Genomic DNA, 140158 nt, shown 5'->3' with positions numbered 1-140158 from the left:
TGCACGGCGGGTCTCTGAGCCCGTGTCCCGGGGAAGAGAGCGGGGCTGCTGGCGAGCTCCGGGATTCAACCGGACCCCTGGCCGTGCGCTGCCTGGGATGGGAGATCCTCCCCAGACAACCAGAGCACGGCTTTTTTCCGGACTCCCAAGTGTCCTTTCTCCCGCCTCCTGAGCTGCTTGGTGTCCCCTGCTTCGCGTTTCTGAGTTTTCGCGTTTCTGATTTTTCGCGTTTCTGAGTTTCCCTGTTGTCCCTTGCTCTGCTCATTGGAGTCCCCCAGTGCTCTCCGTCCTGCGCCGCCGGGTGCCTCCATATCCCCCCGTCTTGCTGTCCCGACTGCCTTAGGTCTCCCCCTTCCCACACCTCCTGGACTCTCGGCACCCCCTGACCCAAATTCCTGCGACTCGCCGTGTCCTGTCCAGTGGTCGCCAGTTCCCCGTGCCCCGTGTCTCCTTTGCACCCGGAGGTCCCTCAGTGTTGTCATCAGCGCGCTCTCGGTGCCTCAGTGTCCCACCCCCTGCATTTCCTAACGCCTTCATATCTCTGTTCCGCGCTCCTGGGCTCCTCGGTGTCCCTTTCTTTGCCTTATCCTCCCCGGTACCTCAGTGTCCTTGCCCTGTCCTGTTCTCCATCTTCTTTCGTGTCCCTGTCCCGCTCCCCGTGTCCCTGGTTGTCCCCGTGCCGCTCGCTGTGTCCCTGGATGTCCTCGTGCCTTTCGCTCCCGTCCCCCGCGGGTCCTTCGCTCTGCCCTCCCTCTCCCTGCCCCTCCGGGGACCTCCGCGCCCTCTCCCCGTCCTTCTCCCCGCCTCTGCCGGAGTGTCCGTGCCCGCGGCGCTGGACTCACCCACACACTCGTTGGCCTCCCGGGCCGTCGCTCGCTGCCAGGGCCGGTCGTAGTGGAAGGGCTTGCAGCGGTCGCACTCGGGCCCGGCCGTGTTGTGCTTGCAGTCACACACCAAGCTGTCGTCGCGGTCACGGACACAGCGCGACGCGTGGCCGTTGCACTTGCATCGCCCGCCGACCTGCAAGTCGGAGACGGCGTAGAAGTAGGAATCGCGGGCCAGCTCAGAATCGTCCTCGCTCTCGTCGCCGAAGGTGTGTAGGCGGCTGAAGGTCACCCTGATGTCGGTGGCCGTCACCCAGTCCTGCAGCACGGGCGAGTTGTCGAAGTCGTGGGCGGTGGGGCGGCCGTCCAGGGTGCTGAAGGCGATGAGGCCGCCGGAGAGGGGCCGCACGTCGGTGTGCGAGTCGGTGCACACCGCCTCCTGCTCGTTCTGCTTCGTGATGGCGGCGCGGCTCGGCTTGTTGTACATCTTGCGGCACTGCGTGGAGTAGAACTGGAAGGGCACCCAGGTCTTGCCGTAGTCCATGGACTTGTGGATGGCCATGGACTCGGGGCGCGGAGAGCAGAACTGCAGGCTGACGTAGGTCACCTCGAATTTCTTGCCGAGGGAGAGGGTGAGGGTGACGTTGTGGGGATACTGGACGTAGCTGTCGGACTGCCAGCAGGTCAGGTTGTGGGGATTGTTGAGGTCGGTGAGGAAGGAGGGCGGGTGGGCGCGCTTGGGGTCGGAGGCGTTGCAGAGGTGGCAGGTGCGGACCTGCTCCTCGCCCTTCTCCGTCACCACGCAGTACCGCGACGGCGGCTTCCCGCAGGTGCTGGACACCTTCACCTCCTTCCCGAAGGCCGAGTTGACGAAGTCGGGGATGCAGCGGCGGGGCAGCCCGTGCTCGTCGTAGCAGGGGTCGGGCTGGGCTGTCTGCACGGCGAACATGTTCACGCCGTGGTAGCCACCCCGCAGGGGCTGCGCCAGCCACGCCGCCGCCAGCAGCAGGGCCAGCGGCGCCTCCGCGCCCCTCCGCGGCATCCTGCGCGACCTCCGCGCGGCGTGGGGACAGCGGGGAGGGGACACGGGGGGGACGGGGGAGCCGCCGCTCGAGCGCGCAGCTCCGCGGGGCGCCTCGGCCGAGGGACGCGGTGCGGCGGCTCAGGGAGCCCGGAGCATCGCCCGCCCCGCGGCCAGCCCCGCGGAGAAAGGGGAGACCGCGGCGGCGGCGGCACCACAAAAGTGGGGCTGGCGGCGGGGCTGGGTCCCGCCTGCCTCCCGCCCCGGCCCTCGCACGGAGAATGACTGGCGGTCCCAGCCCCCGCCGCGTTTGAGGTCATGCTAAAGGAGTGACATCGCGCTCAAGGAACAGAACAACGACATCCACTGGCGGCTCAGCCAGAGACGCGCACAGGCCTCGGGGAGGGCGGGGGGGGGGATGGGAGTGGGACGGAGCCCGCCCCGACAGCGCGGCATGGGCGCCAGCGCCGCCGCGGGGCTCCCGGGCCGCCCCGAGAAGCCGCGGAAGGACCGTCCTTCTCTCCCCCGCCCCTCTGTGCCCCCGACGGAGCTGCGGGAGGCCAGGGCCGCTTGCGCCCCGGCAGCTGGGGATGCTCCGTGGGCGTGGAGTGGGGTGAGGTGGGGAGCGGCCGAGAAGAGGCCCCCGCCCACCTGTGGGGACGCCGAGAGGGACAGGATGGGAACGTCTCCCACCTGGTCGTTTCTGACCTCCCCTCTCTTTACCAGGCCAGGCAGGGACTGGTCCCCTCAGCTGGACAGGGAGGTGATGCCAGGGCAGAGATCGGAGCACGCCCGGGCACCGGCCCGCTCCGAGGGGGCACCCGGCGTGTCTCTACCCGCAGCCTGCGCCCTCGGGGCAGAAAACCCGATGACGGGGAACTTTAACCGCGGCCTTGGGCACGACACGGGAACTAACTGGCCTGGCGACCGTCGACAGGTTGTTTTAGGGGGCTGATCTCGTCTATCTAGGGCAGTACCAGGACAGCCCAGGCACAGGGGCTGCGCGGCGCCTCTCGCTGCCCCCCGCCTCGGTTTACAGTTTGTCGGGGCTTCCGATAAAGCGAGGAAGGGGTTAAAGGGCGGCTCTTGTCCCGCACTGGGCCGTGGCCCAGCCCCGGTGCCGGGGGGCCGTCCCCGATGATCGCCTCCCTCTAGATCAGCTCTGGCCCACACTTCCCCAGTGATCCCGGCTGGGGACACAGCCCCGGGGGACAGTACCGAGATCCCGGAGAGACGGTCGCGGGAGGGAGAGGAGAGTTCCCCTCCCGCGACTCCCGGCCGCCCTGCTCGCCCCCCTTCCCTCCCTCTTTGATTAAAAGGGCACTTTTATTTTTCCAACGGAGGTGCCCTCTCTCGGAGCGCTGCCCACACCGTGTCACTCACGCGGCCTGGTCCTGGCACGGCGGCTCGGTCCCCTCCCCGGCGAGCCCCGGCGGGGCGGCCCGAGGGAACGGGGGCTGCCCGGGCAGCGGTGAGCCCCAGGCCGGCCCCCGCCCGCTCCCCTCCGCCCGCCCCTCTCCCAGCTTTGAATTCCTTGCCACCGAGCTGAATAAAAGTGGTTGTTGTAAATTGAATTAGTGCCTGATTAATCTGCTCCCGGGCCTGCTAGCCCAGCGGGGCGTCTTTGGCAATGCAACCGCCTTCCCTGCAGGGCAGCGGGGCTCCGCAGCCTCCCTGCCCCCACCGCTCCCCCCAGATCTCCCCCACCCGCCCCCCAGCCCCGCCACTCCGGGGATTTGTTAACTCTTCCCCGGGAACCAGCCCCTCCGTCCCGCTCCCGGGGCTCCTGGTGCTCCTCCGCCGGAGGAAGAGGGGTGTTTGTTGTGTGTACTGGGGATGCGGTTGGCCCGGGACTGGGGAGATCCCAGTCCCACTGGTCCCACCCGAGCTGCCCACGGACTCAGCCACAGCCCGGCACGCCCGGGACACACACGGACAGTCCTGGTATACCCCAGCCCGGAAGAAAGATTTGACACTGCTCTTAAATTGCGTCTCTATTTGCATAATTGGGATAGGGTATGTCTGTGCTCCCGTCCAGCTCCGGGGTGGTACCGCAAGGAGAGAGGGGGACAATTAAGACCAAACTGTCCCGGGCCGTGGGGGCCAGGCCGGGAAAGCGGCTGCGGGAGGCCCCGGGACATCACCGCGGGCTCTCCCCAGCGCAGCGGCCGCGGGTCCGGGCGGGCTCGGCCGTGGCTGTGCGGACAACTCGGGATGGGAATCGCTCGCCGGGAGCTCCAAATTCGGGCCCACAGACGCTTTCACATGCCTGCCATGAGCATCCCCGCTTGTTATTTTTGAGACCTCGCTCTGCCCGTCCGGCCTTTCTCCTCCGGCCACGCGTGTCCGGGACCAGCCCTTCCTTGTGGAGCGCTCCGTCCACCCGCTCCGAGCCGTGTCGAGGCGGCGAAGAGCTGGAACCACCGTCTCCTGTGCCCAGGGAGGACACGCAGGGCCGTCTCCGGGAGCAGCAGGTGCTGCTGCGAGGACTTGCGTTTCTCCAGGGAAAGATGCGGGTTTGAACCCAGTTGCTTCTGACATCCCGAGACTCTCTCGCTGGCTGGGCCGCGGCACCGGGAAGGCCTCTGGACACAGGACAGGGCTGATATTTCAGCGTTTCTTTAAAATCCGGGAGGGTTTTAAAAGGTCATCCCCATTGCCCCCAACCCCTCAAAGCCCTCACGGTTCTTTAACGCATCGCAGCAAAAAATGGGGTGAATTTAAGAAATCCTGACCCCCTCTAAACTCCTCCTCAAATGCGAGGTGCTGCCTAATCCCATTAGCAGGGTGTTAATTTAACAACCACCCGGCGCTGCCGAGCGCGGGGCCCCGTGCTGTCCAGCGGCGTTCCCGGGATTGCGGCTTTCGCCTCTCTCCTGCCCTTCTCGCTGGGTTTATTCGGTGTTTCACAACCCCCGGGGTTTGTAATGGCTCTTGCGGTCATTAACGTGATTTACTGAGGCTTTCTTCTCTAATTACCTAGCCCTCGAGCTATTAAATGCATGTAAGCAGCTCCGCGGGTTCCGAGGCGCAGCTCCCCGAGCTCCGGGCCCGGGTCTGTCCGTCCGCTCTCGGGCAGAGACCCGGGGCCGTACCGGGAGGATGGCCCCGCTGGTCGCCCCCACCTTGGGATTTGATTTTCCTGTCATTAAGTACCAGCTAACCGCGGCCCTCTCCTGGCTCGGAAGGATCCTTGTGGAATTCAGCCCCGGTGCGATCCTGATGAACGCTCCCTTTCTCCCTGGAGCTGGAGCATCTCTGGTACCCGTACCGGGAACGAAGCATCTCCGGTACCTGCACCAGGGGTGGTGCATGGCTGGCACCAGCACCGGAGCATCTCCGGTACTTACACTGAGACCGGAACATCTCCAGCACCTCCGGTACCTGACCCGGGAACGCGGCCGACCCATGTGCGGGCCCAGGGGCTGAGCGGCGGCGGGGCACGGCCGGGCCGGTCCAGGGTAGAGCGGAGCGCCCTCCTTCCCCCGTGTTGGGCCCGGGAGAAGCCCCAGTGATGGAAAGCCGAGAAAGGCTTTATCTCAGCCCCACCGGGGCCAGCGGGAAAGGCGGCCCCGGCGCTCGGAGCCTGTTTTAAAAGTCAAATGGCTTCGGGTGCCGGAGCTCGTCCTTTTCCCCGGGAACAATGCGCTGCTCCTCGCCCATCTCCCCCTGCACCGCCCGGGTTTGGAGGAGGGAGGGGGAAAACCCGAGCGGCTCTTCCCCTCTTCGGCTCTCGGGGGGCCGTTCCCCGGCGGGATTGGGAGCGGCTGGAAAAGCAGAGAAGACCCGGGTTGAAATAATCAGGAGCGATTTATTCCCCTGGAGTGACAGTTCTTTTGAGCAGTTGCCGAATGGCAGTTTCTGTCTTTCTGAAAGCTTTTCTTCCAGATTCTGTTCAGATTAGGCTGGAGAGATGAATGAGGCCATTATCCAGCCCAGTAGCTATTCTGAAATGCCAAATTAATTACCAAGGGCTAAATCAAGGCGATGGGGGCTGAAGGGGGGCGGGATGGGGGGGCCGGCGGCGGTTTGAGGTGTGAAAATATCTCCGCGATCTTTTAAACATGGACACGGCGGGCGGCCCGAGGTGCTCCCCTCAAACCCCCCAAGCCCCTTTCCGCAGGTGTGGGGGGCAGCGGCGACTGGAGCAGCCTCGGCCGGGCGGAGCAGTCGACTCTGGAGACCCCTCAGGGACCTGCTCCTGTTGTCCTTTCCCCGGCTCCGGCACGGCACCGCCGGCTGCTTCGTCTCTTACCTCCGGCGGGGCGAGGAGCGAGAGGCCGCCCGGCTCCACGGGGCTCCGGGAAGGGATGAACTGAGGCTGGGACCGGAGCTGGAGCCAGAGCTGGAGGCCGCTCGACCCCTCTCGATGCTCACGGGTCCGGCCAGACCCTCCGGGCGATCCCGTCGGGGGTCTCCGCCACCTGCCCGCCGGCCCCGGCGCGGAGCGAGGAGCAGCCGCGCTCTCCCCAGTCCTACTGCAGCGCTTTGACATCAACTGAGCCGCCGCGGAGGGAGCTTGGGGGATTCCCTGATTCCGTGAGCTCTGGGGATGCAAAAAGTGATCAACTGGTGGCTTCTTTCAGCAGCGCTTGCAATGAGTGGGAGAACGAGGAGGGCGAGGGAGTGTGTACTCGCAGGGATGCTGATCCGGAATTCCGTTCGCATTGCCTGGCTTGGAGGGTGAACACAAACACCGCGGGAAAGGGGAGGAAGACGGTCCCAAGGGAATTAGGCAAGTAGGCACCGCTGGCTTTTCCCGGACTGATGTCTCTGCCAGCACAGATCACAACATTTGCACATGACATTTAATCCTCTACCCTAAAGCTCTTTGGCTCTCGGCAGGCAGTTATTGTTATTATTATTGCTTTAATATTTACCCTTTGCTCCCAAACAAGTGTCATTTCCCTGGTCGCTTTGTAGATCTCTGGCCCTTAATCCAGTTTTCAATTCTGGGGCCGAGACCCCACCTCTGACTCCTCTCATTCATGGAAAAAAAATTGAACGAATTTTACGAAAAAAACCCCCATAATAAATATTTAGGGAATTTTGGGTCAAGCCTGACTATCAATTTTGGGTAGGGGGAAAACTGGACTCTTATCTGATGCTGAATCTTCTGCAGCAAACGCTCACGGCCAGTGACATCCCGGCTCAGCCCGGGCAGAACCGCTGGCAGCAGCGAGAGCAGAGCTAGGCAAGAGTTTTCCTTGTACTAGACAGTCCTTGCAAACGAGGAGTGAGCAAGGAGGAGATTTCCCAGGGGCTGAGAAGTGGGCTGTAGAAGGAATCAAGCCTGTAATGTAAATTGGCCGTGGCTGGCAGAGACCACTGAACACTGGGCTATTCAGCATCTCTGTGAACCTCTAATGATCAACTCGGTTTTCAATTATACACCCACAATTGCCACCAAGAGAGATAAGCCCTTGGAATACTGTATTTTCTCTTGCAAAATATTTTCTGTAGGGCAGGCGGGCTGGGAAGCTCGGTGAGTAATATTTGATTTATTTTCAGCAGAGCAGCGGGACATCCAGCAGCCAGGAGAGCTCCCAAACGGACCAAACAGGTGCCCAAATGGCTCATGCGCTCCTGGGCACTCGCAGGTGGATTCAGCCGCTGCAGGGAGCTGCAGCATTGGGATAACCAGATATTCCCAGGAAAACAGAGGCACTCCTTGATGGTAGAATTGTTTAACCCTGTGATTTATTTGTGTGTTCCCCTGAAGAAACAATGGCTTCATTTGGATGGGTGCAGATGCAGCAAAATAGAAAAGAATGCAGCTTAGCCTGGAAAATGCTGCCATACACTGCACGTACTGCCGAGGTCTCATCCAGGGGAAAAAGTGGATGTTTCATGGCATAACCCAGACACATGCACAGACCCTCCAGACTTCAGGTCCCTACACATCCCTAAGAAGACTACCCTACATTTGCAAGCTATTTCCAGGTTAAATTACTTTTCTGAGCCATATGTTACAGGGAGAGGGACAAGAGGAACGCAGTGACCTTACAACAATGTTCTGAGTTACATGGGAAAAAATACCAGGAGTGAATTGGGAGCTTGGTCCGCTGGGAACATCCTGGCACAGCTGAGGAAACCTTGCTGCAATGAACTGATGGAGGCCTGGCAGAACCCCCTGCCCCGATGGAGGGAATAACCCCGTGTGTTTCTGGGCACTGACAGTGTAAACAGTCATGGATCTGGAGGATGCTGGTGCCAGGCTGAGATGTGGGGTGAACAAAACAGGTTTTGGCATGGAGGTGGCAGATTCCTGTGCAAACTTTGCTGGCAATCTGTGAGGGAAAGAGGGGATGGGGAGACCCAAATTACACAGTAAAATGTTTAATCCAGAGAGTTTCACTGAGATTTTGGGAATACACAATGCAGTGCAGCAGAAGCCACACTGCAGATCTTATTTTTAGGTGATTAAAGCACCCACCTGGATCTCAGGGGACTTGGGAGAAAGTCCACCCATTGCAAAGGACCTTCTGCTAGTTTTTCTTTATATTAAGTATTTGTGGGTCTGACTGAGAGGAACATCAGAGCAATTCACCAGTCCCTGCTGAGCCTGTTCCCTGGAGGCTGATCTCTCCGAGGCCCACAGGCCTTAAGAGACCACCCAGATCAGCTGCCATGCCCTGTCTTATGGCTGTTTGGGATACAGAGTGAGTGTCCCTACCCCCAAGTGCCCAGCTCTGACCCCACACTACATTTTGCACAGGAGTTTAGTGTCTCCACTCCAGCTTCCCATTCACTTTCCATGGAAGGAGGACCTGGGGCTTGTCACCTATGCTGGCTGCAGACAATCCCTGCTTGGAGGACTCAAATACCTCCAGCAGCAGCTGCTGGCCCTGGTTGTCCCTTGGGCAGAGGGATGTCACCACCCTGGCACTGACATCCCCGCTCTCGTTTATGGGTAATCAGCAGCAAACAGAGGATAAAGGAAGACACATGGAGTGGACTCCTTTGGTGCAATCCAACCTCCACACTCATCAATCGTCCTTTCTTTTTTATTACTTCTACTTTTTCTTGCAAGTGCTGTGGCTCTGCAGGACACAAAGAAAAGTTTCTTTGCTTCCTGCAGAGAAGGAGAAAAGCCAAGCTGAGAGCCAAGCAGGACTTCCCTGCCTGCCTGGCGCTGCCTGACAGCAGCTCAAGGGAGTCCTGGGCACTGTTAGCTGTTCCTTTGGGAGGAAACCAGCCTTGATTCAGAGTCATCTGCCCCTGGGCCCTGTTTGGGGAGGATAACAACGAAGTTCTTTCCTTTTGATTTGAGACCAGTATTACTCAAAGGACATTCATCCCTTTACTCACTGCTTTGACTCCCCTTAGCAAATTCTGAGCAGCAATTCAAACACAAGAGTTCTGGTGCCAGGGGAATGCAGTTGGAGAAGGTCAAACATTGTCCAGAGCAAAGAGAGAGCAGCCAGTACAGCAAAACCCCAGCTGTGCTAAGGGCAGGGATATTGCAGTGAGCAGTGTACCATGTTCCTTTAAACAACTAAGGTTCCTTTAAAATAATTAATTTGAGCAGAGGCAATTCTTTGTCTGCATTACAGAACTGTTTGCTGGGCACAGTGAACACTATTGCTCTCAGTCCAGTGTAGGAGTTTCTTTGGCTCTGGCAAAAGAAACTGGCCCATATAGAGACTTTCTACCTCAGCAGAGAGTTTAGGAGAATCTAAGATCAGTTTTATACAGGACCCATGTAAAGCTGTGGAGTTGAAATGCTGATCTTCTTGCTGCAAATTTTCCTCCCCACTGACTCAGAACAGGGCCTTGAAAAGGAATTTGATCTTCTTAAGCTGGTGTAAGGTAAAGACAGAACCTGGGCTGAGCTTCAAGGGGAGAGGGAGGGTGTGTGGCAGAGGCTGGGGCCAGCACAGGCAGGGCTGGGTGTAATTCAGCTACCTAAGGAGCAGGATTATTAAAACGTGGGTCCCCAGAGCTTCTGAATTCCCACCACCCAGTAACTCCCTTTGCCAGATAATTAACTCTTCTCCAGCATCTCTTTGCAGTGATGAGTGGGCTCATGGGGCTCAGCTCCAATTGAAACTGTGGCAGTCCTGGGGCAGGCTCTATTTCATCATTGCAGATGAAGGGGGTGTTTGGTTGCTTTCTTTGTTTAAAAGCAATAAAAAAAATATATTCCAGAAAACATCCTGCTCCCTCAGGGAAGAAGTAGGGGATCTGTAGGGACTGAGCCAGCAAGGCTGGGTCAGGGAAAAGAGGGTCATGCAAACAGCCATCCAGGTTTTGGGTTTATATCTTCCTTCGAGAAAGCTTCCCTTGATACGAGACAGGGAGAACTGGGGGGGCTTCCTGGCACCCCCAAATCAACTTTACAAAGGGAGGCTGCCCAGCCCTGGCCTGGCCCTTTATGAAGGTAGGTCATCCATCAGGACAGCAGGAATCCTGTTTTTCAGGAGCCTTACCCAGAGCTTGGGCTCCTTTTGGCAGCCATCCTAACCTAATTATAATTAAGTATGTATTAAGCTGGGATGAAGTGGCCTTCGAGTGGTTATAACCTTCTAATAGGAGACCTTGGGGTAAGGCAGCAGGAGCAGGGCTCAGGTTGGGCAGAGAGGCATCGTGTGAGCCCAGCCATGGTGTGTTGGGGATGGGGCCAACAGCTCCACTGGAGGAACCTTCCTGTGCCCTCCCCAGGACACAGAGGCCACTCCTTGCTCCATCCCAGGGCTGGGATTATGCAGAGACCCCCCTACACAGGGCTGCCCACCGCGGTGCTGCAGCTGAATTCAAGAACCTTTCCTAGGGGGCTGTCTGCACACTTGGAGCCATTACCAGGGTCATTAATTAGTGTTGTGCCCCTGTGAGGGTTGGCGATGGGGGTCCGATACATCTGAGCGAGCACAGCCAACAAGCGCCGCGTCTGCCCTGGCACAGCACTCCCTGCACATCATCCCTGCGTGTTGGGGGGTCTGCAGCCTTCCAAGCCCATCCGGAGACCCCCTGCCCCAGCACGGCGGGTGCCAGTGCCCGGCGGCGGGCACCGCCCCGTCTCATCCGGCTCCAGCGCAGGGGTGAAGCAGCTGGGGAGCGCTTGTTTGCCGAGCTGAATTCCTCGCTGTCGACTGCTGCTCAGCGGCACCATCGCCTGCCTGCGAACTGAGCCTCGCCGCGCACGCCTTGGCGTGCCCGAGCACCGGCATTGCCGGCGGGACAGCGGGTGAGAAGCAGGAAGAAGGGGAAATGAGGCAATGGCAAGAGAAGGCAAGTGGACAACTCTGTGCCGTCCTTAGTTTCCCCAGATATTCAGCAGAAATGCTGCTCACACCCTTTGTAGAGCTCTTTGCTGCCTGTGGCTGCTGTGAACCTCTGCAGTTCTCATCTCTGCTCCCGATGCCTCAGTAACAAGGGGTAGGAGAAAGTAAAACTTCTTCTCTTGTCCTGGCATGCTAATGCCCCATCCCTACCCTCTACGGCTCCAGTAATCCCCTGGTTTTTTCAGTGCTCATCATGTGCTAGAGAAAAGCAAAACCTGCACGATGCCTGATTTTTGATTCTGCTGGGACACAGCCTGATCTCCGGGATCCTGCCTGTCCCCGACCCCGACTAACGCACACACGCTGCCCACTGGAGTGTAAATTCCAGCTTTGACCACCTCACATCCATCAGAAGCTGCATCAGGACCTTGCTGCCCATATCACTGCCCCCTCCTGGCTCTGCCACAGGTCTCCTGGTCAGAGATTAGTGTGAGGTGACAGATGCAGTAAAATGTTACTGCTGTGAGGGTTAATATGTGGTGTGAGTTGTTCTTGAGCCACCCCAAAATGCAGAGAGGAAGGTACACAACTCTTGTACAGCCTGAGACCTGGAGGTCACAGAGGTACCTGTAACACATCCACCCTTGCTGGCCTCCCATAAACCAGAGGGTTTGGGTTTATAACCGTCTCATTTAAATATTCATTTGCAAATCTGAACTTAGAGACATTGATGGCAACTCGGAGGAATTTCTGAGCATGGAGTGGCTTTAGTATAAATGTGAATTAAAGCATCAGGATGAAACTGGCCACTGGGAATGATGTCAAAGTGATTGAAGCTTAAGTATTTAAGGACAGCAGGGTGCCTGTGGATGCTTCCTACCCAGAGGAGCCCTGAACTCACTGAGCTCCTCACTCAGAACTACCTGCTGCTCCCCTGTGAACCCTTCCTTGTCCTGTCCACTCTGCTACCCCCAAAGGAGGATTGCTGAGGGGCTGCTCCAGGGGTTTCCTGTCAGGCCAGGTCAGGTCAGGTCCTCCCCAGACCTTTGCTGAAAGCATCTCTGGTTGATGCTGGCATCCGGATTTTGTCCTCTGGGTGAAGTGGGATGGCCCCAAACCTTTCCCAGTGAAGACAGCAGTGATCTCAAACGGCATTGCTGCTACCTCGATGTCTCCTTGCACATGCAGCCAATTCACCCCTGAAGGAAGCCAGAGCCATCCCTGGGCAGCAGAGACCTCCTCTGGTTGGCCAGCCCAGCTCTGTCCTGCTTCCATACTCTTTTGCTTGGGTTGAATGGGACTGTGTGTCCAAAGGTGGGATCTCTGTCCCATTTTTGCCATCTCCATGAGGGTGAGATAAACCCTGTCCGCAAATACCATTTTCTCCTCATGGTTATCAAGGCACATAATTCAGATGCCTGCAGAGGACACTGAGTTTGTCACCTGGATAAGGTGACTGACCCAGCTGGTCAGGGCAAATGTCCTTCTTCCAGTTCAGCATATCCCAAGATATGCCTGCAGTGGATTTGCACGGAGTGATTAGTTTTATTTTAAACAAGCAGGAAAAAAAAATAAAAAGGGAATTCACAGGAAACCTGATCCGTTGCAGCTCACCCTGAGGCCCTGCTGCCATCTACTGGGGTCCCAACGCCGAGCTCTCTGCACCGGCCAGGGATGGGGATGGGCCCTGCCCGGGTGTGGGGGCCCCTCCAGGGTGCTGGGAGGGGATGTGGGCATGGCTGGGTGGGTACTGCCTGGGGGCCCTCGTGGCTCCCCTGGGTGGCAGGGGTATGACCTGGGGAAGAAGCACAAGCTGCAGATGCTCTGGGTTCACAGCAGCCTTTGAATGCTGCCACTTCCATCCAGATGGATGGGCTGCCCAGGAGCGTGGCCAGCTGTGCCCAGGCCCACACGGCCAATGTAAAACCAGCTCCAGTGGTTTCCCAGAAGGTTTATTAATTCCTAACATGGCCTGGAGCAAGGCCAACTGGTTAGAGACACATCTTTAACCAGCAGTACCCAGAGCGAGCTCCCAAATTCAGGTGTTGATTGCTGTGGGGTTCACCAGGAGCTGTGATGCCCTGGGAAGTGGAAGGTGCTCGTGGCTCTGGAGGCTCAGAAGTGGTTGGGGCAGAGGGTGCTGGGCTGAGGGTCACCATGGTCACAGCTACCATGATAGCCACCGAATTTCCCCAACCTCACATCGTCCCTCCTCCAGGCTGACCCCAGGAATGCTGCCAGAGGAAGAGCTCTCCCTGGGGAGGTGTTTTCCAGAGGTGCATGGCCCAGCTGGGTGCACAGGGCCGGTTGAGCTTCATCCCCCGGGTGGTGCTCAGCCCTCTCCATCACTGCAGTTCTCCGGCACGACACAAGGTGGAAACCTCAGGCCATGTGAAGCTGCTCCCATCCCTGCTCTTCCCAGGGCTCTGCCCATTCCCGAGGCCGACAGGTCTCCTCATAGCCCTGGGGGTGATCCGGGCCAGGAATCGCCCTGCCTGGGGATGAAGCTCTGAAAAGTGAGGAACGGGGTGTTCCAGCTTTGGGACACAGATTTTTGTTCAGGTAAGGCTGGGACAAGGCCACCTCCCTGCATCCAAGAGAACTTTCTGCTGTAGCATCTTGCCTCAAGGAGTCAAGGAAAAAGCCTGGATGCAGCTCCCACGGCAGATGAAAAGGCAGGAGCTGAGCAGGCACGGCCCGGTATGGGAGCAGCTGACACCTCTGTCTGCTGAGGCGAGCTCTTGTGCCAGAGGGCTAGTGCCCACCAAGCTGAAAGGAGAGGAATCATGACAAGAGACTGTACAAACCAATCCTCTGCTCAGCTCCCTGCTGGGGATGTGTCCCCATCGGGCTGCATCCCACCTGAGATTCAGGAGCTGTGCCCCATCCAGGGGCTGCAGCTCAAGCTGTCAGGGCAGCAAAGGGCTGGGACTCCCAGCAGCACCAGGGTTGTGCTCACAGTGGGACTGAGCCCAGGCAGCTGTTTTGGCACAAAGGTGACCATGGAGCATGATGAAGGGCTCTCCTCCACAAGCCACCGGCAATGAGAGAAGTCATGGGATTGATCAGCATCAGATTGGCACTGGGAAAGGCTTTCCAGCAATAAAGACAGAGCCATGCTGGCATTGCTGGGAATGCTGGAGATTCCTGGTTCTCAGTGGACTCACAAACAGGGCAGAAAATTGTCTGTCAGGGACAAGTGTCTGTAGCAGCTCTACCATGATATAGGGAATGGTCCCTTGCATTCAGCTGGCTCCCCTTGGTTTCCATCCCAGCTCTGACTTCTGTATCCCTTTCCTGTCCTTCCCCATTTCTCATGTAGGAAAAGAGCACCCTTCTTCTTCCACATCACCCTTCTTCTTCCACATCTCTGCCTTACCTACTGCCAGCCACACACTGGCTCCTGGGTAGAGCACTGGCCACTTGTGTAGCAACTCACAGCTTGGAAACCCAAACTGCCATGTGAGGCGACCATGAGGGCAGGAGGGATGTCTGGCTCCTTCTCTTGCAAGTCCCAGTCTAATTGTTAATGTTACAGTGGGATTTTACAGTTGGTTTTACTGAATTAAAGTTTTACTCAGACTTTTAGTCATCTTGCTTGTCCCTGTGAGAAGTGTGGATGGTTTTCAGCAAGAATGCATGTGGCTTGAAGCATGTACATGTCAGAGACTGAACCAGAAATAGTTCCAAGGCTGCAGAGTGGATCAGACACAGAAAAACCTGCTGCATGGCAGATGGGAAACTGAGGCACAGAAGGCTGAGTGACCTGTTCATGGGTGGCAGTGGCAGTGCAAGCAGCTGAGCTGAGTGACCTGTTCGTGGGTGGCAGTGGCAGTGCAGGCAGCTGAGCTGAGTGACCTGCTCGTGGGTGGCAGTGGCAGTGCAGGCAGCTGAGCTGAGTGACCTGCTCGTGGGTGGCAGTGGCAGTGCAGGCAGCTGAGCTGAGTGCCTGTTCATGGGTGGCAGTGGCAGTGCGGGCAGCTGAGCTGAGTGACCTGCTCGTGGGTGGCAGTGGCAGTGCGGGCAGCTGAGCTGAGTGACCTGCTCGTGGGTGGCAGTGGCAGTGCGGGCAGCTGAGCTGAGTGACCTGTTCATGGGTGGCAGTGGCAGTGCAGGCAGCTGAGCTGAGTGACCTGCTCGTGGGTGGCAGTGGCAGTGCAGGCAGCTGAGCTGAGTGACCTGTTCATGGGTGGCAGTGGCAGTGCAGGCAGCTGAGCTGAGTGACCTGCTCATGGGTGGCAGTGGCAGTGCAGGCAGCTGAGCTGAGTGACCTGTTCGTGGGTGGCAGTGGCAGTGCAGGCAGCTGAGCTGAGTGACCTGCTAGAGGGTGGCAGTGGCAGTGCAGGCAGCTGAGCTGAGTGCCTGTTCATGGGTGGCGGTGGCAGTGCGGGCAGCTGAGCCATGATCTCCCAAAACACGATCTCTGTGAAAAAAGGGACCTGAGAAAGGAGGTGAAATACATCCAGAAGTTATGTGGGTTTGCTCCAGGCATCCAAAGCCCTTGCACAGGAGAACAGAAAGGTGTAGATCAGACAAGTGTTCATTTGCCAAAAGTGTGACAGCTCTGGAGCCCTTCAACCCCAGAGAAAGGGTAGAAAAGCTTCAGCTTTGACAGATTGGGTCACATAAGGTTATATTATCATCTCCTACAAGGGAGGTGGGAGGGGAACATCTGGGGGGCAGATCTCCCACCACCAAAGTCCATGACCCAGTTTCATTTCTCAGGGGTCAGTCTCAGGTGGTGTGGAACAGTCTTTCAGGATCCTTTGAGTTTGCACCGAGAAATGAAAAACACAAGTCATGGGGAAAACCAGTGAGAATAAGCAGGTTCCCTTTTCAGTGGACCCTGCTTCCCCTTCCCTCTGAAAATGGGGAGAGGCTGCAGAGCTGCTCCACTGAGGCTGTGGTGACCCACTGTTACGTGACCTCAGTGAGAAGGATGTAACAAGCTCACCTGGAGCTGTGGCAGCTCAGCCTGTGCAGCCACAGGCACAGCAACACACAACCTTACACAAAGTGTCTGTGTAAGGACAGAGTCAGTCACCCAAATCTGGCAGAAACCCACAGGCTGGACACCAGTGAAAGCATCCTAGAGACATGGCCTGTGCATAGAGACAATGACTTTATGGCATTGTGGGGGGCTGAGTTACTAGATTTCCAGTGTCTGGCTTGGTCTGAGTTGGTGTTTCAGGAATGTGTCTGTGTGGACTAGGAGGAATAAGAACAAGATCACAATGAACTTAAATGAACTTAAGTGTAAGGTGAATTTAGGTGTTCAAGGAAGGCTGGATGGGGCTCTGAGCAACCTGGTTTAGTGCAAGGTGTCCCTGCCCATGGCAGGGGTTGGAACAAGATGATCTTTGAGGTCCTTTCCAACTCAAGCTATTCCATGTTTCTATGATCCTAAAAACTTCTGAGAATCTCTCTGAGTTTCGGGTAAGTATCATCTTCAGCAGCCATCCAAGAGGTGCCTTTGTGCTGATTTGGAGGAAAAAGAGTCAAAGTAGAAGCCAGGCAAGAGTGATTTGGGTTTGTGAGTTCCCATTCCTGGAAATGAAAGAGGATTTGATTGAAGCAGAGTGAGTGCTCTTGTGGGACACGTTCACAGGCCACAGACCCTCCTGCACCCCGGCCCTGTGCATGCATCACAAACCTGATTTGCTTAGAAATGTTCTCTATGGAAATCACTTTCTATCACCAAAAGGGCTTAATGACTTTGATCTTCTCCCAGCCAAGTGTTTCCATGAGTTCCTTCGGTGTCGTCTGTGAAAAAACGACTTTTATATTTAATGACTTTCTCTCTATCCCTGTATTGGCTGTTGAGCAACTCTGGAGCAGAGGTGGTGTCCCCTGAGCATGTGGGAGCAGTGATGTGGCCAAATCTCTGCCCTTTTAATTAGCAGTGACATGGTGTTTTTTGTGGAGTTAGCTGGAACTCGCAGTTTGATATTTGGGGCTTTTCACCTTGACACATCAGCTGTGGAGGGACAAAACAGATCAGGTGAGCACAAAGGCAGAGCAGTGCTGACAGCCTGCGTGTCTCAGGCGTGGAGCTCGCCCATCAGAGCCGGCTGGCCCCATGTTTTCCATGGCAGAGGGAGCAGACCCCAGGTTAGTGTTTCACATCCCGTGCCCTGGTGTGTTTACTCCCGTACTGAGAACCCAAAGATCTAAACGAGCGTGTTGTCAGAGCGCAGCCTCAGCTTCCTCCTCGCGGCGGGGGCTGCTCGGCAGCTGGAGGGGAAGGAGCTGAGCCGCAGGGGCTGCGATCTGCCGGCACTGCCGGTGCGCTCCGTGGCTCTGCGCCGGCTGGAGTCCGGGAGCTTTGGCATCGCTGTCGGTGTCACCGCAGCCACCCTGAGCCCAGCCCTGCCTCGTGCGTGGTTGGGCGACTGGGGATATGTCACTCCTCCTCTCCGTGAAGCGTCTAAAAGCCACCTGGGACCGATTCCTGCTGCCCTGCTGTCACCCTGGAGTACGGCACCAGCACCCCGAGCATCCCCTGAACTCAAATGAGAACAAATGAGTAATAAGGAGTGGCACAGTGCCCCGCTCCCGGGACATCCCATGAGCACGCTGGTGTCGACATCCCTCGGAGGTGCCTCTGCTCCAGAGCCCTTTCCCCTAGCTGGCTGCTCCAGCTTGGTGGCTGCCATGCTGCTGTTTGTCACTCTTGCCCCTGGAAGCTGCAGCCTCCTTGGTGGTGGCTGGGGCAAGGCACGGCACGGCACCTCCCTGTGCTCCTCCGGCACCTCCCTGTGCTCCTCCGCTTCCTTCCGCTGGCATGAGCCCCCTCCCAGCCCCCGGGTTTGGTAACTTCCTGAGCTGCACCGTGCCCCCAAGGAGCAAAACAAGCAGCTCCCAGCGCACTAGCTGGGGAGGGCATGGAGGGCACGGGATGGCAGGGGACACCCTGTAGCCCCCACACCCAGAGAAGTTTGGCCTCTGCAGCTTTAGCCCTTGAGACACGTCCCAACTCCTCCAGTTCAGCCTGAAAAGCTGGGTCTGAAATGAGGAGGTGGGAATGGGGTGGAAGGGACAGCAAAGATCAGACTGGCGTGCTAAGTACTGACCCCAGCCCTTCAAGTGTGCACGAGGAGCCCAAGCCGAGAGGAGCTGCGGCACAAAGTCTGCTCCACCCGAGTATTTCTTGGGTAGTGCCTTGGGGCAGGTGGCACCGTAACTTACACACCAGACTTTCCCCATCCTGCTATTTTTGCTGCCGGAGAATTTCTTCTGAATTGCTGGTGGCTGCTCAGCTGGGGAAGGCCAAGCCCATGTCCCGTCCGCAGGGGTTTCACCTGGCACAGGGCGATGCTGCCGGAGGGGAGGCAGCCAAGGCTCTCAGCACCGATGTCCCAGGCGGTTTGCATGGTTGGTGGTTGTCTCACCGGGTCACCCATTAAAGGGGATTTTGCCTCTGACTGGGTTTGCTTTTTTTGAAATTCACTGGAATCTCACTGCAAAACCCACATCTATTTTGGCCCCTGAGCGGTTTTCGAGTCTCGGAGCATCGACAGCAGCGGTCACTCTCCTCTCAAAAACTGAAACCCCCAAAGAAACCCACAGGCAGGTTCTTGCCCTTCCTGTGGCATCATCCAGGCCGGATCTGGCTGCAAGTCCCGTGCACAGATGGGCCAGCAGGAAGGTGTGAGGGGCAAGCACTACCAGGGATCGAGGTGGCACAGGCCCTTTCTCAGGGGCAGGCTTGAAGGCAGCAGGAAAAGGCCATTCTCAGGTGCCACCAGAGCAGATACCAACACCATGTCCCCAGCCTGGTGTCACTCAGCCTGATCTTTGCACTGTCAAGGAGGTGTTGAGGGTTTTCCCAAAAAAGAGGGGGTAAAAGGCTGCATAGTCAGGGAAGGAAAACAAACTCACATAATGTATAGGATGGAGGCAGGGAGGGAGAGAGGGATGGGGGATGGAGAGGTGGATGGCTGGAGGGAAGGACAGATGAATGAACGGAGGGAGGGATTGTGGGTTGGAAAGGTGCATGGATGCAGGGAAAGAGGAGAGACTGGAGGAGGGAAGGGTAGATGGATGAATAGTGGGATGGTGGGATGGATGGATGGATAAATGAGTGGCAGAATGGCAGGAGGGATAGATGGAGGGGTGGACGAATGGAAGAGTGAAGAGTGGAAGGGAAAGTGGTGGAGGGACACAGGGGTGTCACGGTGGATGGAGGGATGAATGAGGGGATGACTAGCTGGATGAATGGCAGCGTGTGAGGAAAGGAGGGCTGGCTGGATGAAAGGAGGGAGGGATGTCGGGCTGGGTGGGCGGAGGAAGGGGTGGGCAGAGGGCAGGTGGAGGGGGCACGGCTGGGGCGGGGCAGGCGGTGCACATGTGCGGGGCGGAGCCGCCGCCAGCCCCGCCCGCCCGTCCCGGTGCTGCCGGTGCTGCCCGGAGCGGAGCGGAGCCGAGTCCGGCGTGGAACCCAGCGGGGCGTCGGAGCCGAGCCGAGCCGAGCCGAGCCGAGCCGAGCCGAGCCGAGCCGAGCCGAGCCGAGCCGAGCCGAGCCGTGCCGTGCCGAGGATGGGCAGGGACCCCCGGCGGCAGCCGCCCCCCAGGTGGGAGAGCCGCGGAGCGGGGGATGTTCGTGTGGCCGGGGCGGGGGGCGGTGCACGCAACGAGCCCGGTGTCATCGGGGTGTCCGTGTGCCCCGGGTTGGGCGGCTCAGTGTCACCGTGGTGTCCGTGTGCCCGGGGCGAGGTCTCTGTGTCACCGGGGTGTCCGTGTGCCCCGGGTTGGGGGGCTCAGTGTCACCGGGGTGTCCATGTGCCCCGGGTTGGGGGGCTCAGTGTCACCGGGGTGTCCGTGTGCCCAGGGCAGGGGGCTCAGTGTCACCGGGGTGTCCGTGTGCCCGCGGCGGGGTCTCTGTGTCACCGGGGTGTCCGTGTGCCCGGGTTGGGGGGCTCAGTGTTACCGGGGTGTCCGTGTGCCCCGGGTTGGGCGGCTCAGTGTCACCGGGGTGTCCGTGTGCCCCGGGTTGGGGGGCTCAGTGTCACCGGGGTGTCCGTGTGCCCGGGCCGGGGGGCTCTGTAGACTTGGTGCATGTGGAGGGTGAGTGGGAGGTTCCTCATATTACCGGGGTGTCCGTGTAACCGGGGGCACCCAGTGGCTTTGAGGGGTGGTGTACTGGGAGAGCACTGAGCACTGTGTAATTTTAGGGGGGAGGCTACTTACAAATGGGGTGTCCAGGTAACAGGAGAGCGACTGAAGCCAGTGTAATGGGGAGGTCCCGCCTGAGTGGGGGCTTCCACTTAAACTCACCAATGGGGTGTGTCATCAACCTTGCACCCTTGGGAGGCGCACCCTGAATCGTGTCTCCTTCGGGGTCCCCCTGCAGCCCAGGGTGGTCTGTGGTCGGCCGTGCCGTGGCCGGGATGGAGCCGGTGTCACCCCGCGGGTGGGGACGGGCCCCGCTGCTGTGACTCATTTCTGGACTGTGTATTTGTTTTGCTCCGCGCCGCCCCACAGAGCTGCTGCTCGGGGCCCAGGTGTGGGGCTCTGTCTGCCCCAGGGGACCACCCTGCCCTGGCTGCGTCCCCGGGAAATCCCGAGCTCTCCGCCCCCCGCCTGGAATTTTGGCCGGGCTGCTGGCAGGGTGGCAGTGAGTCACCCAGGGGGGCACTGCAGCAGGAGCTCTTCCCCAGGCTGGAGGATACCCAAGGGTCACCTGTTGCTTCCATCACCTTCAGCTGGGCCTCCACAGCCCAGGAGGGCTGAGATGTAACTCCAGGGAGGGCCCTGCTTTGGCAGCAGGGTGTGGTTTGGGATGTGGCAAGCTCAGCAGCGTGTCATCCCTCCGGCATCGGAGCCTGGACATGCGCCAGCCCTGAGATGTCCCCGGGCTGCTTCACGCACCAGCCTGTGCTGACAGCTGTGCCTGCAAAGGAGCATCTTCCATCAGGTGCCTCTGTGGCCTTACGGTGTCACCAGTGGCTCCAGTTTCGAGCCCAGCCCCGGCCTGGCCTCCTGCCACGCTCACTTCTGCACCAGCCTCCCCGAGAGGATGTTTAGCTGCTTTGGATGGTGTAAACCCTGAGGGAGGAAAAGGCTTGGCTGATTCAAGTCACTAACGAAACCGGGAGAAAAGAGATTTCAGACCTTTGTTTTCATGTTTATTACGATCTGGCTGCTGTCACCCCAGCACTCGTTAACTTTGCAAAGGGCTGGTTTCGGGGCTGCTGCTCCTCTCAGTGCAGCGAAACCATCCTCAGGCAGCTGCAGGCTGGTGCTGCTTGTGCTGCTGCTGCAGGGGCTGGTGCTGCTTGTCCTGATGCTGAACAGCTGCAATTGATTTCATTTTTCCATGTAGATTAATTCTCTAAATCTTGGCCTGATGCAAACTCCAGGGACATGCAGGATATCAGTGTTTTAATTTTCTCCTTTGTCAGAAAGTTCTGTTGGTTTTGTTGTGTTTGTTTTGGTTTGCGTTTTTTTTCCAAAGCAAAACTTGGATGGAGTTGCAAATTGTTTCCGAAACATGATTGCAATGTGGTTTGGAGCTCTGGGTGTTGGTCAGATTAGATCTTAAATGTACAAAGGTGAGAAAATAAAGAGCAAGAGCCTGGTATTGGTGGTTGTAGTGGTTCCATCCCTCAGCTACAGGGCCTGATAGGGTTGGAGGGTTCAGGTGATTCCAGGTCCATCCCTGGGGGATGGGGGATGCTCTGCAGGTTTCTGCTGAGCAGAGCCATGGGACATGTTTGGTCCAAGGCCAGCTCCAGCTCTGTGATGTTGTGCTGCCAAAATGAAGCTGGAGGAGCTCATTGCTGTGCCTTCCCCGGTGTCCTGTGACCATCACTGTCCAGCTTCCTGCAGTTCTGAGAAAGGGGATGAAAAATGTTGGAGGTGCTTGTATGGAGGGAAAAGCTGGAATGTGGGTGTGCATTGATTGGGTGAGGGCTCCTCACCAGCAGCCCCACCTGTCTGGTGCTGTAGGATGGTGCAGCTCGGCTCATCCCTCCTTCCACATGGACATCAGGGCATCCCAGCTGGCAGAGAAACAAACCAAAACTGCACCACGTGCTTTTCACTGACTGTGAAAATGAAGATGTAAGTTTTGCACTGAGAAAGAAGAACTGGGTGCTGTGGAAAGCACTGGCAGAGAGGAACTGTCTGCTGCTCTGTCAGGTCGACCTGCTCCAGTGGGATGAGCTTCCCATGCTGCAGCAGCCCTTGGGGCTGAGGGATGCCAAATGGGGTGCTCTGGCTGTGCTGGGGACCAGTGACACCCACTCAGTGGCATGGGGACCTTGCCATGCTGCAGCTCACCCTGAAGTAGTTTCAACTTCTCTTTTTTGGGTGCCTGCTGAGCATGATGGGGCTGCCCATTTTTGCATTGTTATTTTGCAAGTGGAAGATTGTGTGCATGAGTGTGCCAGGAAAAGCCTCTCAGGTGAGTGCCCCAAGGTTGGCTTTGAGCAGTGGGAGGCTCCTGCTGCATCTGACCTCTGTTCCCATCAGTGTTTTGAACTTCCAGTGGGCAGTAGGTGAGAGGATGGGGGATGAGGTTCCTATGGAAGCCGTGCCCCCACTCCCTGTGGGCACCTCACTGTGGCCCTGCAGGTCTGTTCTGCTGCATTTCTGTGCTTTGCTGTTCTGGGCTGGAAATGTCACTCGACTACAGTGGAGGAAAATGTGACCTGTGGATGCAGTCCAGGCTCCATAGATGCAGTTAATGCTCTTTCCTTCCTCTCTGCAAGACTTGCCTAAGAGGCTCAATATTCCAGGACTCTCCATCCTTGTCCTCATGATCAGAGGTGGTGTGAGGACATTTTTATAACCAATCCTTTGAAAGGTTCTCACCCATCCAAAGCCATCATTGGGTCTCCAGGTGACCTCTGCAGCCCACCCAAGGTTCCATCCACCTTGTGCTGTATGTGTTGGGTTACGATTCTTAGGTGGTGACATGGGTGTGATACACCCGAGGACCTGTCGAGCATCTCCCTGTGCTGCAGCCCAGAGGGATGGACAGGACCTATCCCTGTGCCTCAGTGCAGGCACCCAGCCCCCATCACTGGCCTCCTGGGTGGGAATCTGGGGGGTGGCTTCAGCTCTAGAGCGCCTTTCCCAGCATGGAGACCAAAAACCGACATCCCTGTTTTTCTGATCTCGTCTTTGGCCGCCAATTAGCACGACGTGAGAACTTGTCTCGCTGCTGACGCGCCGTGTGACTCCTCGGATGCTTTAATTGCAGGGTTTTCAGCAGCCTGGGTGCGATGAAGTGGTAATTGTTGTGATTGTGTGCCGTGCGGTAACTAAAAGATGCAGCTCTTTGGCGAAGCCTAATTAGGAAATAGGGACAGTGTTGGGAATGGCTCTGCGATGCGATTTCCCTAATGAAAGCTACTGAATAGGCAGCCTTGTAACGAAGAACAGACTCGAAAGGGCACTGCCAATTGCTCTTCTCTAGTGTTAATTTTGTATTTCCTCCCCATTGTTTCTAATACCCTCTTGGAAAAGCTTGAAGATAAAATGCTTTATTTTCTTACGCCTCGTATCCTGTTTGGCAAGCAGCGATTATAGCATGTGCATCTGGAATACATGAGTGGCCAGGCATGAGCTCCTTCAGACTTGTTAATCTCTGATTTCAAGGTCTGCCACTGGGGGGTGGGGGGAAGGGGAAAGCAACTTCAGCTTGTGGATGATCAGCTCCCTCGTGGTGTGGCACAGCGTGAGATGCTCAGCTGAGATCGCAGATGTGGCTGGAAGAGAGCGCTGAGAGATGTTACGGGGAGCCCAGTTGGTGTGGAAGCAGCGTGGTGGGGTTTTGTGGTTTCATCTCAGCCGTCCCCTCCTTGCACGTGCTGTATTTAACCTGCTGCATCTGAGGCTTCACCCAGGTTTGAGTCTCCTGCTGGTAAGGCAGAGCCTGGAGGTTGGACCCTGCCTGCCTAGGGCAGCTGTGGGTCAGTGCTCCCACCTGTGCCACACCGTTCCCGGAACAGGCCTGGGAGCCCTTGGGTGTGCCCGGGGAAGAGCAGCAGCTCCACTGCTGCCCTCCCAGCTGTGCCGAGCTGGCCAGGCAGTGAAAAGGCCTGCAGATGTTTTTAGCCAGCAGATGTGAACATGAGCCTCTTGCTGAGTTAAAAGGGGAACAGAAAGGCACTACCTGGCTGAGTGATGTGGTGCTGTGACAGTTATCAATGACTCTGGGTGCTGCAGAGGCACCATCTGAGTTTGTAAGAGAGGTGGGGATGGGGCTTGGCTTAACTCCAGTGCATTGTTTCATTGCCCAAAATGCTTGAGGTGAGAGCAGCTTGGGTGCTCCTAAAATGCTGCTGATCTTTATTTTGGGGTGGGTTTAAGCAGAAGTGAGCAGAGCCTGGCATGAGCAGCTCACGTGATGAGGGTGCCTGGGAATGGAAGGACATGCTGGAGCAGCATCCGCCTGGTCACGCCGCTCACTGCCCGATGCTTCGTCTGGGCAGGAAGAGCTCAGTTTCAACGTGATCTTGTGACTGTCCTTAGTAACTGCTGGGGTAGGAAGTTTGTCATCTTTTTTTTATCCCACTCTGGAGGGTTTTGTGCAGTCACATCAGGGTATTTTCACTCCTGTGTCAATGCCTGTTCCAACCCAGCGTTGCATGGATGGGGGTATGGCTGGTGAGTGCACACTCTAGGAAAGATGCTGTTGTCTTGAGCCTGCACAAGTGTTTTTCATCCCTTCCACAAAGACCCATTCTTTGTTGTCTCAAACTAGGATGAAGTGCTTCCCCTTTCAGCTGCTTCCCCCATGGCTCAATGTCTATTTAAACCCCCAGCCCAGAGGCTTCTCGGCAAACAGGCTCTCATCCTTTCAGGTGGCATTTCCCTTTTCTCATTGTTTCTGGCAATCTGTACATGTGAAACTTCACAAATGTTTCTTCATTCTCGGTGTCTTTGTGTTGATAAACCTCATAAATGGGTACACACACACACCATCCACAGCCTTTCCCTGCTGTGGCTGCCTGATGGACTTAGAGCATCTCTTGAGTGTGGAGGCGACTGAGTAAACTCCAGCCTGGCAGACCAGTTCCTGCTGCTCCTCACCCAGCTGTGTGAGTCCTGCTTATCTGAGAGGGTTTCTGCTTGGGGTTTGCCTCCCTGGATCAATTAGCTGGGTCTCAGTGAAGGCCAACAAGTCCCCGGACTGCTCATTCAAAGGAAATTGTTCCCAGGCTGATCTGGTCTGAATGCCAGTGGGTGCTAATCCTTTAGGGAACTCAGATGATGTGAAGAAATGGTTATATGGGTCTAAATCTGCTTTTGCTGGCACAGAGGGCACCCAGAGCCTGAGGATCACCATGGTCCTGAGCTTCCTGTGCAGGGTTTAGCAGTGATGGCAGGATGGTGAGTATTAAACAGCATCCTGCCTGCTTCCTGTGGTCTCCAACCAGAACATCACTGTGAAGGTCGTGCTTTAGGATGAAGAGAACAGCCTTTGACTCTGTGGAAATTGAGTGCTTACAGTCACCATCGTGCCAGTTCCCAGGAGTTTGGCTCCAAGGGAAGAGCTCTGATGAAGGACTGGCCCTGCTGGGATGAAGGCTCCTGTGCTGTGATGCTTCTGCCCATCGTGGGAGAAACAGGGGGCTGGGAGGTGTTCAGAGTTCATGAGCTCCTGCGCTCCCTGCTCCTGTGATGTGCCTGGGGGGATTTGGGGGCTTGCTCTGCATGTGAGGACCAGGAAGCTGGGGCTGTGCCAGTCTGGCTGAAGGCACTTCACAGGTGGGTTGCTCTTGGTGCTGCTTGTGGTTGTCATGTCACCTTCAAATATAGTCCCTGAGCTAGGGAAAGGGAATGGAGAGTCATAGATAGGGCCTTTGTGTGGAGAAAGGGATACCTCTTGGCCTCTCTTCTCTCTGGATCTTTGGGCTGACAGGGATGTAGCTCTGAGGCTGTATTAGGCCAGCCCAAAGGATGATCCAGCTCAGGGTCCTCAGGCTTGGACCTTGCTCACTGCAGTGGGACTGCAGTGGGCTCTCCAGTCCCAGCATCTTCCCTCTGTGCAACCTTCTCCCCTTCACATCTACAGGGTTTGGCACATCTGGGATGCAGCAGTGGTGTCCAGTACTGAGCCTGTCTCTTCCCAGAGATGAACACAGGGTTTGGAAAGGTTTCAAGCCCTGGGCTCACTGTTTTCCTCTCAAATCTAAGTGTGGATGCTGCCATGATACCTGTGCTGTTGGTTGTTTGTAGATGCTCAGGGGATGAAGAGCCTGGTGGGGGTTGGCCATTGCTGGCTGTCCAGCTGTTGGGTGGATGCCCACCTCTCCTTGGGCTGAACAGCCTGGTGGGGGTTGGCCATTGCTGGCTCTCCAGCTGTTGGGTGGATGCCCACCTCTCCTTGGGCTGTCTCCTTGTTTGGAGATCTCCTTTCTTCTTATCGACTGTGATGGTGGTGCTGTGGTTGTACCAAGTCCCCTGGTCAAAGTGACCCTTCTGTGAGCTTAGGAAGTGTGTGTGAATCCCAGCCCTGCTTGCCCTTGGCCCAAGGATGATGTGGAACAGCCAAAAACAACCTTGCCATCATCTGTCTTTTGTGGTGCTGCAGCCAGTGGTGCTGGAAGTAAATTGAAGGTTTTGGGCAACCAAGCCAGGGACTGAAAAGGCTCCTGGGTTCCCAGCAGGGCCTCCACAATGGCAGGAAGCAACTTCTAAAGCTTCCTTTGGATACACAGGGCCTTGGGGGAAACATTTACTTGCTTGTTTATGCTGTAAGTTAATCTATTTAGTGGGTTTGGCATTAAAGCTCACAAAAAGCCCTCTGAAATGGTCACGCTGCTTGTTTGTAGGGCTTTGTCTCTCACTTACTTTGTTTCACAGCTGGAGTGGTTAAGCAGAGACAGAGCCAATTGAAATCTCACATGTAAACTTGTTTTTCCGAATAGGCTGAAGGAATTAACATCAGCTCTCACTGTCCTTCATCACAGGGGACTTTCAGGGGGAAGGCAACATGAGGCAAGGGCTGGGGTCCCCTCTGGGAGGGTCCCTTGTGCTCTGTGCCACCTTGCTGGGATGCAGGATGGGATAGTCCCCGGCCTTACTCAGGTTAATTTTTGCAACAGAACCCAAACCAACCCCCAGACAACCCAACACAGCTCCCTGTGAGCCACTGTAGCAGAGTATGGAGCAACCTGACATGTTTTTTGTGGGGCAAGAAGTCTTGGGAAGAGTTTGGAGAGGCCCAGAAAAGTGCTGGATGAATGGAACAAAGAATGGGTGATGAGAATTTTTCATGATATCGCAGCATCTCTGCTTCCCCTGGTTTGATGCTATCCTCAATACAATAGTGCCACCCACATGTAACCTTGCACTGTACAAGTGGATTTTCCCAAGGACCATGTCCACAGAAGCCCCATGTACACAGCAGGTGCTGTAGGAAGCACATGGGACAGCTGGAGTTGAGGTCCACGCCTACCTGTGGTGCTGGGCTCCCTCCCAAGCTGAACAACACTTCTTGTAGCATCTTTATCCCAGCATCTTCAGCTGCAAGGAAAGCTGGGAAGGGAGCTCAGCACCTGCTGTGTGTGGTCATGGACCTCAACTCCAGGTGTCTCTGTGCTTTTGGGAGGATGTCTCCTGCTGAGCATGGAAATACCTCAAGTCCTATCACTTTTGCTCCATGTAAGTGGCCTTAAGACCCTTCCAACAGGGATGTCTCTGTGGTCTGCCCCACCAGGCTGAACAGCCACCCTGGAAAGTGTTGAGAGGAAGCATTTGATGCTATTATGTCCTTGAGTTCCTTCTTGGCAGGGGCAGCTTGGGCTGCTGCCTGTATTTTGGGAAACAACTTTATTTTCCTCTCTAAATTGCTGAATTTCTTATTTTTCCCCCTGGTCTTCTCCTGTGACACACAGTAACTTCTCTGCTGAATTTGCACTTTCCCTAAAGAGCAGCCCTGGAGTTTCCATCACATCCTGTTGACAGCACCCTGCTGGGCTGTGCCCAACACCGTGGCCATCTCCAGCCTAAATCTTCTTGGGGCTTGACATTGAGCTTGTAATTGACTGTGATGTTGAGTGAAACTTCAACCCTCACTCTTGTGATAGAGACTGATAGAAGATAAAATTGTCACTTGCATCATGTGGTGAGGGGTTTTCATAATTGATGCCAGGAACAAGTACATTTCCTCTCTGAAAAGTGAGTATATAAAACTGGTCTTCGCTTACTCAGATCAGATATGTGTCATTTCTGTTGGGGTTTTTGAGGAAAAAGGGGCTTTTCTTATACTGGCTGAGTTTTGCCAGTCTCACACAGCCCATTGAACGGTCATGGATGAGGTTGGGGTTGTTCATGTCCTGGGTGACCTCCCCACACCCATCTCAGGCTGGCTGAGAACTGTGTGTGGATGCCAGGCAGGTGTGGGGTGTCCCTGACTGCCTGGCACGGGTGGCAGAGCTGCTTTGGCTGATGAGAACAAGAAGAGAGATGGGCTTTGACTGTGCCCCTGGCCAGAAGGCAAAGCCTGGGCTGCTGAAACCTGCCAGCCTTGGTCTGGTGGGTCAGAGGGTGAGCAAAGTGTTGATGGAAGGGAGATAAAAAGCACAGGGTAGGGCTGGGATTCCCCTCCCCGCCTTTTGTTTTTCTTTTCTTTTCAGAAAGTTACTGTTATCATCAAGATGTACTTTACAATGGTGAAATCCAAGATATTCCCACAGACTGTAGCTGAAGGCAGGAGGACTGAAAAGGCAATGGAGTGCAGACTGGAAGGGCCATGAGGACTGGAAAGATTGCCGAGAGTCCCTCCCTGGCCTTGGGACAGGAACTGTCTTCCCTCTGTCATTCTCTTTAAGTCTCTTCCAGCACATGGGCACAGAGAAGTCTCCTTGTCTTTACAGCAGCCCTTCTGTGACTAAGTTCATCCCATTTCCCACCTCAGGCAGCCCAGAGCGTGTTTTATCCCAATGCTTCTATTTGAAATTTGTCCTTCAGCATCTTCAGGAATGGAACTTCTGCAGTTTCCTTCAGAAATTATTGCAAAAAATAATTGACTTTATTCTAACCACATCAGGGAGACACATCTCTCCCCGTGCCTTTCACTTCCCAAAGGCTGATAATTAAACCATTCAAGAGGGTTGTGTTCCAGGAGCTAAAAATAATGGAATATGGAGATGAAGGTGCCAGTGGTGAGAGCATCTCTGATTGCAAGGACCTGCAGTGAGTCACTGGGGTTGCAGACAGAGAAATGTCATTTTGGAGAAGGAGAGAATGTACCACAGCAACTGTTTTTAGTGGGACTGATTTAGTGATTTGTATTTCTCGGCATCAAAACACATCATGGCTTTAGAGGGGCAGCGAGTGGAATTCCCCCGTTATCTGTTTGTCAAGAGTACACCAGATCCTGTCCTGAAAAATGGTAATTGTAAAAAAGAACATTTTAAAAATAAGTCAAGAGGAAGTCTCAGTTTGCAGAGTGGCTGGTGGGGAGGTTCACAGGCTGGACAGTGGTGCTGATGTGGTTTCAGTTTCCCCTAAATGTTGTGCTGGGGTCTGGTGCTGGTTGTGGCCTCCATGTAGAATCACAGAATCACAGAATGGATTGGGTTGGAAAAGACCTCTGAGATCATCAAGTCCAACCCTTGGGCCAACTCCAGTCCCTTTACCAGATCATGGCACTCAGTGCCACGGCCAAGCTCAGTTGAAAAACCTCCAGGGATGGGGAATCCACCCCCTCTCTGGGCAGCCCATTCCAATGCCTGAGCACTCTCTCTGCAAAGAAGTTTTTTCTGCTCTCCAACTTCAATTTCCCCTGGCAGAGCTTGAGCCCATCGTGCCCCCTTGTCCTATTGCTGAGTGCCTGGGAGAAGAGACCAACCCCCACCTGGCCAGAACTTCCCTTCAGGCAGTTCCAGACAGTGCTGAGGTCACCTCTGAGCCTCCTCTTCTCCAGGCTGAACACCCCCAGCTCCCTCAGCCTCTCCCCACAGCACTTGTGCTCCAGTCCCTTCTCCAGCCTCGTTGCTCTTCTCTGGCCCCGCTCCAGCCCCTCAATCTCTTGCCTCAACTGAGGGGCCCAGAACTGAACACAACACTCAAGGTGTGGCCTCCCCAAGGCAGAGTCCAGGGGAAGGGTCACTGCCCTGGGCCTGCTGGCCACGCTAGTTTGGATCCAGGCCAGGATCCCACTGGCCTTCTTGGCCACCTGGGCACACTGGTGGCTCCTGTTGAGCTTCCTGTCAATGAGTACCCCAGGATGGAGTCACCTGTTCTCACTGCCAACCTTGCAGCAAGGTAGTCACTTGCTTACAGAACATCCCAGAATGGTCTTCAAGTGTCTTCAGCTTCTGTGAGTCTGTGGTACATCACAGGCTGCTTCAGTTCCTCAAGGAAATGCATCATTAGTGTAAGTCAGGCCTGGATATGGAAGCAACAAACCTTCAAATGATTGATTTGAGCTCAGGTCAGTTGAGATGTAAAGCCAGTGAAAGATGTTGTGATTGTTGTGATTCCAGCTCAGTTATGGCTGAATGCCTTTAGAGGAGGGGCCATGAAGATGGTGAGAGGGATGGAGCACATCTCCTATGAGGAAAGGCTGAGAGAATTGGGGTTGTTCTGCCTGGAAAAGAGAAGGCTTTGGCATGACCTCATTGCAGCGCTCCAGTACTTGAAGGAGCCAAGAAGAAAGATGGAGAGAGACTATTTCCAAGGGCCTGGAGTGACAGGACAAGGAGGAATGGCTCCACACTGACAGGGCAGGGTTAGATTGGATATTACAAAGAAATTGTTCCCTTTGAAGGTGGTGAGGCCCTGACAGCTGTGGCTGCCCCTTCCCTGCAAGTGTCCAAGGCCAGGCTGGGTGGGGCTTGGAGTGACCTGATCTAGTGGAAGGTGTCCCTTACCTGTGGCAGGGAATGGGAACAAGATGGTCTTTAAGGTCCCTTCCAACCCAAACCATTCTATGATTCTTGGCTTCCTAAATGCTATTATTGGTCTTCTCAGTGTCCAGGTTAAAGAAGGTGGGTGCTGTGCCCCTCCTGCAGATTTGGCACCTAAATGCTGAATCCAGCTGAGCTGCTGCAGTTCTGCTCTTCCAACAGTTCCTATGAGACCTCAGGGCTGGAAAAGGGAGTCTCTTTTCATCCCACACCCTGACTTGCTACCAGCATTGCTGATGAGGAAAGTGGAAGTCATGCAGCAAAACCAGCATGTCCCTGTTTTAATCCAACACTTACTGACCTTGACTGGATTGAAGTTTCCAGGTTGCTTTTATTGCACATTACTGAGACTCCTTTTCTCTTCCTTTATCCAACTGTAGCTTGTGCTGCACAGGGACAGACTCTGGAAGGATCAGAGGGATTTTGTGTGAGCCCTGAGTGTCTCCTGAGCTGCACATGATCTCCATGGAGTTGATCCCATGGTATCTCCTGCAAATAACTAACTGCTGTGACTTCTTGCTAAAACTAGAACCAGTGTGTTGGCTCTGGACTCATCCTGATGTGACCAGAAGCTGAGCCTGGCTGCAAACTCAACCCTTTGTGCTGTGTTTTGCAGTTGCTTTACCTCAGTGTCTCTGGTCAGAGGAGGAGACTGTTTTCTGCTTCATAAAGTGGAAATAAACTCTCTGGAGCTGGAGTCTTGTCAATAGTAATATTGTGATGAGATCATTACCAGGATGATAACATGAGGACAGTTTCATTGTGAAATCACTGAAATTTTGTTGTGGTTGGGTTTTGTACATTTTAGGGGCAGCCCCACCTGCCTGTCAAACTCTGGGTTACTAAAAAATGACTGAACAAAGATGAGTCAAGAGAGGAGAGCCAGTGACATCCCCAAACAGCAGCATTTCAGCCATGGTCTTCCATGGGCTATTGGATGCTGGAGCCTTCTTCATTTCCTCTGCCATCCCTTCAAATCCTGCTTGTGCCAGTCAGCCTTGGCAGGGCGGGTGAGAGACTGGATCTTCCCTTCAGAAGGATGGGGAGGGGCTTGTTTATTGGCACAAACCAGCTGCTTTTAACAACCTCAGAGCAGGGGCCATGACTGGTCCTTCCACATCTGATGGGAATTTTGCTCCTGGCTGAAGAGCCAGTGCAACATTGGTATGGAAATGGGACTTCTGCTGCCCTGTGCCACACACTCTGGGCTGTTGGTGTCCAGCCCTCACGTGCTCCAAATAACTAAGAAATGATGCATTTATTTTCTCTTGCTTGTGTTTTCTGGATTTTCAGTTCTCTACTGTAGTTCATGTATGAAATAGCCCCACAAAATTGACCCAAGGCAGTTTTGAAGTGCCCACTCCCATCTTCAAAGGTGGGAATAACCTGGAGAAGAGACTTTAAAGTGGCATTTGGAGAGCTTCCTTGGACCAATGGTTTATGGAAAGCTGCTCATTCCAGGCTCTGGCACTCTTCCTCAGAGCTTACACCTGGCTGTCCAGCAGTGGAAATCTGGTAAGGAATCCTGGGGATCTTCAGCAGAAAAAAATCCCCTGTAAAAATGTTGTTTTCTACTTTTGTTTCTTATGAATTGAATTTGGGAGGGGGGAGAAGTAAAGCTAAATTGAGTGAGTCTAATTGCAATTTCCATGTTCCCATTATTGCATTATCTGAGCTTCTTACAGGCTTTGAAACATTTGGTTGTGCAACTGCTGGCTAAGGAAGGAAGTGTGATTATTCCTGTTTTGCATGTGGGAAGCAGTTTAGGAGAATAAGGATGGGAGTTGTCTTGCTTAAGGATGCCTGTCTAAAAATTCAGGCCTCTAATTTAACTTAATTTGTGGGCCTGCCGTGAAGTGGGGTTCAAGCTGGATGGGGTGAGCTGCCCTCCACAGCAGCTGCTTTCTGTCTCTGTAGATCTTGATTTGTTTAGTCACCTCATTTTTGCATAGGTAAAGTTGGACACAGTAACTCCTGCCCAGGACAGACACAGTGTCACCACAGAGCTTCACAGCAGAGCAAATAGTTCAGGTGGATTCTCCAGTCACTGGATGATTTTGTGCCTTGGACTCCATCATTTTCTGGGGCTCTGGATGATAATTCTGAAGTTCAGAGCCTTAATTGCATCATTGTAAGAAACAACACACCAGGAGTTTTGGCCGGTCTGCTTTGCCTTGGTGTGTTGTTGGCTTTGTGGCAGGTTCACAAAGGTACTCAAGGCATGAGGGGCTTTTGTCATTTTGCTGTGCAGTTTTTGTGCTGGTCAGAGCCCTTGTGGGGATGCCAGCAGGGCTGCTGGAGGTCCAGGGAGTTCAGAGAAGGTCTAAAGACTCTGCCAGAAAGTCTGACTGAACAGTCATTGTGGGTATCAGTAACAGCTCCTCCAGCTCTGGGGTCCCAGCTCAGACAGGACATGGACCTGATGGAGGAAGTCCAGAGGAGGCATCAAGATGGTCAGAGGGCTGGAGCAGCTCTGCTGTGAGGAAAGGCTGAGAGACTTGGGATTGCTCAGCCTGGAGAAGAGAAGCTTCAGGGTGACCTAACTGGTCTTCCAGAGCCTGAAGAAGCAACAGGAAAGAGGGAGAGAGACTATTTCCAAGGGCCTGGACTATTTACAGGAGGAGGGGGAATGGCTTCAAACTGACAGAGAGTAGGTTTAGATTGGATATCAGGAAAAAAATCTTCCCTGTGAGGGTGGCAGAGATTGCTCAGCGAAGCTGTGGCTGTCCCATCCCTGGTAATGTTCATGATTGGGCTGGATGAGGCTTGGAGCAACCTGGGCTGGTGGAAGATGTCGCTGCCCATGGCAGGGCAGTTGAAATGAGATGAGCTTTAAGGTCCTTTCTAACCCAAACCATTCTCTGATTGTATGTTACTATGAATAAGCTCCTCCTGGACCTCAGCAGAGAGCACATGACCATCCACAGCCAGCTCTGCACAACTTACTTGCAACTTGAATCCTTGTCAAGATCATTTTGGAGGCAAATAATGGCAGTTTTCTTCTTTAGATGGTGGGGAGTGGGACTTACTGTTGGTCTTGCATCCACAGTGCTTCTCTCTCCCTCTCTAACCAGCTGCACTTTGGGGATTTTTAGGTGGGGAACTGAGTTATCCTGCTTAATCCACTCATGTGGGAGGGTTGTCCTGCTCAGCAGTGGTGAGACCTGCTGATACCTTCTCTTGGGCCATTGCTCTGAGGGTGCAGCTGTTTATTGCCACTGCTGCTGTCTGTGTGCAGTGGGAAGGGAGGGAAGTCCTGTCCCAGCCTGACTTGGTCTGACACTTCCTTACCAATAACTTGTACCCAGTGGAGGAAGCTCTGGGAGAAGAGAGGCTGGTTAGGGTAAGGCCAGGTTAGGAATTACTTGAGGAATGACCTAAATGGCTCAGGAAAGGGAATCTGCCCATCTGCATGACCAATTAACTTAAAAGTTGCTCTAACCTTAACAAGCCCTTAAAACATGCAGCTCCATCCCTCAGATTCAAGGCAGACCTGTCTGAAATGCTGAGGCTGCAGGTGTCTGGTGGGGAGCATGAATGGCCACTGACACCAAATTGCTGACAAATTTTCTTAGTAGTTTATCCTAGAAGAGCAAATGTTGACCTCCTCTTATTTCTTTTTCCTCCAAGCCATCAGACTGCTGGACAAGGGCTCATCAAACCCATGAGTTTCCTTCTGGGGACTGACTCAACATACCCATAGACCTCCCCTCTAAGTTTTGCTGTCTGTGAGGATTTGGTCTGTCTGAGAAAGGGAATTTTCCCCATTTGCTCTGGGAAATGGGAGCCCTTAAAGATGGCAGAGATGGCTCTGTATGTTGCTCTCTCAGTAACTCCCAACTTATGGATGTTACCTTTTGACCTTGTGACTGTTCCCTGCTAATTAATGCACTGTAATTCCTGTGCTAACAAATGCTACCTCTAAAAATACCTAGAGATGCCTCTCTGGTGAGAAGGCTATGGCAAGAAGTAGGGAATGTGTTGACCTGATCCACTCTTTAGCTGTGCTGTAGAAAGCTTCTGGTAACAGGGGTTATCAAACCCCCTCGGGGAAGGGAGGTGGATTTTGCCCCATAAATGGGGATGAGGTTTCCAGTGGGGTCAGCAGAAATTCAGGCTATTATGGCTGTGTGGAGGGATGCTTGAGTTTGCCAACCAGACTGGAAAACAGAGCCAAGCTGTTGGGGCCAGTGTAAATCCAAGCCCTCATATCCACCATGAGCAAATGAGGGGAAACTGGTAATAAATCATAGAATCATTGAGGTTGGAAAAGACCTCCAATCTCTTGAAGTCCTGTCTTTGAATGAATACCACCATGCCCTCTAAGCCATTATGGAAATGAGGGGGAAGAGTTTTTCCTTCAGACTTTGCCAGTGGTTGGCTGGTTCATGACTCCTTTAGCATCAAGGTGGGAAGAGTCCAGCTCCATGAACATGCAGGGTGGAGTGGATATCTTGGCTCCTCTGAGACTGCTCCTCTTCATCACATGGTGCTTCATGGCCATGGGAATGGCCAAGGGAACTGACCCCTTGGAACAAGGAGAGAGTGCCCCAGGGTTGCTTGAGCCCAGCTTAGCCATGTGTGTCACTGTTTAGAGGAGCACAGAAAGTCACTGCTTGGAGCTGCACAGCTGTTTTCATGAGTATTTCCTTCCCCAGCCCCTCCATGACTGGCCACATGCCCTGCTGAGGTATCTCTCAGTCTGGTGAGTACCAGGGGACACCACAGTTATTTCTGACTGGATCATTTGTGTGTGGTCTGTATTTTTGTATTTCCTTGAACATGACTGTTTAGTTTCCTGGAACTGCTTGCCCCAAACCAAACCTTTGCATGTTACGTTGCGCAGCGCGGCCGGTGCTGCTCGTGGCTCTCCAGTGTGGCAGGACAGTGAAATCATCATTGAGAATAGGAAATGGTGGCACAACTTCCCCCCTGGCTCTGCAGCACTTCTCCTTTTGGCACCAGCAGGCGGGAAGATGAGGTAAGAAGATCTCTGTTGAAAATGCAGAAGTGCAGGTTGCTCTTGGAAACCATCTCCATGGGCAAAGCCCTCGGCTTCAGCCGGTGGGGATGGGGATGGTTTTGTGTGGATGGACTGAGCTGTGTGCCTTGTGGCTTCCTCTTCAGATGGGAAGTCTGCTCCGTGTGTAACAAGAGGCAGAGGATGGGTGGGCTGCAGGCTCTGCAGTCCTCGCTCTGGAGAGTTGCCTTCTGCTGTTCTTCTGCCCTTGGGAACCAGCAGTCCACGTCCTTGCTTGCCCGTGTGTTATGTCAGCTCTGCTCATGGAACATGAATCCCACAGGATCCCACTTTTCTGTGATGGTTTGTCTTGTGCTGGAGAGAGGGAGAGCCCTCATCCAGTTCTGAGCTGTGTTTGTGTGGATGCTGTTGGCTCTTCACAGCGGGGAGGGACCAAACCCGCTGGGGCTTTGGCTGGGATTTTCTTTGACCTCATTTGATTTCCAAGTCCTGTGTGCTCAACAGTAGGGCAAAAACACCCCAGGGAAAGCAGCTTATGCAAAAGTACCTGGAGCCAGTGCATTTCCAGAGACACAAATGACTTTCCAAGGTCACAAGACAGATCCTGCAGTAGACCCCGAGCCTGAGAACGATTCAGCAGCTGAGGGGCTGTAGGGGGAGAGTAGGAGTGGAGCTCTGGGGAAAAGCAGTTAAGCAGTTAAGGGCATACCATGGATGAAGATGACTGAGGGTAGGTCACCTTGCCTCTGTGGGCTCCTGGGCCCCACAGCCATCCACAGCAGGTCTTTCCTCCTCCAGACTGTGCTGGGCACAAGGGTTTCTGCTGCAGTTCCAGGGGGTTTGGAGTGTCTGGTGGAAGGAAGAATGAGCATCCCCACTGAGAGCAGCCTGTGCATCTTTCAGCGCAGCTCTGATGTCTGCTGGGGCATGGCTGTTTAGACAGAGGGTGAGGTTGGGAGGGGCTGGCAGGAAAGCTGTTGTTGGGAGTGTTGTGCAGAGAGGAGGTGCTGTCATGAGGGAAGTGTCTGTGAGTGTTGGCAGTGAGAACAGGCAGAGCAGAGTGGCTGTGAGTGGCACAACAGCTGGTGCAGGATCTCTTGTGTTCTTTCCAGACCTACCAGGGCTTTGCCCTTCCACTTTGGGTGAGTTACCTTTTCTCCTCTTGGCTTTTATCAGTCCTCTCTCCTGCCAAGGGCACATTGAAGAAATGAGTCCACATGCTTGGGGCCAAGCTGCCACCCCCAATTCTGATAATGAGGGACTTGAAGGGGAGTCAATCCATGTGACAGCACTGGGCTGCCAGATGTCCTAGTGCAGAGGTGCTATTCCTGTGAAATGTGCTTCTCCTACTTGAGCTTTTCTGCAAGAGGACTAGAGATAAGATTATGGAATATAGATAGATGATTCTGGAATATATGCATGTATACAATGCCAGTTTGTGGCCCTGGTTAGAGGTGTCTGTCCAGTCCTCTGTGTGTCATTGATTTCTTCCAACATGCCGAGGGCTGTGATCTAGATCTAGTCCTGCTGGAGGACTGAGCTGTGGGGCTATTCTGCTCTACTCCAAGCTGAAATGGCCAGGCCCAAGGTATGGGCTGACATGTTCTATTTGGGTGGATTACAGAGTATTTTCAGGTTTTGCCTTGGAGTGGCTGATACGAGAAGCTGTGGTTCAGCCTCTGTCACTTGTTTGGGCTGTGAATCCTCAAGCCAAGAGGAACGGCTGCAGCTTTGTGTCCGGGAGGTCACCTCCAGCATGGAGAGCACCTCCCCAGTGATGCTTCGCCTTGGACTGGGGATTTTGTCTTTAAAAGTCAAAGCAATCCTAGAAGAGCTACCTCCATCCTTCATGATGGAGCAATCCTAGAAGAGCCACCTCCATCCTTCATGCCCACGGCAGAGCTGCTGTAGGGATTCCTGCAGGACCACATCTCCCAGCTCTTGGTGTCACCTCAGCAGTGTTGGGCTCTTGAGCTGCTGCAGCACATGTTTGATCACAGACGGGCAGAGCAGCTCTGCCGTGATGCACACACAGCTCTCTGCACTGTCTGGACACTGTTTCTTAGTATTCAGGTTGCTGCTGAAAGAGCTGAACTTCTAAGAGGATGTCTTTATTTGGGATGGGATGGAAGATCATGGTCTGTAGCTCTAAGTCACTGTCGTAGTTAGAGAAATTCGGGACCATCTTACTACTGTGTGGGTGTAACCAAAACTGTGTATTACACCCTCTGTGTAATTTCTAATGAAATGTTAACAATGGATCGTTTGGAGCAGCTGCCCAGGGCACACTTGACCCCTCAGGCTACAAACTGGGTGTTAGAGAACCCTGTGAGGCAGGGTCTGCACACCAGTGACTCAGGAGTGATAACTCCCCTCCCGGAAGGCATCAGCACCTTCACACCCAGGGTCATGTCTGCTAGTGGGCCATCAAGGAGTCCAAAAATACCCCATGACTCGTTCCCATTGTGAAAACTCCTGGCCCTGAGGGAGGTACTGGGCATTCCCACCTGAGCATAGACAGTCTTGGGGTTTAAGAACTTCTGGTAGCACTCACCAGATCCAGAGGAGGGCCAGAACCTCGGCAGGAGAAGACCTCCACTCTCGACCAGACTGTGCCATCAGCTGCACCAACAGGTTTTTCCTTTTACTTTGGACTCAGGGGAACCACGTGGGGCTCAGCACAGGGGCCACCAGACCCCACTGTGTTTGTGCCCCAGGAGGCTGGGTTAGACTGCTGGGTTTTTTGGGTTAAAACCAATTTCTCTTTGTATCATTTCATTTATTGTATTAGTTTCATTAAATTGTAACCCTGACTTATAATCTCTTTTGAGTTGGGTTCACTTCTCCTGCTGGTTTACCTCTAAACCAGCACAGTGACAAATGTTAGATCCCTTTGACAGTAGATTTAAACCCAGATCTCTTGTATCCTTGAAGGCAGCTCAGTCTGCAAAGCCATTCTGCCCTTGCCAGGGCCGCTGTGGTTCTTTAGGAGTGATCCTGGGAGTGGAGAATGTAAAATCTCTCTGGTGACCAGAGAAGGACATGAGAGAACGGCTGGAGCTGTGGTAGTGGATGTTTAGGGAGGATCTCAGCAAAAGGTTCTTCCCCCAGAGGGTGGTGGGTACTGAGCAGGCTCCCCAGGGCAGTGGGCACAGCCCCAAGGCTGCCAGAGCTGCAGGAGGGTTTGGATGATGCTCTCAGGGATAGGGTGGGATTGTTGGGGTGTCAGTGCAGGGTCAGGAGTTGGACTGGATGATCCTTATTGGGTCCCTTCCAACTCAGGATATTCTGTGATTCTGTGAAACAGATGCAGTAAAGGTTTTGTTTGCCACCAGAATTTTCAGTGGGGTAATGTTTAATATATACAGGGCTGAACCTTCTTCCCAAAACTAAAGGCAGAGGGAAAATGCACACAGACTGTGCCTGCCTTCTCCAGCCTCCCAGCAGGGTTGGAGGGTGCCATGGGCACTCAGGGGCTGGTCCTCTGTGGGTTCCTCCCACATGAACTCCCTCCCTTCCAGGTGATGGGTTATTCTGGGAGAGAGAAGCTCTTCCAGCCTGGGGGGTATCTGAAAGCCTCATGTTTCAAAGGTGGTGTTTTGGTTGTTTGCTTTTTTTTTTTTCCTTCCCCAGCTCTTAATTTTAAAGGCCACACTTGGGATAAATACTTTGAAGTCTTAATTGCAATTATGAATCTTCCTCTGTTCCCAGGTTTCCTCTAATTGGCTTCCTGTGAGAATTTACAAAGCTGGTAAAAACAAAACTGCTGTTTTTGTGAGGGAGTTGGTGGCGTGAGATTCCTGAGCCCAACTAAAGCTCAGCCCAGCCGGGACCTCTCGTGTGCTGCTGTTCAGGGCTGGCCCCGGCCCCTTGGCCAGATGCTCACAAGGGTGGCATTATATAAAACGTAAGCTGATTTACATGCTTGCATTTGGAAAGTGCTAATCTAGTTTGATTTTTTTTTTTTTGCCACCCCCCTGTCTCTTTTTCTTTTCAGCCCTCTCTAATCTTCTGTGCTCTCTGCCAGTTCCCAGCTCCTTTGGCTGGAATAGGCCCCAGCTAAATCCTTTATCTGTCTATTTGGCAACCCTGGGCGAAGTAGTTAGCAAACGATTGACACTTTTCCCGGCTCATTAATTAGATTTACTGAGCTGAGTGGTTGCTGCTGCTGCAAGAGTCTGCACAAGGCAGTTCTGTATTTCGTTTCTTAGAAATTTGGGGTATAAAAAAATAGAGTTCCAAGGCAGTTCTGGTACTAGTGGTTCAATCCATGGTTCCCCTGCGTGCACTGCTGTTGAGAACACGTGTTTGCCTCATGTGTAGCTTTATTTCTGCAATTTGCTGCTGCCTGAGCAGTTCTGGTTGTGTGTCACGATTTTAGTGCTCCAGCAGTTTGAGGATGGTTACCTGGGTACTCCTCTGGCTGCTCGTGGCAGGATATGATGGTTAAGGCAAGTGGTTCTTGTGGGTTAGAAATAACCTCTGTGAAATATTAGTATGTTTTTATGCATTATAAAAATGCTTTTTGATATGTCCTGCTCTTCCAGCTGTACTTGTCAGGTTTATAAATGGGATTGGGAAGGCTACAATAGGAAATAAAAATGATAGGAAGGAAAATGATGCTTTCACCTTCATCTGCCACTGCTTTCCAGCCGGTGGTGCAGCAGGAGCCTCTGCCTGTTCTTTTGGAGGGGGAAACTGAGGCACAGAGAGGTCTCTCCCCTTGCCATGGCACAGGAGCTCTGGGGTTTATTGCACGTTTTGGTTCCATCTGTAACCACTTGACACCACCATCGTCTGAGGGCTGAGCAGTCTGGGAGGAAGGTGAGTGTTGGTGGTCTTGTCATCCATTGCAAGCCAGGAACCCACTGTGAGGTGCTGGGGCACTCTGTGGAGGCTGAGGATGCTCCTGGTGCTGCAGTGCTGCTGTTGATGTCCCCACTCATAAATGGCCAACCAGAGTAGGGATCAGTCAGCCTGTGTAGGTCCTGGGCAGGATGTAAGCTCCTCGTGTGTAGGGTTCTTCATTTGTTGGGATAAATATCTAAAACTAAAATTAATGCCTTGCCTGTGATTGATGGGGTGATGCAAAAGATTGGTAGATTTGTCCTGCTGGCTTGTCCTCCTTGAGTCCTGCAGATGTACAGGGGGTATCTCTGCTTTGGTCTTCTATTCCTCGAGATTACTGAGACTTTTTGTTTAAAAGAGGACAACCAGGAGGCGACTTGGAGTCCCTTTGCCTGTTCTCAGTTGAGCATTTGACTCAGGCAGAATTTGCATGCTGTGAGATGGCATCTCGGGAGGCTGATCCTGCTCCTCCCTGGGCATGGCCCGCAGCGATTGAGGCTCTGAACGTGCCCAGAGCAGGGTCTGTGCCATCACCTGGTACCAGTGGATGTGAGAGGGTCTGGTCCTCGTTTCCTGGTCATTTATGGGTGGGAGCAGTGAGGAAGAGCACTGTAAGCCAGTGCTAATGGAGAGAGGCTCAGTGCTTTTAGCACAAGCTTCCTAAAGGGATGCCTGTTCACTTTTAGCCTCTCATGTCCACTGGGAGCCTGTATAAAGGCTCTGAAGGGAAGAGGATGTTCAGCAATTTTTAAAAGCCAGAGGTTGGTGCCAACTTCAACAGACAGACCAAAAACCGGCTGCCTCGGGCAAGGGCTGGCTTTGTGGCTGCACCCCTGGGCTCCTGGCACTGCTTTGCCAGCTGCAGGCAAAGCCAAGCAGGGATGCTCCGTGTGATCCCTTAACCCTGTGCCTGCTAATTCTCTTCGAACCGGGCTGGGTTGTGCCTCGGCTGATCCAAAGTGCCAAACCCACCGGCGATTTGGGGCTGGCACCGCTTGCGCTTGTGAAAACCACCACAGTGTGTAGAGACACAGAACTGCGGCGGTTCCTGGAAGGAGCTTTGTAGGCCCCGAGCTGGGGGAGGAGAGCAGAAATAGCTGCGAATGTCAGAAAGCTGTGACCAAAAGCAATTCGCACTTAACCCACTTGAGAGTTGCCCTCCCTGGGAAGCAGCGAGTGTTTATCGACAGAGGACCCACCGCCGGCAGAGGAGAATTGCCCGCTAATTGCCTTCTGAGAAAGGCGGAGGGGCCAGGCTGGCTAATTAGAGTGGTTTTTACACCTCCCCTGTTAATTTGGACAGTGCAGGATATTCCCAGAGGGAGGGTGGACTTCCCAGGGAGGTGACCCCATCAGTTCGCTGGGTCTTTTGATGCCTCCCGGGGGGCAGTTGGGAGCTGGCAACTGTGAGACACAGGCCTGAACTCTGTCAAAATAACCTCTCAGTTACTTGAACATTTTGAAGTTAAAGGCAATGAAACAACTGGAGGTCTCCCTGGAGGTAAGTGAGAAGGGGAATAGGTTGCTGCCAGCCCGGGAGTGCTGGGATCTGAAGTCCAGGTCTGTGTTGAGCCTTGCCCTGTGCTGGCAGAGTGACCTCACTTGGCTAAACCTGTGCTGTTCCTTTTCTAAAGAAAAATAAATTAAAAAGAAAGACCAGCTAGGCACTTCTCACAAGCAGTCCCCAAGGGACCAGCTGAATTCAAGTGTGACCTGAGCTGTGAGTTCTGCAGTTGAGACAGAAAGGGTGGAAAAGCAGAGAAAAGCACAGAGTGAGTATGGTGAGTGGATTTTATAACAGCCCTGAGGGTGAAATGCTCTGGGTTTAAGGTGCTCTCAGGATCACAGACTTGCAGAATGGCTCAGATTGGAAGGGCCCACAGTGGGTCACTGGTCCCACCTCATTGCTCCAGCAGGGCATTCCCAGAGCACATGGGCAGGATTATGTCCAGGTGGTTCTGGAATACCTCCTGAGAGGGAGACTCCACCCACCCCCTCTCTGGGCAGCCTGTTCAGTGCTGGGTCACTGCACAGCAAAGAAGTTCTTCCCTCATGTCCAGGTGGAGCTTCCTGGGCATCAGTTCCTGCCCGTTCCTCTTGTGCCATTGCTGGGCGTCACTGAGCAGAGCCTGGTCCACGCTCTGCCCCTTCCCTGCAGACACTGATGGATGTAGGACACACCCCATGTCCTGTCACAGACTTCCTGGGTGACCTGACAAAGCCACTTTGCCTTTCCCAGCGGCCTCAGTTCCCTGTCACTGCACAGATCGTAGCACTGTTTCCTTCCTTGCAGGAGTGATTTGAGGATAAAGGCATTGAATAATGCTCAAGTGTGGTGCTGAGGGAATGGGAGGTGAATAATTCCCAAAGATTGTGGCTCCTGGGGGAAGCTGGTGCTAATCTGAGCTTTGGGAATCAAATGTTTCAGCCTTAGGGCTGTGACACGTGGTTTCTCCAACACAGCCTGGAACTGTAAATTGTTTAAACTCTCTAAGCTCTGCAAGCACTGGGGCTGTGTTCTCTTTCTGCAGCTCTCCAATAAAGCAGCATGTGACCAATGCCCCATTGGAGAGGCTCTATCCTCCCTGTGCCCCTCACAGGGCACTGATGCATCCCCCTGCTCAGAGGCTGCTCCAGGAGGTGACTGGTGAGAGGGACTGTGGGGACCTCCAGGCACAGAGTTGGGAATAGAGGAAAAAGTGATGGGAACAGGGAAGTCTGAGGTTGCCATCCCTACCATGATGGAAGTGGGGAACCTGCAAGCTTGAAACCAAAGTCACAGTCTTCAGAGCCAGGCAGGGAGTGTGTGGGGAGGAGTAAGATTGGGCCATTGTGGTTTTTGGGGTTCATTTGTGGTGTGCTCTAAATGCAGCCTGTTGTAGCCTGGTCCATCCTTGGAAGGATGGGTGTTAGGGAGCTGCAGCTGGGGTGTAACTCACCCCCATCTGTGCCTGGGGCTTGTGTCTTGTGGCTGTGAGAGCCCAGGATGTCAGGACTGCCCAGGGAATGCAGGGGGAACCTGTTGCATCAGTGTCCCCATGTCTCTTGAGTGCTGATGTCCCCAGGGGCTAAAGGACTTTTTCTGCCTGTGGGGACCCAAACCCAAGGACATCACATCCCCAAGTTGCCAATGGGCCACCTCTTTGACCACTGATTGTCCCTTTTTTGTGATGAGAAGAGAAGGATCCTGGCAATGAGTCCATGAGGGACATGACCAAAGGTCTTCTCTAGCATCCTCCTCCTGATGAAGCCCATTCACATCTGCCTCATGCTCAAGTCTTGGAGAAAGCCCTGTCAGGTGGGACCACAGCAGGATTTGGTGCCCAGCAGCAGCAGACCCTGTGTCAGCTCCAGTGATACTCCCGTGGTTGGCACCTTTTGCAGTGAGGACGCACTTGTAAGATGTTTTGCTGGTCAGCTCCTTGCCCCTGAGTGGACACTGGTGACAGATCTCATCATCACTTGAACTGATCTTCCAGCAGGGAGAGCTGGTGGCAGTCTTGCCTCGTTCCAGGAAATGTATCCCTGCTGGCAGCTCCAGTTTTGGGAGGACAGGACATGCACAGAGTGTGTCTTCATACCAGGGACTCTGGAGTGCTGGTAATATCTGCTCCAGTTCAGCTTAAAAACAAACAGAAAAAAAGCATCTGATCATGGTTTGCTTTGGGTTTGAGGCCTCTGTTTTTTTCATTCAATGTGGTGTAGCATTGGGCTGCTTCTTACTTCAAAGAGATCCCCAGGCTATTCAGAGCAGGTATCGCCATTGCAGCACAATTTTAGAACAAACTAAAAAAGCCAGAGACAAAACTAAAAACAGGAACCAGCAGATAAACAATACTTGGGGTGCTGCTGGCGCTGAGCTGGGCTCCTTCCTGCCCTCAACCATCTGGAGAGTCAGTACCAGGGCTTGGAGGAGCCCAGCCCTCCTGGCTGGCTCTTGTCAGCAGGGAAAACAGCTGGGAAGTGCTTGAAAAGCCTTTCCATTCATAAAAAAAACCACTTGTCAGGGTGTGAGCTGAGCACCTGGATGCCCCAAGTTCAGCGCTCTGACCCAGACAAGAATTTTTGCCTGTCCATTCCTGGGTTAATGCCTTGCTCCAGATCCAAGGAAGTCACGAGTGTTTCCACAGGGAGTGAAGAATTGAGTGGCAATGACTGGTGAGCTCTTGAGGTGCAGAAACACAGTCAGTGCTTGTGGTTTTGGCTGCCTCAGGGATGCTGGAGGAAGGCAAACCAGGACAGGAGAATCCTTGGTGGCAGATTCCTGCCTGGGTACCACTTTTCCCAGCAGCTGTCATTGGAAACTGGTGTGATGCTGGCCCCAGGGAGAGCTGGCTTGGTGGGGTCTTGCTTTTTGCAACATAAACCTGAACACTGGTGTGTGGGGGAAAAATGTCTCATTTAATCAGAACTGAGAAGTTTCTTTTTTCTTTTTCTTCTGACTTGATTTTTACTTTTTGAATCATGGTCAGCCGAGTGCAAACACTGTTTCGAAATGATGAGTTGCAAAGTTTCGTTCTGAGCCTCAAGGACCTCCCTCTCTCTGCATCTCACTTTGTGCACCCCCTGGACATTCCTGTCCACTGAGGAATTCACTCACCTCAGGACAGTTTCTCTGATTATTTTGTTCTTTTTGCTGAGTTTCTTGCAGCCCAGTTTCTGCTCTTGCTGTGATTTAGTTTGCTGCTTTGGTTGCACACCCTTGGGAAAGCTTGACCCTAAAGTCAGGGTCAAGCATCTCCATTATCATCAAGGCTGGTGCTGAGACCACCTCATGTGCTGCTCTGCAGGTGGGACATGGCACAGCTGCATCCTTGGCAGCTGGTACTCAATACTGGCAGCACTTTTGGACTTGCTTCAGACCAGTGAGTGGTGTGAGTCCTGCTCCTGGTGCTGTAAAACATCTCTATGACTTTATCAGCTTAAGGATAGCAGATCCCAGCACAAAGGACACCTAAAGTGAGCAGTACTAGGGCTCTGCTTCTGATATTTTTGTCTTATCTCCAAAGCAAAAAGCAGTTACACTTTGGAGTTATTATTGTTTGTTTGCATCTCTTGGGGTGTTTTTTTTTGTTTTGGTTTGTTTTGTTTTGGGTTTTTTGGGTTTTTTTGAGTTAGAGTCACAGAATCATAGAATCAGTTGGGTTGGAAGAGACCGCCAAGATCATCAAGTCCAACCCTTAATCCAACCCCACTTTGATTACCAGATCATGGCACTCAGTGCCATGTCCAATCTCACCTTAAAAACCTCCAGGGATGGGGAATCCACCCCCTCTCTGGGCAGCCCATTCCAATTCCTGACCACTCTCTCTGTAAAGAATTTCTTCCTGATATCCAACCCAAACCTCCCCTGGCAGAGCTTAAAGCCCCTGTCCTTTTGTCCTACCGTTGGTTGCCTGAGAGAAGAGACCAACCCCCACCTGGGTACAACCTCCTTTCAGGGAGTTGTAGAGAGTGAACACCCCCAGCTCCCTCAGCCCTTGCTCACAGCACTTGTGCTCCAGTCCTTCCACCAGCCTCGTTGCTCGAGTTCACAGTGTCTTCAGCTCACAAGTGCCAGCCTTAAGCTCTGGCTGCTAACACAGATAATCTTGGGGGTGGAATTTGGGAAATCCCATTAAATAATTGCCCTTTGCATCAACACCAATGGCTTGGATGGAGGTGTTTTGTGGATCTGCCTTGTCTTAGCTACCTGGAAGCTGAGAAATGCCTTTCTCCTGTGATCTGCTGAGCTGGGGGCACCCCGTGCCAGCAGAGCTGTACCGGGAGGGGCTGGGGTGACAAACCACTCGTGATCACCATGAAAAGCTCCAGTACTGCGGGACCTGCAGCCCCAGACACGGTTGCTCTACTTCCCCCGAGGCTCAGAGTGTTTATTATCCGCAGCCTCCCCCGGAAGCCTCTGCCCTCCGTGGCTCTGCACAGAGATGTAGCCGGGCTGCAGTGCCGACCCATACCCGATGAACTGGCTTTCCATGCACAGGGCGTTGTATTTTGGGGTTTTTCTGGGGGTGTCACTCGGTGCTATGTGATGCTGAGCACTGCTGGCTCTGACATCACACACGTGAGTGTGGAGGTTTGTGGTTGTTCTGCCCCCTCTCCCTTTCTTGCCCTCCCCCAGGTCTTCCTGCCTCGTAACTCGCTGTGTTCGCCCTTCCCTGAGAGCAAAGTGCTGGTGTGACCCACAGTGCCAGGCTGGAAAGGCACACTGAGCAATAAAATCTCAACCCTGCCTGGTATCATGGAAAGTCCATGTCTGGATTTGGAATTTTTGTCTCCCCCTTGGCTCCCCTGCCTGGCAGCATAGCCCTGGGGTGCACAGTGCTCTGTATCTCCAGGCTCTAGCTGCTGTATGATGCCTTAGATGTGGGTTGGCTGTTGAAGGCAAAGTGTTAGACACAAAACTGATGACCAGGGACTTCTTGTTAAAGGAAGATGACAGGGCAGTTCCCATATTTCTGCCTCTCCTGGTTGTTATTTGTTCCTCACTTGGATGATGGTCCATCCTTCAGTTGCAGTGTGTTTTTAAGCTCTTTCCCAAGCTGGAGACCTTTCCTCTTTGACTGCAGATGTTTTCTTTCTGTCTCATCCTGGTATGTTGTGTCCGTAGTCACAGCCTGACAGACAGAGCAACAGCAGAACTGACCACATAGATGTGCAGTTGTTAGGTCAGACTTAACTTTCCAACTGGCTTACAGGGATGCTCTCTGTGCCTTGGCCATGGGCTAATGATGGTCATGACTGTGCCTTCCCACAGAGCCATTTTCTTACAAGAATGTGGATTGGGAATTAATTTGGACTTTTTTCTGCAAAGAAGCATCTCATGACCTAAGTCCGTGGTTGGGTTAATCCACTCCAGCTCTGCAGAGAGTTGGGTGACTGCCTTGGAGCAAATTCATTTAGTGAGGAGGGACAGGAATGCCCTGGCAGGACACAGGTGACCATCTTGGCTACCCCTTGGCACAAGCTGAGTGGTCCCAGGTATGTAGTTCACAAAGAGGTGTCTGAGTTTAGCTGTTGGCAGTTTGGTGAGATGAATCACATCTCACATTTCAGTTTCTTGGGCAGGGCTGAGCCCCCCATGCTGTGCTGCTGCCAAGAACACCACCAGCCCCACAGTGCCCACTGTGGGTGCCCGACTGGCACCTGAGTGGAACAGGCAGCCAAACCTGGATGTAAAACCTGGCCTCTGTTTTACTCATTTTGTGTTACCTTCTGTGGGTGCTGTTTGATACTAAAAGGACTCAGAAACTGCTTTGGCACTTTAGGTGCTTTCCCTGCTCTGTGGTAGGAGTGTCTCATTCAGCCCAGTTCTCAGACACAGTGAGAACAAAGAGTGATCTCCGTGTCTCAGTGAGCTTTCTAGTTGTGTGTCTCAGGAAGCTTTCCAGTTCTCATGTTTTCTGGTGTAAATGAGGCTTTGTAGTTCAGGAAGGCAACAGCATTGCCTGCCTGCTCGAGGAGGGCTTGGTCCTGGAGTGTTCTGTATCTCAACAGAGCTGCCAGGCTGGTATCTCTTTTCTTCCCAAAACAGCATTTACCACTAATAAATCAGAATTTACTTTCTTACTGTGAGCATGTGGGGATGTCCTGTGCTATTCCTGCCCTCAGTACTGTTGTCCTGTAGGCACAGGTACTTGTTATTCCAAAGGAAGGTTTTCTTCTTGTACCATGAGTTTTATCTTTTCTTTTAACAAAATCACTCTCTAAACTTCTCTGTCCCATTTCCCTACCAAACAACTGTAGTTTGCTCAGAATCCTGCATTATGTGCCAATCCCACATCAGTTTTAAGGTTGATGGTTCATATAGTGGCTTGTTGCTCATTTATTACATCAAGACTTTCTACATGTGCTGCTCCAGGTGTCCCAGAGTGGGGGACTAATTGCTGTGAAAATCTTCCTTTCAGAGTCATTCAGGAAAAATGGGTTTTACCTGCTGCTTGTGGGATCTCCAAGTGGCCAGTCCTGTCCTTCCCAGCAGAGATACATCCCTGTAGCTGGACAGCTCCAATGTGGAGTTTGCCAGTTTGCAGGGCTGCTCATTTCTGGCTGCAGTTTTTCATATTGGTGTGATTGCCAAATCCCCCAGACACCCAGTGGGTCCAGGAGGTCAAACGTTTTCCTGTGTTGCCTTGTCAAATCAATTCCAAATTGTTCTGGCTTGTTTTGGTCTTCTGAAAAACCAGCTTGGTCCCAATGTCTGTATCACCAGTGTCCCATTCAGTGCTTTTCTGTTTCTGCTGAGGCTCATTCAGTGCTGCCCTGATGGCAGCAGGTACTCCCAGCTTTGGCCCCAGGTCATTTGTTTACCCCTTTCCAATCATGTGCTGGGTGATCCTGTCCTGTTGCCCCTTCCCCACAGCTTGTGTAATTTCTAAATCCTAGTCTGGATGGGACTTGCTCAGAGACCCATCACTGAGGTCTTTGTGTCCCACCTGGGAAGTAGAGCAGGAATGGGATGTCCAGGTTCCTGTACATCTCTCCTGTGTGTTCATCTTAAGGTGACTGAGCCAGGCTTGTGCAGACAGCATGAAATGACAGCTTTTTCTTTCACAGTCTCCTTTATGTCCTGGAAGATGCTGCTTCATTTCTGGTATCCTTTTCCTGTCCTTCCTCCACACCCCAAGGAGGACTATAATGGAGGAAGATGGTGTATTTTTTCCTGTTTTGGTTTTGTTTGTGGTTTGGTTGGTTTGTTTTGTTTTGTTTGTTGGGGGTTTTTTTGTTGTTGTTTTTTTTGTTGTTGTTTTTTTTGTTGTTGTTTTTTGCTTGTAGGTTGGATTTTTCTATGTAACACAGCAGGGAGCATCATGGGAACCCTGCTGTGGTTCACATTTGTAATCTGTCCTGTTCCAAGTCATTTGGCTCCTCACTTTATGGGCAAGGGGGCAATCCCACAGAGTGCCCAGGCACTGCTATGACTGACTTCTCAAGAAATCAGACCTCATGACAAGTAGTTTTTCAGCCCTCTCAAGCCTGTACCAGCACCCAGGAGCAGCAGTGGTCGTGCTCTCACCAAACCAGCACGGCTTGGGTAGGTGAGTAGGTGTGTGGGTGGATTTGCAGTGATGTGAGCAGTGACACATAAATGGATTTCTCTTGTGTTTCCCCTCTGTGGCCTCATCACGTTTTGATCACAGAATCCCAGACTATTCTGAGTTGGAAGGGACCCCCAAGGATCATCGAATCCAACTCTTAAGTCAATGGCCCACACAGGGGATTGAACCCATGACCTTGGTGTTATTACAGCCAAGTTTTAACCAGCTGAGCTGATCTCAAGGTCAGTTTGTGCATGGCCAGGATTTAGTAAGGGCTTGGTCTGGGTTTTGGAAAAGATTCTCCATGTTCCTTCTCTATTGCCTGTTCCCCTGTTGGCTGAGGGAGCGGAGACTCCCTGAAGGTGAGGTTTGACTATCCAAGGAGCAGAGGTCACTCATGGTCCTTGCCATGGCTCAGTGTGCTCTTTTCCTCAGGATAACAGCACTTCTGTCCTTGCCCAGTGGAACAGGACCCTGAGGCCCTATAAGGAAGCCGTACCAGGGTGTTTGGATGGTGTGAGCACCCTCAAAGGATGTTTGTCAAACCAGTTACCTCCTGGATCTTTTGAGGCGCTGCCTTTGTGTGGTTTGAAAGAACATCTTATCACTTTCATCTCCCTGCTCTTTGCAGAGCACTTACTTGGTGGTAAACACATGAAGGCTGAAGTTTGAATCTTGAAAATCGCAGGTTCCTCCCCTCATTGCCCCGAGTTCTACAAAGGCTTCCTCCAGCTGTTCCCTCCCTCAGCTCCGAGTTTCTATCTTTGGCTCCTGTATGGGGTGTAGAGGAGGCAGTAAAATCTCACAAGCAGAGGATAGTTGAAACCCAAGATTTCTTCTGTAATCTAAGAAAAACAGCCACTTTCCCTGGAGGAGCACGTACCACACATGCACTTGCTCCACCGTGTGTCACAGCTGGGTATCCAGCTCCTCCACTGCAGCCAGGATGCATCTGGCAGACATCCTGCCTGTTGCCCACTGCCCATTTGGAGGATGAAATGGAGGAGGCAGAAAGCTCAGGTGTAGGTCAAAGGAGATGCTGACCTTGCTGGGGAGCTTGTATGGGGGTCTTGCTCTGAAAAAAACTCTGCTTAGAATCCCTTTGCTTTTAATTCCAAATCAAGTGGGTTTCCTTCTGTTGCAGCAGCAGCCCAAGCTCTTTTCTTTAGCCTCATCAGGCTTCTTGCCCTTGTTCCCTCAGTGCCTTAAGCCCTTTGGCAGCATCAAGCCAAGTGCTGAGTCATGTCCTGGTGCCAACCCTGGGGATGGTGTCTCTGGGAGACAGTTTGTGTCCCTCCACTTGTTGCCACTGCCAGCAAACCTGGGCAATGTGTCCACAAGCTGATCCTGGTGGTGAAGGGGCTTGTTTTTCCTCTTCTATTTCCTGCCCAGGATGCTCAGCCTGAGAACAATTGGGGCAGAAAAGGGTGTTATCCTGCCATGAAGGTACCCGTGGCCTTTCTCTGTTGCTGGTGGAGCAGTGCCTTGCTTCCCAGCTGCGAGGTTCCCTCTGGGAAGGTAGAGGGCTCTCAGCCAGGTCCTTCCCTGCCCACAGGCATCTCAAGGAGATGCTGCTGGGATTTGCCATCGTGGAAAGGGGGAATCTCACCTTGTTGTATGACTGCCTGGGGTTTGCTCTCTTGGAGAGTGGATTGAAGCAGGAAAGGGATTGGAGAGAGTGGTGCCTGCCCAGGGCATCCTGATGGAGCCATCCAGGGTGGGGAGGCAGGGATTTGCCCTGATGGTTGGGTTGGACGTGGCCAGTGTCTCAGGAGGGGTTGGGCTAATCCTCTTCACTCCTTTATTTGGGAACACTCACTTTGGACTTGATCTTTGAGCTCTTTCCCTTCTGTTCCTATCTAAGGGTGGTTGTCCTGGGCTCCACCACTATGGAGGGACATCAGGGAAGTCCTCTGGATGTTGAAGATAGAAGTCACATGGACCTTAGTAGAAGAAAAGTGGTTTTCCTTGCTGAAAAGGAGATGTGCCCTGTCCCAACCATGTGGAAGGTGCTAATGTCATTTCCTTGATCTGGTTGCTGTGCAGAGGGACCTTCTGCTCCTGGGCATGATGAAATCGAGGAGTTTGCTCTGATGCTGAGCTGGAGACAAGTTGTGGAAGGGAAAGGTCCCAGAACAGTACAGGCAAATGGGGGAACCACAGTGTGTCCCAGCTGAGTGGAAAGTCCCTCTCATGGAGCTGTGATACCCTGAGGGCTTCCCACAGCTTGGTAGGAAAATACATTCAATTTTGTTGGTAGTTTTTCTCATAGTCTTTAAAAACTTCAGCAATTTTGCAAACGTTGTGCCTCAAAGTAAGACAAGTGAAAATCTAAAAACAACGATTGGTGAGTTCCTGCTTTCCACTAAGGGGTAAATGTTTACCTGTTTGGTGCTTGTTAACAGAAACATTTGTCTGTTCACCTTTGTAACTGGGACAAGCAGAGATGATCGAAGCCTCTTGACTAAGCAATCTTGGATGGAATTTCCCCAAAGATCCTGCATTTCACAAATACTCCTAAGATCCTTTCCAAACTCAGCTTGGGTGTGCTCTGCCTTTTCTCACTCACTTTAATCCTGGTTTTTTTAATCTGGTTAGAGAATTATCAGGTGCCTTTTGGGCACTCAGAGGAGGGGGGTGGGTTCATCTTTGCCCCATTCCCATGACATTGCAAATTGTTGGCCATTTGGTGAAAACAGGGCAAAACCTTGAGGCAAATTGGTTTCTCTCAGGACATGGGGCTCTTAAAACAAGGGGGTTTAAATGTGGTCACTTCTGTGGCTGAGAAGGCTGTAACATCACTGGCATGATGTAACATTAAGGAGAGCAAGCCTTGCCCTCTGCCTTTCTCACCCTGAGCTGTTCATGGCCTGGCTGCTTTTCCCTGTGCCTGCGCGGTGTGGTTGGGGTTCCTGAGTTCCTGCTTCCCTGTGCTGGATCAGAGTGCTTGGGGTTCCTGAGTTCCTGCTTCCCTGTGCTGGATCAGAGTGGTTGGTGTTCCTGAGTTCCTGCTTCCCTGTGCTGGATCAGTGTGCTTGGGGTTCCTGAGTTCCTGCTTCCCTGTGCTGGATCAGTGTGCTTGGGGTTCCTGAGTTCCTGCTTCCCTGTGCCTGCTTGGTGTGGTTGGTGTTCCTGAGTTCCTGCTTCCCTGTGCCTGGATCAGAGTGGTTGGGGTTCCTGAGTTCCTGCTTCCCTGTGCTGGATCAGAGTGGTTGGGGTTCCTGAGTTCCTGCTTCCCTGTGCTGGATCAGAGTGGTTGGGGTTCCTGAGTTCCTGCTTCCCTATGCCTGGATCAGTGTGGTTGGTGTTCCTGAGTTCCTGCTTCCCTGTGCTGGATCAGTATGGTTGGTGTTCCTGAGTTCCTGCTTCCCTATGCCTGGATCAGTGTGCTTGGGGTTCCTGAGTTCCTGCTTCCCTGTGTTGGATCAGTGTGCTTGGGGTTCCTGAGTTCCTGCTTCCCTGTGCCTGCTTGGTGTGGTTGGTGTTCCTGAGTTCCTGCTTCCCTGTGCCTGGATCAGAGTGGTTGGGGTTCCTGAGTTCCTGCTTCCCTGTGCTGGATCAGAGTGGTTGGGGTTCCTGAGTTCCTGCTTCCCTGTGCTGGATCAGAGTGGTTGGGATTCCTGAGTTCCTGCTTCCCTGTGCTGGATCAGTATGGTTGGTGTTCCTGAGTTCCTGCTTCCCTATGCCTGGATCAGTGTGCTTGGGGTTCCTGAGTTCCTGCTTCCCTGTGCCTGGATCAGTGTGCTTGGGGTTCCTGAGTTCCTGCTTCCCTGTGCTGGATCAGTGTGCTTGGGGTTCCTGAGTTCCTGCTTCCCTGTGCTGGATCAGTGTGCTTGGGGTTCCTGAGTTCCTGCTTCCCTGTGCTGGATCAGTGTGCTTGGGGTTCCTGAGTTCCTGCTTCCCTGTGCTGGATCAGTGTGCTTGGGGTTCCTGAGTTCCTGCTTCCCTGTGCTGGATCAGAGTGCTTGGGGTTCCTGAGTTCCTGCTTCCCTGTGCTGGATCAGTGTGCTTGGGGTTCCTGAGTTCCTGGTTCCCTGTGCTGGATCAGAGTGGTTGGTGTTCCTGAGTTCCTGCTTCCCTGTGCTGGATCAGAGTGGTTGGTGTTCCTGAGTTCCTGCTTCCCTGTGCTGGATCAGTGTGCTTGGGGTTCCTGAGTTCCTGCTTCCCTATGCCTGGATCAGAGTGGTTGGTGTTCCTGAGTTCCTGCTTCCCTGTGCCTGCTTGGTGTGATTGGGGTTCCTGAGTTCCTGCTTCCCTGTGCTGGATCAGAGTGGTTGGTGTTCCTGAGTTCCTGCTTCCCTGTGCTGGATCAGTGTGCTTGGGGTTCCTGAGTTCCTGCTTCCCTATGCCTGGATCAGAGTGGTTGGTGTTCCTGAGTTCCTGCTTCCCTGTGCCTGCTTGGTGTGGTTGGTGTTCCTGAGTTCCTGGTTCCCCTCAGTCTCTGTCAGTTCCTCCATCAGGGCTGTCTGCAGATGCACCCTGCTGATGGTGGGTGGCTGTCCTGTTTAGGAGGGACCCTTGGGACATGTGATGGTGTGTTTAGTTTGGTTGGTCAGCTCTGTGTTTGGACCACAGTGATGTAAAGCAGTTGGAACTCTGTCTAGGTGAGATCTAACCAGCTTCTTGTGAGGAGTGCAGTCCTTTCTGACTGTGCTGATCCTGCAGCTGGGGCATAAGGAACATGCCTGGAAAGCTGGAGATTCACCTTCTGCTCCTGACTATGCCACAAGTCACTGTGGGACAGCAGAAAAATTGCCTAACACTCCCAAACATTCACTTCTCTGCTGCTTTGATGGTGACTGTATGGTTTGCACAGTGTTTGGAGGGTGCTTCTAAGGTGCAGGTGCTGGAGGAGGGAAACCAACCTCATACTGGAGAACATCCAGGGCTTGAACTCCTGTAGCTTGTTTTTTTTTGTGCTGAAGTCTGATGCATGGGTGAGGTGTGGTGGGATAAAGGCCTTTTGTTTGCTTTGCTCAGCTCTTGCTAATGGTGTGCTGAGCAGGAGAGGCATTTGACCTGGGCACACTTTTCCATACACAATATCACACAATCTTTTGGGGTGGAAAAGACCTCCAAGATCATTGAGCCCACCCTGTGCCCGATGTCCACCTTGCCCCTCAGACCAGAGCACTGAGTGCCACAGCCAGTCCTTCCTTGGGCACCTCCAGGGCTGGGCACTCCAAACCTCCCTGGGCAGCCCCTTCCAATGCCTGACCACCCTTCCTGTGGAGAAATTCTATCTGATGTCCAACCTGGTAATGCTCACGGTTGATGCCTTGTCCAGCAGTGATGCTCAGTCATTGCCTGAGGATGTTCCCCACAAGTGCTGTGGTGTGTCCTCTTTTCCTGTCTCTTGGGAGCTGTCTAAGTCTTTCACAGAGGGACTGAACAGATGTGTGGGTACCAGGTTGTGTTGCCTGCAGAGCTGCTGTCAGGAGAGTTGTGACAATCTGATGTCGGAAGGTCTCTCCCTGGTGTTGTGTCTCAGTTGGTCCACCCCTTCTCCCTTCCCTGGGTAGTGGTTGTACTCTTACTGAAAAGTCTCCAGTGGAGATGGTAAGGAATCCCACACCCTTCCCAACATATTGATCTGCTTGGTAATGCAAAGGGCAGCAGCCAGGTGTGGTGACAAGGGTGTCCCCAAGGGTGCCAGAACATGGCCACTTGCAGCCTGGGTGTGTTGTGAAACGTGACCATGCAGTGACTGCAACATCCCTTCCACCTGCTCCCAGTACCTTGCACCTCGTGGTTTTGCCAAAGCAGCTCTTGGTTTAGCCACTCTTCTGCTGGGAGTCCAGTTGGGAGAAGAAGATGAAAGATGAGATTTTTTTTTTCCCTGTAGAGTTGTGCAACACTCTCATAAAATGCAAAGTATTGATCCAAAACCTTGACCTCAACACTTGTTTTTCTTAATGTTCTTGAGATGCTCAACAGGTCTCCTTGGAAAGTTATATTACATCCTCCAGAACTGTCCCTTGTTTATGGTCTCGTTCAGCGTGGGTGGGAAGGAACGGAGAGTTGGGGGAATATACAGTGGAAAAGGTTGAAAAGTTTCTGCTTGGTTGTGGTGGACAAACTGAATTGTCTCCCACAAAAAATGCTGCCATAAGCACTGCCTTGGAAGAAGAGGTTTATATTGATGTGTGGTCTGTAGCACACCAGGGGACTGTGTTTTGTGGTTTGAAAGTTATGGTAATATCTTGGTTATATTTTGTCCTTAAATTCCCTGCCTGTTGTGTGCTGGGACATGAGATGCAGTGGGAAGGGATGGCTGGATTGGAGTGGGGTGAGGAGCCTGTTCCCCTCGAGGACTGAGCTGTGCCCTAAACGAGCTGACATGCGGGAAGGTGTGTTTTTGTGAGCTGGGTGTTGTAAGGGGTGCCTGTGAGTCACACCGTGCTCTTAGTCACCATTTTCCTCTTGCCACAAGCCATGACTAAGGTGCTGGTGTGCAATTCCCCGCTCATTCAGCCCGTGGCACCGCAGGGGAGTGTTTCTTGGTGTTCCTCACACGGGCGCTGTGGATGGATAAAACTCTGGTGAAGACCATAAGAACATGCTGTGGCAGTGGGACACAAGAGACAGGAGCCCATGAGCTGCCTTGGGGTGAAGGAGAGAGCTTGATTTGGCAGGTCAGTGGTGGTCCTTGCGTGTTTGTTTTCCCCTGTTTGGAGCTGTTGGTGGGTTCTCTCCAGCGCAGGAAGGACTGAGGGGCAGGGCTGGAGCTAACCTGCCTCCTCCCTGGGGTCTTGGGGAGCCCCAGCAGCCAGACACATCTTTCCTGAGCCCTTTTGGGGGAGTTGCTGGGAATTCAATGTGGGTGGAGGTAGCCATGCTGAGTGCACGGAGCTTCTGCTGAGATCACAGTGACTTTTTTTCCATCCAGGGGTGCTGAGATGGGTGCAGCCACCACTCTCTGAGCAGAGAATTGAGCATTTGGGGTGGCTTTGGGAACTATATTGGTGTGTGGCATAGGTACAGGAGCATGCTGTGCAAAGGCCTCCTTGACAGGTGGGTTTGTAGTACTGACAGGTTATATTTCTTCTTCCTGGATTATTTTGTGCATTTGTGTTGCCTCTAACAAAGAGGCAAAGAGTACGTGGGAGGGATTCTTGTCTGTGCTTTGGGAGAGGAGGGAAACTGGACCCAGGGTCTCTCTGGACTCCAGGGATGGCACTGCAGGGGAGGAGGGAATCTCTGCCCAGTCACCTCTTTGGTTGCTTGTGATCAGATGGGTCTGAGCAGTAAATCTTCTGGGCAAGTGGCTTTTATATTCATGGTGTCCCAGATGGCTGCATTTGAATTAGGTGGGGTAAAATCCTCCTCCCCCAGCCCAAGGTGAGGTTGCAGCCTGGGCTGTGGGATGCGAAACACGCAATCGCTGTTGCACAATGTCCTTGGGTGTTCTGACGTTCCCTCTGTGTTTTCCTGCATTGCCCCAAGGGCACATGGACCTTTTCTTCATGCTGGCCATGTGGCAGCAAGGTGGCAGTGCTGGGCACGTGGAGTGGGTTTGTGACCACTGCCAGTGAACACTGGAGCCGTCAAGGACAATCTATGTCTAATGCAAGGAGTAAAAGTGTGGACTGTGGACTCTGCTGCCACCTTTCCCAGGTTGGACCAGATGATCTTCTGAGATCACTCCCAGCCTGGGCTGGTCCATGATTCCCATCTGAGCTGTAATCTTTTGCAGTGTTACCTTCAATGGAGGTTAACCCTCGATTACCTCCTCACCACTGACACGTAAGCAAGACTCGTTCTGCCCTGCAGACCAAAGTTGTGAGAAGGCAGAGATGTCTGCAGTAGGTCTGGGATGCCTTGCCCCCACTGCCTCTCCTGATTGAGTGATGGACATGTATGCCTCCTTTTCTTTGCCAAGGTTGGCAAGGACTGGGGAGCAGAGGGAAGATGACAGCAGGGTGGGTGTTTTGTTGGCTTTGGGGTTGGCAGGGGTGACACGAGGCAGTAACAGGGTGGTGTTCACCAGGAGCACCTTCTCTGCACTGCAGCAGGAGCATGGCTCCCTTCCTCACACTTCCCTAAGGACCCTGTATATTTGACTAACTTTCCTGCTTCTTCCTCTGCAGGAGATGAATTAAAATGCAGCACACCACGTGCACAGAGGACAGGATCTACCACGCACTGGAAAGATGTCTACATGGGCTTAGCAGAGGTGCTGTCTCCAGCAGATGGGCTGGTAGGTGATCTGTTAACCACGGGCTTGTTCTTCTGTCTCTGTGTGATCTGCTGACCTACCTGGGCTCCTGGCTAAGAGAGACCTGTTGGTGCTTCCAGAGACCTGGAGGCCTTTTTTGCCTTCCAGTGTTCTATGTGGGATCCAACCTAGTCAGTCTTCCTGAGCCTCTTGCTGTAGTAGGATGGTTTTCCAAGACATTGAACAAGTCATATTGGGTCTTGTAAAGACTCAGCAGAGAAGTCGTGCATGTTGCCAGCTGTCCATGCGTGAGTTTGAGGGGAAAGGAGTCTTTGTTTACCACAAGGAAAGACTCCTTTGTACAACCAGCCAGCCTTGCTTTGATGCAGAGTCCCCAAACCCATGGGTGTGGTCTCTGCTGCAATGCAGAAGCAGGAACAGAGATGTTACTGACTTGATTTAAACCTGGGTCAGACACCGTGGTGGCCATAAAGATGTGAGCCATGTTCAGATGGCTGTGAAGGGATTTGGGATGATGGTGGTGAGGGCAGAGCAGCAACGAGCAGAAGTAATTTTTGAATGTCACTTTGTCCTTTCTTCCTCATGCTCATGTTTGTGAGCTGCAACTGAATCACTCCCAAATCATCTTGCGGATGAAAGAATAGAAATGTATTTGGTGGGCTAACAAATTCAGATTCCTTTTTGTCTGTGCAGTTCTTTCAACCCTTTCTGCTTTTCTTTTTATCTGTAAGTCAACAAAGAGGTGCAAATAATATCCCATGTGCTGCCAAATACCAGAGTAACCCCTTTTGCTGTGTCCATTTCCTCACACCCACCGTAGCAATGCCAGGGATGCTGTAGCTGTAGCATCACCTGGGGTCTTGGTTTGTGCAGTTATGACCAAGACTCCTGTGTCTCTTCATTTCCCCATGCTCTGGGAGCCAGGCCCTGAAGTGTGACCTACATTCTTGGTTCCTGGAAGCGTGACCTCTCGTTTGGCACCGTGACAGCGCGTGTCCAGAGGAGCCCATCTCGCCAAGCGAGTCATTGTGCGCCACAGAACTCACCTCTTCCTGTAATTACAATTAATCAATTCCTGTGTCACTCACAAACTCTTAATCCCAGCCCCTCAGCACTGGTGTTTGTGTTAGGGAAGCCTTTAAACAACGACTTTGTAATTTTTCCGGCTCATTAGCAAAGCCCAGACTGTACAGGGCAGGGGGCTGGGCTGGTGGGCTCTGCTGGAGGCAGCTGTGCTGCCCAGCCATTCCTAATGATTTCCCCCCCCTCTCTTTGCCTCCTGCTTCTCAGTCCTCTTCATGTGGGTTTGGCAGAATGACCTGGCATTCCTGGGAGAATCTCAGGCGTTTTACACAGCAGAAAGTCCCCTTTCATCAGAAGCATTTGTGCTGTTGCCAAAACCCTTCAGCATGACCAGTGTGCCCGTTTCCTCAGTGGTGGTGGGTGGGTGTTAATGGCTCTGCTGTGCCCTGGCCCTGGTTCTGCTGCTGGGGACCCCCCAGGACAACCCATCCAGTGCCTTTCCATGGGGGCTGTCCCTCACTTTAATATGCTGGCTTTGAGGAGCCTTTCCCCTTGCAGGAGTAGGAAGTATTTGCAGTATCAGGTATGATTTAGGGAAGGAGGGCACAGTGCACCCACACCCCATAGCAGTGCATCCCGTTGCTGCTCAAAAACAGAGCAAAAATGTTTTCACATCCTTCTGCCTTCCCCATGTTACAAGCAACAGTTTCATTATCCCTGAACTGTGTCAGATCCAGGCTGTCATTTGTGGCAGGGTTGTTCCTCATGTGTTCAGTGAATCCTTCCATCTTGTGCTTAGCTGGGCCATAACCTTCTTCTTTCTCATTTTTAACTTCTTGCATCACTTCCATTTCCCAATTTATTTGCTTTCCCCTCCTTTTTTCCCATTTCCATACACCAAAATAACACACCACGTTGCTGCAGCTTTTGGGTCTGAGACCTTGCTAGAGTTTTGTTCATTTTTAAATTATTTAGTGCTGTATTTTTACATGAAAATTCTGCAGGAGGTTGCTTGAGAGTGGGTGAGTAATGGTTTCCGAGGCGTTGTTTCCCCCCTGCGTAAGTGACTGACTAGCTGAGGTCTGTGAAGTCAGCAAAGAGGAGAAGTTACGAGTGCTTTGACCATCCCAGATTTATACTCTAGATGACCCTGTGACCAGTACTGGGGGTCTATATAGAAGGTCTTTCTGCAGAGTTTATAGGAGGAACCAAATTAAAATTAGTTGTCTCTGATTTATAAAAGTCCTTGTTAGTAAAATGCTTGGAAGGGCAACCTCCTTTTCCTCATGGTGTCCCCATTCAGGGTTTGCCTTGCTTTGACCCTGAGATCAGCTCACTTGGTTAAAACTTGGTTGTAATAATGCCAAGGTCATGGGTTCAATCCCCTGTGTGGGCCATTGACTCAAGAGTTGGACTCGATGATCCTTGGGGGTCCCTTCCAACTTGGAATAGTCTGTGTTGCTGGAGAGAGACCATAGTCAAATTAGAGTGGGATAAAGGAAGAAATATATTTTACTTCTTGCTGGTGAGCAGAGAAACAGGGAGTTTTTGGTGAAGGAGAGCCCTGGGCTTGGGTCTGGTGGTGCCAGAGCTGCCGTGCTACAGTCAGAGGTGGAAGAGGGAGTGGGGGATCATTATGGATGGAAGTTGCTGGAGAGTCTGGAGAGCAACCCAATGCCTGGAAGGAGCAGTGGGATCTGCTGTTGTGTGTCTGCCACAGGGCTGCTCATGGGTCAGAGAGGATGAAGGATGCTGGTGAGGGAGGGTGGATGAAGGTCAGTGGTGAGCTGAGGGAGGAATGTTCAACAACATGCCTCGCATGGTGCCCAGGAGTTCAGTCTACTCAGCTCCAAAAAAAGAGAAACTTAAGATCCTGCTCAATTATACTGAAATGCCCTCATGAGAAAAGAACAGAATCTGGTGTGGGGCTCCTCCAGCTTAGTCACCAAGTAGTGAAATGCTCTGGGTGCAGAATGAAGGTTACTGATTACTAAACCTGGCAAGTTTTAACCTTTGAGCTGATTTCTCAAGGTTTGTCATGGGTTTTCTTGCCATAATCACTGCCCAGGTTGGGTGGAAATGCTTGGCTCTAGCCCTGGGAGGTGCCACTGTGCCCTGCTACTGGATATCCATATGTATTTTCCTTATCTAAGCAACTGCTTGGATATGGAATCTGCAGGTTGGATTGCTGTGCAGTGCAGGATGCATCCCGAGGGGATGCTGTGGCTGCAAGGCTTGGACTGTCCTCTGTCCTTCAAGCACCTCCAATCCCTCCTTTCAAACTGCTGCAAGTCATCCCCTCCTCTGGGCAGTCCCTTGGAGAAGCCACCTTCTTCTGGAAAGGACGGAGGTGAAACGGTGTGAGTGGGTTTGGGGGAGGGAGGAAATGGGCTCTTCTGATTTCCACCCCTCCAGCTATGTCACTTCTGATGGCACCAGAACCTGATGCCCAGCCCAAGCACAGTGGGCAGTTTGGTCATGATGTGGTATTTCTGCTTTATTTCTTTCATTTTTCTGACTTGACAGTTGCCCAGTACAAAGAGCAGCAGATGGGGAAATGCCACCCCCTGAGGCCAGGAAGGATGGAGGAGGAGGAGCAGGAGGAGGAGGACGAGGAGGAGGAGCAGGAGGAGGAGGACGAGGAGGAGGAGGACGAGGAAGACGAGGAGGAGGAGGAGGAGGACAAGTAGGAGGAATAGGAGGAGGAGAAAGAGGACAAGAAGGATGAGGAGGATGAGGAGGAGGAGGAAGAGGACGAGGAGGAGGACAAGAAGGAGGAGGAGGACGAAAAGGAGGAGGAGGAGGAGGAGAAGGAGGATGAGAAGGAGGAGGAGGAGGAGGAGGAGGACAAGGAGGACGAGGAAGACGAGGAGGAGGAGGAGGAGGAGGAGGACAAGTAGGAGGAAGAGGAGGAGGAGAAAGAGGACGAGAAGGATGAGGAGGAAGAGGACGAGGAGGAGGACAAGAAGGAGGAGGAGGAGGAGGACAAGAAGGAGGAGGAGGAGGAGGAGGAGGACAAGAAGGAGGAGGAGAAGGAGGAGGAGGACAAGAAGGAGGAGGAGGAGGAGGAGGAGGAGGAGGAGGACGAGTAGGAGGAAGAGGAGGAGGAGGAAGAGGACGAGGAGGAGGAGGAGGACGAGAAGGAGGAGGAGGATGAGGAAGACGAGGAGGAGGAGGAAGAGGACGAGGAGGAGGAGGAGGACGAGAAGGAGGAGGAGGATGATGAAGACGAGGAGGAGGAGGAAGAGGACGAGGAGGAGGACGACGAGTAGGAGGAGGAGGAGGAGGAGGAAGAGGACGAGAAGGAGGAGAAGGAGGAAGAGGACGAGAAGGACGAGGAGGAGGAGGACGAGTAGGAGGAGGAGGAGGATGAGAAGGATGAGGAGAAGGAGGAGGAGGAGGAGGGTGAGAAGGAGGAGGAGGAGGAGGGTGAGAAGGAGGAGGGTGAGGAGGAGGAGGAGGAGGAAGAGGAGGACGAGGAGGAGGAGGCGGAGGAGGAAGAGAACACCCATACCAATCAAAGTGTGGGTGCTGTGCCCAGGCTCCCTCTGGGCATGGAGGGCTTGGTGCAGCTCCTGCCTAGCACCTTGTCCTTGCTTGGAACCTTCGCTGTGGGCTTGACTCTCCCAGAGGGAGATGTTTCTTTGGGTCTGTGTCGTGCTGTGTTCAGTGGAATCTCACTGTGTTGGATGTTGGGATAAGCACAGTTTAGTCGCAGCCCCAGGTTCCTCCAGCTGGGGACATGATGTGTTCTGGGCTGCCTTTGTTGCTGGCAGATAAATCTGACTCATTTTCCATGCATTAAGAAAAAATAAATAGTGCTGGGTCACTGGTTTGGTGAAGCCAAACCGGATGGATGAGCATGAGGGCAGGGTGGATGTCAGCAGTTCTTCCAGTTGTGGACTTCCTGCTGCCCTGCTGGGAGGTCTCCTGTGCCTCTTGTGACAAAATTCATTGGATTTAAGAGCTGGAAGGTGGAGTTCTGGTTTGTGCTGCCTGTACAAAGTGCATTTACAATGCTGATCTTGAAACCTCTAGAGCCATGGACTGCTCTCCTTTGAGGCACTGAGGGGTTTGTGAGCCTGATTTTGCCTCCCATTTCCCTCAGCCAAGAGGCTCCTGCCTGAGCTCTGCAAACTTCTGCAAAGTGGGTGAGATAAAGTGTTTCCTTCCAACAGAGAACTTCTCAGACCTTGTACAGGGGTGACAGTGAGTGCATCCCTTAAGGAAAGGGGTTTAGAGTTCTCCCTTAAAGAGAAAAGAGCTACCTGGAGTGTGTGTGGGGTCCTGTGACCAATGAGATGCTTTGGTGAATGTGAGGTGAGTGGACCAGCCAATAATGTCATGACATGTTGGATGTGAGAGGATATAAAAGGTGTGGATGTTACTGAGAATAGAACTAGACCTACTACATCTACTACTATGAATTACTACTACTATGAACCATGAGCTATGAGGAAACTGTGAAACTAACTTGAATAAACTCTTTCAAGCCTTCTGATCAAACCTTCTGATGCTGCTGTGCCTGAGCTCTTCTGACCGTCATTCACGCTGCCCCCTTGCTGGAGATCAGGGTGGCCCCAATAACCTTGCACAGCTCAATAAATTGGAGTTAATGAGGAGCTCAGCTCCTGTTTGCAGTGATGACAGGGAGCATCCCTGCACTGGCCTGGGAGGACTCCCCAGGGCATCCCTGAGCTGTGCCCTCCACACAGACTCGGGGCCTCGCTTGCATCTCACAGTGAGAAATGTTTTTTGGGAATGAAAGAGCAAGTGCAGCATCCAGGGGAAAGCCTGGTTCAAACTTCCCATGTGCTCTCGGTGCACATCTACCCTTGTCCACTCCAGGACAGGGAGGGTGCCCAGCACGGTCTGGTGGTGCTGATTTTCAGCATACCTGGCACAGTGGGGTGGACTCAGTTTGATCTTTGTGCTGGTGCTGCTGTGGCCTAGTGTAAAACATCACTGCTGAGTGTCCCTGTTGTTGTGCCTGACCCTTTGTGGTGACACAATGCAGTGTTGCAGCAGAGCAGCAGTGTAACACCTGCTGGGGTGTGCTGAGGTGAGGGATGGCTGCAAATACACCTGCTGAAAACCTCACCTGGCTGCAGCCTCTCTCTGGCCTGGGAATAAACCAAGTGCTGCTTGGCAGTTCATGAAGTCCCCAGGTGCCAGCACAGCCCCAGCTGTGTTCCAGGGGGACACAGGACATCTGCAGATGGACAGAGAGAGCTCCTTTCTGCTGTTAAGGTCACCCTGGGCTTTTGTCCCTAACCTGTGCACATTTAAGGGCATCACCCTCCCTGGCCAAATAACCTTTTTAGTTTGGGTGCAGGGATGTGGTTGTGGGGTCTAACTCTGTTCCCAGTGATGGGAAAGTGTTGTGACCTGCACTGTGTGAGGAGGGAAGGGAATTCCCACCCAGGTCTGTATCCCTGTCCTGATGGAGCCAGACACTTTGCTTTGCTGTGTGGTCTTTGTTTATTGTGTCCAGGATTTCTGAGCTGCATTTTGTGCTTGAGGCTATTTTTGCAAGAGCACAGCTGTTTTGGTGTGTCTCTGGTTAATGCAGCTTTGCCAAATTTAGGAGCTCAGACCCTGGCAACCTGCTGCTTCCCAGCACTGATTAACTTAATTCCAGGGTAATCCCAGAGCCTTGCTATGACCATGAGTTAAACAGAAATTTGCTTATAATGATACTATTCAAATATACCTGGTTGTGTCCTGGTGCTTCAGCTCATAGCTCCTGTAGAAGATTCAAAAATGAGTGAGAAGACCTCAGGTCTGAAATACAGAATATCCTGACTTGTAAGGGACCCACAAGGAATCATTAAGTCCAACTCCTGGCCCTGCAAAACACCCCAACAATCCCACCCTGTCTCTGAGAGCATTGTCCAAATGCACCTTGAGTTCTGGCAGCCTTGGGGCTGTGCCCACCGCCCTGGGGAGCCTGTTCAGAGCTCACCACCCTCTGGGGGAAGAACCTTTTCCTGAGATCCAACCTAACCCTGCCCTGACACAGCTCCAGCCATTCCCTCTTATGTTTGTTCCCTTATGTTATGTTTGTAAGATGCCTCCCTTGAGCCCTGCTCTTGTCTCTGCTCTTGCCCATCCTCCCAGCCTCTACACAGAGGGTTTGCCCCAGTTTCCTCCAGGGGAAGCAGCCCAGTGCCTCTCCCTCTGCCCCATTCAGCACAGAGTGACGCCGTGAGCTGCTGCCACCACAGTTTCCTCCTCCCTCGCTACAAGTGAGAGGAAGGAAAGAGCCCACGTCCTGCTATTTGTGTTTGTGGTTATGGTTGTGCAGGATGTGATGTTCCTCTCCCGGGGTGATGCTCCCCAGTGGAGATCTGCCCCACCATGGATGCTGCTCCTCATTGCCAGCCTCCTCCCTTGGCAGTGTAGCAGGGCTGGGCTCTCACAGGTGAAAGATTCATGGAATGGGTTGGGTTGGGAGGGACCTTAAAGATCATCTTGTTCCCACCCCCCATCCCATGGGCAAGGACACCTTTCACTAGTCCAGATTGCTCCAACCTGGCCTTGGACACTCCCAGGGATGGGGCAGCCACAGCTTCTCTGGACAACCTGTGCCAGGGCTTCACCCCTCCCACAGGGAAAAATTTCTTCCTAATATCCAATCTAACTCTGCTCTCTGTCAGTGTGAAACCATTCTCCCTTGTCCTGTCACTCTAGGCCCTTCTCCAAAGTCCCTCTCCAGCTCTCTTGGAGCCCCTTTAGAAACTGGAAGGGACTCTAAGATAAATAATCCCCTCAGCTGGAGCAGGACGGGTTTTTTCAAGGCACCATGTGAGCCCAGCGGCTTCTTGCAGACGTCAGCAAAGCTCTTGGCAGCTCTGACCACTTCTGCTGGGCCAGTTGCTTACTTGACTATCTCCCAGGTGCTGGGGCTTTCCTTGCAGGATGCCACACTCTGGTGGGAAAATATTGATTTATTTGGGCAGTCTGTGGGAGTCATCCCAGGCAGAGCTGTGGCTTCGTGGCATTGTGTTGGCCTATGGAAGTGGCTCAGAGTAAATCCGGAGCATCACTGAATTCCCAAATTGATGGTGGCTGTTCCCTCACTGACAAGATATCTCAGTGTTTTGGTGGGTGTCAGCAAACACAGTAAGATGCTGGAGGCAAATTAGAAAGTGCGTCTGAGCTGCTTGGAAACTTTCCAGAGGGATCTTTCTCTGCTGGAAAATGTTGATTCACTGAAAGTACAAAGTTGTGTGGTAGCCCAGGGGCTTTCCCAGGGGGAAGTCTTCTGCCCTGTTCATTCAGCTACAAGCCTGGCATAAAGCCACAGAAATTGTGTGTGTCCTGGAGAGCAAATGCTTGTCCGGGGACAACTTGTACAACTTCAGCACTAGTTTTGCTTGTCTTTACATTTGTCTTCTCCCATTGGCCATGGCAGCCTCTTCCCTGGTTTAAATTCATCTTGCTTAGCACCTAGAAGGTGTGTAAAGGTATTTTAAGACATGTCTGTGTTTGATGAATCTGTCGCCTCTGCAGTAGAGAATTGACGTGTGTGTGTGTGTGTGTGTGTGTGTGTGTGTGTGGCTCGGCTTCGAGAACGAAGATTTGGGCAGGGCTGTCCCCACGTGCCCTTCCAGCCTGCGCAGTGGATTTTAGGTGAGGCTCAGCGTGCGCAGAACTGGCCCCACCGTTTCAGTCCTGAGGTTCATCTGCCACGGCCGAGCGAGCTTGGACGGTGCCAGTGAAGTCCTCAGGACTAGAACCTACAGCCCCCGGCATTTCCCAGGAGGTCTCCCATCCAAGTACTAATCCGGGGCTGACCCTGCTGAGCTTCGGAGATGTGATGGGATCGGATCTCAGGGAGGCATTTAACTGCCTGTTAGTAGAGAATAATGTTTGAGGAAAAGACTCAACATCTGTAGGTGTGTGATGAAGTGCTGTCCCCTGCCAGCTCATGGCATTGTCTCTTACCTGCTCTAGCACGGATTGGTGTTTATGTCTGTGCCATTTAATTGTCTGTGTGAGTGAAATCCAGCTGGATTTATATTTATTTTTTCCTCTCTGATCTTTAGCCCCTCTTCTCTGCAGTGAGAGATGCTTTCTTAATCTTGGCTTTTGTTTTGGGCTGAGATTAGGAGAGCCCTGGTTCCAACACCCCTGAACTGTGTCCTGGGCTGCAGCTGAGCTGTGTAGTGCCCACACTGCATCCCCTTCTGCTGGAAAAATCCATAGCAGTGCAGGAGGGGGGAGATGCCAACATTGGTAATTTCCCAGATATTTGTTAGGCTGTTTGCTTGAAATTCTCTCTTAACTTTTCTCCCTGCGGCTGTGTGGGGTACCCAGGTCCCTGGGAAGGAGGAGGAGGAGGAGGAAGGGGAGGAGGGAGTGCTGCTCCCTCCTTACTCTGCAGATCCCGGACCTCTGGAGCCGGCAAACACCACCTCCTGCCCTGGGACTGGAATGAATGGAGATGCCTGGCAGCCTTCACACTGATCATTTCCTCTCAGGCCACTTGGGAGCTGGCCCTGACCCCCAAGAAGAACCTCGGGAAACACCTTGGGCCATTGTCACTGGTCTGATCCCAGCAGATGTCTGGGGAAGGAGATTGGAGGCTTTCAATTGTCTGGGGTGAGGGACCCACCATCCCTTTGCATGGCAATTCTCTTCTTTCAGTCTGGCTAATCTTCTGGTGGGGTTTTAATACATTTAATGGAAATTTGAAGGTGCAAAGAGATGGACTAAGCTGGGCAAGCTTGACATTGATGCTGCTATGAGCTCTGTCTGCAGTGACACTGCTGTGTTGGTGCATCTCCGGGGCATGGGGAAGCTGTGTGGGTGTGATGCAGCTGGAAGGAGTTGGATGTCTACATGACAAGGAGCTGAATTTGGTAGGATTTGAGCGAGTTTATAATTGAGATAATAGGTCTGGGGTGTTTGAGCCAGGGAGTGGCAAGGCAAGGGGTCACACTGGTGGGTTTTCTGTGCTCAGGCAAAAGGAAAGCTGGTTTCACCCATGCCAGGCACATCCCTCTGGCATCTGCACATGCACATGGCAGTGCTGGCATGTCAGCTACCCAGCTGGGGCCTAGGGAGAAGCATCCAGCTGAGCTGGGTGTGTTGGGTTGTGAGAACATGAAGGGCCTCAGGTACAAATTGGTGCTGCTGAGACAAGCACCTTTGTTTGAGGTTAGATCTGTCTAGAATGAGGGCATGAGGTTTTTTCTTCCGCTGTGATTTCTTGCATGTGGTCAACACCTTTCTCCCTGACACCTTTCCATTGTTCATCCCTCTTATGACCTTGAATGGGGCTGTGAGTGACAGTGGCTCTGTGTCCCCCACAGCAGGGCTGTGCCTGAACTGCTGGAGCCTGCAGGAGCTGGTGAGCAGAGATGCTGGCAACTACCTCATCCTCGTGGAGAAGATCCTTGGCAAGACCAAAGAGGTGAGTTGGAGAGCTGTCAGGGAGGGCTGTGGGCTTTGAGACATTGTCAGTTCCATGGCTTGCCCCAAATGGTGTTTTGCAGAACTTGGTGGCTGATTCTGGGTTCTGGTAAAGTATTGTTGGAGCACCAACACTTGGGGTCAGGTGGTGCTGAGTCTGGTGGGAGTAACTGGTGGGAGTAATGCTGCGTATCCCACCAGCTTTCAGCATGTGGGAACTATGAGGGAAAAGCCCAGCTTTGATATCTGTTCTTTGGGCAGCACTGCAGATCCACAGGGATGGGTTTGAACTCCTAGAGTGCTGCTTGGTGGTGTACAGAGGCATGCGGGGCTATAGCCCTACATGGATGAGCCAGCCTCTCTCAGACCTTCCCCAGGCCCTCCCTGGCCAGCAGCTGGGAGCTGCTACTCCAAAGCAGAGCACATTGAAAGTTTCCTGTTGTTTTTGGTGGAAACTTCTCTGTGTTTCTGCTGGGCTTCCTGAGGAGCTGCCACGCTGGGAACCACAGATGGGGTTTGCACCATGCAGCAGCCTGGCTGTGGGGTGAAGCAGACCTGGGAGGTGAAATGGGAATGGAGCCAATCTACTGACCTGCTGTGGTGCCATCATGTGCCAGAGAACCTCAAGGCATCACTGGTTGAGCAGGGTCATCCCAGGCTGCATCCGGAAAGGCCTTGGAGGAATCCCTTCATGTGGCAGGAAACAGTGATGTGTTTCCTAAATCCCCAGCACTGGGATTCATGTGATGGGGTAAATGCTGCCTTTCATTTTTGGGGGAAGAAAGGCTGTGGACCTGATAGCAGTTAAGTTTAGCACAATTCAGTTAAATCCTTTTATATGCTCTTTTAGTGTTTGCTATTGATCTTGTTGCTGACAGTGGTTTATTACATTAAGGCTTTTTGTAAGGATTTATTGCACTTTGTGCTGTGTTCATGAACAAGGGGAGACTGTACAAGTGTATCCTTGAGCTGTCACTGTGTCTCCAGGAGAAACAGTGCTGGTTATTCCCTGGCAAAGGCTGGGCTGGAAATACATGGGGTTTTATTGTGCTGCTGAGCTGTGCAAGCTGCTTGTAGGGGCTGGGCTGCCTCCTTGCCTCTCCAGGCTGCCTGCTTTGAGCCAATGCCATGTAATTTCAAGGAACTGTTCAAGGATCAGGAACATCAAAGGGCTGGAAGCTTGGCCAGATGTGGGTAAAGGCAGAGCAGGAGGTTGTGCTGGTCTGTCTGTCCCATGGGTGTGGGTTAGTGCCGCTTTAGGAGTTGTTTTCCCTTGGAGATGAGGGAATCTGCAGGGCACAGATATGTGATGGTGCAGGTTGGGTGCTGTTGGGGAGTCTCCTGGTCCCTCCAAGGATACTTTTGGGTGGTGCTCATGGCAAGCAGCCCAGCTCACCCCCTGCCCTCGGGCTCTTTCCTACAGGTGCAGGAGAACTGTGACTATGACCTCGTGACGCCCCTGGCTCTGCTCTTCTACTACGCCGTCCTGTATGTAAGTGCTGAGGCTGCTGCACAGAGCTTGATCCAGCCCCAGGGAGCCCACAGAGCCACACAGCAGTCACTGAAATCAGGGGGGCTTTGTCTGGGATGTCACAGCCTGCTTTGATCCATTCATCTCACAAAAAGATTCTCTACAAATCTGTGGGGATCACAATCAAAAAACCATTGCACAAGCTCAGCAGAAAAAAAATGAGCTTTGGGATATTTAAGCTATTTTTTAAAGGGTGGGCTAATCAGAAAGGGAGATGGGCAGTATCTCTGTGCAGAGAAGGGAAGTTTTTTCATTACCCTTTATACTTGTGCAAAATACACAGGCAATGGGAATGAATAGAAGGAGCGGAGCCTTTACAGGAAATACTTTTTTTATTATTATTATTATTGCTAGCACAATGCATCATTATCCCGAGGAAATCATTGCTGCCAGATCCTGCAAAAGCACAGGCTGTAATGCAATTCATCTGGAGGGGTGTGTGGTGGTTAAAAAGGAATTTATATATAGGCTTTGGCACGTGAGCCACAGCCGGGAGGTTGGGAAGGTGCAGAGCGGAAGGAACTTTCTTGGAGCTGTGCCCTGTGGGGATCCTTTGCCCCTTCCTTGAGAGAAGATGGGGTGTCACAGGATGAACCTCTGCTTTGCTTCCCCTCCTCCCACTTCCAGCCTAAACCCTTAAGGTTTTACACAGCACTTGTAGTTTGTGTCTTTGCTCCCTTTCTAACCATGTCTCCCTGTCCCTCTGCAGGCTCCTCACTTCCCACCAGGCTCTGACCTGCTCCTGAAAGCTGCCAGTGTGTACCACAACTTCCTGACCTGGCCTGTGCCCTACTGTGACACCTTCCGTGAGCTGCTCACCTTCATCAGCAATGAGCTGAAGGCCCCTGGTGAGTGCCCTTGCCCTGCATGTGCTGCTGGCACTGCTGCTCCAAAAACATTCCCTGCCTTGATCACCCAGTGTTTATTCCCCTGGTGTTGCTGCCTCATTCCCCACTTGCTTCATGAATCCTGTGAGCATAGTGTGCACATTTACCTTGGGCATCCCAAACCTCAGTTTTCCCAGGAGGTGAGGACCTCTACCCACCATCCTTGGGATGATATTCCCTGGTGCTCCAGCACAGGGTGAGACCAGATTCCTCTGGAGGAGCAGGGCAAGGTGATGTTTTTGGTGGCTGCCTTGTGTGCGAGGTGGTGGGAGCATCCCGAGGACTCCCCACTCTGGGAATTAGCAAAATGGGTAACTTATTTCCTGGCTGCCTTTCAGTCTGGTGGGTCTTTTCCACGGCTGAGCACGTGCTGGCTGCTCCCACCCAGCCCTGGCCTTTGTTTGAGATGCTCAGTGGTGCAACTGGGGTGATAACAGTGGGGCCATTCATCGCAGCAAGGTGGCTGGAGCCTCTGAGCCTGCCCTTGCGTGGAGATTTCCATAGTGCTGAGGGACTCCCTGGCTCGTTCTTTACAGCCCAGGCACCACCTTGTGATACAGCTCTGGCCACATCCAGCAGCAGCAGCAGTGCTCCTCTTAATTAAAGCCTCCTCCTAGATGTCCTGTTGTTCCCAATGGAGCAGCTCTTCCAATTATTTCTAAAAGGCCCATTTTCCTAATCTCCCCGTCTTTTGGTGGCTTTTGAAGAGCTGTTATCACACAGAGCAGATTGCAGCCCGTGTTTAATCCTGCACAGGGCCATGGCAGCAAGGCTGGCTCTGAGCAGGGCTTGAGAGGCCTTGGGGGGGTATGTGGGCTGGGGCTGGGAGTGCTCCCCACCCCCTCCAAATGGGAAGCTGCTTTGGAGAGCCCTGATAGGAATGTGAAACACGGGGGCTCTGTCATGGCAGCAAAGTCCTGTGAGATGGGAGCTTGTAGATGCAGATGGGATGAAAGGCACTTTCAAAGGGACAGAAGGATGGAAAATCCCCCAGACCCTGTGCAGTGTGAGCCCTGGAATCGCTGCTTTACCCCCAGGATGAATGGCCATGGTCACCAGGCAGGGTCTGGCTGAGCTCTTGCTGCATCCAGACACCAGCACAGATGTGGGGACACCCATCCCACCCTGCTGCAGCCATGGGTGTCCCCAGCTCCTTCCTGGTCATTTATTGCTGTGACACTGGTCAGGGCTGTTTTACACACCTCTGGAAAACTCCAGTGCTGGGGAGAGGGTTGCTACACCCTGCTCTTGTGCCATCCCCACCATCAGCAGTGCCCAGTGCTATGTGAGCTGGAGACCTTGGTCCAAAAACTTTTGCCCTCCTGTGAGCATAATGGGTTCCCCCACCCCTGACAAAGATGCCGTGTGGGTGGCATTGGGTGCAGTGGCTGGGGAGCCCAGTGCTGCCCCTCACCGTGCCCTCTCCCTCAGCTGGAGCCAGAACCATTGAGAACATGTCCTGGTCTGGTAAGCTGACTGGGACCTTACAGGCTCTTACAAGGCTTATTGCATGGCCTCTGTGACCTGCTGCAAGGCTGAAGCAAAAGCTTTTTATTGAAATGAGGGTAAATATTAACTGAGAACAAGCTGTTGTCACTATTTGCCAAGAATGCAATAGCTTTGATCTGCACACGGGAGCTGATGCCTCTGCAAGAAGGGTAAACACTGCTGGTTTCGGGGGGCCTGTGTGGATCAGTGTGAGCCCCACCATGGGTGCTGCTCCCAGGCTGCCAGGCTGGGTTGGGATGTGTCTGCCTGCACTGATAAGGAGGCAGGATCTTGTTGTTGCCAGAATATTTTTGCCAAGATGTACCCCAGTCCCGCTGCTCAGGGTTGACATGGGTTTTGCTGCTGCCACACAGTGCAGATCCATCCAATGTCACCTGGTTTGAGTTCCCGATGGCATTCTGGGGACAGTCTCAGGGAGGCATCCAGGGTTGGGGCTGCCCACACCAGCCTCCCTCCTGCTGGGGCCATTCTGGGCTCCATCTCTGCAGAAGGGAAGGTGACAGTGACCTGCTGTCCATAAATGATATCCAGGGTCTGGTGGGCTAAAGCAAGTGGGAAAAGCTACTAAATATCCATAGAATTCCCATCCCACATCAGCAGTGGAGCAGAAGGGACAGGAGGTGCAGCAGTTCTCCTGTCCCATCCTTTGGTTGCTTTCCCATCACTCTGGGCTTTTACCCTTTACGTTGTTGCTCCTGGGCCGGTCCCTTTACACAGTGGCTGTGCCTTGTCCCCATGAGGACTTTTGGTGGGGCCATTCCCATTCTGAGCAGCAACTCAGCCATGTCTGCACTGCACTGAGGCAAAGTCAATGATGGCTGTGCCTTGTCCCCATAAGGACTTTTGGTGGGGCCATTCCCATTCTGAGCAGCAACTCAGCCATGTCTGCACCACACTGGCAGGCAAAGTCAATGTGCTGCTGAGGCAGAACAGTCTGCAGTGGTTCCATTCCTCATGTCCTCTGCTGTCTCCTCAGGGATCACTTTCCAGAGGCTGGTGAGGACAGAGCAGGGGCTGCCTGTGAAGAACTACCAGAGCTCCACCGTGTAAGTGTGGCCGTGGGCACTGCTGGTCCCCTCTGTGGCATCCTCACAGTTCTATACTGCTTAAACAGCGGTGGGGCTGCAGTGAGCAGCATCTCAGAGGGGTCGTGGTGGGTACTGGGGACAAGGGCTGGGTAGTTGGGCTGAGCTGTGGGATGGGACAATGAGAGTGGCTGTAGCATTTTCACAGCCATGGGACTGGGTGGGTGAGCTCCCCAAGCCGGTTATCCTGCAGGGCTGCTTAACTCTTGCACTGCACACCTGGGTGAAAACACCTGGGGAAGACAAAGTCTTCTCCATAGGGAGCTGCTGGTCTCAGCACACATTGGAGAACAGCTGGAAAACCTTGTGACCTCAAGGTCTGGAAGTCACCACCCTGACAGGGGTCAGAAGCAAGTCCATCTCAGTCCCAGTGCAATGAAAGCCTTACAGCTTTGTGCAGAGTCAGACTTTGCTCCTTATTTGAGGGCTGAACATTTTCCCTGCCAGAGCACCTCAAATATTTGTAAAAGTAGGGAATGAGCCTGGGTGGTGTGTGCTGGCCTGACTCCAGGGACAGTCCTTCAGGCATAGGCATTCTGTGCAAGAGAAGTGTCCTTCTCCTTTGGCTTGTCCACTCATGCTGTGCAGCCCTTGATCTGCACCTGTATCCCACCCAGCAGCACCAGCATACTGACAGTGTTTGCATAAAACCCCCTGAAAACCTGGCACAAGTCATAGAATCGTAAAATATCCTCTGTTGAAAGGGACCCACAAGGATCATCAAGTCCAGTTCTGAACTTTGGGCTTGTTGAAAGCTTGTGCCTGTTGCCTGAGCTTTCTAGAACCAAGAACACCACAGCACATTCTTAATTCAGAACTAATTTTTCTCAGTGGACACTGAGGGCTGTTGTCCATGAATGGAAACATAAGATTTCTGGGCTTCAGATTTGGGAATTCAAAGCCTGGGGATATTAATGTTGTGATCCAGAGCGAAGATGCAGATGAAGGATGTGGCTGTTCTCCTTAAAGCTTCTTCTCTGACCTGCATCTTGCAGGAGGAAGATGCTTCAGGGGCCACTCTCGTGTCCTACCCCCACTTCATTGCATATCCAGTTAGGACAAGTGGCAGCTGGGCTCACCACCAGTGTCCAAGCCTGGCTGCCCAGCCTAACTGCTGTCCCCTTGTCCCCAGGACGGTGCTGCTGCTCAACCGCTCCGAGGTGCAGAGCGAGTTCCTGTCCATCGCCGAGGGGCTGAGTGCCAGTGAGCACCCACAGCACGCCACGCTCATCGTGCTCCTCCAGCACCTCTACCAGGCCAACTTTGGCACCTGCTGTGACCTGGACAGCCTGCACCACCTCCTGAAGGTAGGCTTGGGAGGTCCAGCTTTGGGGATGCCACTGGGAGTGCTTTCATGCAGATGGCTGCTGGATTTCCTGACAAAAATAGTACTTAACTGGCAAAAGAAAATTAAGTTTTGATAATACTTCTTGTAGGAAAAGTGCATGTCTTTCCTGTCTCTTCTAAGGTTAGAGCTGAGGTCTGCACTTGTGTTTTGTGGAGTGTATGTGGGAGGGGGTAACTTGTCTTTTACCCTGTTACTGCTTTGTCCATCCTTAAGTGTGGAGAGGAAGGGCCCTCAGATTTGAAATACAGCAAAAGGATTTAGAGAAACACTTGAAGGAGAGGCAAAAAAATATAAAGAAAACCCCTTGGGCGTTTTCAAACATGTTTTTATTTTCTTCACAAAAGTTTTGGGGGACTTGAAGGGAGTAGAGGGTAGTGGAGGGAGAGAGCTACCCCAGTTAATGGTCTAGCCCAAGGACTTGTGTGTTGCCTCTGTGGAGGGACCCCCTTAATCTCTCCCCTTGGCTCTTCCCCCCCAGTCCAAGACTCTGGAAGAGCTCTCGGAGATCTACTCCAGTGCTGCCGACGCGCAGGAGGTCGCGGCCGCCAGCGACAACACCGGGCTGGCCCGGGAGCGGCTCCAGGCTGTGCTGAGGGACATCGCTGGGGCCGCCTCCTTTCCTGCCATCACCGGTGAGAATCCCCCCAGGCCACTCTTTTCTCCAGGGTTTTCTGCACGCTCAGCCCCTGAGCAATTTGCACAGAGTTTCAAGCGAGTCAAACAATTGCAACAAAAAAGCACCAACTCGGGTCCTATTTTGTAACCACGCAATGAGGCAGAAATGGTTTCATTTAAACAGAAACAAAACAAGTTATCCGGCCTGTATGGGGGAGATGAAAACATTGAAACTGATGGTAGCTCTGATGTCTGATGGCTCTTATAGGTGTGAAATGTTACCTCATCCGTTTGCATGTGATTGGCATCGCTGGTGCTCAGCATGACCCTGGCTCCCCAAAACATGGGCATGGGATGGGTGGCATTTCCCACTGGCCAGGAGAGCTGGCAGGGGTGGTCCTGGGTGTCCTTGTGAACTAAGTCCTCTCCCTCTTCTCTTCCCAGGGGAGGTTCAGCCCCGCAAGCTCCACACCATTCCCATCCCTGCTGCTCGCTGCTACACATACAGCTGGGACCAGGATAACTTTGGTGAGTGGAGAGGTGGTCTCATCCCAATGAGACCACAGCCCTCTGTTCCCCATTGCAGGGGTGGCTGAGCAGTGTTTCAGCTTGGCTGGAGCTGCCATATCCAGCTGGGTGCATGAAAGAGCTGATAACACCTTGTTGGTGCTGGAGGGAGAGGTGACCCAGTGGGTACCAGTGTGCCCTGGATGGAGCAGGATGTGGGTGTCAGCTCAGGTGTGATGCCTGCTGTGATCCCAAGCAAAGCCCTTGTCCAACCAGAGGGCACAGAACACTAGTGGCCCCAAAACACAATTTTCTAGAGTAAAATCATGCAGGACTTTATCTCCTGGGCAGGGTTTTGCCTTCCATGGAGATGGAATAGATTCATTGCACCCAAGTCCATGGGAGTATTGGTAGCTTGAGACCTTGTTTGGTAGGAGCCTCCTCTCCAAGGAATAAACCTTGCTCATGCCCTGGAAATAATTGTTGCTAGAAAAGCCTGGTCTCATTGAGATATTGAGACTTTGTGGAGTTGAGACCAGCTGGATGTGAAAGCTCTTCCCCGCCCTCAGCAGTGATGGCCAAAGGAGTGAGTGCCTTTGCTGTGCTCTCAGCCTGGCCACAGCAGTTCTGGAGGGGAAGCAGTGGGTTCCCTTTCTGCCAAGCTGGTCTCTCCAGCTTCCCCATTCCTGGAAGACCTTTTGTGTGTTCCTGTGAATGTTCAGTGTTCATTGCCTGCTGACCCCAACAAGCTGGAGCAGAGCTTTGACTCAGCCTTTGCAGTGATTCCAGCCTTGCTAGGAAGCCACAGTGGGTCAGTCTGGGGGTTGATCAGCCAAATACCTGGCTTTTCTCCTGCCTTCTGGTTAAACCTGGATCAGACATGAGCACTTTGTGGAAGGTGTGTAGGAAGGAAGCAGACATCCATGTGGTATTTGCCTCCTGAGAACCCAAACAGAATGTGACCTCAGAGAGAGAAATACGTTTTGTTTTGCGTTGCATCTGAGCACTTCATGGAAATCTGAAAACATTCAGAAGAAGGTTTCCAGCTCCTTATTTGAAACAGCAGGATTGAAGAGAGTGTTGGCTGTAATGAATGGAGGTGTTGTCTGAGGTCATCACATTTGCAGTGGTTCTGGAGACCATGGTGGACGTGATCTCCCTCTGGTTGCCTTGCAGATATCCTCAATGATGTCCTCAGCAAAGAGTGCAGTGTTGTTGAGCCCATGGCCTCAGAGAATGAGGAGGAGGATGAAGAGGAGGAGGAGGATGTGGAAACCGATGGCTGTTCCCCTGAGCGGGACTCGCTGCTTTCCCCTCTCTGTGCCATTTCCAGTGACTCTGTGTACTCTGTGCTCTCAGAGGAGGCATCTAAGTCCTCACGGATGTCCCTCTTCACCTCCTCCAAGGACTCCATCTCAGAGCTGACTGTGGTCTCCAGAAAGTCCCTGAAGTCGTTTGTCTCCAGTCTGAAGGACTGCATGGACAGTGGGTACGCAGAGGACAGCGATGAGAACTCCCTGGACATGGTGGGGAGGACGGAGCTGAAGGTGGACAAGACTCATCACAAATACAGGCAAACACTGACCAACAAGATCTACAAACTGTTCAAGAGCAAGAGCCTGCTGGTGTTGAGGAGGGACCTGAGGGACTGCCCAGACCCAGGGTCGCTGTCGCTGCCGCTGCGCCGTGCCGGGAGCCTGTGCACGGCACCGGCCAAGCAGCCCGTCCCGGCGCGCTCCCGGCGCGCGCACTCGCTGCCACAGCACGTGCTGGGCCAGCGCCTGCCGGCCCTGCTGGCCCCACGGCACCTCAGCCTGCCCCGCCGGCCCTTCCTCAGCTACGACGAGGACACCAAGGTGTCCACGCTGCGTGTCGTGGTGTTCGGCTCCGACCGCATCTCAGGGAAAGTGGCCCGAGCCTACAGCAACCTCAGGTGAGCGGGTGGTGCGGGGTCTGAGCTGGGGGACCTGGCCCTGCTGGGACATCCCAGCTGCTCTGCTCACCCAGCCCTCTCCCCCTTCTTTCAGGCTCAAGGAGAGCACCTGCCCCTTGCTGACAAGGTACTTCAAGCTGCAGTTTTTCTACGTGCCCGTGAAGAGGAGCTGCTTGGCTCCATCGACGCCCCTGATGCATCATCCCTCCCCATCCCTGGGGGACCCACAGCTCAGGGCTCAGGTAGGTGTCCCACCCACCGCAGGGCTTGTGGTGCCACCAGTGCTCAGCGTGACCCCAGGAGTGCTGTGCCAGGAGGGTGGCAGGGCAGGCTGAGGGGAGCCTGGGGGGACCCTCAAAGTGACCCCAGTGTGTGTGATTTCAGGATCCCACCTTGGCTGGGATGGGGAGCAGCACCAATGACATCTCCCACTACATCGGCATGTTGGACCCATGGTACGAGCGCAACGTTCTTGGGCTGATGAACCTGCCCATGGACGTCCTGTGCCAGGTACGTGTGTGCCAGCTGATAGGGCTCATTCTCCTGTCCTGAGGAACTGGGGACCTGATCAGACAAGCTTCTGCTTAGCACTGGGCCACCACAGTCCTCTGCAGGAGGCTGTGCTACATGGGCACAGGATGAAGATGAGGGATTCTTGGTGGTCAGAAGGAGGATTTTTGTGTCCAGTGGAATGGGGATGGACAGTCCTGGGGTGTAGGTACCACATACCAACTTACTGTCCCACCACAGTCTGCCAAACCAGAGGCTGAGCCCCAGGAGGACTCTCAGGAGCAGCTGCCCATCCTGGCAGACATGATCCTCTACTACTGCCGCTTCGCTACGCGCCCTGTCCTGCTGCAGCTCTACCAGACAGAGGTAGGCAAAGGGGCTCAGCCCCATCTTCTGAGGGGAAAAGGAGGGTCTTTCTGTGCCACCATGTTGGGACCTGCCTGTGAAGCAGTGTGGGTATCACACAACCACATGCTGGTGAGGCAGAGCTCAGTCTCCCCCGGTGTCCACACTGACACTCCTGGCTCAGGGATTGAGAACATGCAGGTACTGCCCAGACAGTCCTGAACTCACACAAGCAGTTTTCCATCCCAATACCTTTCACCATGACACAAATCAATGCCTGTCAGTGCTGGCAGCTTATTCACACTGCTGGAAGTCTCTCCAGTGCTCTGCTTCCCAAACCAAGCCCCTCCATGAAGCCTGTTTGCCACACCCTGCTCTGTGCCTGGGGCAGACGTGGTGGGGAAGGTTGAATGTGAGTCTGCAGCAACTGTTTGGTGCTGTGGCATGGGCCCAGATGCACTGGGGCTGTGGTGAGCAGAGTTGCTGCTCTTCATGGGATTTGTGCTCCCAAAGCAGTGCCCAGACCCTGCTGTTGGTTTATTATGGGGTTTCTTTCCAGTGGGCTGTGGAGTTTTCTTTAAGTGAAAATTAGGAGTTGGGGTTGTTTGACTTGCTGGTGGTCTCTGAAAACAGCCTGAAGTGCAGCTAAAGACAAGTGTCACCCAAAGCAGCTGTTGAAAGGTGTGTTTTGAGAACATGAAAGGATTTTCCCAAATTGCCCTGTTTTCTGTGGAAAGCAGTGAGGGGGGTGAACACTGGCTGGCACAGGCTGGGTGGTCTCACCACCACATCCTCACTCTTCTCCTCCTGGCAGCTCACCTTCATCGGGGGAGAAAAGATGACCGAAGTCTTCATCCATTCCCTGGAGCTGGGCCACTCAGCAGCCACAAGGGCCATCAAGGCATCAGGTCTGTAGCTGCTTCTGCACCCCCCCACCCACTGTGGGGTCTGCAAACCACGAGGGTGGGAGGGGAAGGGAAGGAGGGAGTTGGGCTCTGAGAGGCATCTTGTGAAGATTATAAAAGTTTTTTGAATTATGAAAGTTTTGAAGCTGCAGGCAGCTTCAGGCCTAGGGTAGAATGGTACCTCCTTGCACAGCTGGGAACAGTGAAAGATAATTAAAGCTGTGAGAAAACTGGCAAGATAACTAAAACAAAGTGAGATAAGAAGAGATTTGAGAGGAGCAAGATATGGAATAGAATGTGTGTAGATAATTTCTCATGAAACAAAAAAGTACATCTGGACAGTGAGTAACATCCAATTAGAAGCTGTAATAAAATCTATAGACACTGTGATAAACCTATGAAAGCTGACCATAAGTGAGATTTAGGATATAGATAGTGTAACTTGTAATTTGTAAGTGCTTTTAGTTTCTTTAGTTCTTTAGTTTCTTTCTTTAAGTGTGTTCTACGTAGTTTAATAAATCGGCTTGTGACACTTTCAACCTGTGTCCCTTTGTCTGACACAACGAATTGCAACGACAGTGTCTGACTCAGGCTGAGCAAAGATCCAGCCAGCTCTTCACTAATTTGAAAGTGGAGCATTCAAACTTGAATTTCTCTTCAGGAGCAAAGCCATAGCAATGCCTTGTTGGTTTTGCTACTGTTAACTTTAAAATGGGTTTACAATAAAACAGCTTCAAGCCCATTTCCTTCCCCTCATCAACACCTGGGCAAATGCAGCTTTACATCTTTTCTTTTTGCTGCTTTCTGTTTGTGTGTTGTCCAGGAATAGTATTTATAAAAGCCATATTTCTATTTCCTTAGTTTACTGGGCAAAGCAAGGTTTGTGTCTGTGCCTGGAGCCTTCCTGCATGTACTTTTATGTTAGAAATTGTAAAATTATAGTATTGGAGAGAAGCAGCAATGGCAGGAACATCTTCCAGGGTGGTTTCCAGCTCATCCTGGGTGCCCAGGACGTGGTGCTGTGGTGCAGTGCAGCTCACACAGACCTCTCATGGCCAACCCACAATACTGCACCTCAGCACTCTGCTTCATGCTGTTAACCAACTGCTTTTCTGTGATCTCACCTTGTCTTTCTAAACAGAGCTCATAAAATATCCCCCCTAAGAAGTGTCACCACCCCACTGCCCCAAAATACAGGCTTGGCCAAGACCTCTTCCCACCAACTCTTGAAACCACCAGTCCTGACTCTGATGTTTTTCCCCTGGGTTGTCTGGCAAAACACCACTTGACATCTGCAAAAAATTATCCAGAGTGTGGAGAAAAAGAGTTAGGAAGTGCCAGGCACAGTATTTCAAGGCTAATTTAATGTGGGCAGAAATATGCCTGGAAAAACAGGAGCTGGGTTAGCAATGTGGCCTTTTATTGCTTTGTGTTTTCCCTGGAGCACTGACCCCTCTGCACCAGCTTAGCCAGTGCCTCTTTCAGTTCTGCAGAGTGGCTTGTGGTGCTTTGTGTTGGAATTTCTGTACTAGATTAATTGCTTTCTGGCAGCTTTGAAGCCACCTTTTCTTTCTTTTTTGCCTTTTTGCTCCACAGCTGTGTTCAGCAAACCATTTTCCCCTCTTTCTGTACGTACTGAGTGTGCTGCTGTATCAGTAGCCAGTGAAGGATGGGGATAAAAAGCCACTGTGTGACATTTGCTCCTTGTTTTGTGCAGGTCCAGGCAGCAAAAGGCTGGGCATAGATGGAGACAGGGAAGCAATCCCACTAACACTACAGATTGCCTACAGCAAGGTGAGTGTGTGGGACTCAAACGGGGCAGAAACCACCTCTGTGCTGGGCTGGCAGGTCTCACCTGAGGGCTGAGAGAGGCAAGGCTGACAGTCTGCTGGAGGAGCTCAAACCCAAGCCAAATTCAAGCTAATTGTCTATTTAGTGCCTAATTGGAGGTGCCTTTCCACTCCTGTTCAGCCCAGTAAAACAGGGAATGTGCAGCCAGCTTCCATGGACTGGCTGTGCTCTCAGTGCCACTTTACACAGGTGGACTTTGCTCCCAGGGAGCAGTCTTGGCCTGGGCACAGCAGTATTCCTGTTTTATTGGTTGCTCTCCAGTTATTCAGTGGTTTTCCCTGGGCAATTTTTTTGTGGATCCAAGGTTAAATGCATTTTAATGCCTACTCAAACTTTGTGCAGCTCCAGGCAAATCCAGATGTGAGCCAGCCCACAGGGATGGTGTGGAATGGGAGGTAGGGTGACATCAGCCTGGAGTGTGGCATCTGTCCTTGGGTCACAAAAGCCCCATGTAATGCTCCAAAATCACAGACTATGAAAATCACAGACTATTCTGAGTTGGAAGGGACCCACAAGGATCATGGAGTCCAACTCTTAAGTCAATGGCCCACACAGGGGATTGAACCCATGACCTTGGCGTTATTACAACCAAGTTTTAACCAACTGAGCTCATCTCCAGGCTGGGGGCAGAGTGGCTGGAAAGCTGCTGGTGGGAAAGGACCTGGGGGTACTGGTTGACAGTGGTTGAATATGAGCCCAGGTGGCCAAGAATGCCAATGGCACCTGGCTTGTGGCAGCAGGACCAGGCCCCCTGTGCTGGGCACTGCTGAGACTCCTCGAATCATGGGGTCAGTTTTGGTCCCCTCACAAGAATAAGGACACTGAGGTGCTGGAGCGAGTCCAGAGAAAGGAGAAGAGCTGGGAAAGGGTCTGGAGCACCAGGAGCAGCTGAAGGAGCTGGGAGGGGGACTCAGCCTGGAGAAAAAGAGGCTCAGGGGGGACCTTCTGGCTCTCTGTAACTCCCTGACAGGAGGAGGGAGCCGGGGGAGGGTTGGGCTCTGCACCAGGGAATAAGGGACAGGACAAAAGGAAATGTACCATCGGACTTCAGATTGGATCCTAGGAAATATTTCTCCACTGAAAGGGTTGTCAAGCCCTGGCACAGGCTGCCCAAGTCAGTGTTTGAGTCACCATCTCTGGGGGTACTTAAAAGACATGGTGCTAAAGGTGTGGTGCTTAAGGGCATGGTTTACTGTTAGGCTTGGCAGTGTTGGTTTTAGAGTTGGACTTGATGATCTTAAAGGTCTTTTTCAACCTAAATGATTCTGATTCTCTCTGCTGGGCTCTGTTTGATCCCTGTAGACAGCTGTCAGTGGAAGAAGTCACTGGAATGATGTCGAGAAGGTCTGCACATCTGTCAACCTTAGCAAAGCCTGCAAGAAGTATGAAGAACTTGGTGAGTGGAGGTGGCTGTGCCTAGGGAACAGTGGGCTGGAGGAGGAGGACAGCATAGATCTTCTGGCTGGAGCAAATGAGGGCTGTGTGAATGCAGGAGATACCTGGGAGGTGCCTGGTGTTCCCTGGGGCATCTTGTAGTCCTTGGCTGTCCTTTAGCACCACATCAGGGACAAAGGGAATTTTATGTCCCACTGTCCTAAAGCTTCCAGCTGGAAAATGGAATATCCATTAGGGATGGGGCTGGGATGATCCCAACAGCAGGGTGATCACTGGAGAGAGGTGCTTTCCAGAGCAACAGTTGTTTAGTAAGGAGGAACAACTGATGTTAGAAGAAGCAGGACCAAGGTGAGGTGCTTGTCCTACATCCACAGCAGTCGTGTCTCCCAGCCAGCTTTCAGCAGGCTCCTGCTAAGCTGGTGCTTCAGCCTGGTTCCCTTCCTGCAGCTCAGAGATAGCTGCCTGCTATGTGGGTTGGCTTCATAAGTCTTTTTTCTAATCAGGTTTCCAGCAAAGCTTTGAGCCTTTTAAAGGCACTGAGACTTTTAGTCCATGTGTGTATTTAGAAGCAATAGAATCACAAAATATGTCCCACCATGTGCTTGAGAGCATTGTCCAAACACTCCTGGAGCTCTGTCAGCCTTGGGGCTGTGTCTACTGCCCTGGGGAGCCTGCTCAGTGCCTGACCAATCTTTTCCTGAGATCCAACCTAAACCTCCCCTGACTCAGCTCCAGCTGTTTACTCCAGTCTCATCACTGGTCACAAGAGTGAAGAGATCTGTTTATTCATGCTTAAAAACTGCTGTTTTGGCATTCAGAGTAAACTGAGTAAACTGAGGCAATTTTAGTTCCTTTTTCCTCATGTTCTTTGTGCCTGGCAGATGTCTGGTTTGTGAGCAGAATAGTCAGGGCAAATGGGAGATCTACCAAACAGGAGACATCCCCTACATGTTCCATGGAGGTCCACCCAAGCCTCTATCCCTCTCTCTCCCCTCTTGCTGCCCCATCCATGAAGCCATGTAGACAACTCTGGGAGAAAAACCAGCAGGAATTAGTTTCTGACCTCCTCTATACTTGGAGTTGGTTGTTTCTGCTCTAGTTCATGAGCTTCACCTGTGCTGCCAGTGCTGTGGGTTTGCATCAGGGGGTGTCCTCAGCTCTACTCTGAGGAGAAACTTCATGGGTCTCCTTCTTTCTAAGAGAGATCTGGTCCCCTGAATGATCTCTGCTGGTTTTCACATTCAGCAGTTTGACCACAGGATGTCACTGTAATTCCAGGCATGAAGAAGCATCTCCAAGTTGGGAGAGCTAAAATTTCCTCATGATGATGGACAATGTTTTTTCTCCTGTTTGGGTCCTAAGATAGTTAAATGTCCTCTTCCCTCTGTGTCCCTGTTGCTTGCTCTCCACGTGGATTAGCCTGAGGGAAGGAAAGCTGGAACTGTACTGCATTTCTCCCATCAGTGGTGTTCTCCTGGTGGAACCACTGGCCCTGGGGTGCTTTGAGGTGTGGAGGGACCTGTTGGGTTCTCACCAGTGGTCCAGAAACCCCAGTTGATTGCAGTTTTCTTTTGTTACAGCCTCAAAGACAGAATGTCTCAACTTAACCATGACAGAGGTGGTCAAAAGGCAGAACTCCAAATCCAAAAAAAGTTTCAATCAGGTAACTCTAATCATGGTGCTTCTACTCTTGGTAAGATGAGGTTGGCTGACCCAGCTGGGAGGGCAGCAGGGCCAGAGAGAGCAGTTTCTTGGGGGATCTGTTTGCTGGTGGCCCCCAGACCTGCACAGGGAAATGCCCTGAGCCCAGCACCCCTCCCTCACCCCAACTCCTTTTCTCTCAGCAGATCAGTGTGTCCCAAATAAAAGTAGACAAGGTTCAGATTATTGGTGTCCAGTCCTCCTTCGCCGTGTGCCTGGACCAGGATGAGCAGAAGATCCTGCAGAGTGTAACCAGGTAGGAACTGCAGTGTGGCACTCCTGGGATGGTGCATCCTGTGAGTAGGACTTGTCTGTGAAGCGTGGGGGGGATGAGGTCCTGAGCACCATGGTGTGTCTGCCAGGTGGGATGGATAGTCCTGCTCAGATCTCAGCAGGAGTTTACCTTCATGAAGGCCCCAGTCAACTCTTCAGCCCTAAAAACAGCTCTTTCAGCAAGATCCATCATAAACCAGAGGCTACATGAGATAAATGAGGTGTTTGAAGAGCACTGGGTATATGAGCAGACCCTTCAACTTCTAAACCTCACTTGGGTCCTTCCCTGTCTTTGGCATCCCCATTGCAGAAGGAACTCATGATAGTCTTGGGAGAGTCTGGGATAGATCAGGAATTGTTCATTGGGTCTTCTCCTCAGGGCACCAAACAGGCTTCCCATGTGGTGGAATTTGAAATCTCACTGTAGGCAAAATACTTCCATGAGCACAAGAGATCAAACCAGCTGATCCACAGGTTTTAAAAATGTACAAACATTGTAATTTGTCCCTCAGACTGAGCAGAACTCTGCAAAGTTATGCTCCCTCCGACAGAGAAGTATTTGAGGTCTTATCTCTTAGATAATCCCAAAGAGAAAAGTGTTTCTCTAAATTCTTTGTTGTGAAACTCAGGGGATAGTAGAGTTCAGTGCATGAAATGGTAAAGTTGCTCCTTTCCTCTCCCTAAATCTTGGAGGTGTGAAAAATTCCTTGTTTTTCCAATGGGTTTCAGAAAATACTCTTTATGGATGGGTTCTGCTGTAGTTCCCCATCTGAGCCAGCTGTTTGTCTGCAGATGTTCCTGTTGCACCTGAGGACTGGGACTCTCAGCCACACACCTTACTTAGATCTTGGCTTCTGTTTGTTTCCTTGCAGGTGTGAGATCTCCGTGTGCTACAAACCCAGGGACAGTGATCCCTTTGCACTGAGAAGGTCCTCTCTGCCTGCCCAGGACCCCTCTGAGTTCCACTCTCTCCTGTGTTTACCCATTGCCACCTTCAGTGGAGCACTGCCTTGAAGACCCCTGTGTCCTTCCAGACCAGACTCCCATCCAACACCAATATGGGCTCAGGAAAAGGGAGCTGACTGTCCTCCTTTGGACACCCAGCCATGCTTGTCCAAGGCATCCTGCAGCTGAAGTGTTCGTGTGGTGGCTGAGCTGCTCCTGACCTGGGCTCAGCCCGTCGTGGGAAATGGGAATATTGGTGGTGTGCTCTGGTATCTCTCAGGGTTCCTCAGCCATGGGAGGAAAGTGGTTTCCTTGAGATCTCCACATGGTTCAGCCAACTGGCAACCCGTGGGTGAAGAGGGCAAGGCAAGGACAGGAATATTTTCCTGCCAGCAAATGGTGCTTTGGCTGTTTTTGACAGTGACTGCAAGACCAGGGGGATCTGGGGTGGGAGAACTGAACCCATGGGAGGCTGTTTTGGAAAATGAATGTCCTTGGCTGAGTGGTGGTAGGTGTCCTTCAGTCTGTGTGGAGTTACAGGTCACCCAGCCAATGTCATTTCTCCTGTAACAGGTTGAGGATGCTCAGGATTGTTCTTTGGAGGTGGAGACCTCAGATTTTCTCAAAGTTTCCTTTAAATTCTGAAGGTTGAGTGTCTTGCAGACAAGCAGAGCAGAACAACCAGCTGCAGCCCAGCAAACCCCCAGCATGGGCTATAAACTGCTCTGTGTGTGTGTTCCACTGAATTGAGTGCAATAGGCCATTCCAAGGCATGGAATATCCATGTGTTTAATGTACATCCAGGACCTGCAGGAGGGGAGTTTCCAATTTCTGCAGAATTTCAGCATTCACCCACGAGTACTCCCTGCTCAGCCCATGGCCTTGCTTCCTGCACTGTTTGCTGGAGACACCCCAGAGGCTGAATCCTCAACAGCTGCTGGAGATACATCAGGAACCACACTGAACTTCGAGGAGGGAGGGAAGGACCAGGGAAACCACTAGGATTGCCTTAAGCTCACCTGAAGAGGCACCTTTGATAAAGAACCAGCACCAAAGCCACTACTGACACTTGCAGGTGGCAAAAAGATTTGAGATCCCTCCCCATTCCACCCTCTTCCTTCTCTCTGCAGGGCTGTAGGTACAGAAATGTGCAATATTTGGGGGTATTTAGAGGTGTTCTGACCCCATGAGCCGAAAAATAAGACCATGAAAACCTTTCCAGGTTTTATAGCCCTCAAGCTGTTTCTTGATAGTTTTTGGAGGTTGTGCTGGAGATAAACAGGCAGAAGAGCATGTTGCCTGCTGCAGGATCTTGATGCTGAGGGCATGTGAAATGGCTGAAGGGGGCCCCTGATGCTGCTGGGGGCCTGCAGGGCTCAACCACAGTGTGATCAGTTCAGTGGGTCCCTTGATCCTGCAGAAAACAGGAGCTCTTAGCAAGAGTTAGAACAAGGCTGGGCTCTGTCCCCAAGGGCTGGTGGCACAACAACAGTGCCATTTGAGGTTAAATCTGCCAGGAAAAGGGGCAGAACTCCCAGGGGCTTCAGTTGTCTCAAGGGAGTGTGAGTCAGGTTTGTCTGCTGGATGCCACCATATCCCTCCTGGAAGTGTTTGGGGGATCCCTCCTGTGCCATTGATTTGATCCTGGCCCTGCTGGCTGCTGCTCCTGCTTTCTGCTCCCACTGCCTGTTGGGGACAGCTTGGTGACATCCTTGGAGTGGGGGTGTCACACCCTTGGGAACACCCCAGGGGTGAACATCATGGTCCTTGCTGGCTCTCTGGTGTCCTCATCAGTTGGGTGCAACTTCTGCCAGCGGCCAGAGATGAGCAAATACGAGACATGAACACGCTCCTGAGACCTCTGAGCTTCATCCTTCTACTTGAATCAACAATCCCAAGGATGGTGTTGCCTTGTGCACTCCAAGAACAGACCCTCATGGTGGGGTGAAGCAACCACTGAACATGAACAGTCACTCTGGTTCCACCACGAGGCAGAGCCAGTCTGGACTCCCAGCAAGGACCCACTTTGCCCAGCCATGCACCGACTCCAGGAGCACCCACCTCTTCCTGCATGGAGCAGTGGCCATCCCTCACTCTCAGCACAGACTTGGCAAGGACACCGTGGTGCTGCCAGGTCATGCTGGGCTGTCTCCTCCCTCACAGGGTGATGCAGGACCACTGAGGTCACTGCTGTGCACTTCTCTGCATCGCTATTTGAAGTCCAAATAGGCTCAAGGGATCAGAAACAGATTTTACTCTCTCTTCCCTTGCACTTGGAATAAGTTTTCTCACTGACTTTTCATTTCCCAGATTGGTTTCTGTGTGTATTTTCTTCCATGGGGCTGAAATTTGACAACTGGTTATTTTTGTTCAATACTTTAAAATAGCACCTTATTCTGTCAAAACATTTGTGATCTTGATATCTGTGGCTAAATATATCCCTACCACTGGTATGATATAAACCTCTCTGGTTTCAACTGGCCCTCCAGGAATACTGGAGAATGGGATTTCCATCTCAGAGAGAAAACCAAGCACAAACTCTAAGGACTCATAATCCTGGCCAAGGTTTTGACCTCTCATGCTTTCTGGAAAGGAAAGAATTGCGAGGTTCTTTCAGGTCATCTTTGTACATATGTGCAGCCTCACCAAACCTGTGTAAAGTCTGTACTGATCTGTAAAATACTGTTCAAAGAACTTTTAAAATATTAAATATTGATTTATTTCGAGTACAAGTGCAGTCTTGGGGTCAAGTAATTCCTGAGCATGCAGGGGGAAAATCCATGAGGAGAGCACCTGGGTCCTTCACAGAGGAGCTGACCTGGGACCAGGAAAAAGGTTATAAAAGCCATTATTTTTATGAGCTCCATCCCAGAGGGCACGACACAGAGACCTCCAGAGGTTAATTGAGCTGCTTCTGTTCTGTGAGTAAAAAAGCAGGTTTTGGTATAAATCCCAAATTGGTTTCATGCTGGATTAAGGGAAAAAGAAACGAGCAGAGCTTGTGTGTGCAAGGTGAGGTCTGTGCATGCCCTTCCCTTCTCAGAGCCTCTGTGATGTTTGTGTTGATTTGCTCCTGGGGGCAGGGACAAGGTGCAGCCTGGGGGGGACAGCAGAGCCCTGGGATGGAGAGTCCCTGCTCAGGGTCAGCAGGTATTTGCCCAGCAGCAGGGTATTGAGGCATTCCTGACTTGGAAACCTCTTCTGCTGCTTTGGGGATGCAGATTGGCAGCTGTTGCTGCTGAAAATGCTCTGAAATACACAATGACACTTGGAAGCATTAAACTGACTCTGATGTCACCTTTTCTTCCTGTGGATATTCAAGGAAAGAGGCTCAGTTGGTAGGTGTGAGGGCCGGTGTGTCATGATCAAATAAACAGCGTGGGAAAAGTCATTTCAGCTCAGACAAGCCAAAAGCCAAATGAGAATAACTTCTGTTAATCAGCACTTTGTTATGTATTAGCTATCTTTTTTTTCCCACTCTGATTAAAGAATAACAAAAAGTGGTTTTCACCTAAAAAGAAAAGGTCTTTTGAAAAGGCATATAAGGAAAATACTGTATTTTCCAAACTGGAATGATAATCTGCTTTTGTTTGTTCTCAATAACAAAAACACCTCAACCACAAATTCTCCCCCTCTCTGTTCTTTTCTTTTATAAAGAGAAGTGGAAAGAGGAACATGTATGATTAAATCCAAAGCAGTAAGAAAGCACTTTGTTCTAAAAATGTTCATGTGAAGAAGTTTGGAATCAGGGCTCAAGTCTGATCCCTGAAGTCCTGCATGGCTGAGGGGCTTGTTCCTGTAAGTACAAAAGATTTGGCAAACAGCTGCTGATAAAATAAGCCAGGCTGGATTAAGGCCAGACTTTTAAACAAAACTGGTTTTGCCTCTAGTGGAGATGGACAAATCAACTCACTTTTTGCAACTCTGACAGACTGAAGCTGAGCTGACCCATGGCAAGGCTTTGGGAAGGATGGGGAGGCAGTGGATCAGGTGTGTTTGGCATTCAGGCTTCCTGGGTGTCCCAGTTGAGCAGGAGGGACCAGCTCTCACTGTGTGGTGGGTGATCAAAGCTGTGTATTCTACCCCCTCTATTCATTCCCCAAGGACAATGGACCATTAGCAGCAGCTGCCCAGGGAGTCATTGGCACCTTCACACCCAGCCTGAGGGGGGCGGAGCTGCCAATGGGCCATCAACAGTTCAACACCCCCTGGCTCCCAGAGTTAATCACCCATTGGGTGAGTCCCCACCCTGGGGGAGGGACTGGGGGCTCCCTGAGGGTACATAAGTGGGGGGTAAGAAGACTTTGGGACTTCTTGTCCGACCCAGAGGAGCAGCAGGACCTCGACAGGAGGAGATCATCGCTCTCGCCCAGACCACAGCCCTCACCTGCACCAACAGGTTTTTCACTTCCTTTTGCTCTGGACTTGGGGGAGCCACAGGGGTCTCAGCACAAGGGCAAACAAACCCCCTTGGGTTTGTGCCCCAGGACACTGGGTTATACTGCTGGGGTTTGTGAGTTGAAAGCAATTTCCCTTTTGTGTCAGTGTATTTATCAAATTTTAGGTCTGACTTATAATCTCTCTCTCGTGGTGAGTTCATTTCCCCTGCAGGTTCACCTTTAAACCAGCACACTGGGTGAGATGTTTTACCTAAAATCGGGCTTGGGGTGTGTTTATCAAGGTGAAGCAGCAGTTTCAGGTGCTCTGCTCTGGCAGGGGTTGTCATCCCACAGCCACCTCAGCCAAAGCTCCTGGACTGGGCAGAGTTGGAGCAGGATCTGCCATTGAGATGGGACATGGAGATGTGGTGTGGGAACACACTGTGGGCTGATTTCTCACCACACATCATTGGTAGTGACCCCCCATCCTCTGCTCTTTGGAATGGCACTGTGTCCATAGGTGCTCCTTTACTGGTGTGATCCCACAGCTTCTCCCTGCCAGCTCCATGGGGAGCCACCTTGGTGTGGGTGTGCTTGTGTCTGGTACCAGTGAGACACAGGAGCTGGCTGAGAGCCCAGCCTGCCACCCCAGAGCCACCAGGGCTTGGTGCTGCCAGAAAGCAGAGCTTAACATCCAGCAGGGTCCAGGAGATGTCTGAATAGCTTCAGGGATGGAGATGGAATAATTAAGACTGGAAAAGACCTCTCAGATTATTGAGTCTAATCATTAACCCTTCCAGCTCCACCACTAAATTATGTCCTCAAGTGCCTCATCTACATGTTTTTGGTCACTTCTAGGGCTGGTAACTCCACCACTTTCCTGGGCAGCCTATTCCAGTGCCTGAAAACCATTTGTGTGAAGAAATTTTTCCTAATATCCCATCTAAACCTCCCCTGGTGCAACTTAAGCCCATTTCCTCTTGTCCTATAACTTTTTACCTTGAAGAAGAGTTTGGCCCCCACCTGGCTACACTCTCCTTTCAGGTAGTTGTAGATGTTCTAGTGCATGAGGTGAAGAAGAAAATGAGCCAGTTCTAATCCAGAGAAGGGGTTCTTAAGTGGCCATTCCTGATTTGGTGGCTAATTAGAAATACAGAAGGAATTAGCATTGATAAGCAGGACTGGGATTGCATGTCCTGGGTCCACTGTTATGAGGGTACTCCCTTGAAAGTCAGAAAACACAGGTGCCCTCCTATTCTGGCAGGTGAGGCACTTGAACCCACCTTCATGGTGTGTGTAGATCATCACCAGGTTATTTGATTGGAGACATTGCTGTGGGACATGGCAAATACTCCTAAAAAAGTGACAGTTGCACTTTCAAGCATGTTGGCTGAGGGGAAAATCCACCTTTATTCCTAAATGCAATGTTTGTTGAGACTGACTTTGCTTAAGCTTTACTGTTGTGTTGGGGAATAAGTTCCTGTGGTCTGTCAGGCCCAGGGTCAGGACACTTACCTGGAGAAAGCTGGATCTGCACCCACCCTTGGCGTGCTGGGACAGAATAGCCCAAGCAGTTGGGTGGCCACCCCAACCCCTGCAGCGCTCCAGGCTGGGCACAGAGTGGCTGGAGAGCAGCCAGGCAGAGGGACCTGGGGGGACTGAGGGACAGGAAGCTCAACAGGAGCCACCAGTGTGCCCAGGTGGCCAAGAAGGCCAATGGGGTCCTGGCCTGGATCCAAACTAGCGTGGCCAGCAGGCCCAGGGCAGTGACCCTTCCCCTGGACTCTGCCTTGGGGAGGCCACACCTTGAGTGTTGTGTTCAGTTCTGGGCCCCTCAGTTGAGGCAAGAGATTGAGGGGCTGGAGCGGGGCCAGAGAAGAGCAACGAGGCTGGAGAAGGGACTGGAGCACAAGTGCTGTGGGGAGAGGCTGAGGGAGCTGGGGGTGTTCAGCCTGGAGAAGAGGAGGCTCAGAGGTGACCTCAGCACTGTCTGGAACTGCCTGAAGGGAAGTTCTGGCCAGCTGGGGGTTGGTCTCTTCTCCCAGGCACTCAGCAATAGGACAAGGGGGCACGATGGGCTCAAGCTCTGCCAGGGGAAATTGAAGTTGGAGAGCAGAAAAAAACTTCTTTGCAGAGAGAGTGCTCAGGCATTGGAATGGGCTGCCCAGAGAGGGGGTGGATTCCCCATCCCTGGAGGTTTTTCAACTGAGCTTGGCCGTGGCACTGAGTGCCATGATCTGGTAAAGGGACTGGAGTTGGCCCAAGGGTTGGACTTGATGATCTCAGAGGTCTTTTCCAACCCAGTTGATTCTATGATTCTGTGTGGTGATAGGGACCTGCCCATGCCCTCATGCAGATCAGCACCACTGCCCCCTGCCCTGTGCTCTGTTGGAATGGTGGGGCAAACCTTCCTCTTGCCCTTTGGTTTCCTGGCAGGCACATGTGTAATTTTATGGGTGTCTTTTCTAGGTGTCACAGAGCAAGAGACCATCAGATGAGGAACAACACTGGGTGTGGAAGCCCACAAGGACCTGTAGGGCTTAGGGACTTGAATTAGGCTGTTTTCAGGAGATCTCTTACAGGATTCATCTCAAAGGTGCTCATCTGCTCTCTCAGCCGTAGTGAGAAATAGCAGAGAGCAGAGTCAGCCTCCCAGCAGTGCTCAGTCCCTGCATTCCATTATAGGACTGGGATTAACGTTACTGGGGTGTCTCCTGGGTCACAACCCCATAAGCATCATCTCTTCCTTTCTCTCTGTCTGCTCTCATCTCTGCAGCTCAAATTTCCTTCTGCCAAGGCACAGGTACCTGGGGACAGCTCAGGTCCTGCTGGCAGCGAGCCCCGAGCCTGGCTCCCTCTTGGGATCTGCCTTACCCAGAGCGGTTTGTCGAGAGACACACCAATCATCCAGCACTTGCAGAAGAATAGGGAGAAGCAGAAGAAATCCAGAGAATGTCCTCTCCTGCCATATTCCTTGCTCTAGTTCCCCCTTGTGGCAGCAGAGTTCTGGGCTGGTCGATGTTTCCCATGTGATTGTTTAAGCTGCTTTTACAGCCAGTTGTAAAGATTTGAAATTTTCATGAGTTTTGCTAATTTCTGAAGGGTTTTGGCCATCAGCAGTCACTGAAAAGGCCATCCCTGGTTGAACTTTGCTCAGGACTACTGGGAGCAAAGCTGGACAAGTGGAACTTTCCTGGGCTCAGCTGTTCGTCTCTCCTGACACTTCCTCTGCTCCACTGCTCTTATCTTACTGGTGCTAACCAATGATTAATTAAAATTTAATAAGGTTCCCTGTGCCTGCATGAGGAAAAGAGTTTTTCTAGCCGGGAAAAGTCACTGGAGAGCAGTAATGATGTGCTAATGATGCAGAGTTGCATAATTACCAGCCTGCTCCGATGCCTGTCTGGCTGTCAGTCAGTGCAGCCAGATGAGTGCTGGGGAACCGAGGGCTTTTCTGTGCCCATCCCCAGCTCACCCTTCAGCATTCTCTGTGCCCATCCCCAGCTCACCCTTCAGCATTCTCTGTGCCAGTCCCCCAGCTCACCCTTCAGCATTCTCTGTGCCCATCCCCAGCTCACCCTTCAGCATTCTCTGTGCCCATCCCCAGCTCACCCTTCAGCATTCTCTGTGCCCATCCCCAGCTCACCCTTCAGCATTCTCTGTGCCCATCCCCAGCTCACCCTTCAGCATTCTCTGTGCCCTCAGAATCTGTTCTGCCCTCCACAGGCACCTTCCCTGCAGCACTCACAGCAAGAAATGCAAAAGTTTAGTTGTTGGAAAGCACAACCCAAAAACTGAAATCCAAGTCAAAGCAAGCATGAAAAATATTTTGTGGTATTGACTGGGGGGACTTATGCTTATTAATTGATAATGTTATTATTTGCTATACCTATCGTAGAATTTGCTTAGTAGTTATTATAAAATTCACTGTACAAGGTACAGACCTGTCCTTGAATGCCATATCAAGAGGCCCCAGAGCCTCTTGGACTAATTAAAACAGCCAGGATAACCCATGAAATGAAGATAAATCAGAAAATATGTCAAAAGAACAAGATAAGTAGAGAAATTCTCCAATTAGACCAGTTGCATTTGCCAACAAGTCTGGTTTGAAGCAGTTTTGAGCAAAAGGTATAAAGTTCCCAGGAGGAAGAGTGCTGACTTCATCCCCAAAGACCACCAGAGAGCCTGCCCCGAATTACCAGGAGGAAAAGTGCAGGCACAGGAAGGAGTGGCATGAGGTGGAGAAAATGGAAATCAGTTCTTGAAACTCATTATAATAACCCTGCCTTTGCTAAGAAAATAATATTTATGTATGAGAAATAATAAATATGTATGACATCCTTGCATATAAACCAGTTGTTGACTCGACCAGGTGTGCATGTTTTTGGAGGAAATATCCCTGGAATAAACGTACCTCTATAACCTCACTGGATAGAGGGTCTTTCCCCAAATCAGTTTTTACCTGTCACTAGGGCAAACCAGACTTGGGCTTGGCTGCATCAAACCCTCTGAGCAGCAATGGGCCAGTGAAATGCAGTGTGTTTAGCTGTGTTTCCAACCATGGGCAGGACCTGGAGCAGGGTGGCTCAGGCAGAGTCAGACAAGGGCAAATCCTGCTGCTGGCTGTGGCTCCTGGTGCATCAGGGCTCTGTGTGACCACTCTGGCCAAAGCAGTGGCATGGCTGTGACTGGGGAGAATGCAAATGTGGTGTTCAGTGGTGATGAGGCTTGGTCTGCCTTTGTGTGCTGGTGATTGCTGTGCCTCTCCAGGAGACACCCATGAAATGCAGGTTAAGTTGTTGCCCCTGCAACCAGAAATCTGCGGAGGGTCTGTCAGGTCACCCAGGACCTGGGTCCTCCAGGGAAGGTCTGCTGGGAGATCCCTGCTGACAGCAGGGTCTGTCACACCCCCAGGAGTGGGTCACACAGTGCTGCCCCTCTGTGTGGGCTGTGGGCACCAGCAGGGAAAAAAGAGACCCTGAGTCACAAGCACTTTCCCTGTGGAGAAGTGCACATTTTTTCCAATAACTGGTCTCCACTGTCAAATGTGGTGAAGGTTAAACTATCAAGGAGAGGATGCTCTGTGAGAGGTTTCTAGAAGAAAGCTCAGCTCACTGAGGGTTTCTTGCCCAGGAGTCCACAGCTGCACTGTAATCCTAAAGCTGTTAATTAGGTTATTGTGCTGGGGTCTGGCTAGTTTGAATGGTGCACTGGGCACAGGAAATAATGGGATGGTTCTACTGTGGATGAATGCAGTACCCTGTAATCAAAGAATCACAGAATAGTTTGGGTTGGAAAGGACCTTAAAGATCATCTCATTCCAACCCCCTGCCATGGGCAGGGACACCTCCCACCTGCCCAGGGTGCTCCAAGCCCTGTCCAACCTGACCTTGGGCACTCCCAGGGATGGGGCAGCCACAGCTTCTCTGAGCAACCTGACCCTCATCACACTCACAGTAAAGAACTTTCTTCTAATATCCCATCTACACCTTCCCTGCTTCAGTGTGAAGCCTCTCCCCCTTGTCCTGACACTCCAGGCCTTTGGAAATAGTCTCTCCATCTTTCTTGTAGGCTCTCTTCAGCTCCAGGAAGGCCACAATGAGCCCGAAGTTTCTCTTCTCCAGGCTGCAACCAATCCTTGAACATTGGCAAGGAGTAAAATAAGGGATGAAGTGCAGGCAAGGTCTCATGTCCCTGCATGCTCCAAACCATTATCTGAAGCCCTTCCTGCCAGGGGATGGATGACTGAGAAGTGTGTGGTTCCTCTGAGATGTGACATGCTGGAAGTGGCACAACCAATCTGTGTCAGGGTGAGATCGAGCGATAGCTGAGGGTCCTCTTCAGTTTCACTTCACAGTCATTGCAAAAGGAAATATGTGCTAATCTTTAGTTAGAAGACATCCTGAGGAGCCATCTGCACTTGCTTACTGGAGGAAGAAGAAACATCTATCCTGATCAGAAATTGCCCAAGGAAAGACACTTGATGATGAGAAATGGTGCCTGTAGCCTGGGATGGATGCAAAGAAGGAAATCTGGCTTCTACTTTGTTTCTATTCTTCTCTTCCCTGGAAGCCATCAATAAAAAGCCACTTGCATCACAACCCTGTGATAGATTTTCAGGGACCAAACTGACGTGCTCCAGCTTTCCATGCTGTCCTCAGCCCCTGGGATGCTCAGGACAAATCACCTCCATTGCAGTGAGTAGCCTGCTGGGCTCTGACCTGAGGACTGGAGCCTGTCACTGTGGCTGGGCTACAGGTCCCCTTGTCCCCTTCCCCCTCAGCTCAGCCACAGGGAGCAGCTGGACACCTTCCCCCATGACAAGGAGCATGGCCAATGCAGGATGGAGAATAAATCCTATATTGCCATCCATCCCTCTTCCCAGGTACAGCTCTTAATAACTATTGAATATTTAGCTGGAGCCTGGAGGTCTCATGGTACAGATGGGCCCCCACAGGGTCATGGCTCATCCATGGAAGTGTCCAAGGCCAGGTTGGGCAGGGCTTGGAACAACCTGGGATAGTGGAAGGTGTCCCTGCCCATGGCAGTGGGTTGGAATGAGCTGATCTTTAAGGTCCCTTCCAGCCCAAACCATTCCATGACTCTATGAAGTCCTGCTCTTCCCTGACAAGGCAGAGAGGGCGTAGGTAGTGGCTGTTGATTAGTGATAGCAAAACATGGCTAAAGCCATTGGTGGGATGTCTTTGTGCTTCTCACTTTCTATTAGAGTGTGTTTACAAATAGTTTCGTAGGCAGTTAAATGCCTCCCTGACATCCGATCCCGTCAGATCTCGGAAGCTCAGCAGGGTCAGCCCCGGATTAGTACTTGGATGGGAGACCTCCTGGGAAATGCTGGGTGCTGTAGGTTCTAGTCCTGAGGACTTCACTGGCACTGTCCAAGCTCGCTCGGCCGTGGCAGATGAACCTCAGGACTGAAACGGTGGGGCCAGTTCTGCGCACGCTGAGCCTCACCTAAAATCCACTGCACAGGCTGGAAGGGCACCCACGTGGGGACAGCCCTGCCCAAATCTTCGTTCCCGAAGCGGAGCCACACACACACACACAAGTAGTTTCAGATAGTGAGAGCTATCCATGGACAATGTTGAGAGTGTTACAGGCATGTTTGGATGAACTGGGAAGAGCCCAGCTGGGAGCTGGTAGCTTCAGTGTAGCTGTCAGCTCTAGGGACAGGTCCCCTTCTGCAGGGCAGGTTCACTCAGGAATGTTAAATGTTTTAAATCACCTGATATGCTGAAATTCCTGCCAAGGAGCTTTGGGACTCAGCAAGGGCTCCCTCTTGCAGTCACTTTTGGGAATAGGTGAAGAAGTGAGGTTGCAAAACTGGAGAAGGCTGATGACAAAGGATGTTGCAGGACACTTCTGGGGAAGGCAGGGTGAGCAGGCAGTGCAGCAGGAGCTGCGTGATGGTCCTCAGCCTTGGCCATGCACTGGGGATGGTTTCTGAGTCCAGCCCTGTCCTGGGATTCTCCAAAAAAAAGCAAACCTTGGGATTAAGAAGAAACTTTCCCCTTTCCCTGCCTTGGAATCTTAACATTTCAAAAGCTCTGCTCTGTTCATCCTGAACAACAACTGTAGAAACAGCTTCTCCACTCAGCTTATCAGTGTAAGGAGTGCTGCAGTGACAGCGATTAAAATGAGCTGTTTCCTGTTGCACTTTATCACTGGCAGAACAGATAAGCTCAAAGAATTGATCTCGTTCCAAAACTGTCACCTTGGTACCCATGGGAGAGCCATAAATTGTGGGAAGGAGATCCTGGGATGTGTGAGCAGCAGGCAGTGGAAACTTATACCCCTTGGTGTACGTGTATGAAGTGCTTCAGATTTTGGGCAGAAAGCAATCTGTCCCCATTTCAAGTGGCTGATCTCTTCCTCAGCACTGGCAAGTCACTGACAACCCACATGGGCACAGACATGCCCAGCTCATGGGCACGAGAGGTTCCAGCACCCACCACTGCACTAGATCCATTTCCTCCAGGTGCCTCAATGTTTCCTGCTCACAAGTGGGTAACCTGTAATTAACCTGTAGGTAAGAAGTTGCACCTTCTGGTGATGGTACCTTGTGCTGGTTTAAAGGTGAACCAGCAGGGGAAATGAACTCACCACGAGAGAGAGATTGTAAGTCAGACCTAAAATTTAATAATAATGTTACAATAAAAACACTGACACAAAAGGGAAATTGCTTTCAACTCACAAACCCCAGCAGTATAACCCAGTGTCCTGGGGCACAAACCCAAGGGGGTTTGTTTGCCCTTGTGCTGAGACCCCTGTGGCTCCCCCAAGTCCAGAGCAAAAGGAAGTGAAAAACCTGTTGGTGCAGGCGAGGGCTGTGGTCTGGGCGAGAGTGGGGATCTCCTCCTGTCGAGGTCCTGCTGCTCCTCTGGATCCAAGGAGAAGTCCCAAAGTCTTCTTACCCACCACTTATGTACCCTCAGGGAGCACCCAGTCCCTCTCCCAGGGCGGGGACTCACACAATGGGTGATTAACTCTGGGAGCCAGGGGGTGTTGAACTGTTGATGGCCCATTGGCAGCTCTGCCCTTGAACTGTTGATGGCCCAATGGCAGCCACACCCCCTCAGGCTGGGTGTGAAGGTGCCAATGACTCCCTGGGCAGCTGCTGCCAATGGCCCATGGTCCTTGGGGAATGCATAGAGGGGGTAGAATACACAGCTTTTGATCACCCCCCACACAGTGTCAACTGGTCCCTCCTGCTCAACTGGGACATACCTGTACAATATTTATCAGTTAAATGATATTTTCCACCTTTGCAGGACATACTGAGACTTGAACAGTCCGTGGTTCATTATTATTATCATTATCTTTTGCTGCTGTTATCTCCTTATTATGATTTTTTTCAAGACATAAAAAGTTGGGGATGACTCAGTTTAGAGAAATGAAAAAGGAAACTTAAATACCATCAAACTGACTGTTTGCTTGGCTTTCCCTCTCCCCAAATCCACCCATCTTCTATATTTGCTGAAGCTGGAATAAAAATAGAACTGGGCTGAATGCCAGTGTGGAAAATAGAGATCAGCATCAAAATATTGCTTGGTCTGTGACCTGTTCCCTTACAAACTGTAAGGAAATCATCCATGGACAGAAGTGCTGGGGGTTTGGACATGTGCCAGGAGGAGGTTTCCCTGCAGGGTGGGAGTGGAGCTCAAACAGCATCGCTTTCTTTGCCCAAATACCTTTGCTTCCCTCAGCCCCTCTGCTGACTTGGGAGGTATGTTATTAAAGCAGCCACGTAATGGTGGAAAAATGAAGCAGGGAGAAGTAAAGCAGCCATGAATAGAAACCAGGGCAGGAGGAGAGTTGTCCAGAGCTCCCCTTTGACAGGGAGGTTGTGGAGCAGTGGCCAAAATAGGAACCGAATGGTGTGGTGGGAAGGAGAAACAGCCCCAACTCCACCAGCCCCGCTTGCTGCCAGCATTGGCATTGCCACTGTTGCTCTGCCAGCCCTTTCGGTGCCAGTGCCATGAGAGGGGCTGTGAGGGGCTGGAATGTGACCATCAGGAGTGACTCAGACCCAGGTGGTGTCAGTGTCATGGCCAGGCAGTGTGTTCTCAGCAGGGAGTTCAGGCAATGGTGAGATCTCAAGAGGAGAGAGAGCTGCATGCTGCTCCCATGGCAGGAAAGCCCCTTTCTGGGCAGCAAGTTCTTCTCCAAGCTGGGAACCTCCTGAATTGGTGCTTCAGGTGAGCTTTTTCTGTTCTGTAGAATCATAAAATGGTTTGTGTTGGAAGGGGCCTTAAGGGTCATTTTGTTCCACCCCCTGCCATGGGCAGGGACACCTCCCACTAGACCAGGTTTCTCCAAGCCCTGTTCAACCTGGCCTTGACCAATTTGAGGAATGGGGCAGCCACAGCTTCTCTGGGCAGCCTGTGCCTCATCACACTCACAGTCAAGATCTTTTTACCTAACACCTCATCTAAATCTACCCTCTTTCAGCTTAAAGCTATTCCTCCTTGTCCTGTCACTTCAGACCCTTGTTCAAAGTCCCTCTCCAGCTCTCTTGGAGCCCCTTTAGGCACTGGATGGAGCTCTAAGATCTCTTCAGGCCCTTCTCTTCTCAAGGCTGAAAACCCCCAACTTGCTCAGCACATCTTAGAGGTGCTCCAACCATCTGAGTACTAGAAGATCATTTCAGAACACAGACTTTTCCCACATGAGGGAGATTGAGGCTGCTTCAAAACTGTTGTGTACCTCTCCTGTGCACAGAATTGAACAGTCTGGGCTCCCACAATGACTGTAAATCAGAGGACAGTGTTTGCAGGGAGAAAGAGATGTTTTGTACCTTGTCACACAAGAGGTTCTTTCTCTACTTCATTTTGGTTCTTTCCTACTTTTTTTTAGTCTTCTGACTGAAGCTTTTGTTTGAGCAGGGCCATACCTGGCTCTTCCCTCTTTCTGTGTCCAGAAGTGTGATGTTATCTGGGGTGACTTGGCAGTTCCCTGTCCTGTTCTCAGGGTGTCCAGTTTCAGTGTTTAATGACATCAGCTGCTGACGGGCAGTTCATCAAAGAAAACATGGAGAACCAACCCCTTCTTCCCCCTTCCAAGTGTTGCCCCAAGAGAATGTGGCCCTGCACCAGGAGGGCTTGTGCTGCTGCTATGACTGAAAAAGGCAGGAGGGGAAGGTTTCCAGAAGGACCCTTTAGCTAAATGAATTTTTGGGTTGGGATCCCAAAGTTGGTGGCAATGAGGGAGGTGGTGGATCTGTGCAATGGGGAGGGTCCAAAGAAGCTCTCTGGCCTCCTCCTTCCACAGCTGTGCCTTGGGAGAGAGTGCAATTCTACCCAAAATAAGGGGAATGGTGGCGGTTTGGAGCCTGCAGTGACCAGCTGAGAGGGGAAGAGTGAGAATATCCAGCAGCATGTGGGAGATCCTGGCCTGAACGATGCTTGTGAAGCACCACCAAAGCCAGAGCACATCTGATAAGGGGGTGCCATGTACCAGGGCCACTGTTTTCCTCTCACATGTAACACATGAGGCTGTTACCTCCCCTCCTGTCAGTGTATTGGCTTCAGAGCTCACTTTCAGAATCACAGACTGTTCTGAGTTGGAAGGACCCACAAGGATCATCGAGTCCAACTCTTAAGTCAGTGGCCATACAGGGGATAGAACCCATGACCTTGGCGTTATTACCACCAAGTTTTAACCAACTGAGCTAATCTCCTCTGGGCTTTGCAGGGTAAACAGGATAGCAGGGCAGTTTCTGCCTGTGGCCAGAGCTCCTGCAGGCTGGGTAACTCCTGCAGAGGAAGGATGGACAAACACAGCATCAGGATGGGTGGACAGGATGGGACAATACACTACTGAAGAGTGATGCCCAAACTCAGCCTGGCCGTGTTATTTCATGCTAATTCTGCTGCTAGCAGGGACAAAGCTTTGCAAACAGGATTCCATGTGTATATCCCACAACCACACTGGTCGGGGTCTGCCAGCTCTGCCGTGCTCGGCAGTGGTTCTGCCCCAGGGCTGGGACTCGTGTGTGTGTCCTTCATGAATGGCAACGACCGTGAATGAAAACAAGACAGGGGAAAGCAGGATGTTATCACGTGCTGGTCTGTGCTGCTGCTGTTGTTTCCCGGAGCCTTCCTGCCCACGGGGCGACTGCTGGGGCGGGCTGGGGAAGGGAATGCAGCTCCGCGGCAACTTGGCACCAGTGCAGCGAGTTGGGATGGAATGGGAGTGATGCTGACAGCCAGTTAACGGCATCCTCCTGCCTTTCTCTCCAGGCAGGAAGGAAGCAGGTTATTTTTAAATCTGGGGCCCAGGTATGTAACTATACCTAATGCTTTTTCTCATGGAGAAGAAGTTGGGAAGTGATACAGCATCAGCTGCAGTTCCCATGCTCCCTCCATAAGTACTTTCTTCCCCCAACCTACTTACCCCAGCAAAGCTCAGCACTTCAAACACTGCTCTGGGTAACAGTGGGACGAGGAGCTGATCTAGCAGGTCCCTGGGGACAGCTCTGGTCATGGTAGTCGCTGGCCAGAGGGATTGGCTTATGCACTAGGCTGTCCTGAGCACTCTGTAGCAGAGCATGGGACACACACAGACACACAGACACACATAGACACACAGACATGGACACGCACACAGACAAGACACACAGACACAGACACACAGACACAGACGCACATAGACACACAGGCACAGACACACACACACACAGACAGACACACAGACAGAGACACACACGCACACAGACAGACACATAGACACACATAGACACACAGGCACAGACACACAGACAGACACACACAGACACACTCACACAGACACACAGAGACACACACAGACAGACACACTCACACACACTCACACACACACACAGACACACACACACACACACACACACAGACACACACACTCACACACACAGACACACACAGACACACACAGACACACACACACAGACACACACACACACAGACACAGACACACAGAGACACACAGACACACTCACACACACAGACACACACACACAGACACACACACAGACACACACACACACAGACACAGACACACACACACAGACACACACACTCACAGACACACACAGACACTCACAGACACACACACACTCACACACACACAGACACACACAGACACACACACACACTCACACACACAGAGACACACAGACACACACAGACACACACACACAGACACACACAGAGACACACACAGACAGACACACTCACACACACACAGACACAGACACACACACACACAGACACACACACACACAGACACAGACACACACACACACAGACACACACACAGACACAGACACACACACACAGACACACACACTCACAGACACACACAGACACACACAGACACACACACACACTCACACTCACAGACACACACACACAGAGACACACACAGACACACACAGACACACACAGACACACACACACACAGACACACACAGACACACACACAGACACACACACTCACACACACAGACACACACACAGACACACACAGACACACACACTCACACTCACAGACACACACACACAGACACACACACTCACACACACAGACACACACAGACACACACACACACTCACAGACACACACACACTCACACTCACAGACACACACACACTCACACACACAAGACACACACAGACACACACAGAGACACACACACACACTCACACACACTCACACACACACACTCACACACACACACACAGACACACACACACACACACACACTCACACACACACCCACCCACCCACACACACACACACACACACATCCCAGCCCTCATCCAGCCCTGCACCCACATCCCACAGAGATCAACATTTATCTCCTGCTTTGGGCTGAGTCTGCTGTGTCCATGCATTCCATCCATGTGCCAGCCTGGGCTCATGCCAACAGGCTGCAGTCTTAACTCAGCACCGGGACACTGGGAGATCTCAGCAGCCCTGAGCAGCCTCACCCAGGGCCCCATTTGGACCCATTCGGGGAGCTCCACTCTTGACACAAGAGTCACAAGTGGTGACAATGTGACACCCTGCTGAGCAGAGCCAGACCTGCTTCAGCCAAGACTTCTGTCAGTGCAAAGTCAAACTTCTCCATGAACACATTCCAAAAGGGGCTGGACATCCCCTGCCCAGGCTGTATCCCTGAGCTGGCAGCAGGCAGGGGCTGCTGGGGCAGCTGCAGAGGCTGGCACTGAGCAAAAGCAGATGCGCACGAAATGCTCCGGGTGGGAGGCACTGGCAGAGGCACAGAACACTGTGCCTGGAACGGGGAGCTGGAAAAGTGTGTTCTTGGACGGACTCCTCCTCGTCTCTCGTAGCAACGCTATTTATTTCAAGGTCCTGGGTGTGCAGCTGGGAGGCGGCAGCACCGGATTGCCCCGGCACGGGGTAGTCGGCGGCACGGCAGAAGCTGTGCCAGTCCCTGGGCTCACCATGTGTACCCTGAGACAGGCTCGTCGCAGCAGAGCAGCCTGACCTGCATGGCTGGTCTGTGGGATTAGAGGCAGGGCAGGGCTGAGCCCTCCTTCGCCTGCTCCTGCACGTCCTGAGAGCGTCGGGCGACCTTCATGGGGACAGATTCCTCCTTGGGGGACTTCTCTATGAAAGAGGAAGTTGTCTTGAAATAACTCGTCGCTTCCCTTTCTGCTCTGCAGGCTTTGAAGTGGCTGCAGAGCCCAGCAGCCGCCCCGGGGCTCTGCTGCCGAGCAGGACACGGGGCAGAGCAGGACACGGGGCAGAGCAGGACACGGGGCACAGCAGGACACGGGGCAGAGCAGCCCCCGCGACGAGCCCTCCGGGACCCTCCTCTGCCCCGGGCTCTCGGCGGTGCGTGTGACTCGCTGCAGTCCCGCTGCCTGCCCTGAAGAAGCAGGTAGAGTTCTCGGGGTCGCGTTGCTCCTGGGTCTGTGCATGGGAATTCTGTTGCTTATTCTCAGCCTTGTCTCTTCCCTGTTCCCTTGAGCGGTACCTGCTGCTCTGCTGGTCCCCAGTGCTGGGCTAGGACTGGGCAGTGCTTTATGTCCCTTGGAGGTGGTGGGGTGTGCATGAGTGCTGCATCCCAGTGGATCAAACACCGTGGAAAGCATGGATAGGGGCAGCTTGATTCCTTTTCTCGGGAAGAATTAGGGGAGTGGGCATGAGCAACGTGGTGCTTTTCTGCAGGAAAGGAATATTTCTGCAAGTTTCCCCTGCTGCACTCTCCAGAGAGCAGGATCCTGGGGGGACACGGGGTTTGCCCCGGAGCCTGTGGCAGGGGGGAGTGTGGGGACTTTGCTGCCTGAGCTCTGGACAAGACATGGGTAGTTTTGCTGTTGTTACTGCTCTGCCCATCGTTCCAGGCTGCTGGGGACTCACTGCTCACTCATCCCCCTGCACAGACAGCCCAGATGTGTGAGTGAGTTACATCACTGACTTGGGGCTGGTTCAGCACTATCTCATGCTTGCTCATTTTGCTCTGTGTGAAAGTACTCCCAGCTGCAGGGAACAGAGTCACCTGCCCATTGCTGCTCCTGCCCATGACCCAGGGGTTCCTCCATCCCAGCTCCTTGACCCCTAGGGCAGGCAGTGCTCATGCACCCAGCCTGGGGGAGGCTGTGCTCAGGATTTTGGAGTGCCAGGGTGGTGCATGCTACCGAGCTGGCTGTTTGTGCAGTCGTGTGGCTGCCCAGCTTCCCCTCCCCTTGGCCTGGTGCCTCAGTTGTCCCCTGGGGCCCCGAGCGCTGCAGCAATGACGGGGCAATACAGAGCGATGGCAGCGGCGATAACGAGGAGAGTGCAGAGCTCCGGCCAGAGAGGAAACAAAAAGCTGCAAAAAGATGTAAATGAGCCAACTTTGTGCAACAGAGGAGGTTTTAGTCCTCCTGCCCTGAGTGTTTTCCTCTGCACCCTCTTCCTGCCCCAGGGGCACTGAGCCATCACACCATGGCCATTCACCTCCCTGGAATGATCTTCCACTCCCTCAGGAGCTCTCCAAGTGTCTGTACAACTTAGCAGCACTTTTTCTTTCTGTTTCTTGACCAAGACTGAACACAGAAACAAATTCCTCTGGGCTTCAAGGACTGATTTATCACCTCTGAGTATTATGTGAACTTTTAGGTGCGTCCTTGTTTGGTGCTTGTTTTGTGGAATGAATACATGGCTCCCAGGGCTTTCCCAGACTGTTTCCATGTTCCTCCATGGGCAGCCCAAACCCACAAGACACTAATTTAGCCTTTACAACTAAAGGTACATCTTGCATTTGCAGTGGAAGGAAATATGGGTCAGTCTGGTGAAATCTGTGAGCAGCCTGTGCTGTCCCATGAACTTCTTCAAGCTACACAGATTTCTCCCAGATGTTAATTTGACCTGAGGAAATAGTTTGAGCCCTCAAAGCCTCCAGCTGTTCTGGTAACACCTGGGCCTTCACAGGGCTCTGCCCTGGAGCCTGTCCTTGCCATCCCTGAGATGTGGCCCCAGTGCTGGCATAGGGTTGGCCTGACAGCAGGAATTTGAGGGCTACTGTGGAGATCAGCTGTGATGGTGTTTCTGCTCCAGAATAATTTGCCCTATGTTTTGGGGTTTAGTTCTGCTTCCTAAAGAAACAGAGCTATGAGACATCACTATCTGTAGCCTGTCCATCTTTGTGGGATAACCCATATTCCTGACTGGCTGCCCCCAAATCAGACAGACCAGACTTCTTGGCCCTGGATGACTCAAGGCCACCAGCAGTGGTTTTACAGGAGTGGGACCATGTGTTCAGCTTGTTCTGTGGCAGAAACACTGCTTTCATTTTTGCCTCAAAAATAAGATAATTTCTGCTGGTGGAAGGGCACCAACCTGCACATCTCCCCTGAAAGAGCTTCCATGTTCTCTTTTTTGGTTCAGATGTTTTCCCCCTGGGATCTTGGGAGCTGCCTCAGAGCTGTCCTGCTTGGACATGGTCTCACTCCACAGATGACAATAATCTTGACGTACAACCTGTGTGTGTGTGGCCCCTTTGGCAGGGTTTGCCCTGTGCATCATCTCCCTGGTGTATTCAGAATTGTCCCCTACCCACCACCTTCTGACATGTTGGGTGGGCACAGCTGCAGTTATGGCAGGGCCATACTGGCCCTTTATCAGTTGCAGCTGCCTGTTGGGATGTGGGCAGGAGCAGCACTGCTCCCCACCACCCAAAATTATGATTTTCACTTGAAGCTCCTCTGCTCCAAGTCCTTGGGAAATTACTGACCCAAGAGGACTGTCAGTTTGGTTGTGTCCATCCTTCCTAACTCCTACCCAACTGTGGGGGCTCTCAGGAACTGCTTTTCTAGTTTCTTTCTTGCTTTGGTGAGCTTTGCTGGTGTTAATGGCTGTTCTGAAGGCAGACGATGTGTTGGCTGAGTCACGTCTTTCTGTTTTGAGGTGTGACATGCCTTGAAGGCAGCACCATCCATCAAACATTATTTGGGCAGGAGCTCTCCCAGGGAGCAGCTGTCGTGAGTGATCTGTGATGGGATGGGTTTTGCTTGTGAATGAGTCTCTACTGCGGTTCTCCAGGCCAGACAGGAGTTATGGTGGTGCTCATGGTCCTACTGAAAGCAGAGGTTTCTGTTTCTGCCTGTGCCATGTAGCCAAATCTCATTACTCACCTTGTCCTCCTGATGCAGCACTATATACTCATCCCTTCCTTGCTAATCTTTTCTGTGCTCTGTGGTGGCCCTGCCAGCAGCTGTCACATTGTCCCCACTGTTAGAGCAGTGCTGAGACCACCACCAGCCTGGTGATCTGGTGACAGCAGGGGCAGGTGCCACGCACAGCTTGCTGTGGTCACTCTGCTTCTGGTCCCTCTCCTTATGTGATCCCCAAGCCCATGGGCAATGAGTCTGTCCCCTCCCTGAGTCCCAGTGGCCTCCCATCCACTGTCAGGCAGGTGTGGCCACCTGAGTGCAGGTTCCAGCAGAGACTGGGTGAAGCTTCTTATAGAATCATAGAATCGATTGGGTTGGAAAAGACCTCCAAGATCATCAAGTCCAAGCCTTAACCCTTCTTCATTATGGAAAGAACAATTCTGTGTCCCTGCACGGTGCTGGGCACTGAGCTGCTGTCACATCATCTGGGGACAAAGGGGCTAAGTCATAAATGGCACTGAATTCACCACCGAAGCTCCTGAACACAGAGATCACTGATGGCCAGGCTGTGCCTGTGGCCAGGTGAGGCAGGTGGACACCTGTGGGCTACCACTGGCCACAGTGCTGGAGCCTCTGAGGAACAGCCCCCTGGCCCTGCAGCACCAGCCCAGCTGTGCCCACAGGTTCCTGCAGCCTGGTGGGAGCTGCTGGCTCTGTAGAACAAAATCTTGAAAACACCCTGAACCTGCTGTTTGAACCCTGAATTTCTCAGAGAGGGTTGAACCAAGATAAGTAGAGGGATGGAGTGTCCCTCCTATGAGGAAGGGCTGAGGGAATTGTGAGTGTTCAGCCTGGAGAAGAGAAGGCTTCAGAGGGACCCAATTGCAGCCTTTTAGAACCTGAAGGGAGACCACAAGAAAGATGGAGAGAAATTATTTCCAAGGATCTGGAGTGACAGGACAAGGGGGAATGGCTTCACACTGACAGTAGGTTTAGATTGGATATTGGGAAAAAATTCCTTACTGTGAGGGCAGTGAGGCCCTGGCACAGCTACCCAGAGAGGCTGTGGCTGTCCCATCCCTGGAAGTGTCCAAGGCCAGGTTGGAAGGGGCTTGGAGCAACCTGGGCTGGTGGAAGGTGTCCCTGCCCATGACAGGGGGGTTGTAATGAGATGAGATGAGCTTTAAGGGTTCTTCCAACTCAAACCATTCTATGACTCTATAAGCATTTACTGTTACTCAGAACTGTTCTCTCTCAACTGGAGACACAGAGCATGTCTAAGAGCACAGGGGCTGTACCACCAGTGACTGTGCTGCTGAAGGTACAGTCTGAGGGAGGTAAAACTCAGGGAACTGATCTGTATGGAGGCAGGGAACAGCTGTGCCACCTTCCACCTCAGGAAAGCAGCCAGCTCCCTGCCAGGCCTCTCTCAGGATGGCCACATTTGAGAGTCTGAGCTCTGCCTGCTTTTATTTCCCCCTCAGGTGGACAGCACTGGGCTGTTTGTGTGCACAAACCTGGCAGTGGTTTTCAAATCACACATATTTTTCCCCTCTGGTTGTTTTTTCCAAGGCTGACTCCGGGAATGGAAAGAGATGCTAAATCTAAAAAGCTGATGCTTCCGGAAAACTCGTTGCTTTCCTTAGAAATAATGAAATGTGACGTTGGCAAGGAAGTCTCCAAAGAGTCGTTAATGTCCAGGAAGCTGCTCCACTTCCACACCAGCTTTAGCAAAGGGCTTCGGGGCTCATTCAGTCCTGATGGGCTGATGGATGTCCACTGCAGGATGAGCTGCAAAGGTGTTTCATTAGTGAAATAGCTTCAAGATCCATCCTTGCTTTCTCCCTCCATGGGCAGAACTCTCCTGGCAGGGACATGCCTTGCCAGAGCAACCAGCAGGGAAGTGGAGTCACAAAGTGATGCTGGAAAGCAAAGTTTGAGCTTGAGATGCTTTTCCTTGGCAGTAAGTGCCTGAGGCAGAGCATCTGGTTTCATATCAGAGCTGTCTGAAACCACAAGCCCTGCCAGGTTTTGAGCTAAATCTGAAAATCAGACCAGAAGGAGGGCTCTGGGCTGGGCCACAGAACACGAGGTCCTCCCGCCTCTTCTGCAGGTCCTCTCCACTCTGGCAGCATGTCTGAATGGGAACAGAAATGAGGCAGGTGATCTTTCACTGGGGTTTGCGTTTCAGAACTAAAGTTTTGCTTGGTTTTCATTTGAACTGAGACCCCAATCTCTGGGGCAGCTGATGGAACGGGAGATGGAGGGTGTTGGCCAAGGCTCAGGTTCTCAGGGGAGCCTGGAGCTGCTGGTGTTGGACAGTAAGGAGGGCTGGAGGCTGGAAAGCTGCATTTGTCTTGCTTTCCTACCTGAGCTGTGCAGCTGGGCTGGAGGTCAGGATTGGGGCCAAAAATAGTATTTGCTCCACTGGCAGACGGACGTGGTTTAAGAGGAGGATGCAAACAGGATGTCAGAACTGCCTCTGATGGACTCCTCTGCAGCATCAGCCCCTCCTGCTGCAAGGGGTGATTCTGGCTCTGCAGAAGTAACTGGTTGGCATTCTAGGAGCTGCCAGCTGCAGTTTTGAGCAGCCCAGGATGCACTGTCAGATCCTCAGGTTCACTTGGGGGAAATAGCCCTTGAACTCAGCCATTTCCCTTTGACTCCCATCTGATACCTGTGCTCCAGTCAGTCCTGCCAGATCATCCAGGAGGAAACACAGGCTGGGCAGGCACTCCTGTAATGTTAGACAGAGCCTCTGATGTGCTACTTTCATAACCAGTCTCACCCAAAGGCAATGCAGGGGGAGGGCAGCGCCGGGGGTGGTGAATTCTGGGCTGCTCCACAGGACATCTGTCATCTCATGACGAAACACTGAGTACTTGTGCTCGTGTGTCTCCCCTACTGCTGAGCACTCTCCACTCTCCCTTCAGGACGCTCCAGCACCGAACAGCTCACTCCTCGCTGACAATGGTATCTGTACAATCCTTCCTTGCACTGGGAGCCAGCCAGGGGGTCTGCTGCAGGATGGGAAGAGTTGGGAATCAGGGCAGTTACAGATGGTGGGATGGGGGAGAGGGGAGAGCACGACCAAGGGAGCAGCTTTCTATGCTTCGTGCCTGTGCAGTGTGCTGGGTTTTCTTTGCTGGTATCTGTAGCTGAGCTGATAAACAACAACAGGAAAACTCTGATGTACCCCTGTAGTGAATTTGTAACTAAATACAGGGCTGCAGGAGGCATGGAGAGCCTGGCTTTGGAGTGGGACTAAATATAACTCAAAGAAAGCAAGCGTGTGTGCTCCGAGGGCTGTGACTGCCCTGCTGTGTCACTGCTGTCCTTGGGTGAGGCAGGGAGGTGGGAGAGGGGCCATCCCTGCTGTGGTCAGCAGAGCTCCAGGTAATGGCATTGAGGATCAAAGGCAGGGTGTGCCAGGCAGCAAAGGATGCCCAGACATGTTGGAGAAGAGGGCGGGATAGTGCAACCAAGCTTCCCAAGGGAGTCTGCTCTTTGCTGTTAGGCTTGCTTGCACTGCCAAAAGGTTTGGGTTTAGGTTTTCTTTTGTGGCTTCAGATATTTCTGAATCACTGTGTCTCATGTGCTTCACTTAGTCTAGGAATTTTGTTTTTTAGTGATTTCTACAGATTTGTTAACCCAGGAGACAGACCAGCATGTCTTTTTGAGGGGTTGTGCTTCCCCACATTGAATATCTGCAGGGGACAGCCTGAGTCACTTCCCTCCACTATGTTGGGGTTGATGTGACTCTCCTGGATGGACATGTCTCTGTTCCTCTGTACTGCACTTTCAGTCTCACCACAGTGGCCTCGCAAAGGGCTGAACTTCAACTCCTGCCATGGAGCTAAGAGAGAAATACCCTTTTCTTGGGTCAGGGATGTGCTTTCCTGCAGAGATGGACTGTTCCTCCAGTGGTTGCTCCAGATGTGGAGGCAATCCCACCTGTCTGTGTTTGTAATGGTCAGCAGAATGGAACAGGAGGGGGCAGTGAGCTGCTGGAGGGCTGGGACATGGCCCAGGGGCCCTCCTAGGATTCAACTCTGGTGCTGGACAGGCTGGTTTTGCCTGCAACCTGTCAAGGCTTTTGGGTGTTTGCTGGCAGTGCATTGTCTTCCATCTCTGTGGGTGGGGAGGCTGTGGCTGTGCCATGCCTGGCTCTGGCTGCCTCTGCCTGGACTACAGCTGCTCAGGGGTGCTGGGAGGTAAGTGGTTAGCTGGACCCTGCCTGGTGTAGGACATAGGACCACATAGTCCTGAGCCTGATCCAGGGGCCTTTGGGACTGCAGGGGATGGAATCTGACTCCTGTAAGGGTGATGGCCTATGATATATTTAAAGCAATCTAACCAGGGCTGAGTGAACATGGAGCCTCCCTCGTGGAGGTCAGGAAGCTCAGCCTGGTCTCTTTGTGCAGTAGGGACGGATGATCCTACAGGGGCCAGTGATCTGCTGTCTGTACACCCTGGTGGTGCCCACCCAGCCATAGATAGGACCCCCCAGACCCATCCAAAAAACAAACAGGGTAATGTGTGATCTGTTGAAACCCAGCTTTTGACAAGGTCTTTGGTGTCTGTCCTGCTAATGACAGAGGAAGGAGAGGACATTGGTGTGGTGTCCCCACCATTCCTCCCTGGCTGTAAGGACCAGGGAGGGGACAGCCCTGGAGGAAGGTGACTATTTCTTTGTGCTCAACTGGGCCAGAGGAAATGGGGACCTTCTTCTTAAGACAAGGGAGGTGCAGTGGGATGAACAAGGGGAGGATGGAGAGGTGAGGAGAGAGGCAGATGCTGGAGAATCCCAGCCCTGGTGACATCACCCCTAAATGGGACAGCACTTCATTTTATATTATCTCAGATGACATAGAGCAGGAAACTGCTCTAATTTTTTAAAATAACAACAGTTTCAAAAAACTGCTCCCCACCTCTGTGTCCCCACAGTCTGCTGCCCTTCAGAGGGCACTTGTGGGATACTCAGCACCTGCTGATCAGCCAGGTCCTCCTCATGCTTGTGTCCATCCCCCTTGTATTTTGGAAAAGGAGAATGAGGCTGCAAAACCCTTTAATCCATGGGTTTATCTACCAGTTTCCAGGGTACCTTCAATGCAAATTTTTAAGAATATAACTGACCCAAACTCTCAGGGAAGGTGACTTTTGAGTCACTAAGATATTTTTTCTCTACAAATCTCACAGTTATTGAAACCTGAAGGGAGAAATGTGACTTTTCATCCTTTTTTTCCCTGCAAATTAAGTAAAATCCAGCAGAATACCAGGAGTATTTTAAGAATTGCACAGGGGAAGTGGAGATTTGCAGCTCTGCAAAGAAGTGGGATGAATGCAGAAAAGTCTCTAGTCTTGCTGAGCTGGCAGACAGCAAAATAACCAGTTACGGGATGAAATGTGTCTGCTGCAGGGATGGGAAGAGATCCAAGGCGGGAGGAGGAGGAGGAGGACAGAAAGCAGAGAAATCCTCACGGGTGTGATCAGGGAACTGAGAGAATTCTGGCTCTTGCCACCAGTTTTGCAGGGCTTACTTTACACCCTGAGCCGCCCCATTTCCCCTCAGCTCGTCTACCAGCGCCCCATGGGTGTGTGTGCTGGGACCTGCGAGCCTTCCTGTGCCGGGGGTGAGGGCTGTGGGCACTGCCGAGCTCAGGCACGGGCACGAGGAGCAGCAGCGAGCGCTGAGTTCGGCAGCATCGCGCGTGGGCTCCGCTGGAGATGCCGTAGGGATCTGCTGGAGGGATCAGTAGGAATCGCTGTGTCGCCACCCAGACCTCACCTGCTGCACTCGGCCAAGGAGCCGGAGCCCTTCGGCTGTGCCCGACCTGCCACTGCCTCCTCCCTCCTCCTCCTCCTCTCCCAATGTGCCTGCTGGGAAGGTCGTGTGCCCCAAAGGGAGCGGCGTTCCTGAGAGCTGGGAGATCGCAGGGGAAGGTGAGTGCAGCCCGAGCTGTGCTGCTTTGGGGCAGAGTCCCCCCTGCAGTGGGGACAGTGCAGGGCCAGGCTGGGGGGATCCCACCCCACCTGCTGGACAGAAGGGCCCGGGTGAAAGGTCTGAGTGAGTCCACCAGGCACAAGGACCAGTGCAGATTCCATCCCCAGAAACTGGGACAATTCTCTGTACTTTTGCCAGGGATCAGTCATTTCTGGAGAGTGAGGAGGGCAGAGAGGGCTGCCTGTAGTGGGGATCCTGATGGCTGGTGCACCCCTTCCTGTGGGTCAGCAGCAAGTACTGTCTGCTGTGTTGGGATCTTGGGATGAGGCACAATTAATGTTGAGGGTCTGGTGCCAGGGACTCAGTGAAGTCCCCTTGGCTGAGTGTCCCTGCATGAGACTCCAGGGCAGCAGTTCAAACCTGAAAGAGTGGGAGCTGGATTGCCTGGATCCATGGATGAGAAGGGGAGCTGGAGTGGAGCTCAGACACTTCTCTGCACCTGCCATTGATCCCCACACAGTTCCTGAGCACACCTTGGGCATGGTGGGGGCTCCTCTGGCTCACAGCATGGCAGGGGTCAGGGCTCAGTGACACAAAGCACCGAGGTGGCTGTAACCAGGATCTTTACCCCTGTGGTCTGTGACCAAAAGGGTCCATCAGGAAGAGGCTTGTCCCTGAAGGCAGAGGATGGAGGGACACCCGTCTCCATCTTCTCCAGAGAAGGAGTTGTCAAAGCATCACATCCCAGGCTGTAGTGTCTGGTCTCCCAGGGGATTTATGGCAGATGTGTCCTGGGAACAGTGGGGCAGGCAGGTGGCACAGGGTGGGCATGGGGATTGATCCTGTCCCAGCAAGCCAAGAAAGCTCCTGGTGCAGTGATAGGGATCCTGCTGCCCCCCAGGTTTCTGGGTGCCAGTGAGAGGTCTCTCCCACAGCTCTGACACCAGCACTGTGGTCTCCATGGTGTGTGCCTGCAGTTCCACACATCCTCTGCTAAAACAGGTTTTCACCCAAATCAGCAAGTCTAACTGGAGCTCCAGAGGGTTGTTGTGTCCCTGCAGTGGCACACATCTTCTACGTCATGTTCAAGGAATCCCCCCTGCCAGGTGAGACATGGTCAGCCTTCCCAGGGGTGCCCAGGTTGGGGCTTGGCCCCTTGTCACTCTCTGTTCGTCACAAAAGGTTCCAAGGTCAGGTCATTTGACAGACACCAGCCTGGCTTCATTAATGTCATCCAAAAACTACCCAGGCACATTGGCTGGGGAGCAGCATCTAAGTCTGCAGGAGGGAACTGTGTCAATGCTCTGCACAAAGGCAGAATTTAGTCCTTGGCTGCAGAATAGGCTCCTTCAGCTTCAAATCCTTCCTCTCCACATGACTGGGGTTGAATTTGTGTTGAGGTGACTGCAGGACCAGTGGTTGTTGGAAAAGTCCTCATGAAGTTCAGGAGAGAGAGACAAGCAGCATCCCTGTCTGTCACAGCTGGGGAGGGCAAATGTGGTCCTGCTGTCCAAACTGCTCCAAACTGGGGCTGATGTAGTCCCATCCTCATCCCTCCTCCTCCTTTAGTGGCCCTGGTACCCTCACCCTTGGGAGCAAAGCAAGCAGAAAACACCACCAATGAAAAGGGGTGATTTTCTGCTCATTTAGGTTTCTGTGCCAGGCCAAGTGAGAACAAGTGGCTGGTACCTGGCAGGAACCAGACTGACCCCAGTCTACCTCACCAGTCTGTTCCTATGTATGTCCTTTCATGACTTTTCTGATATGACACTTACCTGTCTTCCCACAGACAGTGTGACTGGATTCTGAACCTGCCAGGGATCATATTTTGTCATTTTATGTTGAATTTTCTTAGGACACCCAAGCAGTGAGGAAAATGAGCACTTTTTAAGCAGACAGGTGAAGAGAGAACTAAAGTTTCTCAGGCAGCAGGAGCTCAGATTCATCTGGTCCTACTGAGCCCTTTGCTAAATTTGGAAACCAAGTGCTGTCACACAAGTCTCACGTTTGGTCACCAGCTCCCCTCCCACGCACAGGCAGGTAGGATGCGGATGTGGAGAACCACGGCCACATTTAGCACGGGCTGTTTCCTTCAGCAGGCAGGTGGCAGAGGAGCCCAGAGTGCAGCCCCAGCTCTGCTGCTTGGCACGGAGCCTTTGGGTCTCCCATGGCTTGGGGGCCCCCAGTGCTTTTCTCAGCAGGAAATTGAATTTTCACCATGGCACTGCCAACCAGCTCATCATCTGTGTAATGCTGCTCTATAGCATTTGGTGCTCTTATGTAAGCAAGGATCAGGAACACCATTCCCCTTTATAGCCACTGATTCAAGAGGGTGAGCTGTAAATTTTGAAATGAGGAGACTTAATTGATGTTCTCCTCTGGCCCAGATCTTGGCATACCAGGGTGCACATCCCAGTTCTGCCTGTGGAAGCCAAGCCCTTGTTGTCCATTCCAGGAGGCACATCCCAGTTCTGCCTGTGGAAGCCAAGCCCTCCCTGTCCATTCCAGGAGGCACATCCCAGTACTGCCTGTGGAAGCCAAGCCCTCCTTGTCCATTCCAGGAGGCACATCCCAGTTCTGCCTGTGGAAGCAAAGCCCTCCTTGTCCATTCCAGGAGGCCCATCCCAATTCTGCCTGTGGAAGCAAAGCCCTCTTTGTCCATTCCAGGAGGCACATCCCAGTTCTGCCTATGGAAGCAAAGCCCTCCTTGTCCATTCCAGGAGGCACATCCCAGTTCTGCCTGTGGAAGCAAAGCCCTCCTTGTCCATTCCAGGAGGCCCATCCCAGTTCTGCCTGTGGAAGCCAAGCCCTCCCTGTCCATTCCAGGAGGCACATCCCAGTTCTGCCTGTGGAAGCCAAGCCCTCCTTGTCCATTCCAGGAGGCACATCCCAGTTCTGCCTGTGGAAGCAAAGCCCTCCTTGTCCATTCCAGGAGGCACATCCCAGTTCTGCCTATGGAAGCAAAGCCCTCCTTGTCCATTCCAGGAGGCACATCCCAGTTCTGCCTGTGGAAGCAGGTCCTCATTGGCCACAGACTCAGGGCTGGTGCTTGGTGTGGGCTGTTAGCGCTGTGGCCAGCGGTGCCCGGGCTGTGAGGGCGTCCCTTCCCGTACCCACTGCTCTGCTGAGAACATCCATGCAGTCAGCTGGTGCCTGAACTGGGCAATGTGGGTGCCAGCGGGAAAGCAGGTGACTGTGTCACAGACAGGAACAGCCTGTGGGCAACACTACAGCTCAGCCACAGGCAGCCATCAGCGTGGGGTGCAGAAGGGGAGGTGCTTTCCTGACCTTGATCGATACCCTCTGCCTTGCTTCACACCTCTGCTGTCCCCAAGGTAGTCACCTTGGGGGAAAGGGCACATCCATCACTGCAGTTGTGTCCATGTGCCACAGGGATGCAGTTCTGAGGTATCAGGCATCAAGCTGAACTGCAGGAGAGTTGGCATCTCCTCCCTGCTCCCAGCACTGGACTAAACTGCCTGCCAACTGTGCAGGCAGAGGCAGAGGGGTGACTGCAGTGAGCTCCTGGCCTGGAGGTGGCCTCCTGTCCTCGCCTCCCTTGCCCTCTTTGCTGTCAGCCATGGCTGGAGCTGCCCCTGAAGTGCTGATGCTTGTCAGGTGGTGGAAATCTGCTGGAGTGGCTCCATGGCAAGCCCTTACCCAGCCAGGGGATCAAGAACAGAGGTCACATGGGGCTGGGGTGGGTTCTGAAGACTTCACATACTGAAGGAAACCTTTAATGGGGTTCTGGAAGCTGCTGTGAGCAAGATGCTGTCAGGGCTCATGGTGTGTGACAGGGGCACTCCCACACGTGTCCATCCACCTCCTCCTGTGGCTGCAGAGCTGTTGGATTTGCAGATGGATATTTACAGATTTACGAGCTACCTGGGTAAAGTCCTAATCTACAAATTAAATAGAGCAAGTTCTAAATGGAGCAAAGACAAGCGTGGACTGATGGGCTGACCATGCCTGGAGGGACACAGAGGGCCGGTGGCTGGTTTGGGGCTCGCTGGAGTTGGACTCCCTGGGTGTTTCAGGGAAATCACAAAATTCAGAGCTGTGGGTTGGGGCTTTCTTTCCATCCCTAAAGACAAGAAGAGAAGACCAAATCTGCAGGCTGGAAGAGCCTCAATCTAGAGATGCTGGATGTGGTGCTGCACTTCACTCCAGCTGTAATTACAGGCAGCACAGCCCTGTGGTTGTTGCTGTGCCCGTGGACAGGGAGAGGGGAGTGGGACACACACTGGGGGAGATGCTGCCTTGCAATGGGTACCGGGGGGGCAGGACCATAATGTGCCAGGAGGACCCACTTGTGGGTACATGGCTGCAGCTGAGCATCTCTGAGGGGATAATTCACACAGAAGATGCTGGTTTCTCCTCTGCTCCCCTGTGCCTGCCCTGTAGTGGCTCCACAGCCTGATTGTAGTCATGTCACAGGGAAATCTCCCTTCCTTCCTCCTCAGCTCTTGGGCTTTTTTTTTTTTCCCTTTCTTAGAAGAGAACAATACTGAAGGGCAAGGGAAGCTCTCTGGCTCCAGGCTGCCTTCCCTCTGTCTCCTGAGCTTTCCCCGGGGTTTCTTTCTCTGGGATCAGGATGGCAGTGGATGAGCAAGAAGCATAAAAAACTCATGGAAATTTAGGCTTTTTTTTTTCCTTTTGGCTTTGCATTTCATACTCAGTTTGATCTAAATAGAAGATTTCTTCCTAAGTCCTGCTCTTCTCAGTGTTGCTGATGCTCATCCCTGGGGGCCTCCTTGCTGCAGGAGACTTTGAGGGCCAAATATTCAGATGGGTTCTGAAGGTTTCTACAGCAAAACACAGCCTGTGGTTACCACAGGCCTCCCTCCTGGGCATCTCCACAGGGGTCCCATGCCCTCTGTGTCCTGGTGACTTTGTAGTCCCAGCTAAACTTCAGGCTGACCCTGATCTCCAATACCAACCTGAGCCAATTTGGCCTGATTTTGTGCAGGCAAGACACGGGACCCAAGGCCATGCCCGTGTGCAGTGAGGAGCAGCTGAGCACTCACCCCGTCGCAGACGCCCCACGGCCGCCGTGCCCACCCTGTGCTGCAACCCCAGCTCGGCCATGGAGAGCACAGGTGGGTGATGCTGAACCCCCCGGGGTGCTGGGGCGGGGGGATCCCAATGAATGAACCCACCTCACCCACCTCACCCACCACACCCACCTCACCCACCTCACCCACCTTCTTCTGCCTCAATTATCCTCCAAGAACGCACGTGGATACCCAAGCTGGGCAGACCTTGCTCTTTGCAGCAGATGCTGCTGGACAGAACTCATGAAGCCAAAAGATTTGCTGTAGTGGAGCACTTTGAAAGCTTCAGGACTGACAACCCTTCACATTTGAGTTTTAAAGCAGTTTTGTGTTTTATTTCCATCCATTTTCTCCCCACCATGTTTTATTTCCACGCTGTTTCACAAGGGGCTGTTGATCTTCTGGCACCCCGAGGTCAGGATGTCAGTGCTGAAATATTTTTTTAAATTTCTGAGCCACCACTGTTTGTTGCTGATGGATTGAAGCTGTTTTTAGATCAAAGTGCATCTTGTTTTTGTTGTAACAAACTCTTTGACGCTCTGCTCCCCGTGAAGAAACCTCAGCGTATCATGGCTGAGGTTATTTTGATTTAGGAGGAGTGTATTTATATCAATGCTCAGGAAAAGCTTCCCCTGGTTGTTCAAAACATACATGAATGAAAAGAACAGGAAATTTCAATTATAGTCAATTATTGCATAAACCCTGAGAGCAAAAACCATTAAACAGAACAGTGAAATTGAGGAGCTTCAAAGGAGGAGCAATCAAAGTGGGGTTGGACCAAGGGTTGGACTTGATGATCTCAGAGGTCTCTTCCAACCCAATTGATTCTATGATTCTATAATTCACAAAATCACTGGAGAAAAAAACAAGAAAGGGGGAAAATACAAGTTTCCAAGACATTTCTCCAAATGACACTTCCAAAATGAGGAAAACCCCATTTCAAGGGAGATTTTTGCACTGTAGTTTCTCCCTGTGTGGGTACCATGACAAACTGTGCTGGCAGAGATGGGGCTTCACTTGTGAAGACACGCAGGTCCCTCAGTGCATGTGAATAGCTGGGACCCTGAGTGTGGGGCTGTTTCCTCACACAGCTCTGACTGAACCCCCAGCAGCAAGTGCTGCTCTGCAGAAGCCTGGATTGAATGAATCCTCCCTACAAACATCCTTAAGGGATGCACTCCCTGGAGTCAGTAAATGAGAACTGTTTTGACTGTTGGGTTATACTCAGGAATAGGCCATCCCCAATATTGTAAATTTTGCATTTCTCAGTTGTCTTTCAGGCAGAGTTCATGTCTGCTGCCCCTGTGTCCTGGTCTTTGGACTTTTGACACTGCAAGCTTGGCCTTGGAGAGGGCAAGAGTGGCTTGTCCTGTGTCTGGCCATGATGCTGCTCTGTGAGCTGGGGATGAGGTGGCAGCAGAGATGATCTTCCAGGTCCCTTCCAACCCAAACCATTCTGGGATTCAATGATCCTCCCCTGGACCAGGCCATGTTCTGGCTGCTCCAGCCTGCAATTCCATGTTCTGGCTGCTCCAGCCTGCAATTCCTTACAGAAGGAGAACATCACCTAATAATACCCAACTTTATATAATACTTTTTTTTCATTACAAAGGAGCAAGAATCATTTTGCCAGTAGGGAACGAGCAGCCCAGTGTAAGGAGGGACACAAAGGCAGTACCATGGTGGGGTACAGGGACCTTGAAGCCTTCCTGGCCTTTACCCACATGTCTTCAGGGGTGATGTTTATTCACAGCTGCCACCCAAGTGAGCTCATGCTCTCAAGCCCACGTACAAGTCGTGCCCCAAACTGGGGCTGAGGTTGTCAAACATTTTTGACTGAGAGCAGGATGTAGTTTGGGTGTGTTGAGTCCAAAGTGCATGTGGTGGTTTCCAGGCAGGGGCACTTACCTGGGATCCCTGCTCGGGGGAGCAGAAGGTGCTCAGGGCCCAGGGGTGGGTGATGGCATGTCAGGGAGAGGCTGTGAGAGGTCACAGATGAAGGCAGGAGGTGACATGGCAGCCTGGTGGCCCTGCCTGGGTTTCCCATGAGGGGTGAGCTGCTGGTGTGGGCAGCAGACCTTGTTGACAGAGTACTCCTTGTGAGGCTGAGGCTGAATCCATGCGGTGCCAAAATGCAGAGGTGTTTCTGCACATTTCTGGTGCCAAGTTGTGGGTTAATTTTGTTAGTTTCTATATTTAATGTGTGATTTTTTTTAGTGAACAGGGGGAGAGGAGGGCTCTGCAGAGCTCCTGCATGAGCATTCCTCTGCAGAGCCTCCCTACCATCACAGCCCTGCAGGAGCACTCTGCCCTCCAGTATGGCTCCAGGGGCCCCCAGTCCATGGGGTGGCATTCCCACCCTGCTCCAGCAGCTCTGCTCTGTTTCAATTGAGGCTCATCCTTGTTTAAAACCTGCTGAGACACCCACCCTGAGGGCTGTGGGGAGGGTGCAGAGCACCCAAACCAGTGTCTCCTTCCCAGGGTTATCCCAGTCTCCCAGGGGTGCTGCCTTGGCTGCTCAAGTCCTGTTTGTCCCCACAGAGGTGGAGTCGGACATTCTGCGCCGTGTCCGGACGCTGCTGCGGGAGCTGGATGGGCACCACCCGGCCTGCCAGTGTGACAGAGGTGAGACAGACCCCTGGCATCCCCCTGGGGGCAGTGCCTGCCTTGCTGGGTTTGCTGGGCCCCAACATGCCCTTACTCCCCTCTCTCAGTCAGTACCAGTATGAGGGGACGGTGGCTTCACTTCCCTGGTGCTGCTCTGCCCTTCCTAACCTGCTCTTGGAGGTGCCAGATCTTTGCCAAGCTCCTGGTGCCTGCTGTGCACCAGGCCCAGCAGTTTTTGCCATCCTCTGCATGGCTTTTGCATCCTTTCCACCCTGCATTAGCTCAGGGAGTCCAGCATTGAGCTGGGGCATCGATGCAGCTCAGACACTGACTCCTGGCACAGCCCACCCAACTCACTCAACACCTCAGAGTTGGAGTCTCCAGGTCTCTTCTTGGGGATGTCACTTTGCCATGCACTGAGGAGTCAGTTATTTCTCTGTGTTATGGATTTGGAGGATGAAACTCTACCTGAGCCAGCCACGGGACTGTTGCAGCCTTAGGAAACCCAATTAATTTGGAAAAAAATTGATATTTCTTGGACCGCACAGACTATTTTGTAGTTAATTAAATTTGACTTTCTTTCAGAATGAGCCTTGACATCCTCAGGACTGAGTTGCTTTGTAGTCCTTGCTCTGAGTGCTGCTGGTAGTGAGTGTTCAGGTGCTGTGTGCTGGGACCAGCAGGAACCCAAATTCCTTGGGGCAGGCTGTGAAAACAGGCAGTGATACACAGAGCAACAGAGGCAACAGGAAACCAAATCATGCCTATTGCCCTGCTTTGTTTTTCTCCAGTCCCCCAGTCCTGGGATCTCTAGGACCTTTTTCCAAAGGCTTCCCAGAATTAGAGATGCAATACATCAATGATGTATCCAGAATCAGGGAAGCAGCACGACTTGTCCTCCATGCAGAGGAACAATGCTTGAAGCAGAGAGCAGAGAAATCTGATTTAGATCTGATAGTAATGTCAGTGCAGCATCCAAGTGGGTGATTTTTGCAGCAACAGTGTCCAAGTCTCCTGGTTCCTCTGTGAAACACCCTGATCCCTCACTGCTCTGCTTGACAACCTGACCTTTCCTGGCTTTCACTTCTCAGGGATGCTGCGATGGACCCTGCATAAAAAAATCGACCAGAATCCCAGTAACAGCTCTGTCGTGGTCAGGATCCTGGTGAAGGAGCTGGAAAGGGTGAGTGCCACCTCAGAGATGTCCCCTGAGTGCCAGGCTTGGCCCCTCCGAGGCACGTGCCCTGCTGGGGGGCAGAGGGCTGGGGACTCAACTGCACCTCATACAGATGTTTTTAGGAGCCTTGAGCCTGGCTGGGGACTGTGGCTCAGCACAGAGTGTAAAACCCTGTGGGTCACCAGGGCAGAGCTGTAGCTCGTCCCCAGCCAGTGGCTGCAGGGGCCAGGGTTTGTCCCAAAAATGATGGGCAGCTGTGGGCAGAGCCACAAACCTCCCCAGGCTTCTGAATGTCACAGCAGCCAAAGGCAGCCAGGCCCTCACAGTTTGCAAATAGCACAGTGCTAAACTCCTCCAACCACCCCAAATCTCCCTCATCCCACCCCACCAGCTCTGGTCACAGGTAGAGTGGAAATTACTCCTCCACATCACCCACTCTAATGAAACACCAAACCCAGGATCCTGTCCCGGGAGCAGCTGGTGAAAACCTGTGATGGGTTTTTAGTTTCATTGCTTTAGTTTGTCATTTTCTGGCCTTGGATAAACTTTTAGCACTCTCAGCATCCCAGTGTGATCTGGTTTGTGGTTTGCTGAGGAGTCATGTGGAGAAAAAGGCCTTTTTCTTTCTTGTGAACCTGCCTCATTTTACCCAGTGCTCTCATTCCAGTGCAGGGAGGGTCAGACCCTGTTCCTCTCCTGCTCCTCACCCCACTGATGAGCCCCCACTCCTCATTCTCTGTGCACAAACCTCCCTGAACTATTTTCTCTGCATCTTTACTAACCTCTCCTTCTGATCTGGGAGGGTGGAGCAGCCCTGCAGAGGCTGCCACCTCCCTCCCTCTACACTTGTTGAGGCCACACCAGCCCAGTGCAGATCCCTGTGCTGAGAACATCCAGCAGTTATTCCCAAGCCCAGTTTTCCACCTTTTGGCAGCTCTGAGACTATTTGCAGGCTCTTTGTCTCCTGCTGTGGTAGTTCAGCTTCCATCAGTGCCTTGGGAAGGGATCTTACCCAGCAGCTTTTGCAAATCCACATGGACAGGAACACCCACATGACCCTTGGCTGTCAATGCAAGGATTCCCCAAAGGCTTGAGTGCTGCTTTCCCCTGATAAAGCCATGTCAGACCTTGTCATATCTATTACCACTCTGCTACTGATATCTTTCCTTGCCCAAGACAGGTGTCAGTGCTCCTGCTTTGTAATTTTCTTCATCTCCCTGAAGCTCTTCCTGGAAATCTCTGTCACTTGGTTGGGTTTGTTTTTTTTTTTTCATTTCTCTGGTACTGTAGCAGCTCTGAGCCATCAGTACCAACCATAGTTGATAATTTAGCAATTTCATACTTGACTTCCTCCAGGGTAAATATCAATTGGTCTCAGCAATTCAGTATTATTCATTTAATTGATCACTTGTAAAGCTTTGCTGCCATCAGTTCTGTTTAACTTGGATCCATCAGCCCTGAAGAAAGGGGCTAGAAATATCTTTGGGGTGGAAATACCTTTCCCAGGTTTATCCAGGGGCATTCCTGTTGCTGGAGCTGTTGTTAGAGCCAGACCAGGCTGTAGAGAGGGGCCAGATCTGTGTCAGCTTTAGCATCCATCTGGCTTCCCATGGGCCAGATGGGGGGACAAGAAGATCTCTCCTCCCTGTGCACTCTGGTCCCACACCCACCAAAAGTAAGACAGATTTTCCCAGAGGTTTTGACTTCCCACATGAGCTTTTGCAACACGAAGGAGGTCAGTTAGAAACCTTTGTTCTCCCTCTCCCACTGTGGCTGTGTGGTCCATCACCTTGCACCTTCCAGGGACATCTTGCCCACACTAAAACCTGTGGGGGGATCCCAAACCCCACCTTGACACCCAGGGACCATCCCCCCTTTGCCAGGATGTGTACCCATGCTCACCTTGTGTGTCTGAGCTGCTGAGAGACAGAACCCAGCACATCCTGGGAGCTCTGGGAGCCCATTCCCAGTGCTGGTGCCCAGCCTGGGATCCTGTCAGGCACTAACTGTGGCTTCTGCTTCCACAGGCAGAGCGAGGTGACTTCAGACATTACATCATCCCCTTGCTGCACACGCTGATGTACACCTTGATCAAGGTAACCTACCGTGGGCTTCACTGGGGCAGGATCCAGGGAAATCAGAAGCCACAGGAGGGGCCACTTAAAATCACTCAGAACCTGTTCGTGTGTTGGGCCACAGGAGGGGCCACTTCCAGTCACCCAGAACCTGTTCCTGTGCTGGAATAGCCCAGTACCTGCCCAGCAAAGCCCTGGGACTACCATGGGTGGACTCAATTGTGTATTTCCTAATGTGCTGTTTGGTGGCTGAGACTCTGTCAGTGTGACATGTACAGGAGTGACAGGTCCTTTCAGCTGACCCACTTTTGTAGAGGTGTTTAGATGCCTGGTGGTGCAGAAAGCCACAACCTGGTACAAAAAGTCTCCACATCCTTCAGTGCTTACTGCTGGATGTTTTCAAACATTGTAAGTCCTGATTCTGCTTCATTTTGCATTTAAATCCATACTGAATTTGGTTTAGCTCTGTGCCCTCCGAGCCTGGACTCTGGGGAGAGAGTAGCATTTGAAATCACTGCCAGTGCCATCTCCTTGTCTCTCTGCAGGCTCCCTGCATCTCTGACGAGCTCTGTGACAGAGTGTATGACTTCTGTAAGAAGCTGCTGACCCTGCCCAAGCCTTTCTGCACCATTGGGCTGGACTATGCCACCAGACTGAAGATGGAAAGGACAGCTCCAGGTATGAGGGTTCCCCTGCTCTATCCCTGCAGGGCACAGGGAATGGATGGGCCCTTGAGGCAACGGCGCTGGGGTGTCATGAGGAAAATCAACATCACCTCAGCCAAAACCAGCTCATGGGGATTTGGAGAGATTTCCATACCTGAGCTGACCTTTGCAATGAGCCATGGCAGGCAGATGGCCAAATGCTTGGGGGTTTTGGGATGCATTTGGGTGGGAGGGTTCTCCTCTCCTGACTTCAGGCTGTTGAGCCTTAGTTCCCAGCAGAAAACTTTGGGGTCATCCTGCTGTCAGTGTAGACATACCAGAGTCAAGCCCAGCCCATCCAAGGTCAAGTATATATATACACCCTCTGCCTTATGAGGAGTACTGAGGTCACTTGGTTTGTTCAGTATGGAGAAGAAGAGACTGAGGTCAGGTCTCATTGGGGTCTTCAACATCTTCCCAAAGGGCAGTGGAAGGGCAGGTACCAAACTCTTCACTCTTGTGACCAGTGTCAGGACTTGAAGGAATGGCTAAAGTTTTGTCAGGGCAGAGTTGAGTTGGATATCAAGAAAAGGTTCTTCCCCCAGAGGGTGGTGGGCACTGAGCAGGCTCCCCAGGGCAGTGGGCACAGCCCCAAGGCTGCCAGAGCTCCAGGAGTGTTTGAACAACACTCTCAGGCACAGGGTGAGATTGTTGGGGTGTCTGTGCAGGGCCAAGAGTTGGGCTCAGTGATCCTTGTGGGCTCCTTCTGACTCAGGATATTCTATTCTATGTCTCTATGGGACACAGCATGTTTCTGCTCCCAGTCTGGGCATCTTGGTACGTTTTGTGGAGATCTCCTTTTTGCAAAGTGAATTTTCCATCTGAGACTGAGTTGCATCTGCCCAGCATGGGCTGTCCCTGCAGTACCTGTGCAGGAGGGTGTACACACTGAAATGTCAGTAGAGTCTGCAGACAACAGTCCCTTCTAGAAAGCAAGCCAGAGGACAGCTTTGTTTCCCTTTTTCTCCACATTGCTTTTCAAAGTTCTTGTTACAGTTTTCTTTAATGGGAGTCTTTAAAAGTTATCCTTTAAAACAGGGCAAGGTGCAGACACCCTGTGAGGGCAAAGTAAAACATGAGAAACCTGGTGGAAAATTTAAGTGCCATTTTTGGTATTCTCAGCTTATCCCCATCACCCAAACCACCCTTCCCTCCTTTATCTGGAGCTCCAAGGTCCACCTTTATCTCACCTGATTTCTGATAAAGGAATGATTCAATGTGGGGAGATGGGGATCTCCAGTGGGGCTTCCCATAGAGCACCACAAGGTTCACAAGATGATTGTACCTGAGCAATGCCAGGTGGGTGTATCTTCCCCTCCCCAGAGCTGGGTGAGGGTAAAATCCATTTCTCCTGATTCAGAAACCCCAAACAACGTCCCTCCCTGTGGCCCTGGGAGGGAGGCCATGAGTAGGGCTCTTCCTCCTGCTCCTGACTCCGCTTCCAAGCTCGTAATCCAATAAACAAAGGAAGGGAAACACAGGAAATCATCCCTGAATAGAAGGGGTTTTCTTTTTATGTAGCATGGCCTATCTTTGTCTTTGACTATTTTTAACTCTGGGCCTGATTCTTGGCTCTTTTACATCATCTCCCCAGCAATGGGACTTGGCAGACCCACTGTTGGCCTGTCCAACTGGGAGTAGCACTGAGCTGCTCCAAGGAGTTGTGTTATGTCTCATGCTCTGACTCCCACGTGTTTATCTCCTTGCCCTTGCCAGGTACCCTGTACCAAAGAATGGTCATTTCTGAACAAAGCCTCAAAAGCGACCCCTACCCTTACCAGGAAAAGTGAGTAGTCCCTCTTTGAATCTGTTGATACTTCTGTTTTGTAGTCTCTTAGTAAAACCTGCTCTTCTCCAGAACTCTGAATTAATCTTGAATGAAATAGTTAATCTGGCCCTCAACCATGTGGCAGTACGTGGTCTTGGGAGCCACAATTTGGTGGCATCCAGTACCTTGCTAAAATGAGCTTTGCTTTGGGAGAAGCAAATTCCTCCCATATCCCAGTTTATTTCTGCAGTCCTGGGAGGCAGGGAGCTTCCCTTGGTGGAGAGACAGGGTGGAGAGGGGGAATATCAACAGCAACACTTTTTCTCTGCATGGAATAAGGGAGACATGAGCTGCTCAGTGTACAACTTCCTTGAGAGGGGCAGGCACTGATCTCTGCTCTGTGGGGACAAGGGACAGCACCCAGGGAATGGCTGGAGCTGTATCAGGGCAGGGTCAGGTTGGATATTAGAGAATATTCTTCCCCCAGAGGGTGGTGGGCACTGAGCAGGCTCCCCAGGGCAGTGGGCACAGCCCCAAGGCTGCCAGAGCAGCAGGAGTGTTTGGATGTTGCTCTGGGGCACAGGGGGTGACTCTTGGGGATGGGCCTGTGCAGGGCTGAGGGTTGGACTGGGCGATCCTTGTGGGTCCCTTCCAACTTAGGATATTCTGTGATGTCAGTAACAGAGAATCCACATCTCATCTCCTTTCCCCTTCCTCTTTTCCCATCCTCCTGTCCCCCACAGGATTTTCATCTTTGCTGACCCAGAGCTGCTCTCTGAAGCCATCTGCAATGCTCTGGTCACCGACACAGAGGCAGCTCAGGCCTCCCAGAGCCCCCGGGCGTGCATGTGCTACGTGATCAGCCACGCCATGCAGGCAGCCCTGGGCGAGGGCTGCGACCTCGGCGGCCTGAAGGGCAGACTCCAGGTAACAGCACCATCTCTGCAGCACCACCCATGGTTTTCCAGTGGTCCTGCTCTTGCTGGGCACCTTGGAGAAGAAAAAGTTGTTTTGTGAAGTGGAGAGATCCCCTCCAGCTCCTCACTGCTGGTCTCCATCTCTGGTGTTAAACTAAAACATTCTTCAGTTGCTACAGCAAGAGCCAGAGGTTTTGAAACTTCAGCTTGAGTTGTTGGTTTTGCCCAGAAAAGCTGGGCTCTGCTGCTGAAACAAAGCTCCTCTGTGAGCCCCTGGGAAGTAAAAAACCATCTCAGTGGAAATGTTTCAGTTTGTTTTCTCCAAAACCTCCTTGAAGGATCTGTGGGGCCGCAGTAACACAAATGCCTGGTTCAGACAGGCAACTTTACAGGGACCCTCAGAAGTTCCCATTCCAAGGTTACATTTGTGTGTCTGCTGTTCCCATCTCCTGAGAGTCATTTGCAGTGCCAGCACTGCTGGTGACTTCCCAAGGGACACAGTGTCCATCAGCTGCAAACCCGCCAGAAAAAGCTTTAAGCAGAGAGCACAGCCAGCCTTCCCTGGGGACAAGAAGATCTTTGTGTCCCCTGCTTTAAACAATTTCTTCAGGACTCATTTGCCATCCTTCTGTTCCCTCCCACGGCCCTGCCCATGGGACATCCCCTCTTTTCACAGCTCTGAGTGTTAACACCTGCTTCTCATGACAGGATATGCCCACGAGCGAAGTGGAGCGCTGGTTCCAGCAAGTGGTGGTGGCAGTGGAGAGTGCAGGGGGTGAGGGCACCACAGACCGTGGGCAGCACACAGCCAGGCTGCAGGAGATCCACCGTGCCCTCCTCAGCTCCTCCCCAGCAGGTGAGCTCCAGCCAGCCATTCCCGGTGGGATGAGGGAGCCGTGCAGCTGGCAGGCCCTGCCTCCCTGCTGTGGCTGTGCCATGCCCTCCCACTGCTGTCCATCCCCACCTCTCATCTGCCTCTGCTTGAGCAGCAGGACTGGGATCAGGTCCTTGCAGTGACCTGATGGCCAGGTTGGAAAGCTGGCAGTGGAAGGGACTGTGGCAATCTCTGCTCCTAATTCAGCTACCCTAAGACATGTCCCTGTTGTTTGCAAAGGGTGGCAGAAGTGTCAGCTGGGGGAGGTTGGACAGGCTCTGTGGTGCTCCGCTGGTGTAAGGAACACCCTGCCATGGCCTGGACTGGGGGGACACTGTGTACTCCTCCCTGCAGCCTCCTTGTACTGATGTACAAGGTTGCCCAGAGAAGCTGTGGCTGCCCCATCCCCAGCAGTGTCCAAGACCAGGTTGGATGGGGCTTTGAGCAACCTGGAATAATGGAAGGTGTCCCTGTCCTTGGCTGGGGATTGGAGCTGGATGGTCTTTGAGATCCTTTCCAACTCAAAGCATCCTATGATGTGGTGGACTGTGGCACTGCCATGTCCTCCCATCCCTGAAAGTACCTGCTGCCACCTACATGGACTATAATAAAATTTCCCATCCATCACAATTCCTCACTGAAATCTGGGGTGGGCCAGAAGGAAATGGGAGTCGTGGTTCCTCTCCTGACTAATCCCTGCATGCCAGCCCTCTCACCCAACAGAGGTGGAGACTGTCCCGGAGCAAGATATGGGGAGGAGCAGCCAGTGGTGCTGGGAGAGGAGTGGGACCATCTCCACCTTTTGGAGGCAGTGAGCTATTAAATTGTGTCACTGCTTGTCACAGAGCCATGAAAAGAGACAGAGGTTTAAAAGAGGTGGTGATGGTGGAATCAGAGGTCTCCCTTGCAAAGAATGTTTGATTTATTCTGCAACCTCTCTGCTCTCTTCAAAGCAAACTCCTTCACTTGGCCATGCCTCAGCCTCCCCATTTTCATTTCTGCCTTCCACTCACGGTGTAGGCATGTTCTTCAGGCTCAGTTTGTGAGATCAGAGGCCTCTGATCACAGCCTTACCTCTGGCCAGAAGCAACCAGGGTGGGAGAGCCCTTGGGACTCGGCGCAGGCTCTAACCCCCTGTCTGGTGCTCAGCACTGGGGGGGAGGTTCATGCACCTGCGTGGGGAAAATGCTCCTGTATGTTACAAGCACCCTTGTTTCCCCCAGGCAATGCTCCCCTGCAAGGGCTGCAGGACACACCTCTGCCCAACCCCAACATCAGCTTTCACCTCTGGACAGAAGATGACCAGCTCTGTGAGTGTCCCTGAGGGGCTGTGGGGAGCTGAGGTGGTGCCTGAGTTTGGGGATCCTGTGCAAAACATGTCATTAGCTCTGACTCCTGAGCAGTGAGTTTTATAACCATCATCCAAAGGCCAAACTCATGGAAACTTGTGCTGACTGCACCAGCCTTCCTTCTTGTGGACTGCTGGTCTCAGATCAGGGGATTAGGGGTGTAAAGGGGTGAAGGAGATGAGGAGGGGAACAGGATGGGCAGGATGTGCCCAGAGTACCTGATTTTATTGTTGATGCCCCACCCCTGGAAGTGTTCAAGGCCAGGTTGGATGGGGCATAGAGCAATCTGTTCTTGTGGAAAGTACCCCTGCCCATGGCAAAGGGGTTGGAATGAGATGATCTTTAAGGTCCCTTCCAACCCAAACCATCCTATGGGTCTATAACTATGATTTGAGTGATATTGAGCTCTTTTCATGGTGCAACATGAAATGGCACTGAAAGACTGACTCCCCTTGGCCCACTGGTGGAGATATTTGCTTTACAGTTTTTCTGAGAAGAGGGAAGCTGGGGTGTGGCTTTGCTTGGATTCCCCTCCTCAAGCTCCATTCTGCCTGCAGGGAAGGAATTGGTGCTGTTCATCCGCCCGCTGTCTCAGAGCTGCGAGCCCGACTGCCTCAGCCAGGACCTGGACAACTTCGAGATCCAGGACATCATTTCAGACTGTGACTGCTGTGAGCAGACTCGCTTCTCCGTGCTCTCCACCGACAGCGGCATTGAGCGAGACCTGCCCACGGCAGCCGAGGAGCCCTTTGCCCCCTGCAGTGCCGACACGGAGCACTCCCGGCTCCACAGGAAGGGCGGCATCAAAAAAAAGCCGTCCCCGCTGGAGAGCATGGCCCTGCTGCAGCCTGGCTGCCACAGCCCCGGGGGGAAGCCCCCGGTGAAGCTGCAGAGGAGGTCGGGCATCCCCCCAGATGCTGCAGCCCCGCTCCAGAGGCTCCACACCGCCCGCATCGTGCTGCTGGGGGACGACCGGATCCTGGGGCGCCTGGCACAAGCCTACCACTCTCTGAGGTGACTGGTGGCCACACCTTCCCGGGTCTGGGCGCTTGGGGGAAGGCAGGACACGGTGGGGGCTTTGCTCCTCAAACTGTTGGAGCAACCAGGATGGGTGGCGTGGATAGGGCTGGGCTCCAGAGTTACCTGGGACAGGATGGGACACAGGTGTTTAACACCCAAATGTACCTGACTTCACTGGTTGCCTGGCATCAATTGGCTCTGTTGGCCCAAATGATTCACACACCAAGTTCTTTCTTCTGTCTATGAAGTAGGTTAGTAAATATACAAAATGGAAAAATTCTGAAGAAAAGCTGCTCTTCCCAACTGGTTCACCTGCTCTGGGCCAGGAGAGCAGCATGGGGTGCATCTGGGTTGTGATGCAGGCACCAGCTTGGGGAGCAGCACTGGATGCAGAGGGACCACCAGTCCAAGGAAAAATCCTGTCTCTGGCTCCCCATCATCTCCCCTTGCTCAGTTTGGGAACCCAGGGGTGTTACTGCCATCCTGTCACAATGGGCAAAGGAGGCACACAAGGAGGGCACATGCTCCTGTTGCAGAGCAGCTGCAATCTCCTGGCACTGCCCACTCTTGGCCGAGAGCCACGTTCTTCCCTCTTCCCTTTGGGACACAACTGTTTATTTTTCCATTTCAAGGAAACGAGAAACACGTCGAGTTTTCCTGACTCCCAGGCTGAACCTGCAGTTCTACTACATCCCAGTCGTGGCAGGACAGCCAAACACCTTGGCTGTTGAGGTAAGCCTGGGCTTGGCAGCTCCAGGTGCTGCTCCCACTTCCAGCAACTGATGATGGTGTTTTGGGAGAGAGAACAGGGAGGTTACAGGAATTCCCATCCATTCATGCCCTGTGCATAGAGCAAAGAGGGTGGGAGCCAAGCCAGGGTGTCTGGGCTCAGTTTGCAGGCTGGTTTTGGGAACCCATCAGCTCCACAGGCATGCAAGTTGCTCCAGCCTCCCTGATGGAGGACGACTCATTCAGACCTGCTCATATGCCCCAGCTATAGGAGAACTGATGAAGTTTAGCAAAGCACTGGTGCTTTTCCCACCTCCTAAATGCTTAGGGGAAGCAGTCATTGCTCATTCAGGGCTTTGGCTCCTTGATGGCCCCAGTTTTAGATCTCTAAGTCATTACCTTGCAGTTTATCTTGGGCACATCTCTTCCCCTCTGACTGCCTCGAGACAGTGACAAATAAACAGTTGCACTTCTCACAATATGTTAAGCTGGCCCAGAGCTGGCTGTGAACCCTGACAAACATGCTGTTATAAAAATGATTATTTTTTCTTTACAGTCTTCACTTAATTTTTGTTTTTGAGCACCCTCTATGTAAGTTTGCCATCTTCTCTGGACCAAACAAGGAAGGGGAAGGGATGGGGGGAGCAGCTCGCAGGGCATTCGTGCCCCAGCTCCCTCTGTCTCCTTGAGAGCTGTGGTATTTTGAGCCATGATCCTACTCTGAGCTGTGTTTCTCCCACAGGACCACACTGCCCCTGGCCATGAGGAGCTCTGTGAGGTGGCTGGGTACCTGGGCAGAGCCGACCCGTGGTACGAGAGCAACATCAACACTCTGTGCCACGTGATTCCCAAGCTGGCCACCATGGTATGAGAAAAACCTTCCCACCTCCCCAGCCTGGCCCATTTCTCAAACACATCTGCTGTGTCTGAGGATGAATTTGTGCACTGCAGGGCTCCTCCATGTCCCAGGGAGAGCCTTTCTCCTTCAAACCCTCCCCAGGGCCCAGCAACCAGAAGTGCATGTGGCTGACACTGCCCCAGGCCAGAAGACCCATTTGCTGTGATGGGTTTTTTTTGGGCAAGGGACAGGAAATGACAGATTTCAAGAAAGAAAACATAAATGAGGCATTTGCTGAAATACCCCTGGCTCTCATTTCCCGGCAGTTTGAGCCGTCATTGACAGCCTACAAAAAAGGCTGATAGATCGGTGGGCACAGCCTTTGCTTCTCCCATTCGCTTTGACCAGTGAGGGCAGAGCGACAGGTCATCACTCACTGTTTGTCAAGGAAGGTGTGAGAGTTTGTGGCTGGGTTTTTGAGAAGTGACTGTGGCTGCTGAATGATGTGATTTGCCCCCCCAGCCTCCCTCCCCGAGCAAACACCTTGTGACTGATCTGTTCATCACGGACGTCATCGCCTACTACGTTCGCATGGGCATCCAGCCCGTCTGCTTCCAGGTCTACGCTGTGAAGGTGGGTCACATCTCCTGAGCCTTCACATGGCCCTGAAAGGCCTTGCAGAGCTGTGCAGAGACAGCAGGGCCTGGGGAATCTGAGCCAGCAGATCTGAGCCTGGATCTCTGTGCCCCCCAGCCTGTTCCCTCCTTGCCAGGCTCCCAGATCCAGGGACTGTGTAGCACAGCTCAGCTGGAGTCAGTGATCCTGGAATGGCTATTTCAGGATCACACAGGTCAGCTGAGTGAGCCTTGAAGTTCCCCCGCAGGGACACAGATTTCCTGCTCTGCTGGATTCAGGGTTGTTCAGGAGCCCTGGTACCTCCTGTTGCTTGAGATGCTGTGAGCAAACAGGACTGCTCTGAGTGGCTTTGCCAAAACCTTTCTGTACCTCACAGGGGCTTCGCAGGATTTCCTGAATCACCATTTAACTATTTTCCGCCAGCTTTTCTCAGAAAAGGTGTCAGAGTGACAGCTGGCATCTGACATGAGAGCAAAGATAAACTCTATTTGGGCACATAACATGAACCCCCTCCTTTGCTCCTCTGGCAGTTTCCTCTCTTCAAAGCTTAGGCTGGCACTGATGCACAGATCTCCTTCTAATCTACTTGTAGCCCCTGTGGCACTGCAGCACAGCAGCAGCCACTGAATGAACAAACTGGCACGTGGCATTCATAGAGCTGGAAGAGCTTTGGTAAACAATCACCAGAACCTGAACTAATAACATGTATCCTATAAACACTTGGAGCACCTGGTGGCTGAGGATTTTGATTTTTTTTTTTTGGTGAATTTTTATTTCACTCATTTCTCCTCCAAGACAAAAACCAACAGCAAGTGAGGATGTGGGTGATTCGAGCAGGGGAAGAGGAACTGTCCCCAGATGTGGTTTTCAGATAGAAGCACCTAAAGTAATCTCTTGTCATACAGGGTGTGATGCTGCTTCATCTGGAAACACTGACCCTGTTTTGCCTTTTTGGTTAAGACCACACTGTTCCCCTTTGGCTGCTGGAAGCTTCCTAGAAGTGTGAGTCAAGTCCCACAGGAGCTGGATGTAGGGCTAGGAGAGGTTCTCCACAACCTTCTCTTCCCATTTTGCTCAGTACAAGACCATGAAAAGAAAATAATTCCTAGGGCTGGAGCAACCTGTTGATTTAAGTGTATCAGATAGAAACCTACATTGAAGCTCTGTCAGGGCTGGGAAGGTGCTCCCTGTGACCAGTGGGTGTATGGCGGGGAGCTGCCTCAGCCGTGAGTGCACAGTGACATCCAGTGGCAGGGGACACTGCCTGTGGCTCTGCTGGCCAGGTCCATTGGTCTTCTGGCAGGGTCTGCCACAATCCTGGGCCTCAGGGAGCAGAGCCAAAGTTGTTCCCCCTATCCCAAAGGTACCCTGGCTGCCATGATGAGGTCACACATCCCCTTTGATGTCACACCTGGGTGCTCTGGAGAAGCTTTTCATGTCACAAACTCCATGTGGTGCCACAGGGGACTGAGGAGATGTTCTTAGAGACGTTCCTCTCTTTCAGATTTTCTTCAATGACCCGGCGCAGGAGCCAGCTGAGGACGTGTTCCTGACAGAGCTGTGCACCCAGGGGCAGGACAGCACCTCCCACAGAGGTGTGTGTGTCCCACCAAGCTGAGCCCTGCAGCAGGGGCTGCCCACCTGGGTGGGGGTCCTGCTGTCCCCAGACGCCGCTCACCCTGTCCCTCAGCCTGCAGCATTCCAGGCTCTGCCATGGGGCAATAGCCCTTGTTCTCTGACAAGCAGGAGCTCCCCTAAACACCCCATCTCCCTCTTGGACACATGAAACTGGGTTAAAGGAGGGACCTTGTGGTCACTTGGCTCCTGGTCTCAACCAGCTTTTGTAGACTGTGCCTTTGGTTGGCTCCAGGACCCTCTGAAGCTGGATCAGCACTCTGATTTTGTTGAGTAAATAAGCTGGGCTTTACATCTGTCCCCTATCAGAAATTCAGCTTCCTCCAGCTGCCAGTTATGGAACAAAAGTGCTTGAAGGCTGGACCATTACAGAAGTCAGCCCTTCCATCAGTGCACTGTGGTGTCCAATCCAATGGATGTTTGCCTCTAAGGCTGGGCACAGACCCTGCAGTGAGTCCATCTCACTGGACCTGCTGGGTGCACAGAGCCTCAGCTCCTGTAGGCAAGGAGAGAAGGGACAATGTGCCAGAGCACTGTGTGATGGAGCGGGTGGCTCATCCCATGGAAGGACCCCTGTTTGCTCACCACAGACAGGTGGGCTGAGTGAAACTTCAATTCCACTTCATTCCCTCCTTGCAGAATTAAGCATGACCAAGAAGAAAACAACCCTGGATGGCCCTGGCATAGATCTCACAGTAGCATACAAAAAGGTAAGCAGGGCTCTCAGCAGCCCAAAATGTCTCTGCTCACAGACATCCCCAGCATGGCATAGATCTCCTCAAAGGGGGACTCTGGCCCTCCTTGTTTGGCATAGATCTCCTGAAAGGAGGACTCTGGCCCTCCTTGTTTCCTCTGGAATGGCACTCCAGGAGAGGACAGAGAGGTTGTGGTGAGCTTTTAAAGTCTGGTAGCTGCCTTGTGTTTGTGAAAACCTACCCCAGACCTCTCCATGACCAACCTCTCTGCCAGGGGCAACTAACAGAGCCTTGCCTGCAGGTTGTGGTGAGCAACCGGGAGAAGGAACTGGACATGTCCGTGCGCTCCACAGGTCTGGTGATGAAAGCCATCCCTTCTGAGGAGGCTGAAGGTGGGTTCCTCCTGCTTGGAACCATATGAGGAGGGGTTTCTGAGTTTTCAGGTGCTCAGTAGAGCAAACCTTACCACAATCCTTAGTGCCAATTTGCTTGGGCTGTGGGGTTGAATTAGTAATGGGCATATATTGGTGGCACCGCAGTCTGGTTGGGTGTTTCCTCATGGATGAGGTGTCTGAGGCTCAGACATGGTCTAAGCTTTGCAGCATCTTCCTTTTGCTCCAGCCTTCCTCCTTCACCTTAGCACAGCCTCTGAGCTTTCCACCCTGAGCACCCCTACACAATTCCTTGGACCACGGAGCATGCCAGAGTCTTCCTTCTCTGCTGTCCTGTGTATCCCATAGGCAGTGCAACAAGATGTGGGATATGGGACCAGTCCCACTGAAAGCTGGGCTGAGATCATGCCAAGGTCTGAGATTAACAAATTTCTTCTATTGCAGACCTGGCATGTCTGAATGTGACCATCACTGAAATCGTCAGGATCAACCACTTGTCAGGACGGTCATTCTCAGTAAGTACCTGTGGGATCCTCATGACCCTGGAAGGGTTGGTCACTGCATGGAAATCCCTTACAACAACAGTGAAAGGGGGAAACACTCTGTGGGGAGGAGAAGACTTTGGGACCACCCTACTCAGAGAGCATTTTGCAATTACTTTCCATGGAAAAGTCCAGATTTTTGAGCCAAAGCTCCAAATGCCATCCCTGCTGGCCAATGCCACATGGAATCTTGTCACAAGAGACCCTGAATGATTGATCTGTGTCTGCAGGGGCAAAGTAGAGAAATAAAGTCCTTGTGACTCCACTGGGGTGCAGGAGAGAGTCTAGTTTTGCTACCAACTCCATGAACTACACACCTTGAGTAGCAGTGCCCTCCCCAGACCCCACATATTATTCCCCACAGAGATCACAAAAAATAATTTGACAAAGCATAAACCTGAAGCAGAAAATTAAATTCATCTATTTATCAGCTCAGAAAGGTGGATATGTTAGAGAGGGGACTGAAGTCTTGGGCTTCTGTTCTTTTATTTTTTTTGCATGAGAGTTCCCAGAGGCGATGTGGGAACGTGTCACTGCTGTTTGGGTGGCATTAAGTGTTACTGTGCCTTGGTCATTCAGGCCCTGGAGCCTCCAGTCTCTCAGCTTGTGTTTTTGGGTAGCCAGCACCTTTTTGCTTGTTTTCACCTGGCTTTTGGGAACACCAAGGTGCTGCAGCCACAAAGATATCCCACAACCATGGAGAACAGAGCAAGTCCCATATCAAACATCCAAAAGCTTGCAGCCCATGCAAGCATTGCCAGTTTGGAAACTCTGCCCTTATAAAACTTGACCAGGTTGTGATTACAGAAAAAAAAATTGCCTTGTGTCCCATCTGAGGTTAAAAAATAAAACCAGAGAAATGTCTTCATCTATTCCTTTCACACCCATCATGCACACACATCCACCACCACACAGCCAAGAGACGGGAGGGACACACTCACTGGGCTCCTCCTCTCTCTATCCAGGCTGTGGCAAACAGGTTGAAAACACAAAATATCAAAATCAGGAGCACAGAGCAGAGACCCTTCATGGTGTGTCTGGACAAGGACAGCAGAAGAACCTACAGGAACGTGATCAGGTGAGAATGCCACGTGTGCCAGGGTCTGCACACCCCCCTCAGTGACCTTGTATCCTTCCTGGAAGGGCTGTTTCCCAGGGAGTCCTAGTCCTCTTCCTCAGGCATGCCAAAAGACCTTCTCCAGGGAGTGCAGGGCAGGGTGGTGCTCTCCTACCTTTGTGTTTTCAGGTGGTGGGGTAAGAAACAAAATGGTTCATTAAGACAGCAGAAGAATAAGCACCTTCAGGGACAAACAGATCTCAGATCTCCTGAATTACTAATAAGGCTGATGCTCTCTCCACTGACTGTATCTCACACCAGGGAGTCTCAAGGGGTAGAGAATCCAGCCCTGTGAAAATGGCAGTGATTAATGTGCCTACAGCAGTTGCAGTGACATGTGATATGTTGGAAGCAAACAAGCAGTTCAAGGTCCATGAGCCTCATGGAACATTCATAAACTGTGAATTCCTGAGGATCAGGCTGAGCCAGGCTATGGACATGGGTGGTGTGGTCAAACTAACACACATCAGCTCATCTTTCCAGCCAAACACAATTGAAAAAAGCATCAAAGCAGCTGCACATTTGAGTGTGACCATCCCACCTCAGCAGTCAGTGGACAGATCTGGTGTTCAGTTTGAGATCAAGCTCTGGCCCTAAAGGGCAGGTCTGTACATGCAATAAATGTGTTCTTGTGCTCTTGCAGCCTGGAAGTGTCTCCTTGCCCAGAGCCCAGCTACTGCTTGCAGAAGACAAGGACAATGAAATTCAACCTTCACCAAACAGAAGATGTGGGGCTTGTGAAATACATGCCCAAGTCTCTGCTCTTACCTATCAACACGTTTGCAGGTGTCATGCAGTGAAGAAAACGAGAAAAAGCTGGTATGGGAAATGTGCCATTGGGTCATCACAGAGGACATGGGTGAAGAAAACACACTAAAAGACACCAATGGTGATTTTACAATGGCAATGGTGTGAAAGAGGTGGACAGGGCATGGGGGGACAGCCATGCCCTGCTGGGTGACAGTGTGACCATGGCTAACAGCCCCCTGCCCAGGGGCACAGTCTTGCTGCAGAACTGAGTTTTAACCTTTTGCACACGTCAGGGAAAACCTCTGAGCTTCTTCATTTCAGGAAGACTGGGGCAAATCTGGCTGAGGTGGTGGTGCTCTCTGTGCTGTGCTGTGGATCCCATGCCACCTGGTAGCAGTAATATTTATTTTGGTGATGTCTCACAGCCCAGCATGGGATCAGGGCCTGACTGTCGGGTTCTGCACAGCAAACTCTTCATTCTGGCACAGGGTGATGTGTTTGGGCAAACCAGCAATTCCTCCCCTGACTGATTTAGGAAACCTCATTGTAGGCCTGACCACAACAGGGAGAGAATGTGCACTCAATGTGGCTTCCCTGGAAGTCAGTGGAAAACCTGCTGTTGTTTCAAAGCAGCACATGGAATAAGGATGAATGGTGTGAAACAGGGATATGAGAAATGTGGTGCAATATTTGGCAGTGAGGAACAGGGCAAGGACTGCTCGTGCTACCCAGGAAGTGCTGAGGGATATGCTTGGCTATGAATGGTTCTGCTTGAAGAAGAGACCTTCATTGAGCAGATGGCATGGCAGGTCTTGGACATCTGAGCTGTACCTTGGAGTCCACCTGGGATTTTGCTGTTGCTTCACTATGCAACCTCTCTGCATCTTGTCTGCAAACTCATGGGCACTGGTTGCATTCCTCCAGTTGTACATCGTGAGAACAACCCCCTGCAATCCCAGCAGGACTGGACCTCTCCCATGAGGTCATCCAGCAATGCCTCTGTGTCCCAGCCTGCCTTGCAGTCCTGGTTTGGCCTGTGTCTGCTGTGTTGTGCAGAAGAGTGCTCCTGGGATTGATGGATGGGCAGGATGCCTGAAAGACTTCTTTGTTCTTTTCCTCTGCTGCTCCCATAGTGTAGAAACCCTCCCCTGGTTTGCAGATGGGCCAGGCTGAGAAGGCACAGCTCCTGCTTCCTCCAGGCTGAGAGTTCAGTGTTCAGGATGATCCTGGAGGAAAACCTTGTTTTCATTCCAGTTTTTGGCTGACTGAAATAATAAATAAGATATGGTGTGTGTTTTTTGACTTTCTGAATGTGATCTGTGGTTTCCGGAGTGTCTCCAGGGAGCCCTCCCTAAATGCACATTGGAGGAATTTTGGGGCATTCCTGCTATGACCCTATCACTTTTTTCATTCTCTTGGCTCCCAAAAACTCATTACCTGGGCTGCCTTCACTTAGGTGTGTTTGCTTGGATCATCAGTGCAAAGAAAGTGTCCTTTATCTTTGTAGATGTACACAGCAGCTCTTCCCAGTCATCTCTGGCTGACACTGATGGGGAATTCCTGGAGCCAGCTGAAAGACCACAATGAGATCACCCCAAAGCTTCTCTTCTCCAGGCTGAACAATCCCAATTCTCTCAGCCTTTCCTCACAGCAGAGGTGGCTCTTCCCTCTGACCATCTCGGTGGCCTCCCCTGGACTTATATCATGCATGTTTTTGTTACATCCAGATGCCTTCTCCAGCTCTCCCTGTGTGCCCAGCTTGTGACTGAGCAGACACACACACCTTTCCAGCTGCTGCTGATCCCAAGCTGGCTTGGCCAAAGTCCATGTGTGTCCCTGTGTGGTGACTTGCTGTGTCACCTCACGGTGTTGTCTGTGTCATGCCAGGCCTGGCTACCACCATGAGTCACTGCCAGCTCCTCCTCCTGCACAAACCAGCCTGGCCAGAGCAGCAAACAGCACCTTGGCACTTGCAGGGAGTTCAGGTGATCTCCAGTCTGGGAGCTCTGCCTTCTGGACAACTTCCTTCTTCCATCACCTTTCTCAAAATAGCACTTTGGACAACTA

The 140158-nt window shown here is 52.4% G+C and overlaps 3 protein-coding genes across 7 annotated transcripts in view; 2 read left to right on the top strand and 1 right to left on the bottom strand.

The window, feature by feature from the left end:
- Positions 1 to 2021, bottom strand: part of NTN1 (netrin 1) — a 108007-nt gene extending 105986 nt beyond the window's left edge. The window contains exon 1 of the mRNA XM_071573627.1: positions 843 to 2021. Within this exon, the coding sequence (XP_071429728.1) occupies positions 843 to 1866 (1024 nt within the window). The 5' untranslated portion in view covers positions 1867 to 2021. The remainder of the gene's footprint in view (positions 1 to 842) is intronic.
- Positions 2022 to 19471: 17450 nt separating this feature from the next.
- On the top strand, positions 19472 to 88495 carry PIK3R5 (phosphoinositide-3-kinase regulatory subunit 5). 5 transcript variants are annotated; one of them, XM_071573831.1, is made up of 19 exons: positions 19472 to 19642; positions 57898 to 58007; positions 68333 to 68430; positions 69853 to 69921; positions 70670 to 70808; positions 73333 to 73402; positions 74574 to 74748; positions 75268 to 75421; positions 75849 to 75932; positions 77088 to 77844; positions 77939 to 78086; positions 78229 to 78354; positions 78595 to 78720; positions 79514 to 79607; positions 81322 to 81398; positions 82758 to 82851; positions 84431 to 84513; positions 84695 to 84807; positions 85697 to 88495. In XM_071573831.1, the coding sequence occupies exons 2-19, from the start codon at positions 57911 to 57913 to the stop codon at positions 85836 to 85838; spliced, it is 2646 nt and encodes an 881-aa protein (XP_071429932.1). In that variant the 5' UTR covers positions 19472 to 19642; positions 57898 to 57910; the 3' UTR covers positions 85839 to 88495. The 5 variants fall into 5 exon arrangements, with proteins under 5 accessions (XP_071429932.1, XP_071429931.1, XP_071429928.1 ...); XM_071573830.1 differs by having other exon boundaries at positions 68330 to 68430; positions 84698 to 84807; XM_071573827.1 differs by having other exon boundaries at positions 68330 to 68430.
- A 15839-nt stretch (positions 88496 to 104334) lies between these two features.
- Positions 104335 to 139375, top strand: PIK3R6 (phosphoinositide-3-kinase regulatory subunit 6). The gene is made up of 20 exons (XM_071573516.1): positions 104335 to 104552; positions 118182 to 118311; positions 120808 to 120891; positions 121965 to 122056; positions 124078 to 124146; positions 124671 to 124803; positions 126546 to 126615; positions 127341 to 127524; positions 128223 to 128370; positions 129612 to 129698; positions 130295 to 130751; positions 131390 to 131489; positions 132229 to 132351; positions 132847 to 132957; positions 134465 to 134555; positions 135235 to 135305; positions 135592 to 135682; positions 136127 to 136197; positions 137190 to 137302; positions 137985 to 139375. Exons 2-20 carry the CDS (start codon positions 118299 to 118301, stop codon positions 138139 to 138141), a joined length of 2265 nt encoding a protein of 754 aa, XP_071429617.1. The 5' UTR covers positions 104335 to 104552; positions 118182 to 118298; the 3' UTR covers positions 138142 to 139375.
- The last annotated feature ends 783 nt before the right edge of the window (positions 139376 to 140158 follow it).

Source organism: Pithys albifrons, chromosome 19 (assembly GCF_047495875.1).
Source record: "Pithys albifrons albifrons isolate INPA30051 chromosome 19, PitAlb_v1, whole genome shotgun sequence".
In the NCBI taxonomy this organism is placed as follows: Eukaryota; Metazoa; Chordata; class Aves; order Passeriformes; family Thamnophilidae; genus Pithys; species Pithys albifrons.
The sequence above is the reverse complement of the archived record's forward strand: the minus strand, read 5'-3'. Positions and strand labels throughout refer to the sequence as shown.

Bases quoted from the DNA above. Each gene is read 5' to 3' on its own strand.
- PIK3R6 (XM_071573516.1), top strand. The intron at 124,147-124,670 runs GTAACCTACCGT...GTCTCTCTGCAG, and splicing joins TGATGTACACCTTGATCAAG to GCTCCCTGCATCTCTGACGA. The intron at 135,683-136,126 runs GTGGGTTCCTCC...CTTCTATTGCAG, and splicing joins CCCTTCTGAGGAGGCTGAAG to ACCTGGCATGTCTGAATGTG.
- PIK3R5 (XM_071573827.1), top strand. From the start codon at position 57,911: ATGCAGCACACCACGTGCACAGAGGACAGGATCTACCACGCACTGGAA. The intron at 73,403-74,573 runs GTAAGTGTGGCC...CCTTGTCCCCAG, and splicing joins AACTACCAGAGCTCCACCGT to GACGGTGCTGCTGCTCAACC. The intron at 81,399-82,757 runs GTGAGTGTGTGG...TGATCCCTGTAG, and splicing joins TACAGATTGCCTACAGCAAG to ACAGCTGTCAGTGGAAGAAG.